Here is a 142,194-nt window from a genome sequence, read left to right as displayed (position 1 = left end):
GGAGCATAGTGCACCTGTGTGCACCACGGCAGCGGGAACAATTTGGGGTTAATTCCTCTGTGAACCCGCAATGCACCAAATGATGCTGCTTGTATGGGGCGTGGGGGGAAATAATGTTAAATTAAACTCTCCATAAGGGAAGAAAAGCATCCAGCCCCATTCTTTACTGCTCATTTTAGTAATTTCTTCCAGATAACCTACACATCTGTGTCAGTGCAATTAAAGCAGAAATTCTGTCTAATGAACAGTTGTAGCCCTTGGGCTATTGCGGAATGAACAATGAAGTTGGAAACAGTCTTATTAAAATAATAATTAAGAAACAAGAGTTGGGAGACAGAGGGAGGTGCAGACGAGGTGGTAGTGGGATGCTATAGGGTGAGGAGCAGAGAAGAACTGAGTTCATCCCCGTTTTGAACTTCCAGGGGTGACTCCCACCATGGGCTCCCCCCGGTAGAAGGGACTGGATGGTGCAACTGGACCCGGGGCTGGGCACAGCCTGGTCCCCTTCCCTTGCCAGGGGCACGTGGTCATGCCATGGCACAACAAAACAGTCTCTAAAGCCAGTCTTGCACTTGGGTAAAAGCATTGTCCCGGGGGTGCTGTTGGCCTGTGGGCACTGGCTTTGTCGTGAGCAGTGTTAGCCATCCTGTTCAGCAGATCAGCTATTTTGTCTATATATTTTATTTTGAGTTTTTTGGTTCTTCAACAGCTGATAAAGCTCAGAGAGGGAGGAGAATGTTTTTTGTGTTAGACAGGATTATATCTTGTTTTGCCTTTTCCAGAAAACGGTCCTTTCTCAGTAAAAACAACAACGCTGTGCACACACACATAGTTTGCTTTAAGCTTCCTTTTTCTCTTGCTTTCCTGAGGACAGGGACTAACCAGGCTGAACTGTGTCAGTGATGGGGACTGACCAGTTTTTCTCATGTAATGTAGATTGTTCTTTTGTTTTTAAATAACATTGAAAAGAAACTTTTTGTTTTCATTTAACCCTTGGGATTATGATAGTGTCTCTCCACGAGTTATCATTTTATGACAGTAAAACAGTTAAAACTTGGAGCTGGCTTTTTCAAACTTAATACACTCCTATTTAGAAATGCATGTGCTGCAGAAAGCTCCTGACATCTCAGATTAATAAAATAAATAAATAAATAAAGCAAATGCCATAAAAAAAGAAACCAGACAAATCCCACTGGAATGATACATTGGAATGATTTTAGTGGGATTTATATCTGTGAGCTGTGGGGTTTTTGTGGTTTTTTTTCTTTTGAAATGGTTGTGAACCAGAGTGATTACTTATCATTTTCATTTTAACTCCATCTGACAAATCGTTTTAGATGGAGAAAGCAATACTGCATCTTTAAATGGCTACTCTGTCAGCGCATCTTGCAGGGCTTTAAATGCCCTTTGTTATCGCAGTCTAGACAGGACGCAGGCGGAATATTTGATATGTTATAAGGCAAAGATGTGACAAGGTTGAATTAATTTACCGGCTTATTTAAAACTGAATTTCAAAACGTTTTTCCTTACAAACTTGTCTTTTTTTTCTCCCTATCCTATATATTTTTTTTTCGAAGTTAGTACAGTATGTTTCAACTGTTTAGACTGGGAGAGGAGACATTGGCTTACTGCAGCCTGCAGTACTTTAATTGCCCTTTTTATGACTGTCTAGACATCATGCAGATGCATGTTTGTGGTGAGAAGACATTTCCCCCTCTGGTTATACGATAGTCTGAAACCTTTACATTCCCTATCTCCTTACCCCGTCTGCCTCCGAATGCGCTTTACTCCCTCCATCCCTGAAAATCACTTTTTCCCCTCTTGTTTTATTTTTTGAAGGACAGTTCAGCCCCCGTTTTCCTGCTCTTTCTGGCGTGCTGGTTTGCAGATGCTGGTGCTTTAGGGGGGATGAAGGTGTGCGGAGGGGGTTACTCCCGGGTCACACTGCAGCGGGCACAGCTGGGGGGGTCCCCGCACCCCCGTGTCCCGGTGTGGGTGCGGGTCCCCGGCCGCGGGCGCTCCGTCGGTGTAAGAATGAACATTTCAGCGAGGTTTGAATGGGTGCGGGAGTTTTAGTTATGCAAATCGATGCATTAATTAACCCCGTTGCTATAGCTACTGCTTTATTGTTAAATTCAGTGAAAAGGGGACAGGCTGTGTCCATGGATAATCCTCCCCTCGGTGCTCTGCCCCCATCCCACCCTCTCGAGCGCCCCGCGCCCGGCGCGGGGCAGCTGCCGCCCGCATCCGCATCCCGTATCCCGAATCCTGGATATCCCGCGGGCAGGTGCCGGGGGAGCGCCGGGCCGGGAGCGGCCGGGATGGGCCAACCGGGGCTCCGCTGCCTCCCCCCGAGCTCATTGTGGGGGCTGACCCGGGGTCGGCTCCCCGCAGCCCCCCCGTGTGTCTGGGGCTGCGCCGGGACGGGACGGGGGAGCGGGACAATGGGGCGGCAGGAGGGACACAGATGGGCCGGGATGGAGATGGGGAGGAGAGCCCGAAATGGAGATGGGGATGCTCGGGGAGAGCAGGGGAGCCCGGGATGGGGATGCTAGGGGAGAGCAGGGGAGCCCAACCCTGTTCTTGGCCCCACACTCTGCATGTTATGGGGCTTCTCTTTGTATGCGCCCTAAAACCTGGGCATGCAAACCCTCCCAACGAAACAGACTTCCCAGCAGATCTGCTGTGGGAGTTAAAACCTTTCTCAGGCTGTTGCTGCAGCTGAGGTGGAAGTAAATTTATTACCTTTAATTTTGTCAGATTTGGGGCGGTTGTACTCACCTCCCCCATTCACTCTGGTGTGTGTGTATATATATATATATATATAAATATAATTTTTTTTCACATCTCTGTGAGAGTGTGCACATGCATTCGCTCCCATCTGGTGGTGGAGACCAGTTCAGACCAGTTCAAGAGCTGAACTTGAATCCCGAGGTGACCAGATGCAGTGTGTGTGTCTGGGCATTTGCATGCATTTTGCATATTTTTTCTTTTTCCTGCGATGCATAATTATGTCTGTAACTTAAGATTGTCCTTGTTCCATGGGAGTAACTTACCTTGCCAAAGGTCACTCCTTTGGTAAGCAGAAGCTGCAGAGTGATGCAGATGATAACGGCGCTTAGGAAGTGGCAGAGGAGGGAGCGTTTCCCGCTGCTCGGCCCTGGACCGTGCTGAGGAAATCCGGTCGCTGTTCCAGCCCTGTCATGACCTGTGTGGCTTTGGCCAACTTGCTCAATCTGGGTTTCGACACCCGTCTGCGAGCCGGGGCAGCCCCTGTGGCACTGCTGCCCCAGGGTGCATGTCCTGGAGCCCCCAGGGGAGCTACAACCTCGGGGCGGGGGCACGATGGGGTCCCTGGCACTGCTCCCAAAGGCTGACGGGCTCCTCGCTCCAAGCGAGGTGATGAGGGGGAGCCATTCACACAGGAGAAATGCTGTAGGAGCAGAGGTTCCCTGGCTGCAGCTCGTGGTGCTTTGTGGCTTCTCTGTGCCTCCACCACGTCCCCTGAGCCGGGTGTTGGTGAGGGTCGATGATGTCGTGTTTGTGGCACTGCTGCTGTCCCTGTGTCCCTCTCGGGGTTCCCCCTGCTCGAGTTCCCACAGGACTTGCTGAGCACCATGATGGGGGTTGGGTGCTGGCACTGGGGCACCTGACACACAGTGGGCTCCAACAGGGCTGTGGCTGAGTATGCTGGGAATTGACCAACAAGTGGTTTTCCCAAGAATAAGTGGAAATGGAAAATTTCTAGGGGACAGCCAGAGTGGAGGAAAGTGGAAAGGGAGGACATCGGGGAGAGAGACCTGGTAAAACCCAGTACATACAGCATTTGTTCAGCTGGGAGAGGCTGTGGTCCCTGCTGATGGCAGCCGTAAACCCCCATCTTCACTGGCTGTTGCACTGTGAGTGTCCCACGTGGAGCAGGACAGCCTGTGCCATCTCACTGCTTTGCAGGCGAGGGGGATGCTTTGCTTTGCCTTTCTGTGCAGTGCACCGGGTCCTCGTGACCTCCAGAATTAAAGTTGCCTTGTTTTGGTGGGCCTGGTGACAAGTGAATCCCATGTTCCTTGGTGTCTCTGCAGCAGCAGCAGCAGGAGGAGGGAGCAGGCTCCAGCACTGTGGGACGTGGTGCAGGTGGCAGTGGCTGACTGAGGCTGCAGGTGCCCTGTCGGTGCGAGGCAGCTCCGATGCAGTGGGAGACAGGGCTGAAAGGAAGCTGGAATCGGAAACCCCATCCCTAATTGCCGTTAGCTTTCTGGAGAGGTGGCAAAGCCCTCCCTGGATGGAACACTTGCTCTCCTTGCAGCGTCCGCGTCTGGCAATTTGTCTGTCGAAACAGATGTGGGCAGTGACAAACATCTATTTCTATAACTAGAAACAAATTTGGTAATTGCCTCTTTCAACAGGACTTGCTCAAGCAGGAAATGAAATTCCTAAATGGCAGTTAGCAAAAGTATTTATAGCTAAGTTCATAAATGAGATGTGCTTTCCTTTGTCATGAGTTTCTGCTGGGTGGAAGGAAAAAAAACCCCTACAGTAGCAAGCCACGTATTGATCAGCATATACGAAAATACTTACTTATTCATGTGTTTATTTTTACTGGCTGTTAGAAATACCCCTGACAAACAAAACCTGTCTGATCTTTTAGGGTCAGCTGGTTGGGTTTGATCCAGATATTGTTTATTTTCAGTCATTATTTGGTAGATTTTTTTTCCTGGTTCAGGCTGTTTATGATTGCAAACGATACACTCTTGTTCCTGTGTCCCTCTCTGGGTGCTTATGTTCAAGGGGGGAGGGTGATGCTCTGTCCTCACCCCTGCCCAGGCATCTTCCAGGCCTGATGCCATTGTGCTGCCCCTGGGGGATCAGGAGATACTCTGGATATTCTCAGCTTGGTGGGGGCCATGAGCCTTGCTTCACGTTTTCTAGTGAGCAAGCAGATTTACCTGTCTTTTAAGTGCAAAATCAAAATGACTTTATTCTTTTAATCCAGTTTAGCTGTTCTCACCCTTGGGAGTAACTTCAAAAGCAATCTACTCCTTCCAGGCTCACTGTGCATGAAATACCTTGTCTCAAAACCCTGGACAAGGGGAGGGTGAGAGAAATAGGCACAAAAAGGGAGAGAAGAGGTTGGCGTATGCAAGATTTTAGAGTCTGGGTGTCCCAAAGAACCTTGTTAGTTCTCATTGCTCCGAGGGAGCTGTTTCATGTCTTCAGGAGTTTCTCTAAACACGTCTCCATTTGACAGGTCTCTGCTCGGAGCCGGGAAGTGTCCCAGCTGACAGAGCTGCTGACCCAGCTCTCTCATTTGCCATTTCCACGTAAAAGCTGAGTTCCACCGTGCTGATCCTGCCTTTCTGGCCCTTGAATGCGTGTCCTGCTCCCTGCCCTGCCACTAAGCCATGCGAGCTCAGGAAGGTCACCTTTTGAGAACAGGCCCAGACTGTTACTGTGTTTTAAGAACTAAAAAATTTTCTGAAGCTCGACCAGTCTGATGTTTCTGTGGCTATTAAGCATGAAATGGGGCCGTTTCCTCTAAAACAAACAAAATTGGGGGTGAGGGTGCAGGATGAGGCCATCATTTGTCACTGACTCAGAGGATGTGATGCTTGATTACCCAAGGTGACAGATGAAGAAAAAGAACTATATTAAATTGGCACTATGAACAGGACTTCTTGGGGTCCCATCAGCTGTTTGCCAGCAATATTTTTTCTGAACTGGCTCATTCTTTGAGTCCCACTTGCTCCCTGCTCTCCTTCCCCACTCTCAGCCTGCCATCACTGGCTCACACTGTGTCATTTCTGCTTGTTACCTCAGAACTGGCCGTGCTGAATCTGGACATGCAGTTTAGCTGTTAACTGTACTGATGAGGCATGGAGCAGGCCCAAATCCAACGGGCTCTTCCCAGCTGTCCTGCCTGTTGTCACGGGACTGATCCTGGTCTCTTTGATGCCTCAGTGTTGCTGCAGCTTCAGGGTGCTGCTGGTTGGAGCCAACCTCAGTATCGAGATCATATTCTGTACTTACTCCAGTACTTCCCGTACTCCCTTGTAAACAAATACAATTGCTGACAGTCTGATGGGCCCTTCCTATCTGGTTTTATGGAGGTATTAGAAGATAAATGCAGCAGATGCTAATACAAAAATAGTGCAGTAATGACTTCGCCTGGTCTGATTGTTTCTAAGATGACCTAACAGACGAGTGGGGAGGGTGAGTAATCTGCCATCTGAAGTTCTTTGTTCTTTCATCTCTTCTTCCCTGTCCTAAGAGGGAGAACATTGGTCTCTTTAACGAGTGGAGCTCAGCATCTGGTGGATGAAATGGACTGTGAACCAGGAGCAGCATTTGGTGCTGCACCCTCTCTGTCAGCCTTTGGATTCCAGCTGTTGCCTGGAGCTGTTTTGGTTCTTGCTTAAATTAGAGCAGTTCAGATGTCATATTTAGCATAATGGGCATGTCCCTTTTCCAAGCAGGGCTGGGAAGGATGTGCCAGGGCAGAGCTGCTTGCACTGGGCAGTGTGGCTGCTGTGCCAAGGTATTTTCCCCCCTGCTGTATGAGCAGGGAAGGGCAAGGGGTCCCACACTGACCCTGCTACCACTCCAGTGGGATGCTGCAGAGTCTGAGTCCCTGCAGCCAGTCACTGAGGAGCTGGGAGTTTATTCCCTACTGAAACCATAGCTCAGAAGGGTGACTAAATTCAGATGGCTTTTTTCAAATTCACATTCTTTAGCTTTGCATAGAAAAAATGAAATCCACTCTTTGGCTACACTGCTTAAACCCACATCCTTTCACAGAGGCTTTGATGAGCATCTGGCATAACAACTGCACCTCTGCTGGACTCAGTTCTGCTGAGTTTAACCCTCAGGTCCTTCCAGGGAGCCACATGCTGCTCCAAAGTGTGCCCACATTTTGCTTTAACATCTATCCCCTGCTCTCCACAAGTATGCTTGCAGCTGGCAGGCAAAAAATCTTGGGGCAGGCAGGGCTCTAAACTGAGCACAAGGACTGGACAGACCTCAGGCCAGCTCTGTGGAGCTCACTTTGGTCCAGGCCTGCTGCAGACTGGTTAAGTAACATCAGCACTGGCCTTTCTGGTTCTCTGCTTGCAAAAGTCAGCGTGTTGGTGTGTGTAAGGCAAAGTGGTACGGGGTGTCCTCAGCTTTCATTCTCCAGCAGTGATTAGGACTTGTTTTGTGCCCTAATTATTGGGGCGTGCAAGGTAGCGGGAGGCTCCCAGCTGTTCATGGCAAGGGCTGTCCTTGTGTGTCTCCTTGTTTTTGAGGGTGCCTCTGGGCACCACTGGAGCTGTGGTGCTCTGAAATGTCAGCGAAGACTGGGGAGGGGAGCGAGTCGGGCTGTCAAGGAGCTGACAGAATGGATAAGAGTGTCTCCTCCTCCTCTGCAGCCTGCTGGTGCCCAAGCCCCTACCCTTGCTGCTGCCTTCAGCCGGAGATGTGGGTGCTGAGAACGGCTGAAAGTCAGACCCATCACTTCTAGTTTAGGGCAGTGTCTCTGCCTACCCACTGGCAATGAGTTTCGTGCGAAGGCGGCAGCCCAGGTCTGTTGGAGAAAATGCTGGGTCATGTCCTTCATCTGCCTGTCAAAGCCCCCTGGTGGGTAGGGGAGCAGGCAGGGACCTCTGGACCAGCAACTGAGAAGGACTGGGTTTGCTAAAGGGTTCTAATGAAGCAGCCCAGGTTTTGGGTGCTGATAGACACTGATGCTGGGAGAAGGGGACCTTGGTCTGCCCCTATTCAAGACTTGTTTTCCTCTTTGAGAGGCTGCACAAGCTGCAAAGCTGAGAAACCTTTAAGGTTACTGATCTGAAACTGTTCTTGGCTGAAATCCTTGAGCATCCCTGCTGGGTGCCCCACAGACGTTGTAAGTGCAGGATTTGGGGAGTCATGGGCAGGGAGGAAAATTGCATAGATGCTCTTCAGCTCCAAGCTTCAAATTAATGGAGGTACCAGTCTGATTTGGACTGATTTCTCCCCACCAGCTTCATATCTCTGTTGTGTGGCTTCATCTACACATGCCCAGTCAAAAACCAGCTGTACCCTTATTTGTGTTTTCTGTGTGCTTTTTTTGACATAACTAAAGCGCTGCCATCAAGGGCTACGAGGAACTTCTTCAAACAGAAGATGCCCAAGGGTGGGGGTGGATGAAAAGATGAGAAAATTGGGAGGAGAGGGAACTGCAGTCAGGACTGTGCACATCTCTCCTGCATCTTGCTCTGAGTCACTCAGCCAGGGCAGCTCTGTGGATATCAGAGGTGTTAATGGAAAATCGGGGATGAAAGTGCTCGCTGCAGGTTTGTCAACGCTTTTCATTAATTCATCCAGTTAATTTTGCTGTGTCTGGAAAGATTTCGTGTGTGGATAGAGACTTTCTTTTCTGGAGTGTGATGGGGGTGCATGGAGGACAGTGTTGCAGTCAGTTGAACTTACCCTAAATCCCCAAGGATTACGGAAGAAGCCGGGACATGCAGTGTGACATTACAGTGTCCCCATATTTAGGTGACAGGCAGCAATTCATTTACGGATTTCAGGAGCTTCAGGACAGGTCATGACCTGACTGTCTGCAGTCCCTGGGGGCTGTGCCAGAGTCTGGTGCTGCTCACCAGGTGCTGTTGCTGGATGGTCCCCACTAAGATGCCCCACTCTGTGTCACTGCAGGCTCTCGGCTGGAATCTGTTGACTCACAGTGCTGAGTCACCTGGTGAACCAGGCTCTGTAAATAACCACGGGCACCAAGGAGCAGAAAGTGCTGCTTCACAGTTGGAGCAGAGGCTCTGGGGGCAGGCAGAGAGATGCTTTTCTTTCTCTAAGCCTCCCTGAGCTCTGTGCATGGTGCTGACAGGTATCCTGCTGACAGCCCACACGCCCAAGGGCAGGTTGCTGGCAGAGGACTTGGGTGCCCTGTGCTGTGGGTTCCCTGGTCACACCTATAGATTTGTGCCCAGTAATTGTGTCCTGTTGCCGGTGATCTCTTTGTCTCTGTGCCTGCACTGAGGGCTGAGCTACTTCTGCAGTCCCAGGAGGGACCAAGCTCCTCAGTGAGGCTGAGTCAGAGCTGGTCTTGTTCCTGGGCTGAGTGACCCAGGGAAAGACTTTGTCCCTCTGCAGCAGCTGGGCTGGGAGCCTGGGTTTAGCACTTGGCAGCTGATCTCAGTGCCTGGGGTCAGGGTGAGCACTCCTCTGCCTTTCCATGGTGCATCTCCCATGCCAGGCTTTGCTCCAGCTGCTTGCCCTCTTTGGCTTCCCAGGAACCTGAATGACACCATTCCCCACCATGTATCCGTGCATTGACTCCATCCATAGGCTATGGCCTTGTCATCCAGGAGGGAGGGAGGCTGTGATGTGCCACCACTGTGGGCAAAGCCTTGCTCTGAAACCCTGGCTGGGCTGCAGGGCAGGATGGGGCCAGGGAGCTCATGTGACCTGCGGTGAGAAGTCATCCATAGCCTGTGTCTTCTGGAGACTAAAGAGGTGCTGCTCAGGTTTGTACCAGACTTGATTACATCTCTTTGTCCTTCAACAGGGAAGTTAGAAAAGCCTCAATCTGTTTGTGCCTGTTTTATTGAGGCTTGTCAGGCAGCAGCAGGAGGGATCTCTGTACAACACTGCCCCATTGAGCTGTGGCGTAAAAGTTGTTGGAAATGTGTTGGAGAAAGTGAAGATCAGAGGTGGAGGAAGGCTCAGTACATTCAGCTTTCCTTGGCTCCTTACATTAGGCACTTGCAGGATTTTTCTCTGGGTACATAAGTGACATTTAATTAAAAATAATCCTTATGTACAGTGGCAGTGATGGCACACAGTGATTCAGGGGGAAATGCCGTTTCCACAGTTCTCTGAAACTTCTAAAATGGCAAAATCCGTGTTGTTCTCAGTACCTTTTTAGTCTCCCTGACTCTTACTCACTTCCTTTTGGATTTTTCTGCTGCTCAGTTTCGTATCAGTTTCTAGATTAGGGGAAAGCTTTCATTTCAAACCCACATTCTGCCTTTGCTGCGACCTGTGCTATTGCAGGTGCTGGGGCACTGTTGGAAGTTGCCCTGTGGTGGAGGGTCTGTTCCCAGCGCTCCCAAGGCCCAGAGGAGGCTTTGCCATACTCTTACCAGCTCTCCTCTCCATCAGGCACACAGAATGATCTCAAAACACAGGTTTAGATGTAATGTATTTTCCCAAAGAATGCTGAGGAAACAAGTGATAGTGGGGCTCTGATGCTGAGGGACTGTCCTGGGAACATGCAGAAGCTGAGATGCATATTCCATCCATCCTGGGTAAAAATTAATTGTTGGCTCATTAACTTTGAACAGCGAGGCTTGTTTGGGAGGTATCTCACCCTGCCTGGATTGCCTCACACAGGCTGATGTCCACCAGGAGATGAAATCAGCAGCAGGAGTTGTTTCTCCACACCCTTAAGAGCATGTTTTGGATAGTCTGTGTGAACCTGTGATCAGACTTATCATACTTGAACTGTCCCAGCAATGTTTCAAGTCAGAACTAAGGGATTTTTAATGTCAAAAATACCCAGAGGAAGTGAAAGGAGAAGCAAAGTGTTCTGCAGGAGATTCTCTGCTGGCTTTAATTTTGTCACAGCAAAACAGACCTGGGTTTTAGCATGGTGCACCACAGCATTTATGATGACTGGAATTGGGGTTTTTTAAAGTTTTTTTGTTTTTTTTTTCTTAGGAATCATGGCTAGTGCAACTACATTTGTTCGGCTTAGCCGTTATCTCCTCAGTAACTTCACTTCTCATCATTACAGTATATACAGAAATTGTAATTGAATCTTATGGATAGCTGGTTTGACCTGCAGGTGTGTATTATACCTGGCTGACTACAAAGGTCAGCCTGGCTGAGGCCCTGTCTGAAAGCTGTTCTGTCCACTTGTAAGTAATAGCTGCAGAATGAGTGCAGCAAAATACAGGTTTTGGGGTTGTTTTTTCCTCCTTTATACTTGCCGGTGGTTTAGAGCGTTTGTCTTCCTCAGAGGTAGCCTATGTGGAAGGAAGAGCATTAATAAAGTTTATAGGAAGCATTTTATGAACTGTAGTGTAGCTGTAAAAGGTAAGGCAATGCATTTAAAGTGTGTCCCAGCCTCACCTCCCCTGCGGCCCTCGTGAGCCGCAAGGGTGTGCAGAGGCTCGGCGCTCCCAGAGTCACCGTTGACTCAAATCACCCTCCTTGTAAAAATATTAATGGATTTTCAACCTCTGGGTGCCAGGTATTTTGTTTATAGGCACTCGAGGAAGCTCAGAGATGCACCTTCCTGCAGCTGCTTCTGTCGAGCGGTGAGCGTGGTCCTCAGTGGGACGAGTGGGGTCGCGCCAGTGAGGTGCCCCCCACGTCGGCTCTACTCGCATAAATTCCGAGCACTTTAGGGCATTGTGGTCTTGGTGGCCAGGGGGTGGGCAGCAAGGACATGAGCTGCCTCCTAGATACACCTCCGAGCAGGAGAGCAGGCTTTGGGAAGCAGCGGAGTCTCCGATCGCTCGTTAATGTGTCCCTCGCTCAGGGCCACGCGTGGTTTGCGGTGGCAAGCGAGCAGTGAACGTGAAGAATGGGACGTGACAGGAGGTTTGACTCGATCACGAACACCCGGCTTGGGGATGGTGAGAATCTGGGGGGAAAATTGCTTTAGTTGCAAAACGGTTGCACGCACAGTGACCGGCTCCCGGAGCTGCCGCGTCTAGACAGGAAATACGGAAAAGCAGGTTGTGTCACTTAAATGTGATGTCTGAACCTGTTAGTTTGAAACGTATTCTGGAATAAAAATTATGCAAAATTAAATTAGTGTGACCTTGCTTTGCATTTGGAGGCGGAATATGCCCATCTTGTAAAGCCTAGTGCATTTATAACACTTCCCCTGGGGAAAATTACAGAGAGAAATGGAATGAGGTCTCTTCTAATTGAAAAGTGACAATGATTAGGAAGCCAAATACAAAATGTGTTGAGTATTTTTTTTCTTGTTTTGTTGTGTGTGTGTTTTTAAGAATACCAGTAGAATTATAAATTATGTGCTTTGCAGTTTGGCTTGTTTTTCATTCCCCAAAGGCTTTTTATTAGCATAGCAGCTGAATTGCACTTGTATAATAATGTATTAACTCAAACTTTGGGTTTTTAATGATCTTTCTTCATTAGTTTGACTGAGCTGCTTGGATAAAATCTTACTGAGTATATCCAGCTTTTCAGTGTGTTGGGTTTGTTTTTCCCTTCTGCAAATGAAGCCCATGAAGACAAGTTAAAACAGAGGGAGAGTTGGCAGAAACTTTGGTGCCTCGAGTGGGAATGAGTCTCTTGAAACTTGAAAAGCACAAATTGAGTGTGTGGGCCTTTTTTTGGTTTGGTTTGACTTTTATTTTATTTTTTTCCAAAGGCCAGATTGGGCAACATGAGTGTTCTTGGGATTAAAGCTCATCTCTGCATATGGGATGGGTTTGCTGCTGGGCATGGCGAGGCTGGGCTGCTCCTCACAGCCTGGGCTTGGGATAGAGATGGGGCAGGAGGAACATCCCTACTGGAAAGCAGAGTCTCCTTTGTTCTGGTACTCATCCTGTGCCTTCCTATTGCACCTGTTGGTAAGTGTTTTGTAATACTCCAGTTACAGGAGTCCCAGAGCACTGAAGGCTGAATGGGGGTGGACGAGACACAGGCGTGTTGTCCTAAACCCTGATGGAATTTCCACCCTTTCTTCTGCTGCAGGCTCTGCTGGTTCTATGTCTATATGTGTGTGTGGGGAGCCTGGTTTAGGTCATTTGTAAGTGACACATCTTGTGTATGTTCCCTCCTTGGAAGGAATTAGGGCAGCACTTCCTGATGGCCAAAACTTCACCTGGGTCACCAAAGTGCCAGGACCAATTTAGCAAGGTTTGGTTCATTTAAGGGACCTCTCATCCTAGGAAAGGAACTTTCCTTTACAACTACTTTAGTCTTGTTTTTCTTCAGAAATACCTTTTTTAACAGAAAAGGAAGTTTTCCATCACTGGCTCCATTTATATTTTTTCTTGTGTTTTCTTACCATGGCCAGAGCACATGGTGCATTTGAGGCTGAAGTGACTCATCTTCCTAAAAACTTCTGGGTTTCTTTTTTCTTTTTTTTGTTTAGTTTTTTCTTTTCCATAATGAATTCTGAAAAAAAAAAGGCTCTGCACCCAGGCTGGGTGGCTGCTCTGCAGCATATGAGTTGTGTTTAGAAGAAATGAGCTCTTGTTTGAGCCAGTTTCTCCAGCACAAGGCACCACTGGCAGCTCTTGGGTCCGGTCGCCTGTCATTCCCAAGGGTGAGCTGTGCTGCTTTGGGGCTGGATCAAATGGTTGGGAATCTGGGGTTTTTTTATCCATGCTCTTCCTCTCCCAGTGGCGTGGGGCACCTTGCTGGGGTTGCTGTGAAAGACCCAGAGCTTATCCTTTAAGATGAAAGGCATTTTCAAGGCAAAACTCCTTTTGCAACGTTTGGCTTTTAATCCCTCTCTCCCCACCCCGTGTGCATCCTTCTGGTGTAGAGGAACTGCATTTTAGGGGTGCTCCAAGTCCCTCACTCGAAGTGCCAGATAAGGCTCCTGCTTTCAAGGCATAATTCTGCTTTCTGCAGGCAGTGGGCAGTGGCAGAAATAGCTGCTGTTTAGCAGAAAGAGCTCCAAGGTAACTGGCAGTGCTCACCACCTGGACTGTTTTCTTGACATTTATTTGCTTTTACTGGCACTCAAATGCCACCTGTCAGGAGAAAACTTTCCACAAAAAAAATAAAAAATAGTAAATTTGCCTGACTCAGCAGAAGCCACCCCAGCTGGTGTGAGTGGTGTGATGCTGCTCTTGGAGGTCTGCTGGGCCTTGCCATGTATATACAAACATATACGTGTGTGTCTGTATAGATTAAATGCAGATGGCAGCATCCACGATAGCTTAGGGCACAGCTTTCCTAAACTGGATTTTATAGCTGTCCCTACTGAGAAGCAAACAAAGTGTAAATCCCCAGAACTATTAAATGTTGCTGGTCTGACCCCTCCTTTATGCTGGGCAGTGGAGTTGCTGCTGCCCAGCCCTGGGCACTGTTGGCACGAGGGGATTTGGGGGGAAGTGGCTGAGTGGTTTGAGGATGGCAGGTATTCCCTGGCTGCCAAATGCATGGAAATAACGACCCAGGGAGTGCTACGTTTGCCTCTAGTACTCAATTTTCCTAAGCCTCAGAGAGGTGTGAGGAATTATTTCCTTAGGAAATTTTAGGAGTGGCTTCTTACTGCCTCCTGCCAAGTGTCTGCAGAGTTAACCGGATAGTCTGTTGTTTGCTTGTTCTTGTTTGTTTGGAGGGGTTTTGGCAGCTTTCCTTTATGCCAGTTCAAGCCACTCAAGCTGCCACTGTCAGGTGGCCGAGCCCCAAGCCCAGGGATGTCTGGAGCTCCGGGATGTGGCCCCCATGGGCAGACACATCACACCCATCTGGTGTCTCACCGAAAAGCAGGAGGTCTCCCTGCCTGCTTCCTGTGGCGGATGGGCAGCGTTGGAGAGGGGGGGCTACCAGTGCCTGCTGTGCTGTGCCATCCCCTGGGCTCCCACTGTGATGCCCCTGACAGAGGGGACGTGTGGCTGGTGCAGGAATGTGCCGAGGAGGACTCCAGTCCGGTTCTCCCTGGAGGAAGGAGTGGTGGTGATGGAAAGAGAATTGCAGAAATTTAGCTTGCATTCAGCTAAATGGTTTCATTAGGATGAATTATGCTGGTTCATGACTATGTGGCCCCGAGTGAGGCACTGGGATGCTCCTGGTTTTGTACCTGGCAGTGGGGATATCTAGCACACTGCAGCCAGGAGGGCTTTGGGAAGTCTGGTCTGTGTTGTAGCCTGGAAACACTGCTTTGTAGATCTTAAAGATACCTTCCAGAGATCCTTCTGTGACAGTGAAAAAGTGAATTAATGAGGTTTTTATTAAGTAAGTAGCTGTGCTCAAAGCACACAGAGCCCACGTAGGCACGTGTGAGAGCTTTAAGGGGAAGGATGAGCAGAGTCATCGCATCTCGGCCACATCAGTTATTCTTGTGCTCAGTGAATTGTTGCTTTTCCTGATGGCTCAAAGTCTGTCTGTCTCTCTCTCTTGCAGCGGAGTTGGAGTTTGTACAGATAATCATAATCGTGGTGGTGATGATGGTGATGGTGGTGGTGATCACGTGTCTGCTGAACCACTACAAACTCTCTGCGCGATCCTTCATCAGCCGGCACAGCCAGGGCAGGCGGCGAGACGAGAACCTCTCATCAGTAAGTCACACCCTGCTCTTCCAGCCACCAATGCCGGATCATGTTTGGCCTTGGCATTGTGTGTCTCTCAGTTATTGGGGGTGGGGGAGCTTTTCAGGGGTGCCTCTGGCTCTTTAGGGTTCTGTATGTGCTAAGTTATGGACAGCCATAGCATCTGCTTTTGCCCTGGGCTTTGCCATTCGGATTTTACATCAGTAAAGTAACTGCACAAGGCTGTTCTCGGCATGTCCTGTTCCTGAAACCACCACGTACCCTCAGCTGGTTGGGGTTCATATACCTTGTTTCAGCAGCCCCAGGCTATTGACTTCTTTGACTCCAGTCTGTCTCAAATGACTATATAAAAATTTATTGCCTACCTTGCAGAGAATAGGAAATCCTGACAGACTTGCTCCAGTTTTCACCGCTGCTGGTGGTAGAAGGGCCAGAAAACACTTGTCAGCCAGACAAGCAGAAATGTCTCCAAGGGGGTGCATGAGAGGTTTTCTGTAACCCAGACTCCCTGCCTTATAAAAGCCTGAGGAGAAACGTGTTAATTGTACCTCTGACAGGGATTAGAGGGGAAACCTCTCCAGCCTCGAGGCAGATATTGGTTCATGCAGTTTTCTCAAATGCAGTGGCTCAGAGAGACTTAGAAGGATGTACGAAGAAAAGACATCACATTTTCTTGGAGGACAGTGTTTAATTCACAGCTGCCTCCCTGGCTCTGTCTTCAGCACAGGGGTATCTTGTACTGAGACTTATTTTATTTTTTAACCTTCACCCTGAAGGATCTTAGAGCTCTTTAAACAATAGGGCTCTCTGAAGGTCACTGCTCCATGCCCCCTCCTTTGCAGGGTCCCAGGGCAGGCTGCTGTGGGACAGTGCTCTCTTGAATCAAATCTGTACTCGCTGCAGGAAAAACGATCAAATACTGGGATTGCCTGCTTTTTTGTTTTCTTCTATTTTTCCACTTTCTTTTTTTTTTTCTTGAGGGAGATACCTAACATCTTTTACTGAACCAACCTTCAGCACAGTGCAGTTGAAGGCTGCCCAGGGCTGTCCCTCATAGCTGCTCGTTTTGTCACACACCACACGCGGCAGACGAAGGTCCCTTATCAGTTGCTTTGTGCCGACTGAGGAAGATTCCCCTTGGGAAGGAGAGCTTTGCAAACCCCAAGCTCAGTTAACCCACCCTTCATCCCGTGGGCTGTGGAGCACATCTGCAGAGTGCACGGCCCTGAGCCCAGCTCGAGGATGTCTGTCCTGCTCCAGCGGGATCAAAGTGCTGGGAATGCTCGATCCCACCTGATCCCGCATTAAACCAGCTGGTGGGAGGGTGGAGATCGCTCAGACACCTCCCTGCTTTGGGGATCAGGGCTAAACTCCCTGCAGGCATCCTGGCTTCTCCGGGGGTCACTGAAATCTTATGTTCCTCTTACCATCCTGTGCACATCCAGCAGTGGCAAAGTGTGGGCACCTGAGCACGTGAGTTATTAAAAATAGCAGAAACATTGTTTTCCCGTTTTCAGATATTTTTTTTTTTACTGTTTTATCGTGCCCAGAATGTTTTACTTGAACAATGCCAAGTGTTTCATTTTATGTTTTCAAGGCAAAATTCACATCAAGCCCTCTTTATTTTAATATGCTAATTTCTGTTTTTTAAGTGGCCTGTTTTTATTTTCTTTAAAAAGATGAAAGAAGGCTAGCATGGAAAGAGAAGAGAAAATCACATGGAGATTGACCAAAAATTTCAGGTTGAATGAAAAACGAACTGTTTAAAAAAAATAATTCTTTTTGCCTTTTATTCTTTTTTTTTCTTTCTAATTTTTTGAATTTTACCAGGCCAACATTTTCAGCCATTTTTTGGCCCAACTCTGTTATTTACTCAGCTTTCAGACACATCAGTGATTTAATGGCTTTTTGGCAGAGTTTTACCTCTGTGCCTCTGCTTGACCTCAGTGAGGATGTGGAGTCTTCAAAACCTTTTTTTAGATTTAAGGAGAGAAATAGGAATGGGGAATTTTGGTGGGGTTTTTCCCCTCTTTAGGACTATTCCCCATCTCCCTGCCCTGTCCATGCTGTGTGTGCAGTGTTGGAGTGGCAGCAGAGGTTCCCTGTGGCCCAAGCACCTTCCTGATGGGATGGAGAAGCACCTCATGTGCTAACGAGTGGCAATCTCATTACAGTGGGATCCAGCATAATAAAGATCTTAACGGCAGCACCTTTCAGGCTCAGCACAGTGTGCCTTTTAGCAGAAAACAGCTCCAGTCTGAAGGAGGGCTGGGTGTTGGCAGGCAGAGGCCACTCAGGGCTGGATACTGGTTTATGTAATCCATTAAACTTGCACTGAACTGGTGTTGGGCTTTTTAAATCCCAAACTTCATTTTGGTGTCGTGACCGCAGACGGGCACTGGAGCTGCATTCACGCTTTTCATCTTCTGAAATATTAAAGCAGTTCATCCCATGGTCAGGAGGATGCTCGGTCTGTTGGAGTTGTCCTTTTTTGTTGCTGTAGCTCAAAAATTACAGCTGAAGGAGAAATTAATTTCCCTAAAGGTTTTTTTTTTTTTTGTTAATGCGGTTCTCACTGGCAAGCAGTTCTTGTATTACCTCATGTGTTTCTCCATCACTGTTCTTGCTGTACTCAAACTCTGTCTCCTTATAACAAGTAACTTTTCCAGAACTAAGAATATTTAAGAAATGCTACTGAAAACTTTTTTTTGCAGTCGGAATGACACTGTCCCTGCACCTTTGGAACAGTGGTATCCCACTCCCCTAGGAAAAAGTGGTTTAACTGCAGTTTCCAAGCATATCTTTGTCCCCCAAAATGGAAAATATGAGTCCCTCTGAAGGCTCAGCAGCTTAATTTGCACCATGTAGCTTTACAGAGAAAATTCTCTGACATTACTAAAACAAGCAGTTCTATAAAAGTGGAAAATTGATTTCTCTAAAAAGAAATTAAAAAGTAATTTTAGGTTCTGCAGCAAGTCCTGGAATACTTGCGGAGGCTTTTACAGCTCTATTGCTTACCAGACAGCAGAATCTCAGCTTTCATTTCAGAAAACCATGGCTTTCTAGACTGTTCATTGTTGAGATGGATTCAAGTCCTAAATATTCTGAAAATCAGAGGTGAGTGAGGAGAGCCCCGAGGATGAGGGGTGACCCTCCCCCTGGGGCAGCACAGTTTTGCTTGGTTTGGTGGGGCTGTGGAGCCATCCCAGGGCCAAAGTGAAGGCTAAAAGCATGTATGTGTTCTGTCCCTGAGGCTTTCCCCTCCTCTGATTACTGATTTCCAGCAATTTTAATCCCGCTGTGGAGTTTTTAGGAGAGCTGAGCCATTCCCCAGGTGGGCTCATGGCAGTGTGTTGATGGCAGGGAGTGAGCGTGTCCGGGTCAGGCTCTGGAGTCCCAGCAGAGGTGGTTGGTAACAGCTGCAGAGATCCAGCTCCTATAGAAAACAGATCTCCTGTCTGCTCCTTGTGTCTCTGAGGATCCCATTTTAGTGCTGTTTGTACTGGTTTGCTGCTCTTGCATCCATGTGTTGCCCAGAGCATCATTCCTGGACCTCATCTGTACAAACAGATGAGTTGGTGTGTGAGCCAGAGCTTTGTTTCCAAACACGTGGATGGGATATTACAGCAGACTCTGGGTGCTTGGGGGTAGGGGATGTTGTGTACATGCCCTCCCCATTGCCTGCCAGGTGGGATGTCCCAGCTGAGCACAGCAATGCTCCCCACGCCGGGATGCAGCCACCCTCATGGGCACTGGCTGACATCACTCCCAGGAAAGGGGGAAGCAGATGGGATATTGCCATGGCACTGCCCACTGCCAAGTTAAATATAAAACATCTAGCAGAAGGCAGCGGGGTACTCACTGCTCAGGAAGTCTGCCACGGGGGCATGGCAAAGTAAACACAATTTTCGGAGTGCTTCCCGCTCCTGCCTGCTGCTTTGGCGTCCTTTGGGATGAGGTGAAAATCTGGCACTGCATGTGGTGGCACTGGCAATTCTCCCTGTGCCCTTTGGTGTCAGTGCCATGGCTGAGCAGGGAGTCAGAGGCAAGGATTTGGTCTGTGGTAGATGCAGTTCCCCACGGATCTTTTAGCTGTTGGGGGAGTTTGATTGGAGCCTATCCCTGCAGGCAAGAAATCCATGTAAAGTGGACCAGACTAAACAGTCGATGCCTGTGTAAACAGTTGCATGTTGGAATCTCAAGGTCTGTAGGAAACACGGGGAAGGGCAGTCGCTCAGCCAGCACATTCCACAGCTGTGGCCAGGGAAGGTGCCGGTACTGGGTATTGTGGAACTTTACCTCTGCTCCGAGGAGGTGCTCCTGAAAAATACCAAGAAGGGGGAAGATTCCAGGCCATCTCATTTCCATATAAATCACTGTTTTCCTTGCACTGGCACCAGGACTACCTTGAGGTTTATGTGCAGAGCTGAGCTTGAAAAACAGGAACCTGATAGATTCTGTCCATATCTGATACCATGTGCAATACCATAGGAGAAAATATATTCCAGAGTTGGGGAAGATAAGAAAAAGGGAGGGCAGGGGGATAAAACGAGTGGTTTCTCTGCAGATTTTAGCACAGTGCTGGTGCCGTGTTTTGGGCTGTCAGTGCGTGTTGCAGGGGGGTGTTGAGGCTCCTGTCACAGCACTGGGGTCTGGCACTGCCCACGGGGACACCCTGGCTCTGTCAGGAGGGGGATTGGAGATGCTGCCATGGCTGCAAGGGAATACAGCAACCTGTTCCCTTGTGTGTTGCATCCTGGGATGAGGCCAGATGTGCTTCACAGCTGGATGAGGTCAAGGGAGGATCAGAAAGGCAAAATCCCTTCTGACTTTATCGAGGAAGGTGCCTGTGGTGTTGTGGTACAACTACAGCTTTTCACAGGGTGTCAGGGGGGCATGGGCTGCCTGGATCCCCCACCATTAGAGAAATATGTGTTCTCATAGCAGGAAGGTGTGTGGTTTGCTCACCAGGAGGGCCCTGCTGCATAGGCTTTGAGTGGGACACTTAAAGGGATAAAGGGGGTTTCTTTTTTCCCTTGGCATTTTTTTTCCACTGTTGATAAATACTTCTGCCTGTGCCTGACTTGCTAGTGCCAGAACTGGAGATTCACCTGCAAGGAACTGAGAAGTGTCAGCTATTCTAGGTTATAATTACAAGCCTTCTGGCTGTTTTCCTTCAGCCCTGCCTGCCAGAGGGATGTTGCTATATGTGAATATTAGCAATATTTAAATATTTTGGTCCCTAAGGCAAAAGTGTCTGGGGTGAACTGTGTATACTCAGAGTATCACCAGCAGATGGGAAGAACCTTTGTTTGTTTGTTTTGATCATGAATTGTAAACTAATCTCAGGGTTTGGGGGAAACTGTGGCTTTATCATGCCTGGGGTTGTTGGCGCCGGGGTTTGGGTTGCAGGATCAGGGTGATGTTTGCAGTGTAAGGAAACCTCTACACCTCAATCCCTCAGTCTGTTTTAAGCCAAGGACCACTTATCATTTTGTGGAAAAAATACTCTGGAACCATCCGCTTGCTACAGATTTCTATTTTTTAAGCCAAATCAAAATTAGGCTTAACATTTGGGTCTTTGCTTATTATCTTTATTTTCCTATGATTTCCTTGATTGTGTGCATCAGAATGTGGGTGTGAGGGGGTTTTTTTTGGTTTGTTTTTTTTTTCAATCTTGTCATTATTTCATGGAGCATTTTCTGATGTCTTGTGAATCACCCACGGCTCATGGATCACAAATTGAAAAATACTCCTCTGGCATGTTTGAACCAGGGAAAGAACCATGCTGGGTGTGTGGGGGCGGGAGGGGGGAAGTCTGCAAACGGGAGAGAGGGTTGTTTGCTGGTGTCCTTCTCATCATTCATTCTGCAAATGATCTATTAAATAGAAATGGAGGTGAAAATGGAGGGAAATTTTGATCAGAAGGGGTGTTTTCAGTGGTAATACCTTGCATGTACCTCTGTGATACCCAGCATATATTATCACAGTGAATTCATAAAATCATAGAATCAGCCGGGTTGGAAAAGACCTCTGAGATCATCAAACCCAACCCCCTTGATCCACTACCACCGTGGTTACCAGACCATGGCACTAAGTGCCACATCCAGTCTCATCTTAAAAACCTCCAGGGATGGAGAATCTACCACTTCCCTGGGCAGCCCATTCTGATGTCTGATTACCCTCTCTGTATCCTCTGGTCATGTGCTGTGTGTTGCTGCAGCAGAGCAGGAACTTGTTGGCGGCAGCAGCAGCAGCACCTTACCTGGGCCCTGGGATGAGACCTGGCACGAACTGTTTGCAGAGGGAGCTTTAACCCACCCTGGCAGTCACACTCACTGTGCCCTCTCTTCTCCTTTCCAATGCAGGAGGGAAGCCTGTGGCCTTCGGAAAGCACCGTGTCGGGGAACGGAATAACAGAGGTGAGGGCGATGCGGGCGCCGCTGCCCCTCCTTCCGTCCCGCGCTGCAGCGTCTCACACTCCTCGCCCTCTCTCTCTCTCTCTTTCTCCCTTCCAGCAGCAAATCTACACCCCGAGGCCCAGCGACCGCCTGGCAGTGCCATCCTTCCTGCAGAGGGACCGCTTCAACCGGTTCCAGCCCACCTACCCCTACATGCAGCACGAGATCGACCTGCCGCCCACCATCTCGCTGTCGGACGGCGAGGAGCCCCCCCCGTACCAGGGACCCTGCACGCTGCAGCTGCGCGACCCCGAGCAGCAAATGGAGCTCAACAGAGAGTCGGTGCGGGCCCCCCCCAACAGAACCATCTTCGACAGTGACTTGATAGATAACTCGGTGTACGGGGGGCCGTGCCCCCCCAGCAGTAACTCTGGCATCAGCGCGACCTGCTATGGGAGCAATGGCAGGATGGAGGGACCACCCCCGACCTACAGCGAGGTCATCGGGCACTACCCGGGGTCCACGTTTTACCAGCACCAGCAGAACAACAACGGGATGCCCCCCATCTTGGAGGGCAGCAGACTCCATCACTCACAGATCAATGGCCTTGAGAGCACAACGGCGTGGAACAAAGAGAAAGAGAAACAAAAAGGGCACCCCTTTTAAAAAAAAAAAGAAGAAAAAAAAAAAGGCAAAAAAAAAAGGCAAGAAAGTAAATGAAACACTCTGCACTTCTCATTAAAAGAAAAAGGAGAGAGAGAGTTGAGGAAGATGAGCAAAGAAAAAAAAAAAAGCCCTTCCCCATCTCTCCGTGTATAAATATTTACTTGTTATGTCTGGTCTGAATGCACAAGCCTACCAAGCTTGCAAAAACATTTCTTTATTGAGCTGTGTCTAGACGTTTAAAAAGGAAAAAAAAAATCAACTGTAGTCTTTTTTTTTTTTTTGTTTCTAGTTGGGCTGTGTGTGAATGCTTTTTTTTTGTTTGATATTTCACTTATCTTTAAAAACAAAATATTTGCACAAAAACCATTTTGTTTAAAGATCTGCAATATAAATATATAAATATATATTAAAAATAAGAGAAAGTGTATGTGTAAGGAGCAGGAGTATTTTTGTATTAGAAGAGGCCTATTCAAAAAAAAAAAAAAGTTGTTTTCTGAACTAGAAGAAAAATGGCAATTTTTTGAGTGCCAACTCAAAAAGCGTGTATTACATTGTAAAAAAACAAAAAACAAAAAAAAAATCAAAAGCAGGGGTTTAGAGTTATTTATATAAATGTTGAAATTTTGCACTATTTTTTAATATAAATATGTCAGTGCTTGTGTTGGTCAAAGCCTCTATCATGTCTACCATGAACCTGTTAAGGGATCTATGTCGAAGTGAAGAACAAAGTAGCTGGAAGGGGAGGAGGATCGCTGGAGTGGAGCTGCCAGCCCTGGGAGGAGCAGTGAGCGAGATGCAGCTTATGGAAATCCTGAATTTCCAGAGTCCCTGCGCGTGGCCGCCGACAGCCACGGCTTTATACATTCCCTGCAAAGCAAGAGGAGTTGGTGTGTGTCTGTATGTCATCCAGTAGGATTATTGGAGTAACAAGGTAAAATGAAAACTCCCTGCTTCCCAGAGTCAGGAATGACTGAAGCAGGCCAAAATTACTTGATTTTTTTCTTTTTTTTTTCTTTTTTTTTTTTTTAATATTTTTTTTACAACCTCTAACTTTTTGGAGGGGGGAGGGTGGTTGGGATGAGAATAAACTTCTGTGTCTGAAGGAACAAAGTGTTTTTTGGTTTATTTCTTTCAATGTTCAACTGAAGGGCCCTGTTGGAGCCCGAGTGGTGGTTGTGGAAGTTGGTGTGAGTCACTGGTAACGCACCCACCGGCTGCCTTTCAGCTGGATTTAAATGTCTCCTTGAAAGGACGAGCTGAAAAATGTGGTGGTGGTGAACATAATTTTCATTTTGTATCAGCCTCCCAAACCTCTGTTTGGGATAAGCAGGCGCAGCCGTGTCTCACAGCTCTGCCGTCCCTGGTCATCCTGATTTATTTTTTTTTTACATTATCATCCCATTATTATCCCAGCTAAAGAGGCACCGGGTACAGTAGATGGAAATGAATCTGCTCCTGTGATGATGTATTAATTAAAGGCTACAGAAATATGCTTAAGGCTTTAGAAGCAACCCCCCCTTCCCTCCTCTGAAATGTCCCTCACCCCTCGGTCCCACCTGCCCTCCCGCCGCCGGGTGTTGTGCGTCGTTTAATTTATCTTGGTTTTGGAAGCATTTTTTTTTTTGTCTTATGATGCTCTTGTTTACATTTTATATCATGTAGGTGTCTGGTAGGTGTGTTGCCCTCGCGGTGAATTCGTACGTGACGGAGCGAGCGAGTGGGAAACCTGAGAGAGTGAGGGAGAGGAGGCAAAAAGGGAAAAATCCCGCTGTGGGTCCCGTCTCTCCGAGCGCGAGGAAGGGTCGGTAGGGAAACCACAGAGAGCGAAGGTTTTACAAGGGGGTGTGATTTGATTTTTTTCTGCAGGATGCTATCTAGTAGAGTGACATAAATGAAAGATATAAAGGCAATAACTATTGTTTTTAAGCAACTTTTCTATTACTTGAAAACGAAAACGAACCTAACCATGAGAACGGTTTTGAAGTTCTGACCATTTGAACAATATTTATATATATTTTAAAGAAGATGATGAATAGCTGAACTTGAAGTTTGATCATTTTATTTTTGCTTTTTTTTTATTTCTGCCTAGAAATAGTCCTGTACCTTCTCAATATTTCGAACTGCTTTTCCACAGCTCTTGAAATCTTCATAGCTTTACAGTCATGTAACCTAAATTTTGATGACCTAAAAAGAAAAAAAAAGCCACAAAAAAAAAAAAAAGGAATGCAAAGGAAATAAATCTAGTTTGTCATGAAAGGTACAAAACTGATGAATTTGTACGAGTTTTTAAAATGTATCTTTCCTTTATGTAACATGTCTATTTAGTGCCTTATTAAAGAAACAGTAACCCTCCCTGTTTAGAGAGGGGAAAGCAAAATCATCCTTAGTGTCACAAGTAACCAGCGTCTGGTCTCTTGCTCCTTTGGACCTTGCATTCACTTTTCCAGTCCCTTTTTTTCCCGGAGCAGCTCCCTGTGCCTGGCCACGCCGGCTGCTCCCTCGGCCGCTGCTCTGCTCCGACTGTTCTTAGGGAACTTGAACACGTTTATGCACATTATCCTACCCGGGGAGGTAGGAATCTGTGGTGGATATTGTAAATGAGATACCAACCAAAAGAGAAACCGAAATATAATATCTACTGCCCTCTTGAGCCAAAATGCGTGAATAGTGTTGTTGGGGTTGGGTGTTTGTGTTTTGTTTTTGTTTTGGGTTTTTTTTTTTTTGGGGGGTGGTGTGGTTGTTCAGTGATCTGAACTAGTTTGTTTGCTATAAAAAAAAATACGGTTACCTCAGCAGATTTTGGGTGGAATATGCATCACACGTTTAAAACTGAGCAGTGAGTAAGGAGGTGGCGTGGGGACCAGAGGTTGTTAGGTAACAGGATTGTCTTGTCACAGGGTGTCACCTGGACACCAAACCCCGTGGAAAAGTCAGGGAAATGGGCAGGGGCTGGACAGGCACGGAGGAGTAGTGGAAGAGGGTCTGAAGATGCAGTGCAATTGAACCCAGCTTTCATGCTTGGAAGTCCTCAAAATTTCAACCAATTCTCTTTTTTTATTTCTCTCTCCCCAATCCACTCCCAGTGTGAGCTTTTACTTCTCAAGCGTCACTCCGAGCTCTGCAGTTGAGTGATCAGTTTGTTGAGTTCCTGGGTCCAGTTTCATTTACCTCTTTCTCTAGTTTGGGGAACTTAATGAGGGTGAAACGGGGTGGCTCATCAACACCAAATTTGTGTTGCAAACGATGCCTTTCAGCCCATCCATGCACAAAACCCAAGCTGCCACCTTTCCCCAGGCCAGTGCAGCCCTGGTGAGGGGGAGCCCCAGGTCCCAGGCAGCGGGTGAAGCTCCTTGATGGAGCCAAGTTGTCACCTTTTGTCTTTCTTCTGTCCATCCCTCTCTTTGCATTCCCAAGAACTGTGTATTTCAAGTGCAGATAACCAGGTCTTGGGCTCAGATCAACTCCAAGTTCTGAGTGGGTGTTGAGAAATAATGGTCTGTTCTTTTTTTTATTATTATTATTGTTATTGTTATTATTATTATTACTATTTAATGTTACTTTTTGCCTCGGGGTCCATTTCTTCCCAATTCCCACGTCCCATATTGCCGCCAAGGCAGGGAATTTGCTTTGCACACCCTTGCTGATTGTCCCATTCCCTCTGGCCTTGGTGCAGCTCAGCAGAGAGCGGTGCTAGAGCTGGGCTGTGGCCCTGCTCCACAGGTGTCTTCAGCTTCCAGCAGAGAGATTCAGGCCCCTTAGGAGTGATTCATTTTTAAGTAAATACAGAAAAAAAACAAGGCACTGCTAATGCTTAGCAACCTCGTGTCCTACCCTGCCTTTTTGTTTGGAGTTTTAAGTCACGTTAGCTTTAAAAGGGGTTGTTCATCTTGCAGAGTTTCTTAGCTTACAGTACGGCAAACAGCATCCTTAAAGTGCCCCCAAATCTTAATGGCCTGGAATGGGAACGTGGCTTTGTCAATCTGGATGGGGAGGAAGGATGGGTTTCATTTGGGGCTGACACTGGTAAAACACGTGTTCCCTTCACAACCCTTGATTTCACCAGTTTGAGGATTCAGCTTTACTAATCCAGTGTGTTGTTTCCTTAAGTGTTACAAAATTCATTCTGTCTTAAGTGGGGGTCTAAGGATATCCCATTGCTTTCTGGAGAATCACCCTTTTGTGTGTGTATTGAACTATGAAATTGCACTAACTGCTATATTAAAAAATAAATAAAGAAAAGCCCAACGTTTTTACTAAGGATCGGGAAAAGACTGAATCAGACGTGTAGCATTAACAGTGCTAGGCCAGAACAGGATGAATTTTTAATCTCTTCTGTCTCTGTACCACTCAGAGATTTTCTGTGTACAACACAAAGTTACAAAAAAAAAAAACAAAAAGAAGTTTTCCAGAAACCATGCTTCAAATTTTTGCTGTACTATAGAAGCTCATGAAGGACAACATTAAAGTCCTAATTTGCCTGCCTTATAGACACATTTCATTGTATTAATATTTTCTTAAACTTCCAGTTGCATTGCGTTGGCTTTGGAGTTTGTTATAGGCAGTCCTGTATCCTGAGTTCTGTTCAATTTAAACTTATGTAAACTATTGACAGCACATGCAATGCAGTACTTATCTATATTTTGCTGTTTTAGTATGAATATGTACTCTGATGCCAATTTACAAAAATCTGTTGTAAACGCTTCTTGTGTACCAGTAACCAATAGTGGCAATTATATGTCATTCTAAAAGCTGCAATACTTATACAATAAATTTTACAATACTTTGGAAAATTTGCCTTCACCTTTTGCTTTGTTACCCCCCACCCAAAAAAAAAAATAAAAAAAAAATCAAGAGTTTGTCAACACAATGTAATTTCAAAAGCTCTTCCTGTTTTCGGATGTTGGAAAATGAATCTGCTCAGTTTTGGGTATTTGTGTGGGTTTCCCCCTTCCTTGTTCTGAACAACCACCCAGCCTCTGTATTGCCCCCTGTGCTCCCCCTGAAGCTGTAGCTGGTTCCTGGTGTATTTGCATGCTCGGTCCGTGTGTGCCTGTGTGCGTGTACAGCTCTGTTTCCTTTTGAGTAGATCAGGTGGCGCAGCTTTAATTCCCAGAAGAAGCATTCCCGGTTTGCACCAGTGTGTCCAACACTCGCGGTCCTGCCTTTTCAGCCAAGAACGTCACTGATGGTCAGAAGGTCTTAACTTGAATAACGTCAATCAACAAGAACTGCGTAGATTGACTCAAATCCTAAGCACAGATAATTCGTGTGACTCTTTTCCTTTCTGAGACTGTGGTCAAATTGCAGTGATCACATTAAAGTGATTGAAAACTTGACTGTTTGCAGGGCGTTTTCTTTTGTGTGTCTGAAGGATGGATGTCCTATAGATTCACTCAGACCTTGGGTTCCCTCTTGGGATTAAGGAATGTGTATTCATTAATCCCTGGACTTTGAGAGTCACCAGCTCTGCCCAAGCCCTTGGTCTCCCCAGCCCTTCTCTCTGGATGATCATAAATCTGTGTTTTGGGTGGCAGCACTGTTGGAAGTGGCCCCTGGCTTTGACAAGCAGCTCCTCCAGCTGCTTTGGATGGGCAAGTGGTGGACACTTGGCTTTAATGTGGGCATGAGGAGCTCCTCTGGGCTTCAGCAGGAGGCTGCGATGCTCTGCCTGGACAGTTAACTTGCAACACAGCCCCGGGCTGGTGGCCAGTTGGGAAAATACCACTGGTAATGACTGAAAGCAGCTTAATTGCAGCCCAGGGAGGAGAACCCCAAATCCAACCCTCCGGCTCTGATTCCTGAACTGTGCTACTCGCCTCCCACTTGTGGTTTATTTTGTGGGATTCCTGGTGTCCATTGCTGCTGGAGAGATGACCCAGGGTGATGCAGTGCTGGAAAGCAGCTGGCCTTGGCTGGAACACTTTTCCCCATGGTAGGAAGTCAGATGTTTTTAGTCCTGTGCTGATGCCAAGGGGCCCCAGCGTTGGCTCGAGGAGCTCCAAAGCATTTTTCCCATCTCATGTGCAAAAAAACCCCAAAACACTAAATGTCTGAGAGCAGGCAATGCCCCTACACCAACCTCAGGATCACAAATATCCAAGTGGGATACATCCACCTTGCTCCAGGCACAGCGAAGCAGGGAAAGGGCAAGGTTTGGTTTGAATCACTGTTTCGAAACGACATTTTTCATTTTCGGATTCACAGCTGAAACCAACCTCTTCCCACAGAAAATGGGAACTCAGCTGACACCACATTTTCCAAAAGGGAATTTTTTTTAAATGACAAGGAAAAAAAAAAAAGGCAAGTTCAACCCGTGCAGTGCGTGGGAACGGGCAGAGAGATGCTGTTACTAAGCTACCTTTCCGCAGCTAATGAGGTGATCTGGGGACGCTGCAGCAGCACTGATTGGCAAATGATTATTTTTAACTTTTTTTTTTTTTTTTTTTTCAACTCAATGGAAGAAAAAACTTTGTGACTTTTGGAAACCCCAGGTGGCAAAGCCTTTGATTTTAAACAGATTTCTGTGCTGCAAATTGAATAGGACTTAAGAAACGGGGTTCAGATTTTCCCTCTGCTTCCAGCCTCGGAGCCCTTTTTGCAGCTCTTGTGGCCTTACCTGGTGTGCTTGCTGGAAGGTGCAAATTCCAACTTCAAAGAATCTAAATTGCACAAAAGCACACCTTTTTTTGCTTTTTGTCTCCATATTTTGTCTGCTTGTCCTAACCCAAACTCTGCATTGCTCTCCTTGTCCATCCTCTGCCTGCATTTAATCTGGTTTGTGCCTGGAGGGCACAGAGCAAACCCCCTCCGTGCTGGGGCTTGTTCAGCTCCAGTCCTGGTGCTCAGGGTTCATCCCACCAGTGATTCTTGGGATGGCTTGGGGTGCTTTGAGGTGGGAAACCTGGAGTCAACCTCTTGCTTTTTAATCTGCTCAGGCTGCATTTCCCACAGGTTGATTTGTTGGAGTTTTTTTCTCCATGCTGGCCCCGAAGGCTCTGTGCAGGCGGAGCCCTGTCTCAGCACCGAGGGAAGGGAAGCCTTGACCAGGGGCAGAAACTCTCAGTAAAGTGACTGGAAACAGATTCTTCCTCATGGCAAGTGCTCCAGTGAAGGGTTTCAGTGAGATTTATTAAGAAATCAACGTGCTCTCACAGGAATGCTGATGTTGACTCTTCCAACTCTAATGGGAATTTACTCCAAACACTTGCTGCTATCCTTTTTTTTTTCTTTAAAAAAAGTCTAGAAAATCCCACTGCTTTGGCATAAAGCAGGACTGTGTAACAGTGTTAGGAGCAAAGGACCAGGCAGGAGAAAAGAGGAAATAATTCCTGCCTTGTGCTCCTAGACATGATCAGGCTGGAAAAGCACTGCCCAAGATATCCTTCATTTAAGGTATGATGGGGGCAAAACTGCTTCCCTCTTTCCCTTTCTCCTTGCTTAGGAGCCCTGCCAAAAGCTCACCCCTGTCCTTGGAACCCCGTGCAGGAAGATTTAGAATTTTTCTTGGTGAGTGGGCAGGTGGGGACAGGCAGGGACAGGCAGGCAGCTGGCCCAGATGGGGTCTTTGTCCCAGGTGGGAACAATCTTGCCATGGCCCAGGAGGCAAATTTAAGCAGCTCCAGGGAGGGTGGTGGTTTCCTCTGGGGTTTTCTGTGCTCTGCTGCTGAGTAGGAGCTACAGGAGTTTTTGCAGAGGGTGTTTCCTGACCACCCTCTGCAGCTGCATGAGACAGGACTGGGTTTTGATTTAGTGATGTCCCAGGTTTCTGAAGCTGCCTGAGTGATGTGAAGGAAGGATAAACCTGAAACAGCAGCCACCTCTTTATGAGGTGAGATTGGGATTTATGGCATTTTTATGGCTACCCAAAACTGGCTTTCAGGCTGTCCTGGAGCCACACGCTGCCAGAGCTGTATGTGTGCTTTTTCTTCCTCTGTGGCTGGAAGTACATTGATTGTGGCAGCTCCAGGGCCTCCTCCCTGTCTGCCTTCTTCCTGGGGAACATGACCTGCTGCTCTCAGAGTGAGTGGGGCTTGCTGCTTGCTGGAGAGCATCCCTGTGTTGCCCAGCAGGTCAGGTTGGTGGCTGCACACCTTCTGAGCTTCCTCCCCGTGTCTGCACACGGAGAACCTGTTGTCAGGTAAGACTGAAAAGTGCAGAAATGAAATTTAGAGCTCTGGCTGACCAGACTGATGGCTCTGGACTAGGCAGAGGAGAGATGACATGAGGCACTCAATGCAGTGCACTTGGGGTGGGGTTTGCAATGCAGAAACGTGGGGAAGTGTCGACTGCTGGTCAGGATCCATTAGTTGTCAGCTCCCGGTGGGTGTTTGTTCCCCCCTCGTGCAATCCTGACTCTTGGTTCAAATGCACATGGTTGCCTTAGGATTGATTGTTAGCAGCAGCAATAAATCACAATCCCAGCAGCCAGTGGTGAGTTTTGGATGCCAGTCAAAATGCAGCTCCTTGGAGTATTTATCTTTGCGAAGGCAGGGAACCTGGACATTGAACAATTAGATCAACGTGGCTCTGTGAAGCTGCATTTGATTAAGAGAGTAACTCTGCAGGACAAAGCTATTGCTTGGTGTTGCTGTGCATTGCTAATGAGCAGCCTGGCTTTAAAAACGCAGAGGCTGGAAATGTGGGTAAAAAGCACCTCCATGCACCGCTCTCCAAGCAACACCCTGGACCAGGGCAGGTGGGGCTACAGTAGGATCCCACCTTCTCCCTTCTGGGCCAGTTAGGATGGGTAAGAATTAGGCATCTGAAACACTTCAGCTCTAAAATAGTCATGCAAGCATGCAGTCCTGCAAGACCAACCCCTTCAGGGTGCTTTCAGGAGGGTCTGTGCGGGTCTGGGTAATCAGCAGAGCTGATGTGAGTGTGAGGAGGGAGCTGGGTTAGGTTTTAACTTGGGATCAGTGCACGCCAGTGGCTTTGCCTGGGAAGAAGATGAGCTATAAGCACATGTTCACTCAGAAAACTTATTAAGGTGCACACACAGATATATTTTTTGTTCCTTGAATCTCACCTCCAGGCTGTGCAAGGTTCAGATGAGCAGAACCAGATTAAAAAACAAATGTTGAATGACCCTGATGGGCCTGACTGCCCATCTCATCTCTATTTTGCTCTTGAGAGCTGCTGTTTCCCTCTGCTCTGCTGAGCAGGTCTGTCAATTTTCCGTTCTGAGGAGGTTCTCAAGGAGCCTGGCCCTGATGCCCTGCCTCCCTGCTCCCAGGGCAGCTCTTCCATGGGCATGGAGAAGCCTGAGCTAAATATAAGCTGGGGAGAGGAAAAAAGGGGGAGTTGGAGGAGGTTGAGCGAAAGGATCTGTTTATTTTCCCTCTGATCTCTGAGCCCTGTTATGTTTTATTGCTTTGCAAACAGGAGGTCTGGAAAGCTTCCTTCCCTCCTGTGCCAGTGCAAGGTCAGCTGGGTGCATAATTCCTGAGCTTCAAGTAAAAAATACTGTGACTAGATTTACAGTAATGTTGTAAGAGTGGCACGAAATTGGGACTCTATTTACACTCTCCAGGCCAGGTTTTACTGTAAATGCCCAAATAAACTATTTAAATAAACAATTTCTGTGTATTTTCTCAGTGCCTGGATGCACTTGCACCCTGCTGCTGAGAGTTTAGATCTAATGAGTAACCTGTGGCAGGAGAGCAACTTTGGTTGTAGAAAACCCCACCGGTGGGGGGTGATGCAGGCAGGTGCTTTATGTGCAGCAGATCTCAAGGAAGGTGAGGCACCTTCAGAAAACTTGTTCTTGACGTGTGCAGAAGGATGTGGTTGCATTTGCCTACAGCCTGGCAGTGCTTCAAAAGGAACCCCTGAGTTTTGGGGTGCGTGGTGTTTGAGTAGCTGCGTTGGGGAACAAAGGGACAGTACCAAGGAATGTAATTGAGATTCCTCACGGTGTAGAAAAGCCTGGTATGAAGTAAAGCTTTAAGGAAGTCGACTAACTTTAAAGAATTTTTACAGGTTTACTCAGCTCTTCCCATTCGTCAGAACATGCCCGACTCCTCAGTGAGGTTTCGGCTCTGAATCGAGGTCTCAGACTGAGTCATGAGCAAATGTAGTTGGTGGTGAGTAATTGCTGGAACCAAATGTGAATTTGGAAAATGGGCTTTGTCTTTTCTCTTAAAGTTTTGGTTTATGGGAAAAGGCAATGGTTTTCCTCTCGTGCTCTGGCTCTCGGTTCCCTGTGTGGGTGAAAGCACAGCCACGAGTTGTTGCTTCTGCAAGTTCTGCCTGTGTGGGGGATTTTGACACCCCAGGAGACTGTGCTCATTGCTACTTTCTGTCTTGGTCCTCAGCTTCTGGACTGACTTTAGGCCTTGGGCAAACAGCACAAATGTCACCCAGCACAGGTACATGTTGCTTTAAAAAAATTGCTGCATTATCAGTCCTACACAGGAAAAAAAACCCCTAAACTTTCAGGGCTGCATCATGTTGCTCTCCATCCCCACATGCCATCTCTGTGCTGTCCTCTCTGCTCCTGGGTTCCTGTTAACCCAGGACTTGTTTGTGGCTTGAGGACCAAGGTTCAGCTGCACAAACAGCCCAGTGTCCCAGCCCTGTCCTTTGATGTGTCTCAGTGTCCTCTCACCAAACCCAGGGGTGGCACTTCCCAGTGCTGCAACCCCTGATCTGCCTTTCCTGGAGACTCTTATTTCTTCTCTTCTCTGGCTGAGATACAAGGTAACAGGAGAGGACTTGAGTGGAATCAAAATTGCATTTTAATTGTAAACATTTGTCCAGAAATTAATGTTTCTGAACTAATGTTTCTCTCCAACCAATGTGTTCAGAAACAAATGACTCTCACTAATTGATTTTTTTTTTTCCCTGTATAACGGGAATTGTACATGTGGAAAATCAACCATGCATAATTGAAAATCCCCCTCTTTCAGCAGGTATCCACACAATCACTCAACTGATGTGTTTGCTTGTCCTCTGGCAGTTATTACCTAAGAGTCACATGGCTGTCTGGAGGGGGTTAATTTCTCCAACTTTCATTCCTTGTGCTGAATTAAACATTGAAAATCACTGTAAACAGGTTTCCATGTCTAATAGGTTCTCTTATAGTCCCAAATGTGTACCTGTGGGGGAATGTTATTGATGGCTTCCTCCACTGGTTGGAAAGGTATATTTGATATCTTTACACCTCTGAGATGGGTGATTCCACTATTTGTCACAATATATAAAACAGTTTTGAGCATCTTCCAAGAGCCTTTTAGCAGCTGATCGACGGCTCCTCTGAAGTGAAGGTAGAAGGCACTTGGCTCCAAAGCCCTTGGCTCTGCTGTGCCAAACCAACTGCCTCAAAACCCCAGGAACCTCACAGAGAACTGACAGTCTGAGTGAGTGGGAGCAGAGAAGAGAAATAAGTGTAAAATAAGTTGTAAAAACTGAAAAGCTGTGATTCATTGCTTCTCGTACAAGGCAGGTGAGATCTTGCCCTGCTGCAAACCGGGTCTTGAAGGTGACAACAGATTTCAGTTGCTTTAGGAGGGTAGAAGTAAAGTCTTGCACACTGCTGGTGTGTAAATAGGTGTGTTAGAGAAGAGAGCTGTGATGGTACTAATCAACTTTGCTTCATACAACTTCCTCACCAAACTCCCCCAGAAACAGCCATGGTGGGTCTCAACAGCAGTTCAGTGTTTTACAGTAGCTTCCCTGTGGTGCTTTGACCTCTCTTGCCAGCAGCCTGAACAGGCAAAAGTAATCAAGGTTTGTTCAAAAGTAATTTCGCATCAGAGCTTCTCTTGAGGAGCAGATAATCGGGTTTTATTTATTTATTTGTTTGTTAATAAAGCTGCATAACAAAGGATTTCATCATTCCAGCAATACTGAATGTAATGTGCTTGCAATAATTAATGCCACTACTAATGGAGGATTGGAATTTTGCCCTAATTATATCATTAAGATACATTTCATGCATTTAATTGTTTTTGTAAAATGACAGCTAAGCTCTCCCGCCTCACATTACCCAATTGAATTATTTCCCATGCAAGGGCAACCTGCTAGTAATGGCCTCTCACAGTTTTTGCTTTCCAGGGGAAATCAAGTGGGTTTTGGTTAGATATGCCAATACTTTTCAGGTTAGCAAAGCTCTTACGTGCTGTTTGTCAATGTTAGTGGTGAACAGATGCACTGAACTTTCTCTTCCTCCTTGCTGGCCTGGATTTCATGAAAAACAGGAGGGGGTTGGGGGGGGAGAGTGTCAAGACAGGCCTGAGAAGAACAATAAGGTCAAAAATCAATCACAGGCCTTAACCTCCCACAGATGCAACAGGGCATGTGATAAGTTTGGGTAGAACACACCATGTCTGGCCCAAAGGCAGGAGTCTGAGGATCAGGGACTGCAGCCTCAGAAGGGGTGATGTTTTGATCTTTCTCATGGGACAGCACCAGCCGAGAAGATGTTCCTGCGCAAAGTTTCCCGCTTACTCTTTGAAATTAAGTCACCTTGTGTCGTGGCAAGGCCCGAGCCAGTCACCCACAGCAAGCCCTGTCTCCTGGTGAGGCATCCAGGAGGGGTGTGAATCAGTGTGATCCATTGTGTGAGAGCCCTTGGCAATGGTGACGTACGTGGATTTGTTTTGGATGAGTAAATACAGTTTTCACTGGACAGGAATTTATAGTTATGTCTGCAGTTCCCAGCTGCTCAGGGGGATGGGAGGGGTGCCTTCCCTCTACTTCATGCCTTTTCTGACTGCAGCTCCCTCCCAAATCTGTAATCATTGCTGTATAACTACACAAAAGCAAAATTCAGGATGGGGGTGGTTTGAAACACAGAAAATATTAAGCTGCCTCAAGGAGCATCACCGCTGGATTTGGACCACCTCAGAGTAGCCAAAACAAAAGCCATCCAGGTTGGTACTGCTGTTTGCACTGCAAAGCCAGCAGCCCACACAACATAACATAAAGCAGGTAAAGCAAGCGGAGGAATGCAAGGGGATTTGTGCAGATGACACAGAGGGAACTTCCATGCCGGGCGACAGACACAGCAACTGGTAAACACTTTGAAAACCTTCCCAGCTTGTTACTGCAACACTGACTGTGGGAAGCACTTGGGAGCAGGCTTTTGTTCTGAGACTATAACCATGCGCTGACTTGACGAGTCCTCGACCTCAATTAGTTACGTTCGTTACTTGGAGTCCAGTGGGAATGAAGTCAACTGCCTCTTTCTTTCTCTTCTTTCTCCCCATCCTTTCTTGCTTGATGTATGACAGAGCTCAAACTTGGCCAAGGCACAAATCCCATTCAGCCCTTGATGGGTTTTGCCCCAACAGTGTCCTGGGGGATCTGCAGAAGAGGTGGAGGAGCCCTTTGGGCTCTGTAGAGCCACAGACAACAGAGAGGAGTCCTACGTGAGAAATGTCCTGCTGGATTGGCTGCACATCTGCTTTGCCACTGGGCTGCTGGAAGCCTTGAGCAAGAAGCTTCACGTGCCTCTTTCTCATATATCTTAAAAGTGATGAGAGACATTCAGGCACTGTGTCCTGGCTGCATGGAGCCCATTGGGCATAATAACTCAGTTACCATTTCCAAAGTGTTGTCACCTGAGTGGTTCCACGCCCCTGGAACACTGGTAGGCCATGGCCTGTCCCTGCTGGAACAGGGTCTGTGCTGTATTGTCAAGCCCTGGAAGTCAACAATCCTTATATTGTTTCCCAGGTGAAATAATTGCCTGTGTTTCTACATCAAAACAGACCTCAGAGGGCTGAAGGGTCTCTTGTTGGAAAGATGGTGCAGAAGGATGTCAATCCATGTTATACAAACTGCAGAGGAAGAGGCTCCAATTCTGATCAAACACAAAGCAGACAATTGCTGACCGTGCAGCAGATATTGTGCTGAGGTTTATTTTTTGTTATATCAGGTAAGGTTACTTAAAGGAGCTTTGCCTTTTTGATTATTGCTGCTTCCAATTAGCCAACAAAAAATTCCTTCACATTTCTCTTTGGGTTACAGAGCACTGACTGCTCTTCAATTTTCTGATGTTTTTCTTGAGTTACTGATGCTAATGGCTATTTCTGGATTGATCATTAACCTTTGTGGTCAGAGCAGGGAGGCTGTTTTTGAGCTGCCTGTGCTGTGACAAGGGAAAGGAGATGAAAAACCACTGAGCTGCCCCTCCTTTCCACCCTTTGTAAAACAGGGCTAAGCCTTCAGGCACTGTGTGTTTTTTGGCTGCATATAGAGATAAAACATAATGAAAATACAGATTCATCACAGAAAAAAGAATCCAAAATTAACCAGAACTTCCTTCTGTCATCAGATAAGTTGCATTTTCTTTCAGCTCTTTCCTCCTGACACTTGGGCAAATGGCAGCCTGAGACATCAGAGAAATACTAGATACAAAGAGAGCTACATAAGAGGTGTGAGAAGCACTGATTTCCACTACACCAAGCAGTGCAACATCATCTCACATCTTTCTACTAGGAAACTGAATTTTAGTTCAGTTTTGCTTATAGATTCTGTGTCTGGATTGTTTTGTTAATAAACACCTTCCTTCCCAACCCCCTCTTTGCTGTGATTGTTAGTAACAAGTTTATGTTATTTCATTTCAGGTTGTCCAACAAATTTTGGAACAAAACTGAGCACCATTAATTGTTGTTCTCAGAATAAGCCAACAACATAACTTATCAATGTGGCAATAACAGTAATGTTGGTATTTCCCAGCCTTGAAATACTTGGATTGGAGATGACAACCTTCTAATTGAAAATAATGGTAATTATCTGTTTGCAAACATATTTTGTTGCTACACTCAATATCTTCTTTGAAACCAGCCATGACCAGAAATCACCATAAGCAACAATACACTAAAAATTCATTTTCCTAAAGATTGTTGCACTGCATCTGTCGTGCAGGAAATAACTCTGATTTTTTGTTCAGTTTGGGATTTCAAAACAGTTTGTGGATGGAGAATTTCAAACTGATACCACCAAGAAAAATCAACTGCTTCTATTTATCTGAATTTGAAATGCTATATGATAATATGAGTGTTTTTAATGCATTGTGTGTGGATATATATGTATGTACACCTTCAGATCATTAATATGGAAACAAGACACTTGCTGTATCGAGATGAGAAGGAAACATCAACATAATCCTTCAGGCTTTCTTACTGAAAAATGCCAACTGTTGTGTGTTGAGCAATTGTGGGCAACATATTGAATTGGGTATGAGTTGAGAACTGCCTGAGCCCCAAGGAACAGTGTTTCCTCCTGGAACCAGGACCCTCAGCACCACTTGTACCTGCCCTGTGCTCAAGGACTGTGGTCAGGGCTTTGGTGAGGCCTCTCGTCCAGCAAATTTGGGTTGGTTGGTTGGTTGGTCAGGAGCAGGTTTAAACTTCGACTACTAAAATGCATTCCTAGTCCTTCCCTGGAAAATAATGTACCATTGCAGGGCAGGAAAAGGATGTTTCAGATTGCATTTTGTACTTATTCTTCCCTTTTTTATTGCTGGTTTCAAGTAACAACCCCCTTTTTCATTGCTGCAGTGCCAGTAGGTGAGACACCTGCCCCAGCTCCCCGCTCCTGCAGGGACAGGGACCTCCCAGCTGGAGAGGAGGAACCATGGAACAGCATCTCTGGAGACCATCACCAGCAGAAGCAAGAACTAAATGGGCATTTTGGACATTTCCAACCTGGATTTGGGGCAGGAGGAGGCGGCAAGAGCTTCAAAGGTGAGGTGACACCCCACAGCTGGACTCAGGGGGGGACATCTGGTGTTGAGGTGGGGTCCAGCACCAGCTCCATGCAGCCATTAACACCTTCTCCTTGGATCCTCATTTCACTGTAAGCTATTGAAATGATTCCCTTATGAACTAGTTTCTGTTGTCCTTATTAACCAAGGATTAATTAATTATTAATTAAGAAACCCAGGCTACTTATTAATTCAACTTGTTAATTAAGTATAGGATGCTAATGAGGCAGCTTGTTAATTGAGTTGTCAGGGGGTGGTGAGGATGGGGAGGAGGATTTTTCCCTGGTTCCTGGGGCAGAGCCAGTATTGTGGCTCCATGTGGGGCCGTTGGTCGTGGGAGCTTCCTGAGCTTGGTCACACAGTCACAGCTTGAGAGAAGGTTTATTTGTGTTTATTCCTGGTGTCAGTACAAAGCAACTTGTCAAGAAGAGACTCCAGGCCTTGCAGGTCAATATTTCAGTGCTACATGCAGGGCTAAGCTGTGTAACTTGGGGACATGACCCATGGGATGGAGGTGAGAAGGATGACTTGGAGGTGTAGGGCAGCAGTGGCCTCCTGCTTTTGTCAGTCTTAATGAGATGCACAAACGGGAGTTTTGCTCCTTGAAATGCCTTTTGCCCAAGACAAAGACCTGCAATTTACAGACAACAACCAGAGCAAGAGACAACCAGGAGCCCCCTGCTTTGCCAGAGCCTTTGCAGTGAGTGAGATCCGCATCTCCCTGGTGTGTTAAAGCTACCTGTGGTCTGCCCCAGCTCTGCTCCTTCTGATTGCAGGGTCAGGCCAGGATCTGTGGCCCCCTGGAGCTGTGAGGACAAGATCCTCCTGCATTAAGGTTTTGTGAGATATCCCCATGCAAGCATCTTGTTGTGTATTAGTATCAGGTAGTCAGCACTGGCACGGCAATTTCAGGATGTTTTCTCTGAAAAGTTTGCTGATGGGCCATTTCTTGTTGCCAGCAAGACTCCAGCATCAGTGGTTTGTTCCACTGCTAATGCCATTCCCCAGGCGAGCTGAAAATAAAACCATTTCTAATCATTTCTGAAAGTTTCTGAAAAGAACTGGGGGAGGGGGAGAGCTAATGAGGAAAACACACAGCTTCAGAAACAGGAGAGCATTCCCTGAAGTCAACAGAATAAAAAAAAATTTTTTTTTTGAATATTCATTTCTACTGAGATTTTCTATCGCTATAATTAATTTGTCACAAATACCCTGACAAAGCACTTCTGGTGGAGTGATGAAGGCTACAGGCAGAGGTTTACTTAGTCTCTTTTGAAGGAAAATAACTAGCTATCAAATAACTTTAAACTCTTAAAGCTTTTCTGGCTTGATCCTGCTTTCATTAAAGAATGCTACTTGGCTTTGAAGACAGCTAAAGCTTTTGAAAAATTGTTATATGGATTTATTTTTGGTTAATTCAGTCCCCTTCTGGTGTATTGGTATATTATCCACAGACACTTTGAGAGGCACTGGATTTTTGTCTTCTCTTCATGGAGAGGGAAAGAACAAAGCCTTTAAAGCACCCGTGGAGTCGTTCAGGCTCAGTTCTGCTGGTTTTCCCCTTCCTTTCTGCAGTAACATCGGGGTCCCTGGGATGTTCACCCAACGTAAAGGATTTCTGACAGCAGCCAAACAACAAATCGATGTCAAATGTCTCGAGTGACTGAGGCATAACGACATGTGCCTTGCTGGATCAGATCACAGCTCCCTGCTGGGCAGGCCTGGGCAGTTTGGGGAAGTCAAGTCTTCAAGGTTTCCTCCTTCATCTTTCTACCTCCAGAGTAATTGCTGGACAACGACAGGACATCCTTGCATGACCCAGCAACTGACTCAAAGCAGCAAGAATATTTGTTTGATGGGAGAAGGATCAGACCTGATTCTGTAACCATTGCTCACCCCAAGTAGCACCAGTTCAATAAGTCTATTCATGTAAAGAAGCCTTCACTGACATGAGTAATCGTGGCAGATTCTGGCCCTGAGTTATTACACGAAACCATCTCAAGCTCAGGAGAAAGCTGTATGACTCAGATCTAGCTTTAAAAATAAAAGTTTTAAATCCCAGGTTAGGATGTGCCATTTGGCTCTTGCTGAAGTTGGTCTAAAAAGGCTGCACTGAATAATAAAAAAGATCAAGCTTTTGATGTTAAATTGCATGTTCAAGCATAAAATCCAGCCTTGATGATGAAGCTTAGCCTGGCTTATTTCACTCGGGCAAAGACACTAAACGAGAACCTTACACTCTTTCTCACTTAGAGGAAATGTCTGTGCATTAAAAAAAAAGGCAAAAAAAAGAAGTTTTGACAGATAAGTAATTAAGAAACATCTGGCCAAACCGAAGGCAACAGAAGTGATTCCAATCAAAGGTGGTTCAGTGAAAGCTTTTCATCTCGACTCCAACAGAAACAGCAAACTTAGCACTTGAAAAAAAAAAAGTCCAGCTTCTGATGAAGTGTTAAAAAGTCAAAGAGGGAGAAGTGCAGAGACATCCACCTGGCACAGGGCTGAGTGGAGGAGGAGGGAAAGCACAGGCAGAGGTGTGTGCCAAGGGCCCCGCGGCAGGGCCGGTGTTTCGACACTGTCCCGGTGGTTTTGATTGAATTCCCAGCAGCCTTGTGGCTCCAGGACTGGTGTGTCCCTGCAAGGGCTGGTCCCTGAATGGTGCTGCAGCATCCCCTTCCAGTGGTACCTCCTGCACAGCCTTCTCCATGTGCCCCCCTACCTGTGGACACAGGACAGGAGAGGCTTGTGCCAGTGGCTCGTGGTTGATCTGCATGAGGTGGCTGGGAGGTCACTGCTGTCCTGACAGCCCTTGTCTCATTCCTCCTCCTCCAAAGCTTCATTGGAGCCATGCACAGAGTAATGGAATATCCTTATTGGGGTTTTGGGGTGGGGGATGCTCCTTTTCAGTAGGCTCTGTTTTGCTTGGTATGGTGTTTTTTGAAGCTCCTTCCCCACATTTAGTGAGTGCTGCTGGTTTGGAGGCTCCATTAAAGGAAATACCAGGATTGTGTGGGGGCTTCCTCAGTTGACTGGAAGGACTTTGATGGGCTCCTTCAGAGGATATATGTTCTCATGGTGTTCTGTCTGTTGAGTACCCGCTGGAAACAGTCCTCCAGGCTATTTTAAATTCCAAACAAGTTCCATTTTTGGGCAAAGTCTTAGATTTTTCTTTAAACAGGCAGGTTTACACATGTCCAACCCCTTGAGCCCCCATGGCCCTTCCTATGGCATTCACATGTGATATCTCAGCAGCGGTGGAGGGGACAGCCACCTCCACTCTTTGCAGCACTCAGAATCAAACCCTGTTGTTACTGCTTTAAACTGTGCAATTTTTTATTTTTAACACACCAGACTGAAAGCCCAGAGCAAAACTCACTGGATCTCAGTGCTCAGCATCCAGCTGCAGACCTGAGCTCTGCCAAGCAGGGCAGGAGGGGCAGTAGGGCCCTGGAGAAGGGACAGGAGAGGTGAGTTTTGACCGTGTGTCCCCTTGCCACCCTGCCCGGAAGGGGACGTGGGGAAGGAGAGGATCTGTGCTCCAGCACAGCAGCCATTTTAAGCTGCTTCTTGCACAGCTGGAAATCATTGCAATAGTATCAGCTGCCAAGGGGAGTTAGGAGATTTGGCAGGATTCAGAGGGAAAGAGGTAGCAGCTAAATCATTTGTGCAGAGCAAACTCTTCAAAGACACAGCGAGGGGCCCTGGTTCACCGGCAGTGCCAGCGTGGTCCTGCTGCCTGTGCTTTGTCAAGTCCCATGGTGGGACAGAGCAGGACCCAGCACCCAGGAGGGCACAAGGCTCTGAGAAGGGCACCCACAAGTCTTGAGTTGCTTCTGCATTTTGTTACCCCACCAGCATGTCCCCAGCACAGACAGCTGGAATACCTTCCAACTGGGATTACTGAGTAAGGAAATATGTGCTCTGTAACCTCACTGCAAAAAAACCCTCCATAAAGCACGAACAGGAAGTGCACAATATATTCCCTTCCAAATTAATTGCTATTATTTTGATTAAAACACATTATCATATAAATATTTGATTAAGAATGCGATTAAATCTTTCTTGCTCATGAACTGTGACAACTTTAAAGTCTAACCTTTTATAGCTTGGCACCACATCATTATTTTGCTCATTAGCTACGTTTAATAATTCGATCTCATAATACGCTTTGCCATTTGGAACCTGCCTTTGTGTGCCAAGTTCAGATCGATGCTGTTAGTTATTTGTGCCACTGCAGATAATTAAACAAAAATTAAAAGCAATTTAACCTTGCAGTCTGGCTGTGGGTAGAGGAGTGTTCGAGAAGGGGAGTGGATCACTGAGCACAAGTCAACGGGGGTGCTTCTGCTCTTGTCTGTGTTGGTGCAAAGCTGGCCCAGACCGGTGTGGAAATGTGAAGGAGTCTCCTGGGGGCTCCAGTAATTCAGAAAGCGCCTTTCCACCAAGTAAAACCTCTGGGCATCATAAACAGAGTGAGCAAACTTGTTGTGGACTCCTATAAGTGATGTGACAGGGTAAAATGGTGAGCAGTTGGGTCTTTGCTGTGCAAGGAGGAGAAGCAGAGGAGCTCCAGCTGAGGTTGCTAAGGGTCACTCCCAGGGGAGTGGTCTCCCACCACCCCAGGACACATCTCCCCAGGATGAGGGTGCTGCCTTGGCTCCTTCCCCTGGCTCCAGGCTGTTGCTTTTGGGTAGCTTGGTCTCCTGTAGCCTCCTCCCATCCCTCAGCAGGATCAGGCCCTCGCAGGCTGTCTGGAGGCAGAAGGATGCCTCTGTCTCTCCCAGCTCACTCCAAACAGCCAGAGCCCACTTTCCTAATTTAAACCGCACACAAAAGCTTGCCTTACATGGTCACGGATGCTATTTTTAGGTCTGCCAATTAATCCAGCTCCGTTTGAGCTGGATTAGAAATCACATACCCCCTTAATTATAGGTGTATAAACTCCAGACTGGCAGCTGTTTTGACATTCTCAGCTGGGAAATTTGCCCTAAACAGCCGCCCCCCCCCCCCCCTTCCCCGGCTGCGGCAGGATCAGGGCTCGGGGCTGCCTCCGTGCCCATCTGCCGCGATGGCACCGCGCCTGCTCCCGGCGCGCTTGGACGCCTGCCCTGGGACACAGGTGCCAGGCAGCAGTGAGCTGCCACGGGCAGCCTCCCTCTCTGTCTTCCTTTTTTTTTCTTTTTTTTTTTTCTTTTTTTTTTTTTGTCCCCTGCAGGAAAATCTCCCCTGTGTCCCCCAGGCCTTTGCTTTCTGCTGAAGACATCTGTGCCAGGAATCAGAAGATGAGGAGGAGCCTGTGCCAATGCACTTCCATGGTGGGGTCTCCGTCGGGGTCTGCAGGATGTGCCTTCCCCATGGGGAATGGGGCCAGCTCCTGTCACCACCAGGCATTGAGCCCCTGTGCAGGGCTGCTGGCCTGGTATGGCTTGAGCTCCCACATCCAACAGTGCCAGCCCATGCAGGGCAGCCTGTGACACCCCTCTGTGCCCATGGTTAATGCAGGAGCCCATGCCATGGGGCTGCTGTGCACTCCAAACCATGCAGGGATACTCAAGCTGTGCTGGGGCCAGGGTGACCCCACAGCTGCTGCTCTGGGAGCTCCAAGGGTGGCACATTGCCCCTCTTCCAGCCAGGGTTCCTCTCTGGGGACAGGGACACCAGGTAAGAAACTGCCTTACTTATTTTAAGGTGGCTGGGTGAGATTCTAAAGCTGAACGTCCATAGAATTGCCCATTTCTAACCCCGCAGTGCTGATGAATGGGGGGGTTCTGGGGAGAGCCCACTGAGACCTAAAGCAAAGAGCAAAAAGGAAACTTCAGAGAAAGTTCCATGGGGACCCTCCCTGGGATGTGGCTGTATCCAACCCAGAGGCAGGAGCTGTGCTGTCACCAGGGACCACCCCGTGGCACTTCCCGAAGACTCTGCCTGTGGGGCAGGGCAGGACTAGAGGGGCAGACCCTGCGTTGCTGAGTCCCGATCCCACCCAGGGACGCTCCCAGAGCAGCTGCCGGAGCATCGCTGCTAATTGTGGCTGCGGCAGCCGGGAAGGTCCGAAGCTGAGCCATACCTGAGCAGTGAGCTAATGCCCAGCACTGCTGAGCCAGTGCCACCCCCCAGGCAGGGTCCCCGCAGGTCCTCCTCCAGCTCTGCATGGGTTTAATGCCTGGTGGTCATCTTATTTCTTCTCTTCTTTCCTGGTAGCTGGAGGGTGAACAGTAGCTGGCACAAAATGCTGTTTGATCCTAACAAATGCTTTTTTGTTTCAGTGCAATATCAAATGCTTTTGAGCCTAGTGAACAAAGTGCCCTCTCGCTCGAGCTCCATAACGGTTCCCTCCCCTCGTTTTCTGGCAGTGCCACAGCTTTAGCACAGGACATTCCTCTGTCCTTTTCCTGAGAATCCCACTGCACCTCTTGGATCACGTTTAATTTCATGTTTATGTTAAAAGTCTGGCATGCTACATCCCGTGGGACAGCTCGCACACCAGGCACAGGCACCCAAAGGAGTTTTCCATTGAAGTTGCAGCCATACACATTTATTCATCATATTTTCTGCTGCCCATCGGAAAAAAAAAAAATAAAAGGCAGTCAGTGCTACTCCTGCCAGTGCTGCCCTTGGAGAGGGAGATGTTTAATGCCATGTCGGTGCAACAGGCTGTTGCCTTCAAGCAAAGGTCTTTCCGGGCACAAGCAAAGTGCAGGGTGCTGTGGGGAGCTCCCCCTGCCCCAGGGCTGCCCTGAGGGATGGTTTATGAAGCCGTGGGCCAGGGCCAGTGATGAGGACAGAATGAGCTCATTTCCCAGCTCAGCTCTGCAGCTGCCTAAGACAGACCAGCTCTCCCAGCTGACAGTGACATCCCAAGGGTGCCGGAGGAGCCCTGGGCCACTCTGGGGCCCATGCAAGAGGCACACACTGCTGCCAGCTCCTGCTTCTCAGCAGAGAGCTGGAAGGGAAAAACATGAGGATTTCCCAAGCTTTGCTCCTGCTGGTCTGACCATCAATGCCCTGGCAGAGCATCAGTCCCACCTGTGACTTTACAGAGCTGCTTGGAAAGAAATGTGTGTCTGGCAGGAATCGAAAAGGGGAAAGTAGAGGCACCTGATTTTATGGGCTTTGGAAATTCATAAAAGCTTTGGTGAAGTTCTGGGAGAAGACTTTTAGGTTATTCTGATCCAACCCACTGGCTCTGGGGTGCAGAGCTGCCTCCTTCCCTTGCCTTGCTCCAGCTTTTTTCAGTGAGCACAAGGCTTTCATTGCCCTTGTTCACCAGAGCAAAGGGGAGATGGCACCAGAGCCCATGATAGCCCTGCCCCTGTTCCCCACTGTCTGTCACATCACTGACACAAGCCCCTGTTCTGCAGGGCAGCAGAGCAACAATGCAGGAAGGTTGAAGCAAGAAAGCAGAAGGTTTTATGTGTGACAGAGGATTCCCAGAGTGACTCACAGGGCAGCAATTCTGCCCATCCTCATCCCAGTGCCTCCAGCGAGGACATACCTGTGGTAGATTCCTGCAGCATCGAAACCATGACCCAGAGGCAGCTGTCAGATATGACTGTGAATCACCCCAGGGTGTGGGGGGTTGTCTCAGTGCCCCATGTCCCCATGCCCAGGGCTGGACCACCTGTAGAACAGCTCTGCCAGCCATGGTGTGGAGAGAGCTGAGCAATGGGGGGACAACCCAGAGGCTCAAATCTTCCTGTCCTTGTGCTCCCTGTAGTTGCCCTGCGATGTGCTACTGGTGTCACCTGCAGTGTGGTTATGGCACCAAAATCCCACCTGCTCAGAGCAATCACCACGATGCCCTGAGACCACAGCCATGGCAAGGCAGGTCTTGGTGAGCATCTTCAGGTGAGGCCAGTCCTGCAAAGGGATTCATGAAGGTACAGAGGCAATTGCTCACCGAAGCAATGAATGTTCCCGGTCCCTGTTGAAGCCCCAGTAATGCCATGAGCACTTTGGGACATATTGTTGCCACCCATCCTTTAGCACACAGCCCATGGCCACTCTCTGCTAACACTGATGACAAAACCAAGCAGGGGGAGTGATTTACAAATCTCTGCAGTGGGAACTGTGCAAAGAAATGCTAACTTCATCTCAGCATGGTGACCAGTGCCAGCCAGTCCTGATCTGGGACAGCAGGACTTGGGTGCTGGTCACAGCGCCCAGAGTCATCTAGACCCCTCTTGACTGCTGCCAGCACAGTGAAGAAACACCCTGTGAGATGAGGGAGGCCCTGCCAGCCTGCCCTGATGCCTTCAAGTTCTCGCAGTAGCCAGCAGGAACCACAATTAACGTCTGCTGCAATTTCTTCATTATCATAATGACAGTGCTCAGCAAAATATACGGGAGACATCGACGGTGACGCCCAGATGCTGGAACCATACGATGCCACATGGAAAATCATGGTGTGGTATAAAAACCCGCCTTTTATAGGGTACAGCTGCCTCTGCATAATGCCCTTGTAATTTATCAGTGTATGGCATCTGGTTCTTTCCTGTCATTCTTCGACTTTCAGACAACCATAATCTCAAGTGTCTTAATAATAACACAGACCTGCCAGACAGGGGAGGAGGGAGGATGGAAAGGGAGTTGGGAGCAAAATTGCTCCTTTTGTGCTGTTCATCCCAAATTAGAGGGGAAAATCAGAAAAAGGGTACGTCTAGTGGGGGACTGGGAGTGCTGGAGGGGTGGGAAGGGTGAGGGATGCTGGAGGAGGGGCTGGGGTGACACAGCAGGTCCTAGAGGACCCTGCCTGAGGGGGCACATTGTAGAATGTGTAAACCATGTAGAAACCATCACTTGGTGTCCAGAAAGAGATTTTCCAGGCATCTGCTCTTTCTGGGGCAAATTTCCCTTTGTAGGTTTAATGGAAACCATTTTGCTGAGGCTGGAATTTGATTGTGTGCACAGAGGTGGTGCAGGGTGGCCCTGTAGCCATGCAGGGTGTCACCGTGGCAGAGCTCAGTTGCCAGCCTGAGGCTGCACAGGATGAAGGGATTGTGCTGGGTCCTGCATTGGCTCCACAGAAAAAAAACTGCTAAAAAAAAGGTTTGAGGCAGGATCTTTGTCTTTGGAGATTCACAGCCATGCTGCCAGGTCCTGCAAAGCTGTGCCAGTGCAAAGCTGCCCCACCTGCTGCCCTGGTGGTCCCATTTGGGGGGGTTCTCCTGGCACATCCTTCCCACTCCCCAGCGCTTGTAGGGGTGTCTGACCTGTAACACCTACAGAGGTTCTGGGGTGCCCCAGGGTGGGCAGCCCAGACCAGGTGTGAGAAGCCAAACTTTTACAATCCTTTATGAGACTGGAAACATGAAATCTCTGCATGGCCAACATACCATCATCCCTGTTGTGTTAATTCCCTGGTGCATCTCCTGTGGGAGTCGGGGGAAATTCCTGGGCTAGGATTGAACCCTGAGTGTGAGCGACTCTGCAGAGAGGACCTGCAGACACAGGGTCAAATCCGGGTTACACAGGTGTAAACCCACTGGCACCAGTGGAGCCGGGTTGCACTTGCTTTGGGACAAGTCTGGGGGACCAGTGCTGATGGTGCTGCGGGTCCCCACACCGTGACACAGCTCCTGCCCCATCCCCAGAGCACTCTGGGCCCTTGCAGGGAATGGGGGGCTGCAGGGAGATGGGCGGTGGGAATACGGGCAGGTGGGATGTGGGGATGCGGGATGCAGGACGTGGCAGGCTGCCTGCTGCCACCACGAGGTGGCGAGCGAAGGAGCCTCTTGGCAGGGCTGTCCGAGGGAAAGGGGCTCGGCTCTCGGCTGCACGGGATAGCTCAACCTGATTTCAGGGATGAGAGTAGGATGGGGAACAAGTATGGGAACATCCACGGCCAGGCTGGGTGAGAATAAGGATGGCTGAAGTTATCCAAGCAGGATTTGGGAGTGCATGGCAACGTGTCCTGTGGCTGTTCATACCCCTCAACTACCCTCCTCTTCTAACATGCTGAGCCTCTAAGTGAAGGGCAACCTCCCTTTTCCCTTCTCCATCCCCATTACTGTCAGGAATCCAACTGCTCCCTCACTTCCCCAGCAGCTGGGAGGAGTGGGGGCAGAGCCAGGCAGGTGGGGTCAATGGGAAATGAGGGGTACCTGGAGGGTGGGCAGGCCCTGGGATAAGGAGCAGGACCAGGAGCTCTGGTTGGGGTAGTTGTGTAGAGGGTGGAAAGGAGGTGTCTTCTTTACTGCATAGAGGTAAGAGGTGAGTGTTGGGGGCTGGCTCAGGATGGGGAGGCTTTGGGTGAGCCTGTTGTAGGATGGTAGGAATGATGAGCAGCAGGGCTGAAGTCTTGCTCATCTGATTTTTTTTTCCTGTGGTTCCTTCCTGCCCTCTGGATGCTCTGCTCCTGTGCATGCATGTGAGTCTCATCCTTTGGGGTCTTCTGCTGTGCTTGCCTGGGGGATTTGACCTGGTAGAAGGGTTTGGACCATCCCCCAGCCAGCCAGGCCCCTGGGATGCAGAGTAAGAGTGGTTCCTATCTGCCTCAGTTTGCAAAAGGGTCAGTGAAGATACTTCCCCCTGGATATTTCTGCTGGAAAAGCTTCCTGTGGAAAACAGCTCACAGCTCCACTGGGAAAGATGTCTGCAGGAACAAAAAAGGGCTTCTTGTTAAATATGTGCACACATCCAATTCATACGTGAGCTGCAGAAATGCTTCCCCTGTGCTGCTGATGGGGTGGCACTGGCAGCTGTGACAGGGCCAGGAGCGTGTCTGGCTCAGTGACCTCCAGAGCCTGGTGCAGCACTGAGTGGGCAGCGGAGACCCCTTATCCTTCAGTACCACAGCAATTACTTCACTGCTCTGTTGAGACAAATGAGGGTGGTTATAAGAGTCGTTTTGTAAAGGAAATTAGTGCTCTAACACACACAGCATTCCTCCAGTGGCAAGCTGACCCAGAGACCTGTTTGTACAACTTGTGTCAGTCCAGAGTATCTTGATTGTTTTTTGGGTTTGTTTTTGTTGTTTTTTTTTTTAATGCACAGAAACTTCTGGTTACTTTGTCCTTTTAAGATAGGAGTGGAGTACAGAGATGTGTTATTTTGCCCTGCTTTTTTTGCTTGTACAGCAAAAGATAAGCACCATATTATATAAACAATCAGACAATATGTGCTGAACTGGATCTATCGGTGCTAGCTGAGACAGAAGCTTTATCTTGGGAGGGTGCCTGGGTGGGAGGAGATCCCTGGCTGGAATGAATGCAGATTGTGGCAGCTTCACCTTGGAGGTGAAGTTTGTTCAGGCTTGCATTAAACTCTTGGGCAGGGATCCAGATGTGAGGCACCTCTCTGCTGGATCATTTGAGGTTACTGGGCTTAAACATTGATTCTAGAAGGGCTCCAATGCATGGGGAAGGCACTGCAGCTTAGTGATCGCGTCAGCTGAGCCACAGAAACCGGCCTGTTGGCCCTCAGCATGTGTGCTGGGGGAGCTCAGCCTCCTGTGAAGGAGGTTTAGGCTAATGCAGTCTGTGCTGAATGCATGTTTGTGGCCTGGGACTGCAGTTCAGTTGAAGTCCCAGCAGCATGGTCCCTCCTGAACTGGTACACATCTGTGTGTTCACTGGGGGACTTCTTGCACTGTGTTGAACTTCCCTTCAGTGGTTGCCTCAAACACTCCTTGAAACGAGATGTACCTTTAAAGCAAACCAACAAACCAGCTAGTTACAGAACCTCCAAATCCTGCTTTCTTTCACGTAGAGCTGAGATCAAGTGACCTAAGGCAGCCTGCCCTCTGTTCCTGCAGCTGTTGGTCCCAGCTGGGTGGGCACCCAGCCTTGTGTGAAGGGACTTTGTGCTGCTCCATGTGGGACAAGGTCTGTGTCACACCCACCCATGGCTGGGGTTAAAGGGGCACTGTGGGAGGGAGCAGCCTGGATCTCAAGGGCTGATTTCCTTGGCACTGGAGAGCTGGCTTGGGCAGAGGATATGTCGTATGGGCAGTGCAGCCTGGGGTAACTGGGAGAAGGGAGCTGGTGCCTTTACCTGGCTGTTCTGATCCCAGCCCTGCATTGCTGGCCTGGAGCAGAGGGTGTTTTGGTCTCTGCTAGAAACACGTATCTCTTTCTGGCCTTCCTGAAATCCTGCACACTCTTGTGCACCACCAAACACATCCATGGTAGGGCGTGCAGGCATTTGGGTCAGGTCTCCTTCGGGGCTGCTCTCCCTGAGGTCTGTACCACCCCTCTGCCCAGAGGCAACATCCCTGGGAAGGATGTGGTGGGCTAGGAAGTATATCTCTATGTGTCTTCAGTGCACAGACTAACACATGCTTGCAGGCTTTGCAGGTTTGGTTCTTTTCAAGAACAAAACCAGGCTTTCAGCTGGGCTGCCTGTCCCTGCTAACCACAGCCTGAGCCAGCCCTGCCTCTTCCCTTCTTCCCAGCCCCCTCCAAACCCAGACCACCATTAAAATCAACTGACTTTTCTTTGAGGGGAGTGGGAGCCCACGACCCTGGTGTGCTGCTTTTCACCTCCAGCCTCCCCACAACTGCTCCACCAGCCCCCTCCTCACACAGCAAAGCCCCCCAGGCCAGCACAATCCTTTTGATTTCCGCAAAACTGACGCAGTCTGCCCTGCTAATTTGATAAAAAACCCTGAATACAAATAAAGTCGATGTGTCCATCGGTTTACTTAACAAATGGGGTGTGCATTGCCCTCTGAGTGTTTACGCTGGGGGTTGCAGCCCTGGGTCTGTGCAGGTGAAATGTTCCTGGACCAAAGTCCAGCCTGCACAGCCGGCTGCAGGCAGGAATCCAGCACGTGGGACAACAAACATGTTATGCCAGCAGGTGAGCTGGAGCTGCATTCCTGAGTGTTTGTGCCTGCTGTGGGTGTCTCTGGGATGGAGGGGCCCATGGGGGAGCTGCCCAGTGGCCCCTTCTCTTAATTAAAACAAATGCACAGTTAGGCTTTATCAGGCTCAGTGTTAATTATCACACAGGGATAAATTCACTTATTTTAGAGCTGCCTCTTCTCTGTACTTGCTCAGCATATTTTGTAGTCAGTCTTGTACTTGGTTCCTTTTGCACTGATTCCCACCCTGTTCATGGAAATGCTGGGTAAGAGAGACCTCAGGAGGGCTCTGGTCTGGTCTCTGAGCTGTTGCCAGGGTTGGTTTGGCTCAGCTATGTCTTGGCCTGGAAATCTCAAAGGACAGAGCCTCCTTGGCCTTTCAGGCAGCCTCACTGCCTTGCACCAACCCTCCAGGAGAACCTTTCCTGATGTTGACCCTGAACCTCTCCAGGGGCAGCCCATGGCCCCTCGGCACGTCCCTGGCACCGCAGGACAAGGGGCTCTGCTCTTCCAGCCTTGCCAGCCCACCCTGCCTGGGTTCCACCTCTGGAGTAGTTGGAGCAAGGCAGCCTAGTAGGTCTGGGGGTTGCTATTGAGATGTACATTTTCCCAAAGAAATACATATTTTTCCGTAAAAACAAACAGTGCTGGCCCGGGTCAGTCCTGAGGTCTGCTCAGTCCCTTCCTCATGGGTAGGAGGCTGCAGATGTCCCACGGCTCGGAAATGAAACCTGCCCCGAGAGGAAATGCCTTCCTGGTGCCCAGCTGGGGAAGCCTGAACTTTTCTGTCCTTTTTTAAAACATTTGCTTTTTAAAATGTGACATATCCACCATTCCAGCTGAAGTCAGAGTGGTGACTGCTTCTGGGAAATGGGGTTTGGATCTGAATGTTTCCTCTGTGAGCTTGGGAGGGGTGGTGGATCTTATCTCCCTTCAGTCTCCCTTGGCAACATCTATTTACATGGCTGTACAAGCTGCTGAAATAGTTACTTCACCCTAGTCTTTTGTTTTGTTTCATTGGAAACCAATATTTTGGCCATGTCAAGGCTTGAATTCTTTTGTGGCATATTTAATCCAGGTTTGATGGCTTGCTCTGGTCCCAGAGGTAGAAAACTGAGTAGAAATAAATACAGGGAAGGAACTGATGTGTTGTAAGAGAAACTGGGGTGGGAAAAAAACCCCTGAAGTATCACCAATTTGGCAGAAAGCCTATACATATATATAAATTTTTTTATATGGTTCATGAGACTTCATGAATCTCTGTTTAAAAAGGAGGGAGATAGTTTCAAAGCCTGTGGTGGTATGGCCAGATCATTAAGGAAGTTCTCATTGACTGAAGGATTTGGGGTTTCTGTGCACAGCTGACAGGGATTAGTCCATCCTGCAGGCTGGGGATGTTCCTGTTTCTGAATTTTTCCTCCTGGCTGATGGCAGCAGCATGGGATGGCTTCGATGGGTGTTGTCTCCTTCAACCTGCAGTGATGGGGACCTCACTGGTGGTGCTGGCCTGTGGGCTGGCTTCTGGTGTCCACACCTCTCTCACATCTGTATTTTGTATGCTAACTACACACTCACCCTTACACAGACCCAGCCTGGAGGGAGGCTGCTTCCCTGGGGGTGATGGTCTTGGACTGTGTCTATGGATCTACCTCCTGCTGGGTCTCCCACCTGTCCCTGCACCTCCAAGCCCTGTTCTTTGGGTGCCTCTTTTTCTTCCCAGCTGCTCTGTCTTGTCTGTTTTGACCATAAGTTCTCTGGACAAGGAGCTTTTGATGGAAAAGGAAGGTTATGGTCCTATTTGTGCTTGAAGTTGCTGCTATTTTAACTAACCAAAGCAGAATTTCTGCTGTAGCTGAGCAGCCTTCACCTAAATATGGGAGCCTGAAGAAGAATTTCACTTACTGCCTTATCAGCCTTATCTGCTTCTCCCCTGAAGCCAAAGCAGTGCCGAGTGTTTTCTTCTCGTTTATCTGTGTACCTGCCTTAGCAATTGGCCAGAAGAGATGGGGGATACTGTAGATCTCTAAACAAATCACTTTCTTCTGATGTAAGTTACTAAGTTATATAAGGGATTGATTTTACCAGATTGCTTATCAGCCTGAATGGAGCACTGCTGCTCCCGTTGGAATGTTCACACGCAGATCTAAGCAGGATCTCTTGGAAAGCTATTATCTGGGTTTGATTTCTAAAGAAGATAGGCATTATCTGCACAAAATAAATATTTTTTGCCCTGTAACCCCTGGTGACATTACACATGGGCCTCCCAAACTAAAGCCAGACAAAGGACCAGTTTGCATTTGCCTCCCAGGCTGGGCTGTGCAGGCAGCAGTGCCTGGATCTGTGAGCACACAGGTCCTGCTGGGCTGCTCAAACCTGCCTTAGAAGGTGCCTCATTCCTTGATGCTGCTCTGCTGTCTCCCTTGAGCTCCCCATGTGCTCCCAGCCCTTATCCCATCCAGCAGGTGGTTACCTTCTCTGCCTTCCCTCCTCATCCCACTTGGCAAGTGGTTATCTTCCTTTCCTTCCCCCAAGCCCATATGGATGCAGCCCCAGGACGTTATATACCACAGCACAGGAAAGTTTCTCCTCTTCCTCATATTCCTCTTCCCACTGGTGCTAAGGGGCTGGGGGAGAGAGTCTAACCCTCACCCCAGGGGGACCCACATCACACCTTCACGGTCACTGTCTTGTGTCTGGCAGCACATCATTGGCAGTGACACAGGATAACTTGGCTTAAATAATAGATTACAAGAGCTGATCTCACTGTGCAGATCATTTTGCTGGCTTTGTAAAGTTAATCAGTTTACATGTTGCCATTAGGTCAGGGAAGCTCCATTTACCTTAAATAATTAATCAAGATCAATTAAACACAGGGTAATTGTGAAGAAGAGCAAAAGACAGAATGACCCTCATTTTTTCCCATTCTTTATCATGTTTAGACAACACAGAGAATTGAACATGTTGCAGAGGTTGGGCAGTGGAAGAGTAACTTACATTTATGTTTGTGATGACAGCTCTATCCTGAAGGTTTGACCTAATTACTATGTCTTGTCTCGACTTCTGTCTGGGAGTTATTGTTGCTGTCACAGTGCAAACACAGCTAATGAAAACAGCCAGTGGTTCCATTAAAATATCAGTGTGGGGAGATGGTTCTGCTGGGCAAGTGCAAATGAATGTTTCTGTATTTCTGAATTTTTTTGCTGACTGTCTTATCAAATGCACCATCCAAACAAATACTTGTTAGAACTCCTGGGAGATAATTTCCAAAGAATAAACATCTTGAAAATAATTCTATAATGTGTTTGATAATCATTAAAATGCCAGTAGAAACAACAGAGGACTGGGTTCCTGGCAAAGTTGGATGAAGGAGCAGCATGGCAGGCCAGAAAGCAAGTGTACAGCATCTCCCATAACAGGGAACTGAAATGCCTCATATGTAGGAGAATTTTACAGGTGCTGAGAGCTTTGGCCATTTTAGCTGATCTTGGAGCTGCTTGGAGGTAACTTACAGTACTTTACACAGATGTTTCTTGGGCTCTTTATTGCATAAATAAGTTGGAAGAACATAGTAGCAGGCAATACAAAATCTAGCAGAAAGGGGCACAGTGTGTCCCAGTGGCACAACTTCAGACAGGCCCTTTGGGGATGGGTCTAGAGGGACAATGCAGGATGTTCCTGGAAGGAGCCCGTTTCCTTCCCTTCCACTGAGTTACAAAACTTGTTTTTCCATTCTGAGAATCATCAGCACAAAATGACCATAAAGAGTTTTAAGAGGACTTTCTTTGGCTCACTTGTTAGGAAGCTCTTTGCAGTGAACTGGTAAATACCTGCTGCTGCCTGGCTGGGCTCCTCCCAGAGCTGGGGCAGGATCAGGTGAGGTGTGTTTCCAATCCTCTTACCTGGTGTAAGAATTACTTTAGTATGTTAATCTGTCTGTCCCTAACTTCCAGAAAGATCAGCAAGTCCCTCAGCCATGGGGACTTCATGATTTTCAAGGTCTTTTCCGAGCTTGATGATTCTATGGCAGGCTTTGAGAGTAACACAGACTTGCAAGATAATGTAAAATGGGGTCTTTTTTTCCAAAATGGGAGACTCATATCCCAAAGAAGTGAAAACAAATAGTTTCTTGCTCAGAGGGACGAACAGGCTAGACATGAATTACTGCTGTGCAACAATCTCTTCTGCTATACCCTTCATTCTCATGGAGCCTGTCTGCTTGTGATCTGTTGTGACAGCTTTGCTTACTCTTTGTCTTCAGAAATGGCACTTGTATCATCTATAGATGTATCCATAGAAATTATAAAAAGAATTCTGCAGTAATAGCTCACTCTTGTTTTTTGCTTCTGATGGGGAAATTGCAGATGGTGTTTCTGGCTGTAATTCCTAGAGATCAGCATGTTAATGAAGTAGCCAATGAACTTTGGGTTGGGTGTTGCAATGTCCTTGAGATGCAGTACTTATCTGGATTACTTTTCAGAGGACCCATGTCCTGTCTGCTCCACAGGGAGGTTCATAGAACAGTCCGTAAATCCTCAGCAATGCACACACTGGATTTTGTTTTAATTTATAACCTACCCCAAGTCACAGTACACTGCTAACTAGTTGTTGATCTGGTGCCTGCTGTACTAACATAACCCGTGGGCAATGTATGCTGAGTATTTCTCCAGGCAAATGTGGTTCCCCTTCAGTTTAAATCCCCCTTCCCAGCAGCAAAGCACAGTGGTCTAATATGCTAAAGATCTGGAAATATTTATGCTACAAGGACTCCTAGGCTAACGTTGAGGGGGGTATTGTGTGTCCCTGTGTCGTGTTCACTGTGCCACAGCAGCAGGCCCCGAATTTCGGTGGTGTCAGTATCAGGAGGGATCCAGTTCTGCACACAGGCAGGCTTGGCAAACCTTCTGTTAACAACACAACCTCCAGCCACCAAAATCATTGACCTACTTTGTGCAGAGGGGTTGCACTCCTGCTCTTAGGTGCTTTGGAGGTTTAGTGATAAGGGAGTACTTAGCACTGTGAGCAGAAGTTTGGAGGAGGAGAACTGGCAGCAGTGGGAGCCCTGGGTGCCAGCAAAGAGTTAACTTGCACCACTGGTTGCATGACAGCCCCCAGCTGTCTGTGCCTTCCCCTCCAGCGCTTTTCTCCATTATTTCATCAAAGCAACAGACATGGTTTTAATTTTCCATGACTTGCTTATGAAATACGATCCTTGCTGTAATAAAGAAATGATTTGGTTTGTAATGGATACATAAGAAATCAATTTCCTATTTTTAAATTAGGTGGGATTAACAATGAAGCAAACAATAAGCAGAGCAACAGGGGGAGAAGAAGGATGGGAGAAAGACCTGGCAGCCCCCAGACAGGGCTGACTGCACTTGGACATGTTACACTGCATTTGTTAATGGCTTCACCAAGGCAGTCACAGCTGTAGTGTTTCTTCCAATGTATATTCATTTTATGCTTTAAAAGCATGATGTTGGGAAGATTGCTGAAGATTCATGACTTTCCTTCTGCCTAGCAGTGACATTTAGGGTGCAACATGGTTTCTGTTCAAATTCATAGTTCAAAAAACCCAGCACCATTATAAATCTCTTGGGAACTGATGCCCTCTCTGGCTTTCCTGCTGTGTCTGCAGCAGGGACAGCATCCAGCAAACACATTCACCTGGACCAGGAGGTTGGGAGCTGCTCTCCAGCAACTGGAACAGAAGCTTCCACCTTCTACTGTCTAAGGGTGTAGCTATATGTGAGAGCTGCTTGTTTGGAGATACAGCAGCAGTTTGACACAGCCTGCAGGGAGTTTTCTAGCTGTCATTGCTAGAAACCATCTGGTCCCCCTCCTTCACCTTCCTCCTACAGCACTGAGCAGTGCTGCCTGGGGACCCCCAGGCCAGACAGTTGTCAGCAGTCCCACAGCCCTGCACAAGACTAATCAGTGCAGTCACCTTCCTGGCAGCTCTGTGCACTATTATCGCTGAAAAGAAAGCACTTTCCAGTCCTGGCTGTAGTAAATAATCCCAGTGCCTGATAATCCTGTGCTGGTGTGCCATGTACTCTGCCTGTGCTGGTGGAGCAGTTCATCTGGTGAGGTCCACTGGAGGGACAGGGATTAGCCTTTAGCCTCTGGAGATGCCCTGTGTGTGGGTGTTGGGTTTTTTCCCCTGCTTTCCCTGGGAGATTCTCCTCCTGTGTGGCACAGAGTGCTTGTGTCGGGGGCCCGGTGCGGGCTGTGTGCTGCCGAGGCAATGAATCCGCTCCAGGACACAATTCCTTGAAGCCACAGGCGTCTCAGAAGGCAGGTTGCCCTTTAGACCTTGGACTGCAGACGGCTGATCCAGGTTCCCCTGCCAAGCCACAGTGAGCAGTGCCAGCGTGTTTTTGTGCCGCTAACAGATGTGCTGTGACTCGGCTTCCCCCTGCACGCACACGGCGCGTGCTCTGCAGCGCGGGAACTGTCCTTGGAGCTGTCTCACTTGGAAGTTTCGGAGGTGGGGAGCGGTGTGTTTGTGGTACTGGGGGTACCAAGCCTGTCCCAGTCTGTCCTGCTCAGCAAATCAGTCTGGACTTGCTAAAGCTGCTCTTCTGGTGCCAGCGACTCCTCCTGGCCCAGCTCCATGCTTGTGTTAAGTGGCTTTGGAGCTGCCCCAGGGGTCTGTCACGGGTTGGAATTAGAGTTGCATTTGGCTGGCTGGTCTGTCTTCCCTTCCTGGATGCTATTGCTTTTTTTAGCTTATCTCTGTTCTGCATGGGTTTGTGAGTTCCTGCTGAAGTCTCTAACAAGATTTGTATGGTGGCTTCTTTTTCCTCCAAGCAATCATAATTTGGCCAGAAATAAATGTCTGCAAAAATCTTTTTAAAGTCTCTCCTTCGTGTAGGTTTCAGCAGCCTTCTTGAGAGACAAGCCATAAAAACTGATGGGACTTTTGGAAATGGTTGGTGGGACTTCTAGGACTGGGCAGAAGTCCAAACAATTTCTTGTAATCTTCTCCACATAGATCTGTTATTGCTGGGGCAGGTAGCAGATGCATTATCACTACTAATCTCCTTCAAGGGTGGAAGGGTGCTGGAGTGTAGATAACTATGATGAAACAGAGCCAGATTTCTGTCTTTATGGAATAAAGACCAAGAAAACTCCATGGAATCTGAGGCCTGTTTCTACTTACAAGTGTCAGAAGGCCATTGTTTTTGTATTCTAAGACCATGAGTCCACCTGCAGCTCTCAAACAGCCTCCCCCTCCCTTTCCCAACAACTCTCCTAGTTAAATTTATAGTTGGACGGGTTTGGTTTTTGTTTTTTTTTCTACTGGCTACCTCTGGAGCTTCAAATAACTGTTGGTAGTGTCCCTTTGAAGGCAAAACCAGACCAAAAGTACAAAACTAAACCCCATCAAAAAACCCACAGATTCTTTTTATCATCACTAAAGCCAGTGGGAGCTCTGCCACCCAGTTCCACTGTCACATTCACGTGGCTCTTCATGGAGTTGCTATTTAGCATCAAGGCAATCCAGTGACTGAGGGGGAGCAAAAGTTCAGGCACTCTTGCCTTAGCCTGGGCATACTTGTGTGAGCTACAGGAAGAGGAACAAGGGAGTCAAATTGCCCTGTGAAGGTCAGTGCAATACACTGCCACCTCCAGAAGCTTCACTTGGATCTTGCCACCCTTCTGGTTTCTGCCAGCAGGAATGACTCCTGGGGGATTTGTACCACTCAGTGGTGCCAGATCATGCAAACTCACCCCATTTCTGCAGCGTTACTAGATACTGGTGGTGATGTTCACCCCGTGGGTGGGAATTTATCTCCATGCCCCTTGCAAGCCAGGCTCTGTTGGCTTCCCAGCCAGCTGAACTGGCATCATCCTGTAGCTTTAGGTTTCACTCCCTTTCCAGCCTCAGTTAAATTTAAAGCCGCTATTCATAGCTGCTCTCAGGATCTGGAGCTCCAGAACACCATGGGAAGTTTCTCATCTGTTCAGGAAGACAAATATAGTGATGGTTTCCGGTGGGTAAGAGGAGGGTTTGTTGTGCTCTTCACATTCATAGCTGAGACATTTGTGCGCACACGCCGTTGCTGTGCCAGCCTCCTCCGTGGTGCCAGCCCCTTCTCCTAGGATTTCACTGATGAGTTGAGAAGGAGGAAGACTTCAGATTAGTTTAAAGCCCTCAAATCTATACAAAGCAGGGGTAGGATCTATTTACTGTGAGCCCAGAAGCTATTTTCCGTGGAGGATGAGCTTAGTTTGTTCTGGAGAACAGCTGTTTATCAGGATCAAATTTCTGGGAAGGACCATTCCTTGGCCATCTCAACCTGGGAAATGGTGGTGTGATGCTTTACAAGAAAAAGAGCAAAAACTAGTTGCTTGGTTCAAAAAAAAGAACAACAACCAAAAAAATGAAATGCAGCAGTTTACAAAGGGATTTTTTTTAGCTGAATAAAAGCCCTTGAGGCTGCGTAAATAACAGCACAAAAACTTTGATATGTTCCTTTGGGAGGATTAAAACAGATGTTTTTCTCTCTTTCAATGGCTAGTATCTGACATGTCCAAAGAAGACACGAAGAACATTTCTGGGATGTGTGTTAGAAATAGTTCTGCTAGAAGCTTACGGGCTTGAAGGAAAGCTGAAGGCAAATAATTTCAGAACCTATATCTGGTCAGGCTCAGAGAAAAGCCACAGAAAGTCCAATAACACCCGTGTGAGGAGGAGCAAAATGAATTCCAAGGTGACCAATGTCACTGATGGCAACAAGGGCAGCATAAAGACCTTCACACTGGGTTGGGACAGCTCAGAGGTCTTTGCATGGCCTCTTACAGCAAAGGCACCATAACAACATTTGTGTTTTCAAGAATCAGACACAGCCTGAATTTAAATAATAATATATGTGGATTTCTGCAATTTGCTCACAAAATCCTTCTCTGGTAAAGTTATATCCCTGGTGGCTGCAGAATGCAGTAAAGGCATACAACAGCAATTTGCTTTTTCCTTTCTCACTTTTCCCACCTTGCTGTTTTGCATATGGACTCACAGATGGGGCAGGATGTGGTTTGGAATCTCGGTGAGTGGGGTTTGCCAACACCCATTTGACCAACTTGCCCTTTTGTAGCACTGAGGTTAAACCACTGCCAGAAATGTCCTCCGTGATCACCACTAATGGTTACTAATTTGGAATTTGGAGCGCTTTGCTTTGCTATCCATAAGCAGCATTTCCATAGTCTTCCAGCCAGGTACATCTCTAGTTATGATAATTGTCTTTCAGTTAGGGAGCTGACTGACTATATTGCCGCAAGTATGGAATAAATCATGTTACTATGGTAGCCAAGGTTTTTGGAAAACAGCATTTCCCATAGCACAAATGCTATTTCTCTGAATTTTACTTCTTTTCCAGAAAATAGCCCTATCATGACAAAACTGTGAGAGGTTTGAGGTTGGGTCTCACTTTACTCCAACGAGAGTTCTGCAGCAAGCTGGATGTTGCTTTCCAGCTTTCAGTTTTATTTATTTATTTGGCTTAACCTTCATCATGTTGACAGAATACAGGTGTGTGGATATCTTATATACTCAAACTAATTACTGCTGAGACTGACATCTGAGAAAGGGATTTGAAGGAACAAGACAAAACACAGTCAAAACTTGACCTTGAAACATGAGAAATGAGTACAAAGGTTGGTATCAGGCTTGGAAGCTTCTCAACCTGTGCAAGGATAGGACCAAGGTCTAGATCTGAGCTCTGTACTAATTTATCCGTGCTAATAGGAGTACTTGGCACTGAGGCCAGATTTTTTGCCTGAGGGAATGTGCTAAATCTAAGGGAGTTGAGCACAGCCTTCCTTGGATGTGGTGCATCCATCACAGTGTTGTCTTGTTCAGTGAATCATGGCATAAACAAGGTACCAGAGATTGTATCCTCAATATCATTAACGGTTAAACTGTGATTTTAATTTTGTCTCTCTTCTTTTCAGCCACTGGTACATCCACAAGTGTTTTAACAAAGTATTTTGTTTCTCGCTTCCCAGAATACCAAGTGCATTTCATAACACAGCTGTTGCAAATGTTATGGCTCCGTGCACTTCATGTGTTAGTCTTGCCTGTGCTTCCCTTCCCTGAATCACATTTAATAGGCCAAGTTTTATATTTCTCTACTAATTTGTTGAAATTTATTGCATTTGTTGCCTTCCCCTCTTTCTTTTGAAAATCAGGGGAACTTCCAAATTTCAATTTAAAAGCATTTTGTTTTTATGGAGCATAGTATTTGTTGGAGGGAGAGAGGTTGAGATCATAATCTGGCACAGTTGACTAAGTTTCTAAATTTTAAACCACTGCCTTCTCTCTTTTTAAACATTTTCTCTGCCAATACTAAACATTTTGATCATTCAAAATGTAAATTGTACTCCCCATAGATGCTGATGGGTTGAGGATATATTTACATACAAAGGAGCTGTTGAATGACTCACGCAAAAAAAGTCATTTTCTTGTTCTCATTTTTAACAGTACAGCAGGTTTTTTCCCCCCATTTTCTGGTTTCCGGAATGATTTGTGTCCCCGTCAGTCTCTGAGCAATGTTTGAAAAGGTGCATGTGGTTAAAATGTGCAGAGTGGGAGAACCACAAATGGTTTAAATATTTTTGCCAGAAGAGCTCATGACAGGCACTGTCCACGAGTTGGAAAGAATACCCAGAGGAAAACCCAGGGGCAGGGGTGCTCAAGAAAAGGAAAGTTCCCCAGTCTCTTGGGGTGAGGAGGAGACAGTAATAGTTTAGTATGAATATGAAATCCAGTGTTTTGGGCTGGGTCTGATGTTCTCAAGACAGTTGGCACCTTATAAAGTCTTGCTGGATGTGTGCTGTATGATCACATTGATGGTTCCTTTCTCCTCATGGAGCAGCATTTCATGGGACAAGTGTCACTTGGTTTTCCCATGTCCATATGCCTGCTGGGCTTGGGCCTCTGGCACAGATTCCCCTGGCAGGAAGTACAAGTCGTTTCTTTGGAACAGTCGTCAGAGCCTGGGTGTGTTGGAGAAGGCAGAACAGCAGCACCCTGGAGCTGCTCAGAGAGCTCTGGAAAGCCCCGAGCTTCTGTACATCCCCTGGGCAGCATTTCAAACTGTGCTTGGAACATGTTTGCACTGCTCAGGGATCCTTTCCTGAGGCCCGTAGGAAACTCTGAGACTGTAACTGGCCATAACTCTCTGATATTAGCATGATAATTTTCTTAGATCTCCTTGTTCTTCCTTAGACTTACCCAAATACCAGTCCAATACTGTCATATGAGTTGGGAACGGCCCAAGTTTTTCCTCAATTTTTTATAGATTTACTTCATTAACAACTTTATTTTATACACTTGATAGTAGTCCTTGAATCTGAGGAGTGCATGTTCCAGTCTCCCTTGGCTCATTTCTTCTGACTTATTTACTGTCTTCCATCTTAATTTTCTTTTAATTTGGCACCCTCTCAAGAGTATAAATGCTGAAGATGACCCTGTAGGAGACCCAAATCCATGCAGATGTGGTTTTTGAACACAACTGATGATCATCTCTACAGAGGCTGCTCCACTCTCCTCCACTTCTCTCAGAGTTTTCTCTTGTCTGCTCTTTGTGTGTCCTACTTATTGACTTGCACTGAATTATTCGCTTCAGAATTGATAATATTTGTGTTCAGTCTTAAACATGGAGTCAGGAGGTAGTTACAGCCTTTTCAGACTATGTGACCTCTCCTAGCAAACCCTGAAGGGCATCTGTTGACCAGTCTGGGTACTGTTTGCTTTGCAAGGAAGTGGGGACTGTAAAAAGGCTTATTACACAATGTAAGTGATTTTCTTTTTGCTAAGCAAATATTTGCCTTATGTTTTGGGAGATCAAGCATTCAAAGTGAAAAAGCAGGATACCTGCCAGGATGTGGGAAGCACATAAATGACACCTTTAATTGGGAGAATATGGGATGGTTTTAGTGTCTTGGATCTACAAGGAAGCCAGCACAGGCTCCTACCCTGATTTTCATTGAGCTCTAAGGCTTTAGGCATCTCAACAAATCCAGAAAACTCTTCCCAAACTGTCTTTACTTCAACAGCTGCACTAGTTACTCTTGCAAAAGCCAAGGTGCTGTGGAACAGAGACAAATCCCGTGACTTTAACAAATGAGCAAGGTCCTATTATGAGGCTTTCCTAGAGGGTGGTTTATTTTATAAATGCCTGAACTAACTAACAATGCCCAGTTATGGAGAGTATGTCACCAGCTGGATGATTGCTCACAGCTGGTATCATAATTTCTGGATCATTCCTTTGGCTTAAATTAAAGTTGCAAAGACAGCATGTGGCTTAAACTAGTTGGCTTAGGAGTAGCAGATCAACTCTAGTCAACATCTAACTTCCACATGTGAACTTCTCCCTGTGCTGAGGTATATACAGGACATTCACTTTATATGCATGTAGTTTATAAAGAACAAGAATACTGGAAATGAGATCATATTTTGTATAAACATTTATTTTATAGTTTAAGAACAAGCCATTCAAAACATCTGGAAATCACAGGAACATGAGTAATATATAATAGCAATATCTTAAATATGCATTAGTAATATAAAGTCATCTTTCACTCTGATAGAAGTTACAACTTCATTTTTCTAAAAAATATTTAAGCCATGAAATATGTTTAGGCAATACATATATACAGCATCTAATTTTTTCTTTCTTTCCTGTAGAGTCTGAGACTCCTGAGGATTCTGTGATGGAAAAAATGTGCTACAGCTTGAAGGCTGCATGGGTTTGGATTGTATCTGCAGAACCAGGCAAATAATTTACACACATCATGGCTCTATGTGCATGTAAGTGACAGATCAGGGGTTTGAAGACCCTGTGCACATCCATTCCCACAGCTGCTCACCTATTCACAACAACCGATGCAGTTATAAATCATTAGGTCTGGAGTTACTTCTAGAATGTCTGTACCTATATTCTAACTAAGCTATGACCTACTTTCATTATAACCCCCTGCCCATCAGTGTGCTGTTATGCTTCTTGGTGATTTGGTAAAATGTGTTTGCCCTGTCTTAGCACGTGCAAATTGATAAATAATTGTAGTTTTGATCAGCTTACAGCTGTTTTATCCTCATCTCTAAGGCAAGCAATTCCCTTTCTATTTCATAGGGAAGGTCAGCATTAACTTGCACTTCAAAGTATTGTTTGATTTCTTCTACCTCCTTTTCCCAGAACTCCTTTGAGATATCAAACAGTTCGGTCAAGTTGACATCTTTCAAACCCTTCAAGTTCAAAGCACTGTCAGTAGGGATGTAACCTATGGCAGTTGGTTTGGCAGAGGCCTTCCCTTCAATTCTGTTGAACATCCACTCCAGCACACGGGAATTCTCTCCGAAGCCAGGCCACAGGAATTTCCCTTGGCTGTCTTTCCGGAACCAGTTGACATGAAAGATCCTTGGTAGTTTTGCAGCTGGACGCTGTGCCATGCTCAGCCAGTGGGCCAAGTACTTGCCAAAGTTGTAGCCAAAGAAAGGCCTCATGGCAAATGGATCGTGCATAATGATTTTGCCTGTTCAAAACACAAATGGAGAATGTAAGGGAATAAACAGCACATTCCTTCTAAAGCACAGAGTCAGATCATCCCAGGGTTTAATACCCACAGTCCCTTCACCACCCTCCTGCACTGAACCAGAGAGCTTTAAGAAACAATACAGGCATTACCCTTCATGTACAAAAAAGGGTACAAATTAAATTAATTTTTGTAATCAGTGGAAATTAAATTTCTCAAATCTCAGGTCAAGCAGCTTAAATGAAGATCCTCAAGAGCTGGCTTTCATCATTCGTGTATTTATGTTGAGCTCTAGCAGAAGAGAAAATTTAAGTTTATTTATCCCAGACTGTAACAAGAACTCTCTATCAAGGCTTCTGGCAACCCTGTGCCTGTATCCTGTTCTGTATGCTTGCCACCTAAAGGATTATTTTGCTTAATTTCACTTTTACAGAGAATTTGGCTTTTAATTCCAGCACAAATATTTTCTATTGTGAAAATGCAAAGGCTGCAAAATTAGCTGCCAAGACTGAAATGTGAAAGAGCAAGGGGGGGAGGACAGAGCAGGCACTCCAGAGAGCACTGCTTTCAATACAGGTAGGTAGATTAAATTTTGATTTACCTTTGTGCTCAGCAGCTGCTGTTGCTTCAGATCTCATAGATGCTCCTACAAATACTCCGTGCTTCCAGTTAAAGGCCTCATATACAAGAGGCACACCTGTAAAGAGCAAAATCACTTCAGTAATTAGAAGTCCAGAAACATTTTTACAACAGGTTTTGCTACCTGAGATACTGCTGAATGCACATTACTGGATAATGTATTCTATTTTTTCCTGGTTTTTTAATCAGTTCATTTCCTGCTCTCCTACAGCAAAGTTTATATCAATGTTTTCAAAACTGGCTACTGATTACTGAACACATCCGTGTTTAGTTGCTCAGTGTGTGATATCTGGGACATCAGAACCTCCAGCAGATTTTAGTGGAAATAGAATCTGGTCCTGTGGTCATGATATTAGACTCAGACCTAGCATTACTTCTATTTCTTTTCCAACTTCAGGTGATCTTTAACAGAACAAGTTATTTTACTTCCTTTTCTGTAAACCATCTAAAACTGGTTCATTTCTCTAACCATCTCCTATCTGAACTAGTTAAACCATAAGCAAACTGGGACCACTATAGCAATTTGCCATGTGTGTCTATTACCCAGGTTGTGGGTCCTGATCTCTCTCCAGCCCTTTATTATTATTACCTGCTTTGTGTTAACAACAAACAACTCAGACACTGAAATATCAGTGGCTAGAAACATATGTGCCAAAGGCTAACATGGAGAAGTTGGACAAAAGCTGTGTCTATGTCCAGTCTCAACCCTTCTATGGTCAGCACTTCAGCTTTGAAATGTGCTGCATCTCTTACCAGCAGGTCTGCGACCCCCAAAGATGATGCCTTCGATGGGCACACCTTCAGGTGATTCCCATGCAGGGTCCATGATGGGGCACTGCTTGGCTGGAGAGCAGAACCTCGAGTTGGGATGAGCACAAGGTTCCCCTGCACAGAATACAATAAATACAAAGGTCATAATGGCAGAATTAACTTGAATTCAGCAGAGAAAGCCAAGAGAGACTGTGACGAGGGCCAGGTTACCATTATCTGGGGTCCAATCCTTGTTCTTCCATGAAGTCACTGTTACTCCAGGTGGCAATGGCTCATCAATGCCTTCCCAGTAGACACCTCCATCACTGGTTTCTGCTACATTGGTAAAGATGGTGTTCTTGAATATGGTTTTGATAGCATTGGGGTTTGTTTTGACTGAGGTTCCAGGGGCGACACCAAAAAAGCCATTTTCTGGATTGATTGCCCTCAAGTTGCCTGGAAGTTAAATGACAAAATATAAGTAAATCATACTGATTTAATCTTATCCGGAGTTGTGCAGCATGTCTTACTGCACCCAAAAGCAACCTGTACTGGGCTGTAAAACATTCCAAATTTCCATACCTTGCTCATCAAATTTCATCCAGGCAATATCATCACCCACACACTCGATTTTCCACCCCGGCAGGCTTGGGTTCATCATGGCCAAGTTAGTTTTTCCACATGCACTAGGGAATGCTGCAGCAAAATACTTCTTTTTACCTTCTGGATTGGTAATTCCCAGGATCTGTTGAAAAATTAATGCAACTGTTAAACACGGTCTTTTTTCTTGCACTTTTCATTTTGAAAGTTGTCTCCCAGCAAGTGGTAATGATAAAATATTTAATTACACAAATTTGTTCCTGCAGAAGAAGCACCACATAATATAGTTGATAAATAACTCAAACTGCTTTTTTTAAATCAAAGAGTCTTCTTGCCATTAGAGTATCTGTAAGGAGTTCTTATACTCTTTAAAAGATGTTAGGCACGTATATACCTCAAACATTTGTCTTTATTTTGCTGATTAAAGATACATAGACCACAAATAGCTGTGTTTCTCTGCAGAGACAGATGAAAACCAGGCAGTATTCTTTTGGCTGCCCAAGTGGAGTGAAGTGTGCACTTTGTGCACAAATACTTCTGCTCTTCTCAGAGTCCACAGATATTTTTTCTGAGATTTTTCTTTTATAAATTTGGAAATTCTTTTTTTCTGTGGCATTTTGCAGTAGTAGAATGTTTAAATGACAGCAGAAAGTAAAGGCAGGAAGGGTACATGGCAGAACTCATTTAGAAAATCTGATATTTGCAGGGTTTTAAGCACATAGACCATTTACAAAATGAAAGACAATTTTGAAAACTTGCATAAATCTTTTGCTATTAGACTTGTGGATGCCCAATGATAATGATTAGGCTCAAGTACATATGTCTACCCAAAAGTAGTCACTGTCAGAAGTTCCAAATCTTTCTTGGTTTATATTACAGGTACTGTTTTAAAATGTCTAGTACCTGGCCTGGCAAGCAGTTTTCTACTCCTCATAAGCCTGGCATGCGATAGACTCGTATGTAACGTTACAGGACTATCCAGATGAGACTAATTTCACAGCGAGATGTGATGTATTTGTGTGGAGCTAATTTAGGGCTCAAGGCCTGTTCAAACATACGTGATTTAGTGGCTCTTACCAGCATGTGCTCAGCGAGCCAGCCCTCCTCTTTGGCGAGTCTGCTGGCGATCCGGAGAGCAAAGCATTTCTTGCCCAGTAAGGAGTTTCCTCCGTAGCCGCTGCCAAACGAAACGATCTCCCTGCGATCCGGGAGATGAGCAATCAGCGTTAACTCCGGGTTGCACGGCCAGTTGTTGATTAATGGTTCTGCAGAACAGAATGTTTTACTCATGAATGCAGCAATTTCCATGCCTGATCACATTGTTGTTTCATCAGCATTGGGCCTCTGACAGCAACCCATACCAGATGCTTCAAAGGAAATCCCTGGTAACTACCATAGATAATAATCTCCTTTGCATGAAACTCTCAGTGAGCTTTGATTCCTTTAATTGAGTTTTGAAGCTACTGCTGCTGTGCAAATCAGCCTGATCTTGTTTGATGGTGAGGGTCTCCCATGTGCCGAGGACATGCAGTCAGCCCTAAAACACACCTTGGGAATTCCCAGGGCTGACAGTTTTTAATGGCTCTTACCTTTCAGTGGTAGAGGACATCCAACCGAGTGAAGGCATTTCACAAACTCCCCATTGCCCAGGGCTTTCAAAACATCTGTTCCCATCCGTGTCATGATCCTCATGCTGGCCACCACATAGGGTGAATCTGTCAGCTCGATCCCAATCTTGGACAGAGGAGACCCAATAGGCCCCATGCTGAAGGGGATGACATACATCGTACGTCCTGGAAAATGAGGAGTAGCAAGATGTGGCAAAGAGCAAAACAAGGAACTTTTGTAATAATCTTTATTAACATGGAGGTTGTCTCTCACTCCTTTAAAAGATGTTTGTCTTGTGAGTACTTCTGATGATGTTTAAAGAGCTGTAGCTTTCTGTTTGTCTAATTGTGTAGCAAGACTTTTTATCTTAAATGCTGAAAGCAGCAGTTCAGGCAGATTGTCCAGCTAGGAGTAAAGGTGGGTGGAGGCCAAGTTCTCTGCTGGTGTAAATTGCTGAATCTGAAATTATTGCTGGGGGCGGGGGGTCCATCATTCTCATCTCACTTCCTATCTGCTGCTTAATTGCTGTGTGACTTCTTGAATAAAGTCAGTCAAATTTTCATACCTTACTTTGCCCCTCTTTAGGGAAGAAAAGAATACTGGAAAGAGACAGAGGACTATCCTTGCCCAGACGCTTGGGTCTATGATAAAGATGTGCATGAAAAAAACATGGATATTATGGGGGGTATAAACCTAAATATAAATATTCAGCTAAAATAATTCTTTAAAGATTACAGTAACTAATAATAGTTGTAAGTGTCTCTGCAATCCTAGAAATTCAGTGTTATTCATCTTTTTCTTGCCCACCTTGCATGCAGCCTGGGAACCTGGTGTTGAAGGCTTTCTCAAAATCTTCCTCAGACATCCAGCGACCCAGCTGGCTGGTTCCAGTTTTAGGCATCGGAGTGGTATCTCTCTGTTCCTGAGTGATGATGACAGTTTTGCTCTCAATTCTTGCCACATCTCTTGGATCAGTGAGAGCCAACCAGCTGCAATTCACCAAAACCCAGGAAATTAGACTTTAATTGATGTAACACTTTTTACCCTTCCATGGGACCAGTTTAGGACAAAAGGGTACAAAGCTTTGTAAGGCAAAACCAAAAGTAACAGAGCCAGTATAAAAGCCAATCTCAAAAATCAGTCAGATGCATCCTCTCATACATATTGTTTTAAGACTTTCCAGTAGGAATAACAAATTATATGGCCTAGGAAATTCTGGTTACATGTTAATCCTCCTTTGCCTCTCATCTCAGCCTTACTCTCTGTTGCTAACTTTCAGGGAAAAGTTAATCTCATTTAATTCTCATTCTCATCAGTGTGAAGTTATTTTGTATGGGGACCACAAAATGATGCCTCAACCTCAGTGGATGCCAAGCAAAGTACTTCAAGTGTTGGTGTAAGTGCCAGTGGGATCAGAATCCTGCTTAGTGGGTTGGCGTAGCCCTTTAAGTTAGAGGCATCACAAAGGAAATACTGAGTATAAGCATGATGATTAAAAGTGAAGGAGTTTATTAAAGGAGATTCTTTTTCCCCTCTAAAGAATATTTGCCCTCTATTTACAATAGAGAGGATTGTCTTACATTTTCACCTTTGTGCATCGAAATTTTCCACGAGTACAAAAATGTTCTAGTTGGGCTGTCATAACCATCATCACTACAGCTAAGCATATAATTAACAATGAATAATTTATCTGGTGAATCTTGCCCTTTTCTCTCCCAAATAGTCTGCAAACAGATTGCCAAATTCCTGCACTTAGTTATTAAAAAGTCTTTGCAGATTTCTTCCACGAAGATCTCTTGATCGGCATGTAATTCCTGAGTACGTACTTGTTGTTAATATTCTCCTTTCATGTTCAGTTAGTTGGGAGAAATGATGAAATATTTGAAAAAAGTATTTGCTGAATACATTAGAGTCAAAGCTCATCGGCATGATATGAATAATGCCTGTACTGAATAATATTTGAACACCCACAGACCTATTTGAATGCCGCAAAAAAGTATGTGATGAATAAACTAATTGACTAAAATAGTAGAATTCTTCAAAAGAAGATTCGCTAAATAATATTTAGCCATTGCTAATGATTAGTTACATAATTCTCATGACATTATTTCAGTTCCCTGATGTAACTAATCAATAGAGACAATGTACAGTTGATAGTCCAATTGAATAATATGCTTTATGTTAATTTTTGGAGGAAGAAATTTGCTTTTCCTGATTATTTCACCAATGTAAGCTACAGTGCCAAAATGTTCATAGAAGCAAATACTGAAGAGTTATAAGGAGTTTTTAAAGTAAAAAGGATGAGAAATGCATTTTACAGTTCTGAGATGATACTTAGTTTAGGCTACTTACCAGTTCTCATACTTGCTCAGCTTCTTGATCATGCCTTGTTTTACCATGATGTCCAGAATTTTTTTGTTTTCTTCCTCCGAGCCATCGCAGATATGGATGTTCTCAGGCTGGCACAGCTTGGCATTAGTTTCGATGAAATCCCTTGCTTCTGGAGACAGGCTCTCCAAATCCCCCTGGACAACCTTGGGCATGACGTTCATCTCGGCTTTCAGCTGTGGGGGCATTATTGAAGCTGTAGTGGATCTTGTTGACAGCTTTGATCACACTGATCACAATCTAAAATCAAATATATTGGGTGTGTTAGCACATGCTCTAACCAGTGTCACAAAACCTTCATAACCAGGTTTAACACAAAGGTAGAATTCGTAATGGACTTGATTGTGCTTTAAAATCAAGATAGGCAATCTGACTAATTGGGAATTTCAAGGTGCAAAAAATAGAGGCCATTCTACTTACTGTCTGTGCAGGGTGCAGTTGGATGTCAGAGAGGATTTGCTGTCCCTTTCAGTTGAGCCGTGTTGCTTGCCTTGGAGAGCTCTTGCAACCGCTGCTTTCCAAGGGCGCATCCTCCTTCCTTAAATATTATTCGTGGTAGTGTCCATCCCACTAGTTGAAGTGAGGGAGGCTTGTCCGTTACATCACCAATGGATGTGTCTTGGGACAGTGCCACTGACATTGTCATCATGCAGAGTTGTCAACAAAGCAGCCCTGACGAGGTAATCATTTAACAGACTTGATTAATGAATGCTGGAAGCGGAGGTTCTTAGCCCCTGGGTTTGCTGTTTTGAAGCAGTTACAAAATTTAGCAGTTTAACCAAACTTTGGCCCAGTTGGACTTTCAAATCAAAAACGTCATAACTCCTCAGCGTGTGGGAAAGGTTGGGTACAAAGAGTTTCTGGAACCAGGAACACAAAGGTCACGCAGAGAGGCAAAGTGCAGTTGTCACATTTTGCAGGCAGATGCTCAGTAGTTGGCTGTGAAGTGGAGGCTTGTCCAAGGAGTGTTTACTCACCTTGGCAACATTGCCTGATCCATGTATAAAGTTCAACAGTGTGCACTGACAGGTCTGAATAGCCACTACATACACAAGGCCCAGAGGTCTTATTTTTGTCCATGAAATTCTAAAAAAAAAATCCCAATATAAATCTAAATGTTGGGTTTCCTTCAGTGTGAGAGAGGAAGTTTTTGCTTACGCCTTGCTTTAGGCTCTTGCAAACTAAACAATTATTTTCTATTGCTACAAGCTCAGAAGAGGAAGAGCAGTGACTGCCTCAATAATTAACCTCCTCTTTCAAATATTATGTCTTATTTTACTGGGAGTTCTGTGGGGGTGAGGTCATAAAATATTAACCCATCCATGAATTAGTACTCAAAGAAAAGGCATAAAACTGCTCAGAAATGGGGCTGCACACTGTGTTCTATGTGTGCAATGCACTGTGTGCATGTGTACGTACACAGACATGAGTCCACATCTGCATCAGTTCTGGCAGTATATGATACCAACAGCCACTACAATTCTTATAATTTTTAGGGTTAGTGTGGCCTGAGACACTCTAAGTTCTTACCTCTCTTTCTGCCTGCCTGTCTTTAGCTTCCCCTATCCCATTTTAGACCATCGTGCCCACAAAGAAAGGCCGATCTTCCTGTCATTTTTTTATATTGATGGGTCTTTCACCATGAAAGCAAAATATTGTCAGCAGTGGTTCGCAGAACAGGAAATCTGGGAACCCCAGTTAGGTTTCTGGGAGTTCTTTAAAGCAACAAAATTGATATGAGTATCCTACATACAGGGTGTTCACAATGCTGCTCAGGGCTGTCAGTCAGTGAGATGTTTCCAGCAAGGCTCTCGCTGAAGCAGCCAGCAGGGACTTGCCAGCCCTGAAATGCCAGGCTGGCAGAGCAGCAGGGATCACGATTGTAGCTCAGCCTCCTGCCCTGCAAGCCTAAAATACTGCCGAGCTGAACCTCCCCCTGCAGGAACGCCCCTCCTGGGACTGCATCATCTCTCTCTCTTGCAAAGCCTTTTATTATGTTTTGTAAACAAGGGAAGAAAACAGTGAGGTAAGAGGGGCTGTCCTTGATGCACTGCAAGGCCAAACATTCCAAAAGGAAAACAAAAATCCGATAAGAGGTGCTAAAGCCTCTTCCAGATAGGGCTCTGCTCTAAGCAAAGGTAAAACCCAAAACCAATTTAATAATAACAGTGCTGGTGTTTGTCTTCAGAGTCCACATATGTGTTGCTGGTGGAGCTGATCAGAAATATTTCAGCCAAATACTTTCCTTTTAAAACATATCATTAAGTACTTAATTAAAAATAAAATGGGGTATAATCTTCAGTAATACCAAGCAGAGCCCTTTTTCAGTGAAGTACACAATTACTGAGTGCTTCCTGCTGGCCAGGTAAGTCAGTGTACATAGAAATAACAACTGAGAGTAAGCCAGCAATGCTCAGTGGTCAGGAAGACAGTGGATCAGAAAATGATCATATTGCAGCACAAGTAAAGTCAGAATAAAAGCTTAAATACAACAGTGCAATACAGCAGGATCAGTCCTAGTGTCTCTTTGGTTCTTAGAGCAGGAAAAAATCCCCAAACCCAGAGCATTAATTTCTGCCAATTAAATTACAGTCAGGCAGGTGTTGTGCAAGTTTTCTCACACTGCAATCCTAACCTCCCACAATCTTGCTATACAAACTGTGGGCTTCTCTTGAGGAGACACTAAATATGCCAAATTGGTGGCACCGTGTTATGAACATATGTCCATTAAAAATCACATTAAGGATTCCAAATGTTTTTCATTTGTGATGGCAGCAGGGCTCGAGTGCAGATGTCCACTGGGAATTCTAGACACTTCAGCATCAAATTGCTTGTATTTTAGGTAACACCTCCCATCAGAGGATCTCAAAGCACATCACAAACACACAGTAAGCCTCAGCCCCTATATAAAACACACACAGTATTTGGTGCAATGAAATAACTGGAGCATATGCAAATCAGGGCCAAGATTTTTTTTCAAGAGTCTTCTCATTTAGAGATTCAGCTTTTAGACAGCCAACAGAAGGCATTAAAGGTTTTAACAGAAGATAGTGAATTTTCATAACACACAGTGTCTCCCACAAAAACCCCCAAACCCAGAAGTAGCACCTCCAATGGCTCAGTTACAGTGGCTTTGAGGTGTTCACCCAGTACCAGTGTGTGTCTGCTGCCTGGATTCGGTTTCTGGAAGATCTCACTAGTAAAAAACATGGGAGGTGGTCTGGGGCAATGTAAAGCCTTTAAAAAAATTTTCTAGAATGTAAAGTTTATTTTCCATTTAAACGAGAAATCTTTTTTAGTAGTAACTGCATTATAATGCTCATCTAATAGCTGATACAATTTCTTCAGATTTAACTTTTTTTGGCACTTTTTCTCTGTGCTTCTTGACACTTGAATGTGATGCTCATCAGGTGCCTTCTTGGAAGCTGTCAAATCATTTAAATGCATGTGAATCTGACATTTCAAGATGATAGCATTCAACAAGTGCCTTGAAAGGAGGGTTTTTAGAATGTTTGCTTTGATGGACACTATTCAGGCTGTTCAAAATAAAGGTTTTGAGCACTTAGATTTATAGACTTACTGGAAGTCAATGCAATAAATGTAAAAGTTCTTAGATGCTCAGAAAAAGCATCATTAGAAAGCTTAACTCATCACTACAAACCAAGGTGCAACAAAGTACTCTCAATGAGCTCTGAAAGTTGTTAATGGCATATAATAATACTCAGAAATTCTACTCCCCTCCCATTGCTAATTATCCTACATACTATCACCTCCAAAGAGTTTGTCACTCGGGTATTTTGTTATAAAATTGTAGCTTTTTTTTTAAAGATTCTCTGAGCTGCTCTACCAAGGGCAGAGTGTTGCCTCTGGATTGTTATTTCCTGCTGTGAGCACACTGCAATTGCTGCTGGACTGGGTGCCACAGAGCCCAGATCCAAGGGCAGCCCTTGCAAGTAAACAGCTCACAGAGACCAGGGCAGGGACTGTTCTCTCAGCTTCCAGAGGAAAATGTGAACCATGCAAATTGCCTGCACTTGCAAAAGAATCTGTGACCGAGCCAAGTGTTTATCCCAGGCTCCGTGCAGCCCCGTGCGATATTTCTGCCTCGCAGCCCCTTTCCTACAGGCAGTTCTTCGGCACTGACCCATCTGCAGGAGGTCCGGGGGCTCTGGCCACACGTGCTGCACACTCCTCTCCTCGTGTGCTGTGTGAACCCTGAGACTGAGCCTCTGGGAGCAGGCACAACAGGTAGCAGCAAACCGGGAGCACAGCACTTTCCTTCTTACCTCCTCCTTTCCAACACCAAATGATACAGTATTTGTCTGGGGCAGACTGTGAGATATAATAATGTTTGTGGCTCACTACATAAGGTGATGTAACTTTTTTGCCTGTGTTCAAAGTTAAGTGCCTTGTTCTGATAGCAGAGGAATGGAAAACCAGAAAAGAATACCCAGATTTATCCTGATTAGACTGCTGCCTGTCCAGCATTTTCAGCTTGACCACAGTCATGCTAATATTTCTCAAACAAATGTAAGTAAATTTTGGTACCCAGGAACATGCATTGGTGCATGTTTAAGGTCTCTGAAGAAAGTCGCCAACCTTTGATGCTTAGTTTAGTATCAGCTCAAGTGCTCAATCCTGAGCTGTATTTTAGAGAAAGTCCTGGTAGTGCCACAGTACATGACAATGCTGACATTATACCATGGGCACACTGGTTTCTTGCTTGTTATTCTTCTTTTTTGGCAGATAAAATAGTTATTATTGTTGTTGTTATTATTATTATTACTTTATTTTTAAGCTCACTTTTACAGGCTCTGAGACACTGTTATAGTCACCAGAGGAGGTGGGGTTTCTCTTCCATTTTCTCCTGTAAGAAATAAAAACTGGAGTCTTAGTTAGAGAGGTACCTTGACACTTCCAAACACTGCCAGTAAGGAATACTGTCCTTTCTTTCATAAAACCCCTATCAGTGTGAATATATGAGTAATGAGCTCTGTAGCTACTGGCACCTGACCAGTGGCCAGCTATGTGTAATCCTGTCAACTTGGGAGCTCTTCTCATCTACTGCAGAAAGTCTAACAGTCACACAGAGAATCTGGGCCCGCCAAGACTGACTTTACAGTAGCCAGAACATAATTATGATTTTTGCACAGTTCCTGCAATTTTTTAGCTGGATGAACAGCAGAAGCACAGCTAGGAGAGAAAGGGACAAACCATACTGAAACACCGTGGAAAACAGTCAGCATAAGGTTTGTGTTTCCCTTCACCTGTGCAGCATCTGCTCTGCTCAGTCACACAAAGCCCAGATGGCTCCGAGATTCAGTTTGCAAATAAAAACGGTGACCCTTGCTGGGGTGAAATCTGTTTACCACAGAGGTGTGTGTTTGCAGCTGTCAGGGGCTCCCTGCTTCCTACCTGGCGAAGGGGTAACCAACAAATCCTTGCACCCAGGTTCAAGCACCTCTTCTTCAAGAGCTTCTGTCTTCCCGTGGATAACTAGGGTTCTGCTAACTCTGCCCTTACAGAGACTTCACCTCCTCAGGCCTAAGGAGCACCTTTTATAATCTAAGTTTGTTTATTTTTTTCTAAGATAAGACAACCTCTTGCTCCTTCCTCTTGTACGCTGTTCATTATTCTCTGTGATCCTTTGCTTGCTAGCAGGACTCTGTTGGCAGTTGTCATTTCAGGGCTACCCAGCTCTACCTGTGCAATGAGCTTTTTCTCCTTTCTTTAAATGCTTCCATTTTCCTTTGTTCTCTCTCAATGTTTCTGTCCCTTGTTACATGCAGACTGTCCCCCTGGTCACAGTTCTGTATGTCCTTCATGAGCTGACTTCCTTAAAGAAGGATGGCTTTAACCAGTAAGCCCTGGTGCAGACTCTAAGGTTTTGGTTCTGTTTCTTCCTCTGCCATGGATTTCCTGTTTGACTTTAGACAGCTAACTTTACATCCCTAAGCCTTTATCATCTCTATGGAAGGGGGCTGGGAGGTGATAATGCTGATTTCTCCCTGTTCTTACGCATTCTCCTAGTTTGGTTGGTAGTTCCTGGTTAGAGGAGTTTAAAACCTAATTAGACATGATCATTATCTCTTCTTATTTTTATGTCTGTCCCAGATAGTCCCTGCTGGGTCCTCTCTAGGTTACTGTAATAAAAATAGTATGTTCGTATTTGAAATTAAAAACATATACTGTAACCTGTTTTCTCCTTTAACAGGAACACAAAAGCAGCAACTCAGGCTGAACTGTGTTTTCTGTTTCAAGTGACATTTTTCTATACCTTATTCCCCAAGAAAATATCTTTGATTAATATTTCAAGCATCATATAACACTGGAAGCCAAACAGGATAGGAAAGCTGATTGTGCAGAAATGAAAGCCAAACTACATCAAAAGGTCAGAGGGCAAATGTGCCTATGTCAAGACCTACATACCTTTTGGTTCTTGAACCTGGCAGCTGGAGGAAAATCAACATTGCAAAAAAACTAATAATCCCTGCATCAGAGCCTGTGTTTACTGGAAAACTCTTATCTAAGTGTTAACAGGTCAGGTGCAGTCCTACACACTGTACACTTATGCACAGTGTATTCCTATTCTAATAGGAATAAGGCAACACTGGTGGACAACAATGTGATTTTTTTCAAAAGCACTTTTGCTTGGTCACTGTAAATGGTTCCTATGAGACAAGTGCCACAATTATGATTATTGCTACAAACAACATTCAGTAAAGAAATCAAGGGTTCAGCTGGACCCTGGAGATCACACTTTTTTCTTATGCTTTTAGGAAGACAGAATTTTGACTGCTGTACGTGTGTCTATTGACTGACCACCTGTAACTGTCTCCGAATTTACTGACTCAGAATGATACATAAGCATATGAATACTGTTTATGTAAAGAGGAGCTTCGTATACGTAAGCTTAAACTAGTATGTACAAATTAATAGCAACCAACTTGCATTCTTCAAATAAAATTTTAAAAAACACCCACTTGTTAACCTTGTAGAGTTCAGGTATTTGCTCTGACACGGCACTAAGGCCTTGTTATTTTGGGTGAAGCACAAATGGGCTCTGACCAGGAGATCTTAAACAAAAGAAGGCTATGAATGACAGATCAAGAGACTTTGTTTGTAGAGGCAGCTCTGAACAGAACAATAACCATGATTCACAAAACTGTCACTCAGCTATTCTGGTTTGCTTTCTAGGCACTGCCTCATCCTGCTGTTTAAAAAGACTGCAAGGACTATAAGGATGACTTGGATTCTTACTACAGGAAAATACGTAAAACCTGCTATACCATGTTTCTGTTACCAGTTCCTGATGGATAGGCATGGGGTCTTTAAGTGATGATTTGACATTATAGCAGTGCAGAAGACTAAGATTTAAGGTATCTCTGCTGATAAATACCAATGACTAAATCACCCACTGTTCAGTGAAGTGAGACTAATATACGTCTTTAAATATGCCCTTACATTTTCTTGATTTCTTCAGATTTTTCAATTAAGAATCTTGATTTGGACTCCTTGAAAGTTCAGCACCCAAGACAATTTGTTATCTGAGCTGGGAAAAAAGTGCATGGGAACCCACTGTTTTGAACACACTGCTCTTCTGAACCCACTAACTGCCTTCTTACTGCTGATTCTGCAAGGTTTAATGTCTACTTGCTGCATTTCCACGTGGAAGCAGAATTTGAACTCCTTTGGGTTGTATATCTTACTCATAGATTCATTAGGGCAATGATTCAAGAGTCCCATTCTCCGTGATCCAATTAACTTCCAATGTTTGGTGTCTGTTCAGCTGTGCACAAAGAGCTGTTCTCTGAACTGTTTTTCTGATTAAAGATTAACAATGCGATAAAAGAAGGAAACATGGGCATCCTTGGAGTTTGTTTCTTACATCAGCTGGGTTAAACCTTTACTATCGTTTCTCACTGTGTATTTTCTCTTTGTGTTTGGCAATCAAATTCTGCACAACTCTAGCACGTTTCCCCTGGTTTAGTCAAAACAAGAGGAAAACTTTCTGCCTTTTTAAGCTTTTGACTCTTCGACCCTTGCACAAACAGCAACAGAAACCTTTAATAACTGACTAAGAGGAGCTGTCTTTAAAACTTTCTTTGCTATCTCTTAGATTAAAGAGTATTCTGTAAAAACAGTGGAAATCACTGAGGTGTACTTAACTGTATAACCACACTAATTTCTTTTGAAATGGAAGAAGTAATGTCCTTCCCAATAAACATCCTTCTTCCAAACAGACCCAGGCACGCAGCTCTGCTGTTTGCCACAAGCAGCAAATGGTGCATTACTGGATGGCATGATTGTTTCTAAATATATCATAATGTTAGATGAAACAGTTAATAGACAAATTACAATTATGGTTAATAATTTTTAGACCACTTCCCTGGCTTGTGTCTGAACAATTAATCATCCTTGGTACTTTCAGCTCCAGTAAGCTTATGTTAAATACTTTCCCTTTTATATATCCCACATCTGTAAACTATTTTGTCTTGTTTTTTTGTCTTGCTATATAATTATAATAATTTACAGTCTGGAGCAGGATTTTAAGCACATAGACAACACTTGAAAGCATTAAGTCTTTTAACTTAACAGAAGTTGGTTTGGTTCTGCTACAAGAATCACTGCTGTTTAAAGAGATGATTTGTCTTCTCAAAGTCAAGGTGAGCATCAGAGGGAGAGCAAAGCCCGGCCTTCCCCATGCCTTGGGCACAGCCCATATTTAGCTGATTGTTCATGAAGAGTCCCAGCACTGTGCCCCAGAGAGCTCTGTGCCCTCCTCACCCTCCTCTTTGCACTAAGTGGTAATTTATAGCCTGCCTAGACACCAGCCAATCAATACCCTCCATGATGATTTCCATCTGTCTTTGCTTTGCTATGCTCCCATCTTCCCTTTGCTTTGGGCAATAAGGAAACCAGTAGACTGCATGTTCTGATGTTCTGAGGTCTGAGTAACTTTTATAGGATTGTAGAGATGGGGAGCAGAGAATTGTGTTTTTTGGGGCAAACAAGAAATCCAAGTCAGATCTGAATCCTAAATGATGTCTTCTGGAATAAGCTGTAGCTCCCATCTCAGAATCAGAGGTATGGGAGGCAAAACAAAAACCAATCAAATAAACAAACAGAACAAAACAAAAAAAAAAAAGGAGAAAAAAATCTAAAATATTTTAATACTATCCCTCTTTTCAAGTGATCAGATTGTATATTTTCTCCTGAGAATCTCCCAGGCCAGCACTGAAGCACTGAGTTAATTCTGAATCTGCAACTTTCAGCTGCTTAGAATAGCAGCTTTCTTTTTTTAATCTCACTCATTAGTTGAAATGCTGTGTTGTTTTTTTTTAATTAGGATATTTGGTGGTCTCTGAAGAAATGCTTCATCTCTGTGAAAGTGGGACACTGAAGGCACAAGTTGACAACACCACCAGAAAATATTTCAACCATTTCGTGACTACAGCTTCGAGAACTGAACAGTGTTTAAAGGAGCCAGATGAATTAGAAGACGATAAAAGTAAACTCGCTTTCCCTGAAACAGGTGAGGGTGTGAAAGAGGTTATCTCCTGCTGTCATTATTAAGAGGGGCAATATCTCACTGCAAAACAGGTGATGAAGGTAGCGATTGTCCCTGGTGCAAGAGCAAAGCAAAGGCGTGTGTGTTTGCAGAGCGGTGTTAAGGCACAGCCACCACTCTGACAGGTGCGGTGCGAACGCGACATAGACTTGGAAACAAAAGTGAGACATTGGAGGAAAGTGAAAATGGAAAACTTTCCAGATGCCAGGTGGAAAATGATATTAAAGCTGTCAAAATAAGTCACAACAAAGACTGGGTTTTCTCATAGACTAACAGGAGTCATGTTCTGCAGAAGAATGGAGTTCTCAACCACAAGACAGAGTATCAGAAATGAAACAATTACGAGCATTGGAGGTTAAACTGGGGCCTATTTGTTTCAGGGTTTTTTTTTGCTTTGGTCTCCCTCTTTTTTTTTCCTTTTTATTTTTTTCCTTTTCTCTTCCAAATGCACTACGGCAGTCTTGATTTACTCTGCATTTTGTGGACAGGTCAAGAATGTGTAAATAAATCACATCGTCATTTCTTATCGTAGTTATCTATTCTGGGCCTAATTCCAAACCCAGTTAAATTGATGGCAATCCTTCCATTGGCATCAGAGCAAGGTAATTTAGAACCTGTGATGGAGGTGCAAAGCATCACAGTAGAGGCTTGTTAAACAGCCTCTGCAGTCATCCAAAGTGATTTTCTAAAATACAGTAAGGAAAGGGAACTTAGAACTACCTTCGAGGTCAAATATGCTTTATGTACATGCTAATGGAGCATTTAAGAAAGCTCCACCTAACAAGCATTAAATGTCCTAAGGGGTTATTCAGATTTAAGACTGACAATTTGAACAGATAACCCAATATTTTACTCTTTTCAAAAATCAGCTACACTGTTTATACTTGGGTAGAAAACCACAGATCAGAACAAAGTTCGCTGTGTTTCCTTAGTGCAGTCAAGGGTAGAATTTACTCTGCCGATTGAGGATTTCAGTTGTCCATGTATTCATTTTCATGCACTGGTAGATTCTTATCAGCAATTTATCTGCAATTTTGTGGCTGAATTTTGTTCCTTTATGCAACATTACTTTAGCACAAGAAAATGTGCCTACATTAAATTCCTTATATTCCTTATAACTACTCCTAACAAACAATAATTCATACTGAATGTTTACCCCCCAAAGTATAATTATGACTTTAAAAATAAAATGCCTCTCTGTTCTTTTCATGATAGATTTTTCAGGCAGACTGTTGATGTGTTAGAAAGAACCAGACTCCCAGAGGAGTGGCTAGAAGCTTGATTGCAGCTAGAGATAGACAGTGCAGCAGCAGTGGTAACTGGAGACTGTACACACAACAGGCCATAATGGACATTATGGAGCTGTTAACCTCTAGTGTGTCAAAACCTAATCAGAAACTGGTTGAATTTGCAGCTTGCTGATCCAAGTGATTCCTTCAAATTAAAAAAAAAAAAAATGAACTGAAGGGCTATTCTGTGTTTGAGTCATAAACCCCTGAAAATATCAGTTAATAATGGAAATAATGACAGACCTTTAGTGTAGCTGCACGGATGGTGCTGGTATTAATAATGCAGAAGTGCAAGGCAGGACAGCTCTTGGAAGCTGATGATTGTGGAAGTGCAGAAAACCTCATTAAAATGACCTAAAGAAGGGTGTATTATTATAACAACTTTTTTCCTACAGTACCCTTCAGCTATAATAATTGCACAATATATGTAGCAACTTGAAAAGATTCAGAAATGTGTAAGAAGTAAAGTCTCTGGCCACAGTTACTGGCAGCATAATTATGAGAATATATTATTTACTCTGCATCGTGTTCTTTAGTTTTGAGAGCCCAGAGATTTGTGGATGATGAATAATGTGGTGTCTAACTAAAATATCAGCCCTACATTGCTGGAACACATATTCAACCTCAAATAATTGCTTCGGAATTTTGTTGATTACAAGTAGCAGAATAGTTATGACTAACTTGCGGATGTTAAATGTAAAAATTTTGATATTATTTTTGCATTTAAGATTCTGCAGTGGATAGGAGTAGTTGTCGTCAAATATTTATGGGATTTTCAATTGCTCTCTCTGAGGATAAGGTCCAATGATCTAAAATCATGCTTTTTCAAGATGTGAAGAGTTTAATTTTTCATTCTTACAACTAATTACAGTGGGCCCACTAAAGTACTTTTCACAGCTACATCCTTTGGTGGGAATCAGACTCACCAGCTTTTCCAATGGTGCTATATAGCCCTGCTATCCCACGTACCCACCACACAGAAACAGCAATAATGACCCTGACAAATTCCATGGAAAAAGGAATGTGTGGTTCCTGGGTACCTAGTGGTGTTAACTGTGCTCAGAAACACAAAATATAATGGCTTTGGGCATGACCCCGCCTCATCTGAGGGTACAGCTTGAAAGGCCAGTGGGGTGTGTTGCTTTTGTTCTATGGATATTTCACAAATGCCAGTTTTACTGTGTTACTTCCACAGGCAAGAAATGCCATCAGTGGGTTTGGGGCTTTGACTAGTGTTCAGTAATTCAGTTTAACAGGATCTGGACCACACTGGGCTGCAGTCCCTTTGTAATGTACTACAATGTGTGCACCTGCAACACACTGAGCTAATATTTAGAGATAAAGCTCCAAATCTGTCCTTTGCACTATAATAGAATATTCATAGTAAGTGGGCCTTATAAAACACTTGATGGTTGGAAATCACTAGTCTTGAAGGGTATGCAAGATTCAACGTTAAGTCTCTCAAATCGCACAAGTTTACCTCAAAGACATTTTTGGAGAACTCTTTTGAACTTGCTCTCATTGAATACCCAATCCTGGCCTAAAGTACAGTGTAATGATGCTTATATATCGCTCCACTGGCTCTGCAAGCCCACTTGAGCCAGTTTTGTACAACACTTCAGCTCCCGGGTGGGAGCTGCCGCCACAGCAGCGTCAGGCAGCCCTTCAGCACCACTCAGCTCCACGGCACCCGGCTGAAGGGTTTCCGTCAGGGAAACATGGGAAGTACTCCAGAGATTTTGCAAGTGGGGAAACCAGCTGAGCTCAGCCCCGTGGTCTCCAGCCAAGTGGGAGCAGGAGGTTAAGGGCCTGCAATTAAGACGGAGAGATGTTCATTTAGAGCTTGAGGGTGGCAAAATGGCAGCTGCTCCTATAGGCCCTGCTGTGCTCTCACTATGAGGGGACGGGCTCTTTGCTGACCCCTGGGCACCCCATGCACAGACGGGCAAAGCTCTGCCTGTTCACCCACTTTAGGGCTTTGTGCCTCGTGGGGAATTAGAGGTGAGAACCAGCTGTCTCACACGGGTGGGCTTCCCCCTGCAGCGGAGGGAGCGGCGCAGGGAGGGCAGGGCCGCCATGCCGAGGTGCTCAACGGGCCGCTGAGCCCCTTCTCCGCTGTGGAGGTGGAGGTGGAGGTGGAGGGCGGAGGGTGGGAGGGGGGACCGCCCGCGGCGGGCCGTGAGGTGCCTTATGGCAGGGGAGCTCCTCTCCTCCGGACGAGGAACGGCGGAGGCTGAGGGATGAGAGCCGGCCGGGGGCTGCGAGAGGCGGGGAGCGGGGCGGGCAGTGTGCGGGGCCTGCTGTGCGAGGCAGGGCGGGGGCTTGTCCCGAACGCCCGCGGTTTGCCCTCGTGTTTAACGTTGCCTTTCGAACAGGTTCGCTCAGCACCGTGCGAGGCCTTAGGGCTGCGGGGAAACCACGGACGGCAGCACAGAAGAGCGTGGTGGGGCCGGGCAGAGCCGAGCGAAGGAGCGCAGCGGTGGCAGTGACCCGAGTGCGGGCGGGGGCTCCTGTCCCCCAGAGCGGTGCCTGTCTCCTCAGGAGGGTGAAAAACACGGGCCCTGCTCACGGAGTGTGTGAGGGCAGAGGAGGAGGAGGAGGAGGGAGCCCGGCAGGCCCCTGCCCATGGCAGCGCTGGCCGGGGCAGTGGTGCTGCCGGGGCAGGGGCAGGGACAGGCCGTGGTGCACAGCGTGTCCCAGGGCATGACTCTCACCCTGCAGGAAGGGATCTGCGTGTTCTATGACCTAGAGCTGGCACAGGTTCATGTTCTGCAAGAAGAAGGGCAAGAAAAGAGTTCAGAAAGCAAGGCAACTGAGAAACCAGTAGACATGCTCCGGATGGAGGTACAAGTGAAGATATGTTACCTATTAGCTCCTACTATCACACCGATCCGGTTCTAAGTATCCAGTCCTTTGTACAGCTTTTTATAATCTCATCCCATTTTTTAAAAGACAAACTAAAACTTTAGACTAGGTAACTAACTTGTTGAAATTCAGACAAGTTTTTAATTCAGTGCACCAGTTTAGTACTATTTGGTTTGACAGCCTCGATCTCTTAAGTAGCATTACACAGTTTCCCTTCTCTATAATTCAGTTAGTTCAATACTGCAGTGTCGTTGTTAAAGCTGGGTGTGTAATATGGTTTCATTTGAAATTAATTTTATTAAAAGGACATGCAAACACTGCTATTTATTCTGTTCCAACTGTTGGTTTTATAATAAAATATTATTTTTATTCTTTTAAAATTCATGCAGCACTAGATAAGTTCTGAGGTAGGTCATATTTAATTTAGCTAATGCAAGACATATCACAACCCTGTAATTGCCTTATGACAAAGAAAGCATTACAATTAGGCTGCAGAAGTCAAAAAACTGAGAGCATACTTCTTGTTTTCTTTTAAAAGGTAAATGTACTGAAGTGAAATTTAAAATCTTTTTGAAAAATTAAGATACAGGGGTTTGTGTTCTCAGTAGTGTAATCTTTACATGACACTGAAATTTTACATAAAATTTTGAAGAGGTAGGGCTCAATTTTAGTAATTTTTCACTTCCCAGTTAAGCTCTTGTATGCTAAATGCAAATTTTTTTGTTGCAGTTTTGTCCATCACATTTAAGCCTGAAAATCAAGATGAATTAGTAGCTTGTCTTTTGTTGACTGCTCAGTTGATTTGCCACTAGTGACTGTCGTTGGTTGAGAAAGTTGTAAAACATTTTCTTTTTTAAATTAGATTGACAGAGATAATGATGCCATTGCCTTTGAAAATAAGATCCAGCAGCTGAGCCCATCTGAAGAGGGGGAAGGAAAGAAACCTTTTTCCACAGTTGGGGAAAAAAGGAGCCAAAGCTGCAAAGCGAGTGAAAATTTGTCAGAGTTGTGTAATGAAAGTAAAGAGCAGGAATATGCAACTGCATCAGAACAAATGGTTGTAAAAAATTCCAAGAATCTAAAATTTCAGGCTTGTGCACCACGTCAGAAAAAAGGTAAAACGTTAACAGTGTTTGTAGTTCATTTTTAGATAATGTATGTTGGGTGAGATTTTGAAGTGAGGCTGAAATTTTATATTAAATACAGTGGTAATTGTTGAATTTAGATTAGGTTAAGTCTTAACATTCTGTGGAAATTTGGAAGAAGAAAAAAATACCTTTCAGCCTTAAGCGTTAGAAGATCTTGTTCAGGCTGATGTCAGGAGAGACATTTTGGATGGCATTTAGAAATTAATGGTCTTTTGAACAGTGTGTGGTATGTGAAACCTCCAGGGAGATTTCAAAGTTAATATTGTATAAATGCCTTTGAATAAACCTAGTAATTTATTTAGTCTCTTAATTCACTCATTCAGCTTGAAAATGAGCTTTTTTGAGGGTTTATGGATGAGCTTAGAGTTGTTCCACGTTGCTGGCAGAGGGTGGTTGGCAAGTACCAAACAATACCTGTCAGCAAAGCCTTTCCCAGGACCCAAATAAAAGTGACAGAAAATGGCTGATTTAAGGTTTTAGAAATGTGAAAGTACATTGCAGAAGTTAAGGACTGACTTGGAAGGGAAAAGATAAGCATCTGTTTCCCTAGAAACTGTGTGTGTGTGCTGGAAAAGTTGGATGACATCAGTGATGTTGAGTCTGTAAACGTGTGTGTTGTAGCATCTGGATGTTAAGGTATCTTGGCTGAGGTTGTTTATGGAAATTGTACAAATTGTTAATGTCCCATGTTTTAGTTACAGCCCCTATAGGAAGCACATTTGAGCAGCTTTAAGAAAGCTAACAATGTTCTTTTGTGTGGGCATGAATCCACAATGAATAAATGACAATAAAGTGGTTTTGTTTGCTGTTACTGAAGTGTCATCTGCACATCTCTGTGTGGTATAAAGCATTGTATAAAATGCATTTTGGTCTCAGCATGAAAAACATTACAGAGAGTGCACTTGGGAGCTGAGACAACTGTTCTGGAAAGACTCCTCAAACATGACGTATTTGCCATTTCACAGTTTCAAATCTTCTTCATAACTGAAAGTGTTGCTCATTTAATCTTGTTACTCTCAAAAGAAATTAATTTCTGTTGTGCCATGAACTTTATTCTATGACTTCTTCAAGCAATTGATTCTTTTTTTTTTTTCCCCTCAAATTCAACTAGTAATTTTAAAGAGGCTTTTACATCATGATTTTTTTATATACACTTTACAGATTCAGGACTACCAGAAAGCTGAGAATAGCTTAAGCTGCCATTTCCAAATCTTTGAATAAGCTCCCTTAGTACTAATTACACAGTTGTCCTCAAGAAGTGTGTTGCACAGGTTGTAAGTGCCTTGATGAACCATGTGTTAATGATGATATTGAGAGAAGAAGTCTCATCCTGTCTTGGAGGTGAGAGCTAGGTTAGGAGTTAGGTTTCCTGAGATTAGATTCTAAACTGTATCACTAACATATAGCACTATTTTTGGGGCAAATCACTCAAGTCTTAACAAAGTCCTTTGATATAGAAATATGAAGTATTTTTACCTGAAGTAGAGGGACTCTGTTGAAATTGGTACTGTTTTTTGAAAATGTAAAGTCATTATTTTGTGGCTTGTACAGTCTAAATGTGTCTCTGTTCCAACAGGAGAAAAAGAAGGTTTCAACTGCTGTTTCTGTTCGTTCACCTCAGCCAGATTGTCAAATCTGAAGCGTCACTTGAAAACCCATTCTGATGAGAAACGTTACCTGTGTCACCTCTGCCCGAAGGCTTTTCGTACAGCAACTCTCCTGCACAACCATGTGAACACGCATACAGGTGTCTAATGCTTGAAAATACTTCATTTTACACCCTGTCTGCAAAACTGAATTAACAGGCAAATGACTTTGCCTTAGAGCTGTGATCATTTTGTACTCAGAAGTTTCTCTGATTTTATTTGGTGTTCCATGCTGAAAAGACATTGTCTGTTGTTAGTAACTCTCTGTGTATGTGTTTATTTTATTAAATACCATTCTAAAAATTTTTGGCAAGTGAGTATGACTTCAGTTGTGCCTGATTCCTATATGCATAGTAGAATGTTCTGTGATGTTTTCATTTTGCTGTATAAACATATGAAGCAAAGTGATAAATTGTGTTTATTATAAACTTATATTGTACATATATATTGAAGAAATTCTTTACTGTGAGAAGGGTGAGGCACTGGAGCATGTTGTTCAGAGAACCTGTGGATGCCCCATCCCTGGAAATGTTCAAAGTCAGGTTGGGTGGGGCACTGAGCAACCTGATGTAGTGGAGGGGATTTGGTACAAGATGGTCTTTAAGGTTCCTTCCAACCCAAACCATTCTATGATTTATTGTATTTAAAAAATCAGATCAGGAAAGGTTCTATTAAAAAATTGTGAATATTGGTGTTAAATAAAATTCTAATGGTGTGTTCTTGCAGGGACCAAACCCTATAAATGCAGTGACTGTGATACAGCATTTGTGACCAGGGGTGAGCTTTCACGACACAGGCGGTACAAACACACCTTAGAAAAACCTTTCAAGTGCACAATATGTGAATACTCCAGTGTAGAAGTAAGTACAATCATTTAGCTTTTTAAAACTAGTTTGAGAACATTTTTATTATGCTGAAACTGCTGCCAGACAATGTGTTTGTGTGAATTTGGTCCTCTTCCTTTACACTTCATTGTATATACTGTGGGGCAATACTAGCTGATGTCTAGAATAAAGGTCATGTGTTATGTTTATATACTTGATGATGTTTGGTTTTCTTTTCAGAACTGAAATTTTCTTACTCAAGAAATAAAAAACGGAGAGTCTGTCTAAGGGTTCAGTTGTTAAAAACAGGCTTTCAGAAATGCACCTGTGATTGAATCACAGTCACAGTTTAGTGGATATTCACTGTCTGAATTTTTTATGTGCTGTGTCCAGATCTGAAGGTGTAAGCAAGCCTTAACTTTATTCCATGCACCTTACCTTATTAAATAGATTTTGGATAGCTTGCATCTTTAAAAACCCTGACAGTTTATTTTAAATGATTCTATTCTTTCCCTTGTTTCAATAAGGAACTATTCAGCCCTCATTGCTCTTCCAGAACTCTCATTCCTGTGAGCTTTACCTGAATGAGGAAAGCAGGAGCTCTGTAGTACTGCCATGCAAATTGTTTGACTTTTGTATAGCAGAGGTTGGCAGTCATTTAATTGTATTTGAATAATGTTGTAGGTTTGAATGGATCTGTCAGTGAATTCCTTAAATATGTTTATAAATGGAGGAATTGAACATTTGGTAACTCCCATTTGCATACCTACAATATTTATGTAGAACAGATCAGAACAGTAGAACGAAGTAGAATGAAATAAACTTTGCAGCATTGGGACTTGAAGGTGAATAGACTTTGGTTAATGAGTTTGGTCTTTCATTTATTTTCCTGAGTATTTTCAAAGAATTTTATGTTTGGTATGTCCAAGTAGTGTGAGAGGAGTAGGTATCCTCTTTATAAAATGCTAGCTTTTATGTTCTTACTAGAAAATTTCTTCTACTGTGGACACTAAACATGGAAATAAGACCATCTGGGAAAGAGTAAAGTGTTGCCTAAAACCACAGCAGGCTGATTGTGCAGGAAAAACAGGGAGGGGAGGAATATGGATGTGAGAGTGCTAATTCTGGGATTAATGCAATATTTTAAATTGCAATGGGCGTATTATGTAAAATTGCTTATATTTTAATTGATTATGTGTCTAATGTAGGTGTTGCTTTAGCAAATCTCTGATTTTTATGTTAGGCCAGCAAAATGAGACGACACATTCGTTCCCACACAGGAGAGCGTCCCTACCCCTGTGACCTTTGCAGTTATGCCAGCAAAGATGCCTACAAACTGAAAAGGCACATGTTAACTCATACAGGTAGGACTCTGCAATGATCAAGTCTATGGCCTTAGGCCCTTAGCATTCATAGGGTTAGAATGATCTAATTTCAGACTCTAAATTAGTCCTTTTTTAATTTGTGATTTTGAGTAAAAATATGTAAACCCCATGTTCTCTTTAAATGTTCTGGATTTGGCTATTGGAGATCTAGCTGTACAGTGCTGTTAGTCTTGCTGCTCTTCCTGAATTTCTTTTATATTAGGAAATTATTTTCCTGTTGTTTTCTGTGGATCAAGTTGTCACTTTTATTTCTGGATTATTTGATTTTATATGGAGTGTGTCTGATGGGAGATTTTTAAATGTCTGTTCAAAACGTGGACATTTCTGTGGCCCCAGACTGGTAGCAACTAAGTTGGTCAAAAAGATTAAATTGCTTAAACATTGAAAGCAGTGTGTTCCAGTCACAGCTCTGTAATGTGCAAGTCTTCTGAGAAGGCAGTTGGTACCTATCCTGTATTTCAGGGTTTAACTTAGCTCAGTTATGATATATAATGTGTGTTATAGTTGATGTTTTAGTTTGTTTCAGAGCGTGACAGTGTGGTTTCAATCAAATCTTCCAAATATCCCCACTTATCCCTCATTGGTTCATGTCTTGAGACAATTTTTGACTTGTAGATTCTGGAAATCCAAATTTTGTGTTGTAATCAGTTACCTAAACTTACAGAAACTTATTTAGCCATTTGTGCATTGTCAACTAATAGTAACTTTTGGTCGGTCTGGGGACTGTTGCTGTTAGAACATGTTGAGGTCTGTGGGAATTTGCACTGGTATCAAATGACTAGACCTTCTAAGCACATGTTATTTTAATATCTTTTTAATAGGAGAAAAACGCTATGAATGTTGTGTTTGCCGGGCCAGATTCACTCAGAGCGGTACCATGAAAATCCACATGTTACAGAAGCACGGAGAAAATGTCCCCAAACACCAGTGTCCACATTGCAGTACCCTTATTTCCCGAAAAAGTGATTTGGGTGAGTTTAAAGGAAAAAAACTGAAAATGAAACGTAGAGATAAGTAAAGGTAAAATTTCACCAAATATGTTATATTTGACTTCATACGATCACAAAATACTTCTGTGGAAAATGTATTTATGTTTTACAGGTAAGTTCCTCCTGAAAGGAGATGTGGTGACATCTTGTGGTTGATGTTTTAATTTGTTTAAAATGCAAAGTAGCAAAGATTCAGCTTTTTCTTTTGCTCAATACCTGTGGCACTGTGACCTTCTGTCTTTCAGTAAGAAATGTCTGAGGCAGTAGAGCTGACCAGTAACTACAAAACCCATATAAAATTTTAAGTTTCCAGAAATATATGAAAAAGCTATATTAAAGAAATACTTAGACATACAAAATGCCTTTAGAATCTATTTAAGTTTTCAAATAAAGATCCAACCGAAATATGGTAAATATTTGAAGGTAGAAGTGGAATTATTATTTACAGGCATTGGAACGGCCTACCCAGAGAGGTGGTGGATTCACCATCCCTGGAGGTTTTTAAAAAGAGATTGGATGTGGCCCTCAGTGCCATGATATAGTAATTGGAGTTGGATCAGAGGTTGGACTTGATGATCTTGGAGGTCTTTTCCAACCCAATCTATTCTATGATTCTATACATACAGTTTCTTCATGTATTTTTGCAGTGTTCACTTTGATATTGTAAATACTGCTTTGGGTAACATTTTTCAATGAATTGTTGTGTACAGACTAATGCAGGGGGTTACTGGAATTTTTAAAAGTGGTTTGTTAAGCAATTTTCATTGAAATCAACAGGATTGATTTCTATGGAAGAAATCAATCACCACCTTGCTGCAACTTTAGTTGTCTTAAACTGGTTCAGCTATTTTACGTGTACTGGAGAGAGCACTGAAGGTTCTTTTATGTTTGCGTTACTCAGGGATGTAAACAGTCCATCTTTCAGTCAAAACTGGGGAAATCAAAAGCTTGCTGTTAAACTGAATTGTTTTGGATCACTGTTCAGGTGTCCACTTGCGAAATCTTCACTCCTACGTGGAGGAGGCCATGAGGTGCAGTGCCTGTGAGGCCGTTTTTCACGAACGCTACGCTTTTCTTCAGCACAAGAAGACTCACAGAGGAGGAAAAGGATTCAAATGTGCTCAGTGCAGCTGCACGTGTAATCAGGTATTTAAATGCCCTGAGAAAATACTGCTTACTCACTTGGTGGTTTGGCAAGGTGTGGTTGGCTTTGGGGTTATATTCACCTGAAGAGAATAAAAGCTTTTGTGCCTGCGGTCTGACTAAAATAGTGTGGTTATATTTATTTCCAGGATAACTTGTTCACAAATAAACAGTGAAAATGAAATCTTCTTATCAAGAAAAGTATTCTTGATAAATCTTTTGTACGTGAACTGCTTAGAAGTATCAAGTAAGAGCAATCACTTTCAGTGATGTCCTGATAAGAACAAAATACAGTATTTGAACCTGAAATGTGATTTTCAGCAGTGACACAAAATGAACTCAGTCTGAACTGAAAGCTGTATTTTAAAGAGTACATTTAGGATATTTAGGATAGCTTTGGCCTTGATATGTTGGAATGTATCATTACTCTGGTCTGGTTATTTTCTCAGCAATCCTTAATAAAGTTAGGAGGAAAACCTCTGACCTTCTCCACGGGGGAGCAGTATCCCAGTGTGTTCTTCAGCATCTGCTCACAGTGGAGGATAAATAAGGAGTCTGTGCAACACCCTAACACTTTTCTGGTGCCTGTGAGAGTTGTTTGTACATGTGTCACAGAGCTGGGTAGTAATGTTACGGATATTTTTGTGCTGAATTGCACATAAACAAACCCATACTGGTGAGAAGCCCTTCACTTGCTCGTGCTGCAGCACAAGCTGTTGATGGAAGCAGCTCCTCACTCTTCCCTTTTGGAAGCACCAGGACTGTAGTGTTAAACCCACAGTTTATGAATGCCCTAAATGTGGTAAGGGCAAAGATAGATAAGGGCAGGGTAAGATACTTCCTTTAAGGGGTCTCAGTGGAGTTACTTTAGAAAGTATTGCAGATTGTGTTGGCACAAGGGACTATTTACAAGAGTATGTAGTGACAGGACAAGGGGGAATGGCCTTAAACTGACAGGGAGTAGGTTTAGATTGGATATTAGAAAATAAAATCTTTACTGTGAGGGTGGTGAGGCCCTGGCACAGGTTGCCCAGAGAAGCTGTGGCTGCCTCATCCCTGGAAGTGTCCAAGGCCAGGTTGGACAGGGCTTGGAGCAACCTGGGCTAGTGGAAGGTGTCCCTGCCCACTTCAAAACTATGTGCAACGAGAACATATTTCTCATTTTGAGTTAACTGTGCACACTTTAAAGTAAGTGTAACCTTTTTCCCACATACAGATTTTATATGTAAAACTTTATTGCTTATCCAGGAACCAGAAAATGATAAATTTTATTTTATACCCACCAAATGGCAACATTCCTTTACAGTAGAATTTTAATACATATTCTGGAAAATCTTCAGGAGTTTTATGAACATTGTTAACTAAGTCAGTCTTCCACTTAGCATTCCAAAATTTGTCTGTCAGAGCCGTATTTGTTTTGTGTGTGTTGAGTTGCTTCCGTAGATTAATATCTGATTCATATATTTATTCTTCATTATGCTGACAGAAAAATATGCGTAAGCATGCTGAAAATTGTGGATTGGGGAGGGCAGAAACTGCTGCACCCAGAAAAAGAAGCAAGGAGAAAAACAAAATCCATGAGAACCCCAAGCGTGTTAAGTCAGAAGGTAATCAGCAAGTAAGTTAGAATTTAATCATGTAAATTAGATTCCAGACTAAAAGGCTAAGGCAGTGAGTCTTCCCTGCTGTTTAATTACTGTTTCATAGTGAAGCTAACAGTGGAAGAATACTTCAGAAAAGGGTTTTTTGTGTGTCAGAAATTCTTGTCATCTGTATTGGGTCATTGCTCAGGTGCCCATTCTGGGCTGTTCTCCTGCTCAAAACGAGTTCCTAAACTCCCTACTTAGCAGTGCTTACATATAGGGTTTTCTTTTCCCTTTTGCAATTTCCCTTTGCCTTTATAAAGGAAAATGAGACCCATCCTTGAGCTGAGCCCTAGTGAGATTTCTTGAGAGCTCATGATTTATAATGCACTGCTTTAATACAGACTGGATTAAAAACTTTTTGCTTTCAGGGCTCAGATTGCCTGTTAACCACAAAAGGTCCAGTACATCTTAGTAAAGAAATTGTTCACCACCTTTTTGTCATACTTGGATCAAGTAGTGATCAAATAATAATAAAATGTTACTGATTTAAATGGCCTCTCTCACACTACAGAGATGAGCAGGCCCATTTATGAAGCTCATCTGTGCAGTCAGAAAATCACCCATAATTACTCAGTGCTGCTCTTTGTGGGTAGCTCTGGAGCACTGAGTGTTTATTCTGTCACTTCAGTCTCTGCACTGTTGCAGGGTGAGAGCTGGTTGTGTGTTTCCAAGGTCACCTTCAGGGCCACCATGGCCAAAAAGTAGCTTTGCCTGACCAGAATATCCCGTCATTTGCCCCTGTGCTTCCCAGATGGTGTTTGAAAGCCATAATAGTCTCCTTGATAGGATTCCTCAGGTGATTTTTATGGAGTAAGAGACAAGAATGCAGATACATCTTTGGCCTAGGTGTCCCAAAACCTTACCTTTTCATATATCAGATTGTATCTGCACTGATTCGTGGCCAGTGACACTGAGAGAAAATCTGACACAGTGAGAAGAAGAAATGTTGGAGCTTTTCTGAATCTGATGAATATATATCAGCAGCTGAGTTTACATTAGCATTGACACTTCTGTTTTCACTGGTGAGGCTGTAATGGTATGGTTAGAGAATAGTTTTACAGCTGCAGTGTTTATGTTTTTGCAGTAATTAGATTTTGCTGTTATTAATGTTTTCCTACATGGGAACAGCTTCTTTTTAGTATCTTGCAAATATCTTCATCTGAAAGCTTGATTTTTCTAGAGCTATGATAATGTATTTTTAGATGTTTTTCATGCAAATGCTCAGTTCATAAATTGACTCACACAAATATTAGAAATTTCTGTGCTGTTTCAGAAGGTTTTTCCCCAAAGTTGATGTTTGCAAGTTTTTATCTATCAGTGTCCACTTCCTGCACAACTTGAAGGGGCCTGTGGGATCCTATATGTGGCTTTACAAAAGTCAACTTGTGAGACTGGTGTTGTCAATGATTTGCTCATGCTAATAAAAAAGAAAAAGGATGCATATGATAATTAAATTTCTGGTTAAATAATGCTTAGTTTTCCTCTGATGAGAATACCATACTCAGTAACATGGCTTTTAATGTAATATTTGACATAAGATAGATTCATTCCCCAAATAAAGTGTAAAAGATGTTGGTACATATTGGCAGTATTTTCTCCACTAAATTAAACTGCATATTTGTTAAATTTATTGAAAGATTTACTTGTCTTTCTGGTTAATCATCACAATATTTAATTCTTTTTTTCCTCAAAGTTGCCCTGAAAACATTCCAAGATGTCTCTACTGTGAAAAATGAACATTGTGCCAGTGAGATTGTTCCTGTTTTAGGTGGGATAGAAACAGCAACTCTGAGAGAAGACAAAACAGAAGCAATTTGTGAAATGGATTCTCAACATGATGGACAAATAATTCACAAACAGACTGATCTTGCTTGTTCTCAGTGGTTGTAACTGACCATTTCAAAGTGTGGAACTACCTCCAGTTAGAAAGTTGGAAAAGGTGCTGGTTGAAAGCTGTTGAAGCCTCTCTGTGCTCATATTTCTTCTTGCTGCAATTTCTGCTGTGTAGCCTAAATACCACTGCCAAAGTGTGAAAATTATAGGGAACCTTTGCCTGGTTTATTACATAAATGTGATAACAGAATGAGAAAAAAAATAGCTATTTTCAGAGTAATTTATTAAAAAATGGATAGGTTTGTTTCACCTTGCATTTCATTTTTCTCCAGCCTTACCCACAGAATTGCAGATTGATCTGAGGCAAAGTTCTGCCTCAGTAGCTCTATAGCACTGAGAGCTGCATGAACTTCAGAGGGTTTGTGCTTTGCTGGGGTGAGCACATGAAAGGCAGTGATTTTTTAATGCAAGGAACATTTACTAAACCTCCTTTCTGCAGACACTTTAGTTTCTAATAGAATTCATGATGCTAAAACACAATTTTGTGAAAAAGCATTTCTGTGAAAAATACATGGACAGGAATTACCATTTAGGGGACAGAAACCTCATTCAGTTTTGTAGTGTTTTGGCAAACACTGAGAAGTCAGAGTGCTTGAATTCATCAAAATTTGTCACTGGCTTTGTTTTTCCATTACAGTTATTTGAGTTATAACGATACATATTTATTGATTTGTTTCTGTTTTCACAGTGGTAAAGTTCTAGTAAGCTCATTTGTTCTTAGCAGAACTTAAGAATACTTTTGTCCATGATAATTGATTAAATAATATTGTTCACTTTATTCTTGTTGTGCTGTTTCCATTGATGTTATAAAATCTAAGCAGCAGAGTTGTTTAAATTACTTGATGAATTTTATGAATATATATTATTCATTTAATAGTTGTTAATAACAAAGCTGGCACATTCTGTACCAACATATAAGAATCAGACTACATGAAGTGGAATATGAATGTAGTAATAAAAGATATATTTATATCTGAACTTGCAAAATTATTTTTTCAGTAGTTAGAAGCTGGAAGTGCGTCCTTTTGGGAATCAAGAAAGAATGGTTTGACCTCTTCAGGAGTCATTCCTAGTGGTCCTGTGCTTTATAACAGCAGTGATTGTTCTTCATGATTAAGTATTTGCATAACTATGCAAACACAAATATTTTGTCATTATTCAGATTGGTGTTTTACAAAGATTTAATTATATATTTAGACCAGTATGCATGTATTAATATCTTTTAAAGCAATACATATTCTGAACAGATTCCAATTTTTTAAATATTTTAATTTAGTAATTTTGGAGGAGTTGCTAAATATACAGACAGGAATTATTCATGTCATGAAACAGATAAGACTGAACTATTCTATAGTATTCTCTGATAATTGAGTTATTTGGGAAAGAAGGGGAAGCTTGCTTTCCAGGTTTCCCCTGCGAGGTGAAACTGTCCCCAGATGAGGTGGGGGAGAGGAGCCGAGGCCGTGGATGTTCCTGCGGGAGGATTTGGGGAGCGGCCGTTCCCGGCGGTGCCCGCAGGGGGCAGTGCGGGGTCACGGCCGGGAATCGCTGCCTCGGTCACTCCCTCACGGCCCTGGGGCGCTCCGTGCGTGGCAAGGCGATAGAAAAAGAGCTCTTTGTTGCTAACGAGTCCTAGTGTCACTACAAAGTGTAGTCATCCCTGCCGGGAAAGAGGGTGGGATGTACACACCTGGCTTCTGCTGGAGCTGTTAGAGAGCATCCAAAGGAGAGAAATGGAGATGGGGAAGCCGTGTGAGGAGCGGCTGAGGGCACTTGGTGTGTTCAGCTGGAGGAGACTGAGGGGAGACCTCACTGCAGTTACAACTTCTTCAAGAGGGGCAGAGGAAGGGCAAGAGTGAGCTCTGCTCTGTAGGGACCAGGGACAGGACCCAGGGAATGGCCTGGACGTGTGTCAGGGGAGGTTTAGGTTGAATATCGGAAAAGGTTCTTCCCCCAGAGGGTGGTTGGGCACTGAACAGGCTCCCCAGGGCAGTGGGCACAGCCCCAAGACTGCCAGAGCTCCAGGAGGGTTTGGGTGACACTCTCAGGACCACGGTGTGACTCTTGGGGATGGGCCTGTGCAGGGTTAAGGGTTGGACTCGATGATCCTTGTGGGTCCCTTCCAAGTCAGCATATTCTGTGAATCCTGGCTGGGGTGGGATGGGGCTGCCTTGTTGCTCCTGGAATGGGAATTTGTCCCCACTGGGGCTGGCAGAGGCTCAGCTGGATGGCCGGTCCCTCCACGTCCATTGGCTGTGACACCCCTTCATCCCTGCACGTGCCTTTGCTGTGTTTGCCTTCAGCTCTGCTTTACTTGGCTGAGTTGGCAGGTGTGTGCCACCAGTGCAAGGCAGGTGCAGTTAACATGCAATTAATATACATTAGGGGCATGCTAATATATTTTCTGGTACTGATAAAAGATTTTCACATATCAGTAAAGTTATTGTTTATTGATAATTTCAGCTGCTTATCTAAGAAATCCTTACCTAAAGAGGTTTTATGGCTTTTAACAAGCAACAGATTTGTTAGACAAATTTTAGAAGTCCTTTAAGGTGAGGTGAAGTGTGCACACAGGCCATGAGGAGTGATCTGGCCCTTTGATAAAGGGTGCACTTGTCAAACCCAGTAGAATTCTTTTATGTGTTCTCCAAGTGAAGTGTTGACACAACAGTGTGGGAACAGTGCACAGTCAGCATCACCACAACACTGGGTCCTTTCATGCTGTGATGTAAGATTTTACCATGAGATGGTCTTTACTCATCATCTAAGCATTATTCTGGTAGAGTAGATGAGGAAATGGTGGATTTCCAGCTGATTTCCATTTTTGTGAATGTTCCAAGAAATGTTCTTGAACTGTCATCGTAACGTTCCTGCCATCCTCTCCTTTGTATCCAAACTAATCTTTTTCCTGTCTTTCAAATCTTTTTGCTGATTACCAAGTCTGGATTAGGCAAACATGTCTGCTGTCTGTCGGCACATCTACTACTGAAGATCTTTGCCATGATCACTTTTTTGTTAGCTACACAAATTTGGTTATTTAACAATCTCACAACTATACTGCAAAGATAACTGACAAAAAATTAACAGATGGGAATGTAATTGTTGTTGTGAGGAAGCCTCACTTTCTCTCAACTATAGCTGTGTTGTCCCCATTGTACAGATGAGAAAGATGATACACGGAACAAAATTAATCTCTGATTTAATCCTTTTGCCTTCAGGAGCAATGAAGCCCACTGATGATACAGTATGCTGCTGCTTATTACTAGTTTAATTTCACTGAAATAGAAACAGAAACCTGGGGTGTTGCAGCGTGTAATGATTAAGTTACATTAGCAGAAGGTGGTGAGCAAACAGGCAAGGACCTGAAGACATAAAGCCAGTGCTGTTAATCACTTCCAGAGACACTAGAATCAGAATATTAAAGCTGAAATAACATTTATAATTTCTTAAAGGTCAGTGCTTAAGATGATATGAAGGCACTCTGGCAGCATGACTAACAGCCATGGGCATGAGTGTAGAGCATCCCATAAGGAGGAAATACAGAGGGTTTTGTCTGATGGCAATTGGAAGGTTCATAGAGGAGACACAGGCTCCACAGTCTTAAGACCTTTCTGAAGTAGGAAGAGTAAAATGAGTAACACTTTCCTTTTACAGAAAAAGAGGCCCTTTTTGCTGTCCTTCCCCCTGAATGCAAGCTCCCTCCATGTGGTCCCTAATGCATGACTGAATTATGGCTGACAGGGTTATATATGGCTCTAACAGTAACTTCCACTCGCACAGTTTTATATCTACTTCTTGTTTTGTTTAAGAAACTGAACGTGCATTTGAAAGCAATTTACATTAATACAGTATGTCTTCAGGCAAACATCTTTCCCTGTTGCTGAGCTTTTAAACAGCCCAGCTATTGTTTGATGTTAGTCACAGAAACAGCTGGGCTCTGTCTGGCATTGGGGGGTGTGAGTGTTTCAAAATGGTAAAGCATTTTTGGACAGTTTTGGTTCAATCTGTTTTCACTTTGAATTGACACTTGACAATGAAGAATTTAGTTTCTTTCTCCTTTGGTAATTGACTGAGTTACCTCTGTAAATGATTTTGTTTATTTTTTGCTTTGGAGGTTTTTTCCCAGATTGTCTATTGTTGGTTTTATCCCTGCTCTGTCCATATAACAACATTTGCAGCTGATGGGAGGAATGCAAAGGAGTGACATTGCTGATTGCTTTGATAAGAAAGAGCCTTGCTTTTATTATCAACTAATTAAATGGTAGGTAGCAGCTAACGGTCATTAAAATTAAGCCTTGGAACTGCCATCCTCTTTCTGGAAGAACTGTGTGCTGAGAGAATTAAGCTCTTCTCCCTTTAAGGCAAAAGTGATATTTTGTTTTTCTGTTATAGTCAGCCATCAGTTGTTTCACTACAAAGTGAAAGTTATAAAACTGTTTATAGTTGGTATTTTCCAATTCCATTTTAAATGTCTTACTGTTTGAACTGAGTCATTTATCCCTTCATCATTTAGCATTACTGATTGTGAATTTAAATAGTTTAATTTCACATGGGCTGTACCCTCCTGGCCATGCCCTCTGACAAAACTTACGCAGGAGTTTTACTTCAGTAAAAATTGTGTGATAATGAATGTCATCATAGTGTTAAGGTAAGACTTTGCTCCATCTTTGCATAGGTGTAATTTTTATAGTCAATTCAGTTGGTTCAGTGACTTCATTCAAGTTGAATGCGAAGTGAGACAGAGGGTTTTGGGGCAAACTTCCAAAAATTGACACAAAACCAACAAAGAAGAGAAGAGGAGAATACCCAGCACTTTGAATCCAATAAAGATTTATTTCTGCTTCTCTTGCAGTGCCCAAGGAATGCAGGAGCGTGTGGAGGGGCTGCTGGCTCCATCCTGCCAGGAGAACAGCCCAGGAGGGACCTGCTGTTCCTGCCGGGCTCCCCTCGCCTGGCAGATGCAGGCTGGCTGCAGGAGGTCACTGTGGGCAGCCAGGCTGCCCTAATGTGGGGTTTTCTCCTTCTCAGGAGCAGCTGATTGAGTCGAAACAATACTCTGCTTTCCCCATTTGATGATGAAGACTGACAGTTTGTGGGAGATGAGTCAAAGGTCACTGATGAGAAGATCCATCCAGATAATTGCTGTAATTGCACCCTGAGGATGCAGCTCCCGTCACAAAGCATCAGGCAGTGACTCTGTTGGTAAATATATACTTGGAAGTGAACTTCATCCTGTGCTTTAAATCAGGAAAGTTCCTTCATGAGATATAACTGGAGAAAGTTCTCTTGATTTTTTTTTTTCTTAATCCAGCCATGTTTTCTCCTGTTGGCAGATGAATAGGAAATAGCCCCATTCTGAAACAGAGGAGTAATTGTAATTTAAACATAAAATTGCCATTTAGTGTTAAATCCTTTGATGAATACACAAGCTGTTGTTACTTCACAACAAATATCAATAAGCAGCATGAATGAATGAATATACATAATTCATAATATTTAACTTGAAAGTGAATCTTTTTCTTACAGTGATTGATTCATTTTTTTATGTTTGTCCAGTGACTTCTTTACAACTTAATACAAAAAGCTTTTCTGATGGAGAGTGAACAGTAACAGACACAAGCAGCAGGCCTGCCACAAAATTAGCTCTTTATTCCACCCCTTCACAAGGCCCAGAAATCAGCAATGCTAAAATATTAGGATGAGAATTCATAGTGGGGAATCAGAAGCAATGAAAGGATGTAAAATTTCTCAGATTATCAGTACTTGCTGTTAAATTAAAACTCAACTATTCTGATATAAAACTAAGAGCCTTATAACAGCTAGGTAGCAATTTCAGATATTGGGGCCCTAGTTTCTTAAACTTGTAGATGAGAGGAAGGTGAAACCGTTTGGATTTCCTAGAAAACATAAGGAGTTTGAGGTTATTTATACGTCTCAAAATGCAATAAAATATAAATATAACTTTCATAAGCATCAGTGGCTCGGTCTGTGCAGGGTTGGGTGGTGCTGTGGTACCCAGTGGTGTTTCCAGGTGAACAAAATCTTGTGTGCTCCTTCCTGTGAGTGCACTGGCTGTGAAAGCAACTATCCACTATTTAATGGGTGTAGGCAAAGCTGTTTCATGTGATGTCCATTGAAATCATTGATCAAAGATTAATTTTTAATTTCCAGAACTCAGGCTGTTCTGTGGCTGTTTACAAAACCATAAAAATTCCCTCTAAGATTTTGCAATAATGACATTCACGATCAAATCCTTATTTTTAGAAACTGATTTTTTTTGTTGTTTTTTAAGTGCTCTGACTTGAGAAAATATATCTTCCCTAAATACATGTATACTCTTGCTTAATTAAGAAGTAATTTACATAAGTCCTTGTTCTGCATGATATAGAGACCATTAGCAAGGAAGTGAGGAAGTGATGAAATTTGTTCCCTTCTAGCCCACGCTCCCTGGGACACTCATCTAGCCTGGGAATCAGCACAAGCAGGGCACATAAGTATATTTATTTACATTTACCATGGTGCTTAGCTGTTAAGAATGTCCTTTTCTTTTGAATATGACTCAATTTTTTTATGACTCTGCGTTTAGAAAGAAATTGTAAACAGTATTGATCATTGACAGCAGCCTGTTCTTTGCAGTGTAGATAAACTTTCTGTTCCAAGCTTATAAAAGGCACAAAAATAATGACATCATTTCATGTTTCTTTTGTAACGTTACGAAACCAAGCCAGCCTTATGCTTCTTACTGAGCAGAACTAAAATCCAAAAGCTTTGTGGTTGCATTGCTGATTGAAAACTGGGAAAATAAGTTACACCATTATCAATCAGTCAGCCCTTGGCTCTTAGAGTTTGATTATATGAAGAATGAGAAACATCAAACAGAGGTTGTGCTCAGTAGGGAGTTAAAATGGCAGGAACTAACTCAAATATAAAGATTATGTTGTGGTTTTTTACCTCAAACAACTGTGTTTGAATGTTGTCTGTACCATAGTACACTTCCTATTTTAATAGACTGTTTCTTTGCCCATAGGGGAATTTTTCTTCCTTTTTTTTTTTTTTTTTTAGCAGAGGTCCAAGGGATTGGAAGCAAAATATTTGTTTTTGAAAGAAGTTACAGTGTTCGTTTTCTGTCAAAACTCCATAAAGGATTGTGATTCCTCAGCCATTAGTGAGGAGGTGAGTGAGCATCCAGCATTACACATGATCCTGTTTATTAACAGACATTTTCATTCACCATTCAAGGCTCTGTGTGTCCTGTATCAGTTTTCTATGGTTACCAGAAGCTGACAGAATGAAGAAGTGCAGGGTAACCTGGTGTTGCTCTAAACAAAGGCTTGTTCCTCTCCGATACTCTCTGGGGCTGGTTTGCATGTTGGGGCATGTTCCTTTATACCAACATTTAGACAAAGGCAAGGGGAGAAGAACGTTTTCTGGAAACTACTTTGGTCTTTTTCAGTCTGCTGTTATTTCCTCCTTCCTGGATTTTTCTGTACCAACTCCAAGCAAGTGTGATAGGGAAGACAAGTACCCGTCCCTAAACTACATGCCAGTGTAGATACTATAATAATAAAACTTTGCTCTCCTGTTACAGTTTATTCAGTCAAGTTTCTTTCATATTCAGTGAAATTGCTGAGACTTTCCACGCTGATAAAGGCTGTGGTATCAGACATGGTGATTCACAGCACATAACTCTCATGCAAGTATTAATAAAATTAAACTTGTCTTTACTGCTAAGAAATAAGTAGGTACTAACATAGTCATAAGAAAAATTGTGCCAACATAGATTAGTACATTTATAATTAGATGAGTACAAATTGTTTGTAGGTTTCAGACTCCATTTAGTACAGTAGAATATGCATGCAATCTGTAAAGTGGAATGATTCCCTGATTACTTTGGTCGAAATTCCTTTGAAATAACAAACATGTAATTCAGAATAGAATTGTACATTTTTTGTATTTGTTCAATAACAGTCTGATATTATGGTTGTCTTATTTATGCCTTTTGTCACTTATTCGTGCCCACCATAGGTCTTGATATTTATTATTTATTTATGATTAATTTAGTTTCTTTAATTCAAATATGCTCTTGAAAGTCTCTCCAAAAGCTCCTGCTCGTGGGAAACTAACAGGCTTACACCAAACATATCTGTCACTACTAAAAGCTATTTGATAAGAGACTTGGGAAAAGATCTGCTTAAAATACAGCATAAGAGAACTGCAAAAAACAGAGTTCTTGAGACAACTGCTGCACAGGAGCTCTGGCAGCTATTTTTGCTGGGAGTGCTTTGAGTGGAAGACAAACATGGTCAAATTAGCTAAAATGCTGGAAGTTCAGTCAAGGATACTGCCTTAAATAGTTCACCCAGAAAGGATGAAGCTTTCTTAGGGCAGCCTCTTCAGAATTCCAATTGCAGTTAGAATTTTTAATAAATAAATATCAGATATAGTAATTTTTCTGTGATTTTGTTTTGCAGCGGATCATTGGAATGTTCTGAGGTCAAGTTCAGCCCTCCTTACTATGAAATACTCACTAGCAACAATATATATCTGAGAGTAGACCTTGATTAATATTGTTGTTTTCCTATGCTAGGTTATATTTTTTTGCTATTCATGGCATAGGTCACATTGCTGGAGAAAAAAAGTATGATAACAAGATGTTAAAATTTAAAGGAAAATATGTTCATTATTGGCTTACTTTTACTGTGCAATGGTTTTTACTTCTTGCCAAATATCTGCTATTTGACCTTCTCTGGGCTATGATAATATTGACCTAAAGAGCACAGGAGATCATCTTTCAATGTAGGAATAAATTCAATATTTTCTCATAAATATTTTTCATAGAGCCATAGAATACCGGGTTGGAAAGGTCCTCAAGGATCATCTGGTCCAACCTTCCTAGGCAAAAGCACAGTCTTGACAAGATGGCCCAGCACCCTGTCCAGCTGAATTTTAAATGTGTCCAACTTTGGGGAATCCATCGCTTCCCTGGGAGATTGTTCCAACAGCTAATTGTTCTCATTGTGAAAAATTTCCCTCTTGTGTCCAAGTAGAATCTCCCCAGCAGTAATTTTTACCCATTACCACTTGTCTTTTCCATGTGACTCCTTGTAAAAAGGGAGTTTCCATCTTCTCTGTAGCTACCCTTTAAATAGTGGAACGTGGCGAGGAGGTCTCCCTAAGCCTTCTTTTCTCAAGGCTGAGCAAACCCAGTGCTTTCAGCCTTTCCTCACGTGGCAACTTCCCAGTTCTTTGATCATCTTTGTAGCCCTTCTCTGGACCCTCTTCAGCCTTTCCACATTTTTTTTGTATAGCAGGGACCAAAACTACTGAACAGTGTTCCAGGTGAGGCCTGACAAGTGCTGAATCGAGTGGGATAATAAGTTCTTTATCTCTGCTGGTGATTCCCCTATGGATGCAGCCCAGCATCCTGTTGTGTCTCTGCCACAGCAGCTCACTGGTCACTCATACAGAGCTTGTTGGCCACCAGGACAGCCTGGTCCTTTCCCACAGAGCAGCTCCCCAGTCAAGTAGATTCAGACCCTAATGCATCACTTTCTCAGTATCAGTAAAGCTTCATTTTTGGGGGTCAAATTTGAGGGGGAAATCAGTGTGCCTAATGCTGGGCATCCTTATTCTTCTTTTCTGGTGCTCTCTCAGGTGAAATGATCACCTACCAGCACACTGTCTTTCTCAAATACTCCATGCTGCCTTATCCCTGGTTCTCATGTATGTGTTTCCTTCTGTGCTACCATTACAACCCCCATATACGTACCTGACACTGCAAGTATTCAGCCTTATCCTTGATCACTCCCCTTCTCCCATCTCCAATCCCTTCAGCTGCCACAAAAGCTTTATGGGAGTTCCAGTCTCTCCCAAAATGCCATATGTGTGGGTGTGACCCCCCCCATCTGTTAATTAACATTGGCAGGCACAGACCAGTTTCTAATCATGTGGGTAGGTGGTGGCTATACTCAGCCCACTTGTATGAAAGATTAATTTCCAAGTGCAAAAAAAGTAGAAGGAATTCAGCAGAACCTTCGTGGCGACCTCTTTGCCAACACAGCCCCTTGCTGTGGTTTTGTGTTGGTCTCAGCAAAGGGTTAACTGTGCACAACCAGTCCCCTCACTGCCTCTGCTAAAGGAACATTAATTATAGAGAGCCCGAAGGACTCAGAGCTAAAAAGCCTAAAAAGGCTGAGTAGTATTTAAAACCAAGACAGTCAAATAACCGGTTGGATTTGATCTCTAATAAATTACTATGTTCTGATGGTAAAATTCAGCAAGAGTGTGACAGTCAGATGGGGAGGTTGGCAGCAAAAGTTTTAAAAATAAATAGTCTTAAATTGCAGGAAATTACAGCAAGCAGCTCCTTGGAGTTATTTTTCTGCACACATTGTGTGTCTGAGAAGGCAGGCAGCCTGCTGGCAAGCTTTTGACCTTTTGTGTGTGAAATAAAATATGCAGGTGCAATAGTGTGAATGCACAACGGGGGACAGTGACTTTCAGCTGTGGGTTTGAGTGCTGGGGGCCCTGCAGGGCTGCCGGGAGTGCTCCAGATTAGCTCCATTAAACTTTAGAGCAACACAGGGAGAGGCTGTGGCTGTAAAGAATTGCAGAATATGTGTGTTTCTTACAAATATTCTTGTATTCCATATCTGTAAATCAGCCGATGGAAGACTTGTGTTAAATGATCTTGCTGAGAGCTGGTCTGATTCTCGTGTTACTCTATTTGTGTTTCAGTCTGGAGTGACTCTTCTCAGGGCAGTTGAGTTTAGTTCAATGACACTGCTGCCACTGTGATCTCACTCCCAGTTCTTTTTCTGAAAGGAAATCCATACCTGCATGGCAAGGACTTCTTCCCAGTGTAACTATATTCCAAATTCCTAAACCTGCTAAGTAAATGTGAATGAGAAGTGACCAATGTAAAGAAGGTTCTATGGGTAGAAAGGTGACAGTAACATTGGGAATGTCAGCACTGCAGTGGCTGGAGAAATATGTGCTCTCAGTTCTCCCTCTGCAACAGAAGGGACAAGAGTCCTGGAAGTCCGTGGACAAAAGGAGTTGCTCCACTGAAATATTCAGTGTTTATCAGATCAGTGTTCCCATAAACAAAACTGAAGAGTTCCAGTAATTCAGTTATCAGAGTTTAATGTTGTTGTTCCTGTCCCAGTGTTTGTCAGTTGCTCAGGCGTGAAAAATCACCGGTTCCTACTGTGGGAAAACCCCCACGCCATCCCAAACACTTCCCTGTCTTTAAAAATCATGGAGGAGCACATAAGAAACTTACACAGAGAATTAGGAATCCGAAGTTTTATGTACCAATAATTCACATTTAGAACCAATTTTTAGCTCCATGTTCTTATCAAAATATTGAAGTTAAAGGATTTGTTCTTGGAAGCTTAAATAACCTATATAGAGATATTTGTACTCCTGTCTAGGTTTTACAACTAAAACCAGTTCTAACTATTATCTGCTGGTGGCACCATTACACCAGAAGAATTTATTATCCAAGTCTTAAATGAAAAACTTCCACAGATTACACCTTTTAATCTGATTTAATGGGAAATTTTATTTTTTTTAATTTCTTCATAGTTTGATGTTAGTAAACCAAGCTATTTTGATGCCATGAGGCCTTTGTGGGTGACTTTTAAAGACACGAGCTTAATAAGGAACCTAGTGGTGATGTAACAGGGAAGGAAATTGGCTGGCAGTATCACCTAAAGTGGGTGATCCTTTATGCAGTCACACCCTGGGTTTTTTCCTGCATCAGAAGTAATTCTAGATTGAGTTTTATTTCCCACACCATCTTTTTTTTTTTTTAAATTTCAGAAATCTTGACAAAAAAACCAACTTAGAATGTGTTTCATCTTTTGGATGAGGATTACTCTCTGACACTTGACTTTTCTAACTGTAAGCAGGTAGGAACAAGACCCTTAATCTTGTTTCTCTGCTCTAAATTTTGACACTGGTTGGGTTTCTCATATGATCTGCTGATAAAAGCCTTCCCAGTAGCTCTTCATTTACTACAGAATGGCTGAATACTGCCATTAGATTTTTATCTGTGGGGCAACCACACAGACAAAACCATTTGCTTTTGTTAGCGGATAAAATGCACCTGATGGTGTTTTCTTCCCAAACTCATACTTGAAAAACCTACGGATTAAAAACAAGATCCCATTTTTGAAACATATCGTGGTGTTTGCATGGTCAGAGAGGTGCAGGGGGAGGGTTGTTTTGGTTTGTTTGTTTTTCATGTAATGAACACTGAACATTCACAATCTCTGAATACACTTTCTATGCACTCTATAGATGGTAGTTGCATATGTGTGTATGTAGTGCCTGTACCATCTCTTCCTGCTGCCTGAAATTTAATTTTTAAGGATTACTGCCATTGCCCTGCTGTTAACGTTAGTGTGGGCTCAGGAAGTGCCAGCAGTGCTGATCAGAGCACAGAGCAGGTATTCCAGGTAGATTCATGTTGTGTTTACCTCACTTGAAATGCTCCTCTCTCCAGATTTGCTGTTGGTCACTGCTGGAAGAAGGTTGGTGTGTTTGGTGGCTTCTCCTCCCGCCCATGAATAGCAGCAGTTGGTAGCTCAATATTTTCTGTGTACTTTTTCACAGAAATAGATTGCAGAAGGTGTTTTGGATGTGCATTTTGCACATGTTTAGTAGTTGCTAGGCTTCCTGAATCTCACTCTGCATTCCCTTTCCAACTTGGACAAAAATGTTGAGGTGTGAAAATGTCTGATTTTGTATTTTTCTATTTTATTTATTTCACTGATCTTGTCCTAATCCTTCATGAAATTTCCTAGACTGTTTCATTATTGATATATATTGATATATAACTGTGTGGGCCACTTATATACCACAGAACATTGTGCAGTTTGACTTCTCTTGTGCCTCAGAGGCAGTGACTTCCAACACAGAGTGCTATTTCTCCACACAGGTTTCTTCTAAATTTAATTTTTAGCTTAAAGTTATGAAGATTGAAAATTTTTAGTAGTTACCTAAATTAATCTTTGTCCTCCCTGAAGACACAAACACTTCTTAATTAAATACATAGTGGATTCTATTAATTCTGTTTCTTACAAGGAAGTGATTGCTGCAGTCTTCTTCCTTTACTCAAAAATGAAAGAATCACACAACACCTCAGTCCATTATGAATGTCTTTATCCGTGGCCCATGATCCTGTTTGTCAGGATTAAATAAGAGAGAAAATTATTCAGTTTATAAATCCTCTCATAAAACCTGGTACTTTTCTTTTTCTCCCAGTTTTAGAAAACTCAGATTCACTCTATGTTGCTCTCTCCTTCTCATGGTTAATGTTGCTTTATATCTGGGCAGAAGTAATTTGTGCACGACGCATTGCTTATAGGACAGTGCCTAAAAATACTTCAAAAGGTCATTGCACATCAGACAGAAGGCAGCACTTGTTCCAGCCACTCGCACTGAGAACGACAGGTCTTTGTTAATATTAATTGTGCATATTTTAGACAGTGTAGGCTTTAAAAATACATTGCACAAACATGCAGCGATGAGCATTTTGTGAGCCCTGGGACTGGATAACTGGGGTCAGTTCGTCACTGGTGATTTCAGCAATAAATGTTTGCTGTTCTTATTAGCTTTGAGGTTTGTGAATTAGAGCCATATTGTGCATCTGCTTCCAGGAAAGTGGGTATATTTTCACGCTCGCCATTTCCAAAAATACAAGCAAAATTAAAAATAGTAAGAGAGACGTATAAAGCACCAAGAAGATTCAGAGCTAATCATTTGCACAAACATTCACCATGATTGTGATTATAATAGCAATAATGTACACAGAACATGGGAAAAATCTGCTGGGAGAGCAAGGCCAGATTGAGTAAAACTGAAAAGTAGCTCCCAACATGTAACATACACACAGAGTCATCTTTTCTGCCATCCCTTCAAAGTCAAAAGACATGATTTCTCTCTTCAGGTGGACATCATCCAGAAATGATGCTTTTACGAAAAAACCCTCTGAGACTTTATATGTCTCCAGAGGAAAGGCTGCAATATCTGAAAGGCTGTAGGGACATCAAACAAAGAAACCCTGACACCTGGACACCATTCCCATCAAGGCCACCTCACTCGAGCTCACTCGGTTTGTTCTGTAATTTATCTTTAAGAAGAAAATGTTGAAAAGATCTGAATCTGGCTGTGCATCAAAGGCACTGAAGCTGTGCAGGTACATCATTGTTTATAATGTGACAGTGTTGTGTGGCAATTTACAACTCAAATTTATGTTGCTATCGACTATGGCCTTTTTTTGGTTTTTTTTTTTTGAAAACTGGTGCATAAATTTGTTTACAATGGTAATTATTAACACAGGTTTAGAAGCAAAACAGAATGCTGGAAGAATGAAGTGTGATGAAAGCGACAGCATCACAAGTCTGGAAGGTGATGCTGTGTAAGTAAAGCCATTTCAAAACTTCTTCAAATGTGAAGTTTGTGAAGATGAGCATTAATTCTCTTTTGGAAGAAAGAATGAGGTAGAACAGATCGGGTGGTTGCCAGAAAATGGTTTGAAAGAAAGTAATGTGCACATGTTGACATTTCCTGCTTTTACATAATTTTTTAAAAAAGAACTTATGAAATAGCCTTCAGTGTAATAATTGTGTTCATTAGTGGGGTAGGAAGACAAGCATTTCCAGCATCTCAGAAAGGCAGTCTTGCACTGTACCTCTCTTCTGTTGCATTTGACCACCCCAACACATACCTTTGTTTTGTTTCTGAGAAAGCAAGATGCCGTGACTTGAACAAAAACTGAGCAGCATCTTTTACCTGCCGTGTGTGCAAACTGTTCCACCTGAGGGGTTAAATGTGAGGAGAACTTTGTCCACCTTCCCATGGCTGCCCACTTGAGGTAGAAAATCATGGGCTCTGACTGCCTGGGGCACAGCTTTCATTTCTCTTCCTCTGAGCACAGTTACAATTTATTGGCTCATCCCCCCACTCTCCCTCCCTGAGAATCAAATCCACGAAGCAGGTTTTGGAGGGGAGGGTGTTGGTGGGTTGAAGGCTAAGGAATATCTTCCTCCCTGGTCCCTCCATGCAGTCCCTGCCCTGTGTGCTGGATGTCTTCTACCTGATTCCCTGGATTTTCCTTGTGAGAACCCAGTTTTCCTCCCTGTTTACATATACACCCCACCCCACCTCAAGCATCCTGTAGCTCTGCAAATAACGTTCTGCTGCCTTGCTTTCAACTACCATTTGAACATATGTTGTGTGTGGAGATGCTGATGGACAGCAACATCTGCTGCTCCCAGCCAGCGCCTACACTCTTATTTGGACTGTAATTACCTCGTCGGCTGCGAGCTGTGCCCTGTGTTTGCCCACTATCTGTTCCTGTCAGGTCTCTGTCTTCCACAAACTGCCCATTATGTAGCGATGATAATTAAATCTCCCCTCTGCCAGGCAGGTCTGAGCAGTGCACGAAGGGCCCTCCTTGTCCGTGCAGCTGCCAAAGAAGCTGCAGTTCGTAATTGTGCCGTAATCACCTGCCGGCTCCACAATGCCCGGCACCACCTATTTGTTTCCAACAAGCTTTTTTAGCAGCTGTCAGATGCTAATGGCTTTCAGCTGCTGACAACCTGTGCCCAGTGCAAAGCCGGGGAGTATCATGGAAGCGTGTATAAATATTCATGTGGGACTAACAAAACCAAAAGTGCAAGTGTGGTTATCAGAGCTCCTGTTGTGGTGGTTTTAGTGTGATGAACGCAGGGTAAATGTTTAAAAGTAATGTTGTCCTTTTTACACTTGTGAGAAAAAAAGTACCAAAGGTAGTGGGATTGCAGGGGTACATGGGTAAGAACAGGATTCGTGCCCTGAATGATGCAGTTCTAGATGGGGCATTGCTGTTTGTCCTGGGTGATGTGCTGAAAATTGTTATTGAAAGAAAGGAGTTGCTGTGTTTGCTCACATGTCTATTCTGAACCTGCCTATGGAGAATTGGGAGCTTCTCACCGGGTCTGTTCTAGATACTTAAGGAACACAAACCCCCACAGATTGAGCTCAGTGCTTTAGTTTTAAAAACAATTAAGTAATTCCGAGACTAAGAATGTATCTGATTTGGTCAAAACTTGATGATTTCCCACCTCTCAGCACCCTGAAGCCTCAAAGCTTTGACATCAGAATAGAAACATTGTGAGTCAGTTTTTTTAGACAGACTGTTTTACAAATTAATGCTGTCAACGTGTCTGCATGGGATTATTTTTAAAAATATTTTGTTGGTAAGATGCTTTTACTTTTCTCAGCAGTTTCTGGATAGCTCTGCTGAGAGGAGATGTTCAGATTAAAGTGCAAGATGGGGATGATGAAGATTCTGTGACAGCAGTCAGTGGACAAGGATGAGGGTCCTCTTGAAACTCTTCCTTTGGAGGTCCCTGTAAGTTATCTCAGAGGTCAGTGAGACCCATTTGCTCACGTTTCTCTGCCATATCAGTAACTTGCAGTAACATCCCAAATGTGAAAAGTGTTTTTAATTGGTCTTCTGTAAAAGAAATTGATCTTGGGGAGGCTAATAAGCAGTCTTTATATATCCCTTACTTCTTCTGCCCAGAATGAAGTTTACCATTAAAATTCCCTAAAAGGTTGCTGTTTTAGGATTGCATAAAAAGTACAGAGCTGAGCAGGGATTGAAAGATCAATCCTACAAACTGTTGAAATGCAAGTGATTCTACTTATGAGAGCTTCAGTGGGAAAAATTCCCACCGTGATTTGACTGTGGTCTGATTCTCATTTGCACTGACTCTCCTATATCCTGCTAGAAATGGGTAGGATTCAATCTTGAGGGAGGATGACCATATAAGAAATTGTTTTTGAGTATGTGGAAACAAGACAGACTCCATTAAGGCATTTTCTTACCTTCATCTAAATCTGAAAATAATCATAAATTGGTAATGGTACCTTAATTACCTTGAACAATTATTCATATATCTTGTGTGTGTCTGTATTTGTTTGGGGAAGCAGCCTTGTGAAAATGAAGTTAATTCAGTGTCTCAGATGAAGAAGGATATTTGTTAGAAATTGTTGTCATAATAGTTACACAAAAGGATTCAAATATTCTCTAGCTTAGTATGAATAAAATATTAAAAGATACAGGTGTTGTTCATGAACCATCAAAGAGTTTTCCACTGCCACTGTGTTTTATTAAAATGAAAAGAAGAAGAGAAAAGAAAAAAAGCCCTGTGCTAATCCTTTCCTTTGTTGCTTAAGGGACGTTTCAGTATAAAGTAGCAATTTCCATATCATTTGAATAGCAGTTGCAACCCATTGATGTTTAAAGTAAAATGTGCAACTACTGTAATCAGCAAAACAGATGCAAATGTGTTGTCTGCCTCCCAAGTGTAGCTCCCTGCTTGCTGTCTCCGTTAGATTTAGAGTGCAAAACATGATCAGATAATGAAAAACATGGAAGCTATTCTTTTATCTCTTTCATAGCAGTAGTTTGTTCAAAAGCAAGTTGGCTGGATGCAGCACTGAGTGAGAGTCCTGCAGCAGCAGCCCCAGCCCCTGCTCCGGAGCTACAGGAGATGCCTTGGTGCTTTGGAGGTGGAAAAGGGACCCACCACCCTCTTCATTAACCCTGCCCCTGCCCCTGGGGACAGGAATGGCCTTTTGGCTCTGTTTAAGCCCAGTGGCATCCCAGTGCAAGTCTCTGCACATTTTTGTAAGTAAGCAATAACAAAAAAAATAAATGACATTTAACATTTAGATCCCAGACCAGTGGTTTTGGTTGTGCCGGGTACAGCGTAGCAGGCTAGATAAAACCCTGCTGAACTCCCTGAGTCCTGCCATCCCAGGCTTTAGGTGGCTGGAACTGTTCCTCAGAGGGCTTTTAAACTCTAAAAATAACCTGTAATGGTATGAGGAAAGAGTTTACTTTATCCTTCACATTTCCAAATTTAACAATGAACACATGTCGATGGTGCCTTTCTGTGCTTGGTGTATCTGAGCTCCTGGCACAAGGACTAGAGCCAGCAAGGGATTTCCATCAGAATGACTTCTGAGTGAAAATGCCCTTCTTGGTAAAGGGAAACCTTCTCAGCAAAAGGCTTGATGAAGCCTCTCAACAGGTTGTTGATGTGATGAGAAACATGTTTTGCTTCCTTGAGAACACTTTCCTGGAAAAAGACTCATTTGTGGGGTTTTTTTAAATTACTATTTTTCCTAATCAGGAGGCATCTTATGGAAAAGGATTTCCATCTTGTGGTCAGCTGTGGTAATAAAACACTCCTGCTGGACTTTTTTTTTTTTATAGCAAAACAAAATGGTTTTAATAAAAAATAATGGAAATCTCTTGTAGTTCCTTGTGAAGGTAGATGCTGGAGACCTCACAAAGTCTATTTGCATTTGCACAGAAGGTAAAACTGTTTTAGGATTAGCCCCCTTCAGAAGGTCATCTTTGGAACTAAAAAGTATTAGAAAAGGTATAATACAAGCTATTCATGACAGAATATTCAATTTTGACAGATTACACAGCATGTGGGCCTCAGGAGCCACACACAGGAGCCCAGACAGAATTACTTGTAACCTTAGTGGACGAGAGGCAATTACTCCTGAACTCCTGGGAAAACTTCTGTCCAGAGCCAAATATTGTTGCTTGGATTGTTTGCTATTCCAGGATGACTCTTAGGCTCAGTACAACGTCATCATAACTTCATGCAGATATTTGTTGTTCAGGACAAGTTTTGAAACTCATGCTCTAATCTCGAAATAGTAAAATGCTGCCGGGTTAAGTGGTGGAGTTCACTGGAAAATCTGCCCACTTCAGTGGGAAAGATTTTTTTAATACATTAAAAACAAAACAGATTTGGAAAGGTCATTTTAAATATTAAGAACTGTGGCTGAAGGGCAGGGCTGTGTGCTGCAGAAGTTTTGGCATTCAGGATTTCGTGTAGGTGCTCTGTAAATGACCTCTCTTGTACAAGCCCACAAGGACAGGTGGGGCTGTTAAAAGGAATAATTAAATTCTTATATTTAATTATCTTTCTTGTCCAGTTGTGCACTGAGATGCCCCCACTAATTGCACTGATTCTGACTTCAGCAAGAGCTGCACCAGCCCTGAATATTTATAAGGAGAGTTAAATAAAATCTCAGATCAAATTCTTAGAGATACATGTAAGAACTTTGTGAGTCTTTTTTATTTTGAGGGCTTGTAACTAAAGGAGATGTTCAGTGTGTTCCTTAGTGGGTGCCAAAAAGCTTATTTTCAGAAGTGTCTGAATCTCAGGGTAAGTCAATGACTGCTATATTTAATCTGAAGTCTATGTAACTGCTGCTGAAATCAAGCTGTGTGCTTTTTGTAATAATGATATGAAAAAATAGAGCATTTATATGAAAAGTCAGGAACCATGCATGTAACTTATATGCCAGGGTAATGTAGATTTCAAAAAAACCGTTCAACAACATGTCTGAAGTTGTGCTGCAAATATTATCGTAAGGAAAGTAGAAATTAAGAAAATATTTGTGAACTCTTTGCAGTATTTGGTAAATAGTTTCCAGAAAAACTGACATCTGAAGTTTGTACACAGGCCTTGTTCTGTTGGTAACTACAGCCAGTGGGAGTTTTTGCCAGGGTCTCTACTGAAACAGGATCCAATTCTTTTTTTTTTTTTCTTCTTATGTGGAGATATAAATCTTAGACCTTAATTACACTTAAGAAGGAAAATACTTTGTCTTTTTATGTAAAAAAAAAAAGTCATCTAACTATTAAAAAGCATTAAAAAATACTTGAGGAAAGGCTTCCTTAAATCAAACAAATCTCTCATTTTGCTTTTAGGCCTTCCTGGAGGGTGCTGTGTTTATATTATTTACTTTAAGTGTGAGAACTTTGTGTCAGATCAAACCATTAGCAACTCTCTGGGCAGCAAATGGCAAAACACAGCTCGGGGCCCCTCTGGAGAAATGCAGTTTCCACACTTTCACATTTCACCTCAGGATGCAAGTGGTGAGGAGAAATCAGAGAGGAGAGAGGCAGATAACTCAGCCCCGAGGGGAGGAGCAGCTGAGCCCTCCCAGGGTGTCTGTTGGGCAGCCCTGGCAATGCCATGCTGGGCTCTTGGAGCATCCCTGGCCACCCCAGAAACGATGTGTGATGGGGATTCTGCACCCAGCAGAATTCTGGCTCAGGGTCTCTTTCCAACTTTGGACTATTCTGTGAATTGCAATATGTACATGGATGGGCATTTCTTCTTGCAAAGTTTTGGGAGCTCAGGCATTGTCCCTTGCCTGTGATAAAGCTTTGAAGGGCTTTGAGCTTGCTGGTGAAAATGCTGGCTGAGAGATGAACAATTTTTCCTTAATTTTTCTTTTCTCTGCTTCAAACTACTGAGTAATTACATCCTTTGAAAAATGTTTCATTTATCTAGTTCTTTGGGCCCAGTGCACTGTGTGTCAGTGAAGAAGTGTTTTATTTGTGTTAAATTGCATTGACAAACGTCCCTTTTCTAGTGTGGAGGTGAGGTTTGTGCACATGCTTGTGTTTTCATTTCATGTATAAGTGCTCGTGTCATCCTGACAACAGTGGGTGGGCACCCTCCTCCCTGCTTCTGCTGTTTCTAGCCTTGGAATGGATTATTTTGTGCAAGTTTCGGTTCCCACATCCTCAGCTCTTCAAACTGTGAGGCGGAAAGTAAGTATGAGTGTTTTGGAGAGAGCTGGCTGACCAAATGGCCCGTTGTTTTTTTCCTTTTATTACCAGTTGCTAAGAAATGTGTGAAGGAAGCTGTCAAGCACACTTTTATGGGATTACTTTCCACATAAATGACTGCCAGGATCACTGAAGTGTGGCCTCAGAGGAGAGAGGTAGCAGCTCCCAAGGTCAGGAACGGCAGGGAAGTGTCCCAAGCAGGGACTGGCAGTGACTTTCAAATAGACAGGGAGACACTCCTGATGTGGCTCCCCTGGGCGTGGTCTGTGCCAGGACACATCATGGAGAGTTTTTCTTGCCTTAGAAGGGCCTGTTCTGGCTGCTCTGTTTGGTTCTCCTTGGAAGTGGGAAGTCCCATGTTTTGCAATCCCAGTACGCAGTAGAAATGAGGAGTCTGGATAAGGGATGGAGTTCACGGTGCCTGAGAGCAGAGCTTTCATCCATCTGAAACTTTGGTAGTTTCTATGTCCAAAATATTGTGATTTTTTTCCATTGATTTTCATTTTTCTGCAGTCCCTTATCCATGGGCAAGCACTGTGGCACCAGGCTGCAGCTTTCAACAGCAGCATCACTAGTTTGTTAGCTTGTGGCCTTAGGCAAACCTGAAATCATTAACAGCCCATTTGTTGGGCTAATGACTCTTTTTTACTAGATGTATAATTTAATATATGGTTACTTTCATGCCTAATTATGCTCTTCAAAGCTTCTTTTGAAGGAATTTATTTTTCTGCATGCGTGTATTGAGAGGGTTGGCTGGCTTTTCTTGCATGCTGTCCTGTGTTAAAATCTAGATAGTTTATGTAAGAAGATTTTAATTTAGATATGGGAATTTCCCCCGTTGCTCGTTCTTTCAATATTTTTATCTTTGAGTGCTTGAAAAATAAATAGTGGTGAATTACCAACAGGTTTTAAATGGCATCATTTCATGTCCTATTGTAGCTTGGTACATTGTTTTGGACAAGACGTAAACCCAAAGTCCTGATCAATAGGGCCATTGTGGCAGCAGCTTCCAAATGAATGTGAGCCTTGATCTCAGTGTCCTGGCCGTGTTCCAGCCTGGTTCACATTTTACTCAACGGCAAGCCCCACTTCTGTTCCCGTTAACCTCAGTGGGAACAGAGGCAGACCACTGTAAAGTGCTGCTAATCCCACGTGCCATTTGCATGCAGTGCTTGTAAAGCATTCTGGGATCAGTTTGGAAAAAAAGGCTATGCATGTAAGATGTTTTTCATTGGCATCCCAAATCCGGTGCCATATCAGTGAAAGAAGGTTATGACTTTGTCCATCGGGATAATTTTTTTTATTTTTTTTTTCTTTTTGAGCGAGGCAGCTGATTGGGAAGGATAATAAAGATGAATTTGATTTTCTTTCTGTGAGCTCTAGTGTCCCCTTCATGGAGATTAAAAATTTCCCGGTGCTGTTTTCAGCTCCACAGAGCAAGCAAAAGCTAATCTCCTGCTTGGATATCCTCACACCACTGCGATCCACTAATAGGATCTCCATACAGTTTTGACTTAACAGGCACTGGGAGAGGATAATCCTGTTTATTCGGTCATCCAAAACACTGATGATCTGAGATAATCAGTGGGCTGAGAGCAGGGGAGGAGGAGGGACCTGTGAGGTTTGCTTTGCTGTGTGGTTTGTCTGGTCAGATGCTTCGTGCCAGGGAATGGCTCAGTCTCCTTACTGCAGCCCAGACGGAGCATGGGAGGGTACCAAAAACCTCCTCCCAACACCAGCCCTGGAGAGGCAGCCTGATAAAACAACAGCCTTAGCAGTGTCTGGTCCAGATGTTTTGCTCAACAGTTTTAAGTTGTTCTTTCTGTGACTGATTTAATATAGAAATACTCAGATGAGTGTCCGAGCGGCCACGTGAGGCACTTTGTACAAAACACTTTGGCTACCAGGTGGCAGAGGCTGGGTGTCAATGGATCAGCTCCCAGTACTCACTCACATTTGGAACCTTACACAAAGCCAGTCCTTGGATCCAAACTTGCTAAAAGTAAAACCAGTTCCATATTTGCCAGACATGAGACACTGCTTTGTATATTTGTGAGTGGCCACTGGATCTCTGGGAATGTAGGAGCGCATGCTGCAAAGCCCTTTCCAAGAAGAAACTTTCCCCAGTGATTTAGAGATATGCCTTGAAACTGGGCTGTACAGAATCTGTTAGAGGGCATGTTAGTGAGCTTTCAAATTACTTTCCTTTTTTTGCTCTTGTAACCACTAAAGCTTTCACACTTCATATTATATCCCATTAGGTTATTGCCTCAGGTTTCTGTGAAAGGCCCCATCTTCAATTTGATCTCAGTCAATGTGCATTTTATAGACAGACTGACTTTGAAGCCTCATTTTATGATCTCTGAGCTGTCATAGTCCAGATGACAGGTTTATAGTTTGGGAAGCCAGTAGCAATAGCTGAGCTCACTAGTCTTTATAAGTAATGCACTGTCACTAGGTGCAGCTCCTCACCATGGTGACACTGCAAATATTGAACACAAAATGATTCATGAGACCCAATACAATGCTTACTTTAATTAATATTTTACAAGATAACTAGCTTTGTTTAGCTTTCGAAATGGGAGTGGATTGGGGAGATCCAAAGGACGGAATGTTGCTATGTAAAATTTATGGGCACTCATATTTGTGTGCTTGTTTTTAAAATTAAATTAAGAAAATATTTTTTGTTTTCTTCTCTCTCTGCTGGGTCCTGCAAGGGTCTGGGGGATTTTCTGTGTGTCAGTGTTAAATGATGAGGTCTGAAAAGCAATGTTCTTGTTCTCCCTCCCTTTGTATTCCCATGCAGTCAGTGTTGCAGGGCTGTGTCCTTCTGTGAGTGCTTTGGGATACTGTGTGCAGAGAGCACAGTGCTGTGGCCCAGCCCTGGCTGGAGGGGCACAGCATCACTGGCTTTGTTCCAGGTGACCACTGGTGCATCCTGACCATCAGACCCCTCAGACTTGAGGTTCAGTCATATTTCCCTGAAGAAATGACATGTTTTGGGTAAGTAACACCGGATTCTTTACTAAGGTTGGCAGGAAGCAAAGGAGTATGGCAGTTGCAGGCCTTTGGGGCAATACAGGAAATTAATAATTAGGAAATTAGCCACAGTGGTGTGCTATGATGAGCTTATTCCAAATTTCCATGCATCTTAACTGGAATTCATCGCATCTAAAGATCAATCTATAGACCAGGAAAAGAGTTTTACTTGACAGAGGATGATGCATCAGCCCATCTATTTAGGTGGTGGTCACACCATCCTTAGAAGTGGTCAAATCCAGGGTCTTTCCCTTTGGATATGTCCTAACAATCTGAGAGATCAGTTCACATTCACAGCCATGACCTCTCACAGCAATGTCACAATGACCAACATGGGGGAGGCTTGTGAGCACAAACCACTGAAGAAAAACTGTTTCTCAGTGCTGAGGTTTATCTGTAAATTTCCCTACTACAACTAAGATTTCCTTTTGTAGTTTTTAGAACTGTAACTGTAAATAAGCAAACATTATTAGATCTTTTAAACTCATGGGCATTCTTCTACAAGCAGGAAAAAAAGTGGCCCATCATTACTCCTGTTTGTCACAGGGCTCCAAGAAATGCCCATTAGTGTGTGTCCAACCCCATTATATAAAACTGAGAGCAATGAAGTCACTGACAGTGCTTTTATTTGTCTGTATTGGGTCCTGAATTGATGGCAGAGAAAAAAATCCTGCATGAATAAAAGAATAAATTCCTCTTCACGTTAACATAAAATACTTCTAGAATGATGAAAAGATTTGGGTTCACTCCAGTGTGGTTTTCCCCGTGTGGTTGGTTTTTGCATTTCTTTCAACTTGCTCTTTGTAATCCATTTCCAGTTGGGCTTTTTTATTTCCCAAGTCTGACATATAGCGTGATGTTACAAATTCTGGCCTGTGGTAGCTTGAGGAATATTTATTTGTCTAGGTAAAATATCTTTCCTTCCAAGTCTATTTTAAATGCCACAGGAATGTTTTCTTACTCTTTTTGTTTGTCGTTGTTGGTTATTAGAAACCTCTGCTCAAGGTCACCAGTGACACAACCATCCTTTGCAGGAGGCATTTCCAGGGATTTTGCATGGATGGCTTCAGGAAATCAGGAGGGGATGATAGAGAGGAGAGGAAGATCGAGGGATAAGAACTTTTTCTAGAGTATTTGAAAGCTTTCTTTTTCTTTGCAATATGCAGTAGAAGAAGTAACCATGAGGCAGGAGTTGAAAGCTGAAGCTGTGAAACACAAGCTTGGCCCAGCCTGATGTCAGGGGACAACCTCTGGTGAGCTTTGTTTCTTTCTCTGTCCTCACAGTTGGGAATGTGCCATGATTTAAAACTGCTGTAGCATTAACTGCCCCATTACACACAGCAGAAAGCTGAGGTACTGGCCTCATCTGCTAGAACAAGTGTTTTAATGCTGTCCAAAGTTCAAATCAATCAAAAGGTCAAGCTTGTTTAAGGCAGTGAGCGATAAGGGGGGGGGGATGTCTCAGGAAGCTCATTCCTAGTTGTTGGAATTAAGCCAGCCTCGTTGCAGGAAAATCTCCAAGTAGCAAGAACCCTGGAGAACAGTGACAGCTGGGAAACTGTGGGCTAAGCCTCCCCTTGCTGGAGCCAGAGAATTCCCATCAAATGCAACAGAAGAAGAAGAATAGACCCTGGTGAATAGGGAGGGATGGGAGGGAAGAGGGAGCTCACACCTTGCTCGGTTGAGACTGGACCTTTTTCCCACACCATCAAAGGCAGAGTTTTGCCCTCTCAGTGGCAAGGATAACATGGAAAACTTTCTGTGGAAAACTCTCCTTCTGGTTTTGTGAGGGGCTGCTCAGCACTTTGGAAGACTCCTTCCATAGTTTGTAATGGCTGCTTTTTCAAGGGTCTAATGGCTTTATTTAAAACAAACCAAAATAAATCAAAAAAAAAAGACAAGAGGGGCTGAGGACTTCTTAGAGTATGTTCCTGCCATTTGAGTTGTATGATGGGGGGCATTAGTGGGGAGCCCATTAGCCTCCGTGGCACATGGCCATGCTTTCATAAGCTTGCAAGACAGGATTTTTTCTATATACTTTTTTGTGTGTGCATGTCAAAGAAAGCATTCTCCAAGGGCCAACTACAGAAAAAAATCCCTGGTCTTTTTGGCAGAATTCCCTGGTACTTACACAGCCAGGATTTTCTGTGCTCCAGCTCTGGTGTGTGACCCATGCTCTCAACACATCCAGGACCAAATGAGGATCTTTTGACTCAGGGCTGAATCTGACCATTTTTCTTCTATGGAAAAGATGTAAATAATTCTAGGGATGGGTGAAGAAAGGTGATATTTGGGATAAGGAAAAGTGATTCAGGCTGCTGGCCTGGCCCTAAGAGGAAGGATGGGTTGAGGACCAAGCCACAGACCTACTGTATCACAGGACCACCATTGCTTGTAGATCTGATGGGAAGCAGCAGAAAGACCCCCAGACCTGGAGGGAGGCTACACAGAAGCTTGGGGGCTGTGCTGGTGGATGAACAGCCACTCATTTGTGTTACCACATTGCTCATAACCAGCTGAAATTAAATGGTAACTGAAAGCACCGTAGTTCCCCCTGTGCTCTGTTCTGCAGGAGCACTAACACAGTGCAGGCAGAGAGGGTGTTTTGGATATCCTGGGCCTGTTGCTGTTGGTCTTCTCAGCAGCGAGCAATACAGCGGCTACAGGCTTACCAATCCAGTGGCCACTGCACACCCCAAAAGAATTGCCATGGAATTAAGAAATAGAGAGTGTCCCTTGGGAAGGCAGGAGGCATCATAAGCCTGGGATGCAGCTGAAGAACTGGCAAAAGTTCCCTCAGTCCAGCTCCAGACTGCTGAGCCCATGAGGGCACCTGCCTATCTGGTCCCTCCAGCCACCAAGTCAGGTCTGTGCTGCTTTCACTCACCTGCAACTTCATCACTGGCAGAACCAGCAACATTGCAACAGAGAATGTGGATTTTTCTGAGCTCTGATTCGTGACACCAGATGTTCCTGTGCTTTTTTTCAAGCTCATTTGAATGTATGCAATGGACATCTAGCTTTGAAAAATCAACGTTTGCCAGATGTCTTTTAAATTGTCTACCTTGCAAAATCGTCAGTTACCAGATGTCTTTTAAATTGTAAACCTCTGTAGTCAGAGGTTAAAACTGTGTCAAAACAGGCACTGATAAGAATTCATATTACATTTAAAATGTACTATGATTTCCTCCAGCTCTTTCCCCTGAGAAGTTCTTGCATGGAAATTTTATGGCTCATGAAAGATTTGCCACCCACCCATCGCTATAGATTCAGTGATAAATGCTTTTAATAATTAACAGTGGCAGGGGGCCTCTGTCTCATGGATATCTCACCTCTCAGACAGCAGAAATAAGGCCTGTTGAACAGGAAGAGTCATGAGGGCTGCACAGTGGTGGAAGGTTCCTGCAGCTGTACAGTTTGGGTCCCAGTGCAGATCTTCTACAACTGGAGTTATTTGTGAGCAGGATTTTGTCCTGTGCCAAGTTTGGAGCTCAAGGCAGCCAGAGGAGCAGGGATGCTTGAAGAGTTCCTAAGGTAAAAGAGGTCTGGGGGCAGTTTGGGGCTGGAAAGAGGCTGTGCCAGTCACAAGGACAAACAGGTTAGGCTGTGAGTTTCCTTCTTAATCCGACTCTCCAGGGTCTCATCCAGCCTCTGTGCTGGCTGCCAAAAGCTCATACTGAGTGGCTATTTTGGGATACAGCAACATCAAGTGTTACTTCAGAGATGTTTGGAGAGAGATTTAATAAAATCAACTAATAAGGTTTGACGCGCTGAAGATTAGAAAGAGCCATTCCGAGCATCTGTGCTGACCTCGGGGGTGGGAGGCTTCAGGGGAGTCATGTGTGTCCTGGGCATGGATGCCCTCCTGGGATGGCTGGTGGGACAGGACTGCAAACTACCTTGGGCTGTCAGCTTCTGCTTTTGTTTTGATGGTTTAGGTTGGGGGTATTTTTTGCCTTTTTTGTCATAGAGCCAGCCCAGAATAGAATCATGAGATTGGTGTTTATTACTTTCCAAATAATCTATACTCTGGTTTTAGTGCTGACACCGTATGAAGGGCTGTGTCACTGCTGCACTCATGTTTCCATGTGACACCACAGATTACTGTTTTTTCCCATTTCATAACTAATAAGTGAAGTGAGTTTGACAGCCTTGGTTTCAGCTTCAGCCTGTTGGTTCCCATGTCACAGATAGGCTCGGTTAGCAGCAAATTCTTGTCAGGAGAAGAGAGTTACAGCTCAAGCTTAAAATGTGCTAGCATCCAGTGCAAAGCTTTAAATTCTTGACCAAAGTTAGATAAGGCCAGCTGAAAGTGTGACGTTTGAAATACACTATCTATTTATCTTTTCCTTCTGACCAAAAATACCTAGAGTGCAAGTATGTGTCTTTGCATCCAAGCAGAGAACAGTTGAGCTCCTCTAGAGAAAAGTATAAACACAGAACTTTAAATATTCTGTTTGTTAAAATCTGTGCAACTGTCCCTCTCCCTACATGTGTATATATTATCAATATTAAAAAAAAATGGTATGTATATACACATCATTAAAGAAAAAAGAATGATTAGTTTTCAAGGTATAGGAAGCTTTTTTAAGTGGTAGTAAGAAAAAATTGTTAGCTCTCCCCCAGCAGTCATTAATAGCTCCGAGCCCCAGCCTGAGTACAGATGGAGCTTTGATATGATCATGGTTTTGCAGTGAGTATGTGCTGTATATCGTGCTGCTAATCCCGTGGTGGAAATCACCTCCTCCTAACACCTGGTGCTAGGACCTGACACAACTGATTTCAGCTACAGCTTATGCAGCCTCATGGGCTGGATTTGGGCAGCTCAGAAAGCACTGGGCACTCTGTGCCTGGTGCTGTGTGCTGATGTCCTCCCATAAAACCTCCCCTCTGGAGCTGCTGTCCCAGGCTGCCCTCCTGGGCCACTTTCAGCCCAAATATTCATTCAAGCCCCTTTTCTCTGTGCTGGATGGGGACTGCTCCTCCCCTCCCAGCAAAAGGGTTTGTGTTTAGACAGTGTTTTCAGTTACAGTTTCCAGCAGGATGAGCTGTCCCACCTCCCAGCTTGGGTGAGGGAGGAACAGTGTGTGAAATACAGCAGCTTCTGAGGTCAGATGAGGAGCAAGTGCCTGTGGAGTAGGGAGCCCTGGGCCCTTTGGCTACAGCTCTGGGCATCTTCAGGGAATGCTGTTTCCAGAGCCTCCCTGGCTGCCTGGGGCTGGGTAGGGAGCATGAGTGCCATAAAAACTGGAGCCAGATGTAGAGTCCGGATGGTTTTGGCCTCTTTGCTAATTTTCAACACTCAGATCTTGTTATGTAAGAGTTTTCTAGAAGCTGAATGGAAGACTGGAGGGAGTTTTAGAGGGGCTTTTTTGGTAATAGTTTGCTAAATTCATGGTTGAGATCTGAAGGGACCCTTAGCCTGACCTCTGGTATATAACAGAGAGTATTGAATTTCCTGCACTTAACTCCCACAGTCTATCCAAGAACTGCCTAATCACAGTGCTTTCCTAGGAGAGCAAACACTCTTAAACACACTCATTTCAGCATGGTAGAAATGCTTGTTATTCCTGATAGTTAGAATGAACAGGGATTTTCAAGAAGGCTCTTGGATGATCTCCTGACCAAGGCTTTCCCTGCCTTCCCCTTGATCCCATCCCTCTCCCCACACTGCACCCCTGTGCTGCTTATCTCCTGTCCTAGTTGTGCTGAAGGTTATAGAGACATTAAATAAGCTTGAGGGGCAGAGGAAGAAGAGGTATCCATTTTGGGAATTAGGAAGGGGCAGACGTAACCCAGCTCAGCAGCAATGGGGTTAGTCTGACCATGCCCCACATTTGGGTGGGAATTTCTGAACTCAAACCAGGTATTTATTATTCCACATAGATGTTTGCAATGACATATAAGCCATCACTGCTGTTCCTTTGCCTTGCAATAGCACCATGACACAAACCCTGCTGGACCAGGCACTGCACCAGTGCAGAGCAAAAAGCTGTCCCTACCCCAAAGAGGACTCAGACTCACAAGGTAATTACTTATCTTTGTCCATTAATTTTCCTTTTTTTTTTTCTTAAGTACCCAGATAATATTTTTTTCTCTCCCAGACTCAAAGTACAGTGACAAATAAATGATTTCAAGTATCCTCCTGAGATAGGGAGAACTGAGATAGATGTTGCCAGCAGGCACTGATCCACCTGTGGTGATGGAAGGTTGAGGGATTCATGAGGGAATGACAGATCTGGAAAGCTGCAGCATGGCTTTTTTTAAAATGACACAACCAAAGATATTCTAGAGATTATCCTCCAAAAACTCGGTGATCAAGGGCTTAATGACTTAAATAGCGGTCAAATGTCTGCTTGTTATCAATCACCTATTGCCAGTTGAACTGCATTAATGAGGGTTTCTTGATAAAAGCTGCCTTATCATCCGGAACTGAGATACCCAGCATAATGTGCTCCAGCAAGGCTTGAGGAAATGCTCCTCTTAGCAGCAAAGCAGACGATGTGTCGCTTTCCTGAATTAGTCTGAGTCAAATGGATGGTCAGACCCTCCAGAAAGAAGCAATTTCTTTCACCTCTTGTATTAAAGGAGTGCTTTATCCATGTGTCAGAAAGCATTCTGGCTGTCTTGCAAGAGTTTAGAGTCCAACCAAACACACCTTGCTGGCCATTTGCAGTGGTCAGGGTTGAAGGTCACAGGGCAGGGTCACTGCACCCTGAGGGGATGGCACAGGGTTTCACTGTGCATTGTACATCCCCCCGCCATAACCACTTACCTCCTTGGAGAAAATGGGTTGGAAATGGTATTTAACATTGTTGATGACAATTTTTCCAGATTTATTACCTGTTTTTTGTTCACTGTTTGGCTGCCTGCTCCCTTTCCATCTGCCAGCCCTGTAATCCACCTCCTCTTATCTCAGCACAGTTCGCTCCACCTCTTGCTCATTTTTGTTTTATTGCCCAGCTAATCTCATTCTCCTGCTTTTCCTGACACTGCTCCCCCCTCCCCATCTGTGGAGATTAAATCACTTCTCCTTTTGTTTGATGCCGCTCAACATTCCCCCATTTCACTCAGGTTTTGGGATACTTCCAGGCACTTTTGCTGTTGTTGCACACATCCATTTTCCTGGCACAAAAAGGCCCATCAGCATCTGATGGAAGCGTTACTGAGTCCTCATTTCAACCAGTTCTCAGAGATGTCCTGAATGTGAAATGAAGCTGAGCTCAGCCTGCACAGTGTAGCAGAGGCAGGTGTGTGTGTCAGGAATTTCAGGAGCATCCACAGGGTGCTCAGGGCAGCTCTAGAGTGGTGACAGAGCCTGGCAACTGAATATTACTCAAGAAAACTGGAGATCAAAGGCATGGGGTAAAAAATCTCCAAGCTACCAAAATGTGAAGTTTTGGAAGTGGTTTTCAATATTGTTGGTAATGTATCAGTGTAGTCAGCCATCATCCCTATTTACATCTAGTGGCTTGTCAGTGTTCATGGCCCCAACAGTGTCATTCCAGTTACTGCTGAGAGTTGCTGGGGGTTTTAGGCTCAAGGTTGAAGCCAGTCTCCCTGTTCAAGGGTGTTAAGTGCATCCTGGTTTGGGCACAACTGCAGCTTTGGGGGGGACACGGTGGATTTTCATGCCATGTGTTTCTGGCACCCTTCCACCTTCCTGCACAGAGAACAGTGCTGGACACTCCTCTACCAGTATTTCCTCCACCTGTGTGACTGTGCAAGTCCACTGACTGCACTGCTGCTTGTGTTGGCTCAGAACTGGAACCAGCAGAGCCTTTAACCCCCTGGCAAACCCTGGACAATTTCAAAATGCCTTGCAGGGACCACATGCACTGACAGGACTCCTCACAGCTGTCAATCGCTGTTCCTCCTCACTGTGAGCACCCCAGTGTGTTTGCTGCCAGAACAAACCCTAAAGTCTTCAAATAACCCCCCTTTCAGTACATGGGAGATGCTTCCCTTAGCAAGGACAGTTGCTGTTTGGCCCTAATCATTGAGTTTAAGATTTTTTTTTTATTCTGTTTGGGTTGTATCTCTTGCCTTAATCTCCTCTTGCAATGCTAACCATGATGCATTTGCTATATGTCCCCTCACTACTTTTATCTACCAACATGTTTTAAATAGGTTTAAAGAGTACAGGAGCTAAAAAAAAAAAAAAATCAGGCAGCTTCAGATGAAAGCCAGCAGCAGGCCTTTAAAAATAGAGTGGCAGCCCTGCACGAGGTGCCGAGTAAGTGGGTGCACGGGAGGGGAGTGGAGCGGCTGCAGAGGCTCTGTTTAAACAGGAGGTAAATAAGTGGCTGGGGGAGCTGCAGTTCATCTTGTTCCCTTACGTGTTGCCCAGATAATGCAACATATCTTCAGGCAGGCTGGTTCTAAAAATGGACACAGCTCTTGGGTTTCACTGGGTGACGCTCGGGCTGCGCTGTCCTACAGTCCGTGGGAGCAGTGAAATGGCATTTAGTGTTTCAAAAGCAGCAGCAGTGCTCAGGTCTTGTCACTGGTACTTTATGAAGACTTCTATAATGAAGAATGTGTGACTTTATACCATGGTGCCTAATGCAGAAGCAGCTGCCTGTAAATCCCTGGGGTCAGGCAATGTTTTGTTAAAATTCCCCTTCCTGCTGTGGTTGACCTGTGAAAACAGCAATCATCTGACAGTGACAGCAGCACTTACTTAGTAATTCAGGATTAAAGTGTTCTGTCCAATGAGTAATTTCACAGAAGCAGAGTTTAGAATTGGAGCTGGTTTAATATAACAAAACTATTGTCATGAAAGCCTCCTTGGCATTTTAATGGTGTTTTTCTTTGGTCTAAATATACATGAGAAGTTGAGAGGATGTTTAAATCTGAGCAGGGGATAAAAGGGACCAAGAGAAAGACTTAAAGGTCTTGTCCAAACTCCGCACAATTGTGTGAGCCACTGGCTTCCCTAGGACAGGGCATCATCCCAGGGAGCTGCACAATTCACCATTCCTCTCACTGCTCCAGGGGTGTTAGTGTCATTATCTTCCTTCTCACCCTCCTCTCTCCTGCCTAGTTGAGCACAGCTCAGCTGTGCAGAGGATGAATATTTGTTAACCTCCAGTGGCTGCAGTAATGGTCAACTGGCCCTTCTGTGCTCCCAAAGAGACTGTGTTTGGGTTGGGCACATGCTGCTCACTGGCATGGAGAATTCTCCATTTCTTTCCAAATGAGTCTTCTCAGGCTGTCCCTGTTCAGCAAATTCAGGAGAGAAAGGGCAGCAGGGCCCCTTGACCAAACCATGGCAAGCATGTTCTGTAGAAGGCAGCAGAGAGTGCAGCCTTCCCTGTGGGAATGAAGTGGTCCTCTGTTGAGTGAAGTGTTGCCTACAAGGTTAATTAGCTGTAGAAAATGAGCTCGAATACTTAGGAGTAATGAATCATAATGAATCGTTATGTTTGAGGAGTGACAAATTAAATTCATGCATATTTTGGACTACTTGTTTTAGTCAGAATGGAAAATAGTGCTATGCTTTTTTCTGTTGTTCTGCCTTCATGTTGAGATGTCAGGAAGCAAATCGATATGGCCAGAGTTTGTAAAGTCTGGCAGTGCTTGATTGCACAATGTTTAATCTCTCTCCTGAGTCTCTGAGCTGGGCTAGGAGCAGGGGCTTCTCTGGAATCAATACATTTGCCTCCACCTTCAGTAGATGGTATTTTGACCTGAAAAAACACAAAACTTCTCCTAAGCTAAAAGAGAAAAAAAAAAAGTTGTGTTGTCCTAATCCTGTGAGTGGTAGTGTCTTATGGCAGCTCTGATTGAGGTGTAGCACCCTCATCTAGGAAAGCAGATTGAATTACAGCCCCACCTCCCAGACCAAGGTGAGTCAAGGGACCTATTTGTAGCAAGATTCATCAGATCCTTCGGCTCCTGCTGTTCCCAGAAGAATCTCTGGAGTTTTTCTGTGGAATTAGATCCAGCAACATAACAAGCTAAGGGGCAGACAGGCATTGTAACCCTTGAAATACCTGGAAAGTAAGGATAAGCAAGCTACTCCTACCTGGAAGATAACTTCTGGAATCTCAATGTAAGATGAAGGACACTGTGAAAAAGAGGATCTTGATAAGAAGAATTTGTTCTTAGCCCCCTTCAAGAATCGTAACATATCCCTGGGTGAGCTGAAGCCTGACACAAGCTGCTGTCCTTTGGGGTTTTTTTTGATTTGGTCCCAAGGTTCAGCTGGTTCAAGGCTGGAGGAGCTGTGAGCAGGGGGAGGATTTGAATTCACAGCCTCTCTTTTAAATAGATCGGTGGTTCCAGGAGGGCAAGTGATACTGCTGCAGTGATTAAGTTCTTTGCTGGATTGATGCCTCTGGAAGTGTTTGGAGAGATTTGACAGATCTTCCAGTCTGTTGAAGGTTCCCATGGTGTTGGCCCAGCCATGACTGTGTGAGGCAAACTGTTTGTGCCACCCCTGGGAGAAAGCATCTTTCTCACTCAGAACAAAGAGCTCTTGGGCGTTCAAAGACAAAAGGTACCAACTGACATTTAGTTCTGCTACTAATTATATGTCAAAACTAATACAAGTTAAGACTAAATTAGTACACTTCTCCAGATGTTTTCACAGTTGCCCTGCCTGCAGCACTGTGGGTTATGTTCTGAGCTGTTAGCTACTCAAACTAGTCCTTCTCATCTCCACTGATGTCGTTGCTCCTGGCATGATCAGGTGCAAACTCCCACTTATTAAGTGCTATGAAGGAATCATTCTGACACAAAGTGGAAAATCCTCCTTGGGGTTCAGAGCTCTTGCAAGAGGCAGCCAGTGAGGTGGCTGCTTATAGAGCTGACCCCATGCTTCAAGTTGTGGATTCATGTACAATATCTGTGAAAGCAGCTATCCTTGCTCTTGCCAAACTCCTCAGAAGACCCATAAAATGATGTTAGTTGTAAGCCACAAGCTGGCTCTTATCTTTGAATTGTTTTTCTCTGACAACTTTAAGAAGAGCTCAGCATGTTCTCAGTAGGAGCTGATGGATGCTGAGCACTTCTGAAATCCTGCCAACTTCATTTAGGTTCCTAAATGGGAACTGAGTGCTTTTGAACATATGATCCTAAGGGTGCATTTCATAACACTATAGCTCTGTCCATATCATTTCTTTCCTCTCTCACTGTCCCCAGAATGCTCCCAGCAGCAGCAATAACACCAGGAGCACTGGGCTAGTCAAGGCCTGAGTGATGCCTCAGTTATGATGTCAGCTCAAGGCACACTGAACTGAATTAAATGACAGCAGTTAAAAGGTGCCTGTCTGCATCCAGTCTGCAGTAAGGTCACCATCATCACTACCAGCATTATGGGTATATTTGAGATAGCTGTGGTAGATTTTATATGTATGTATATATATGAAAATAAAAATGTAGTGCAAATTCTGCCTTGTTTTTCAGAGTATTTCATCCCATGTTTCAGGCCATGTGCACTCTACTCGACAATGCTCTGACTCTCAATTTCAGGATTCAAATTTTCTCCTAGGTAGGTTTGTGGGGCAGATATAATGAATATTTTTTAGTGTTTGTGGAGCAGGGTAGGAGGGCAGATGAGCCTTTATCTGAAGCTTTTCCAACAGACTTAGTGCATGGACAGCATCTGTTTTGGTCTTGTGAGGCTGACATCCTCTCCCAGCAGACTTGGCAGTGAGCAGAAGAGCCACATGTCAAAAAATCTGGGGGGCCCATGCGCTGTGGACAAAAGTATGGCAAAGAATTTAAACATCGGTGAGTGGAGTGATGCTGGAGGGCTGGCTGAAAGCGATTAGCACAGTGCTCTGGAATGTGGCATTTCAATAGCCGCTCCAGAAGGATCTGCAGCCCCATTGACTTCTGCAGCGTCAGGAAAGAGCCCTCACACTCCAGCTTTTGCCAGTGTGAATGGGAACGTGCAGGGCTGTGTGTGCAGCAATCACAGAGCTCTCTGCTCTGGCTCTGCACACCCTGCCCTGTGTCCTGCTGATGGGGGGGTTTCCTTTGCTCCACGGGAATCCCATACCCCAGTGACTCAGGTGGCTCTGGGTCCTCGTGCGTTGCCAGAACCCCCCCTTTCAAATCTGCATCAATATCAGCTGTAGCTTTGCTGTTTGCCTACCCTGGGCCAAAGCACCAAAGGCCACCTGTGGCCATGATCCAGCTGTTGTCAGCTGTGCAGTCGGGTGGTGGGTGGTGTGGGGTTTGGGTGTTTTGTTGCCACGTGTGTCAGTGTGGGGCTTGGGTGTTTTGTTTCCACTGCTGCTGGGTTTTGGCCTCTTTGGGAATGCACCAAGTGGGACTAAGAATGTGTCTTTGTTCACATTCACTTGTTTAATTTTTTTTTTTACATTTTCCTTCCCCCCCCCCCCCCCCACTTCTGACTTCTAGGTAGATAATCAAAGTGTGAAATAAATTAAAAATAAAGCTGGGTAGAAGGCCTGACTGATGAGAGCACATAGATTTTTAGTTGAGGTGAGAGAAGAACATGCTCATTCAAGCCCTCATGGAGGGCAGGGAATTCCCTGGCTTTTGTCTAAATATGGCATGAGAGAGTGGAGCACAGGCAGTGCAATGCTTCACTGAGTATTGTTTAAAAGGGAGCTTGGCAGTGGCCAGCAAGTAGGATTCTTGTGAAAACATGGCACAAGGAGTTGTTTGACAGATTCTGACATAGCAAAGTCTTTACAAGGGGAAAAAAAAAAAACAAAGAAGGAAAAGAGAGAAACTGCAGACTACATGAAGCCAAAAGCATAGTCTCTGCCTAGAAGATTGCAGAATAAAAGGCACTTAGCACTGAGTCACACCCTGCAAGCTCTGTGGGTCTGATCCTCTCAGTGATCGATTGCACTGAGTTAAAACCCCCTCCTAAATGATTGCCTGTTGTCAGTCATCCAGAAGAGGGGATGAAGAGGAGTGAGAGCTGGGGAGGAGACTGCCATGGCTTGCACCCACTCACCAGAGTCTCTATCTCAGACTTGCCTGGTTGGATGGACCCATTCTCTACCATCTCATGTTTCCCCCTGCGGGTAAATGACGTTTCACTAGCAGGTTTTTGGATGCAGCACTCAGTCCCAAGCAATCCCGTGGTTTGTGTAGGTGTTTCCCTTTTGCAAAGCTTATGCTGATTTGTGGCTTTGAATATCTATTGCAGCAGTGAGCAATGATTCCTGCCTGGAAGAAAACCCCTCTCCCACTGCCTCTGCCATGTCTGGAGACACTGTGAGTCCCTCAGAGCAAAAAGGCCTTTACTCATCTCAGCAATGGAGAGTTTTGCCTCCAAAATTCCAAGTCTGCTCTTGAAATATGGCCATTATGTGAGTATGTTTGAGGGAGGGAAAACTTATCTGGGATTCAGTGCACTTCTGGAGGTCTTGGATGGAGACACCTCACTCGGTGACTCTGCTACTGACACCAGCTACTGAACAGACTGTGTAGCTCATACAGAGGAGGTCTTGGCTCAGGCTTCCCCATTTAAAGTGGAGCCCTTACCTAAATTCACCTTGAATGCAACATTCATGCTCAATCACAGCTGGAGCTTCCTCACATCGAAGATAAGACAGTCTTCCTCTGGTTGGTGGTTTGGATGGTGTCCTGCAATGTAAACTAGAATGATAGGAGTAGTCTGTAATTAGCACATAACCTCAGGCAGTTTTGTTCCTGAAATGCAAGGCCTAAGTTGTTCTGCTGCGATAGTGTTGGTTTAGTGAGTCCATTAACTGCTCTGCATCATATCAGTGAAAGCTGTTCCCTAAGAGCTGCAAAGGTATGGAATAGGAACCAGAAGTCTCTGATCCAGTCCTGCAGGCATATTCCAGTGAAACCAAAGGGAAGTCCATCATATGTGTTGCCCATCAGATGCACTCCATGGCAAAGCAACGAAGCCCAAGAGTTTCTGGATCATCTTAGCAAAGCTCAGGGGAGAGCAAAGGCGCGGGAGCACTCCCCTACCCTTTTTGAACCTTTCAGTTGATGTTGTTAATTGTAGTGGAGCTGCTGCAAATATTTTGGAAAGCAAATATTTGATGTCCTCATCCAGCGGAAAATAAGTCGAAGGACCAACCTGCTGCCACTCACTTGGTCATTGCAACAAAACCGGGGCTGAGAATCAATAGCAACAACGCTGAGCTTTTGTGGTCACCTCCTCTCCAAACAAGGGCTGTGATGTGAGAGCAAACAACACCTGCTTGGAGGAACTGGGCACGGGCTGAAAGGGAGCTGGTGGGCAGAGGCTGTTTGTGCAGCACTGGGCTCTGGGGTGGGGCTGCTGGCAGAGGCAGGAGGAAGATGATATCTCCATCAGCCCGTGCTAATGCGAGAGGCAGAAATGGGTGAGCTCCTGCCTTCCCTGTGCCCCGACTGGTGAGTGATGGACAGTGACTCCTCCGTGCCTACCAGGAGGAAAGCCCTGGAGTGGGACTGCCCTCCAGGCAGTCCTGCTCTTGGCTGGGGTCTGGGTCACATCAGAGGACAAATCGAAGGCTTGTCACAAGCAGAAAATTGGGCAGCTCCTTGTGTGGCGGAGGCAGCAGATCAGTCACCACTCACATCTCTGCCCAAGTATGAATTCTCTAAGGAAGACCAATATCACTTTGCCCTAACTGGAAAGCAGGGGAGATGGCACATACTTCCCATGCTCTGGCTGGGCCCAAATACCCAATGTGCAAGTGATCTGCTTTTGGGTGCTGCTTTTTTTCTAAATCCTATTTTTTTTGTTGTTTTTAGCCTTCTAAAAACAAACTTCGGATTCATCAGTGATCTCATCACATTACAGATTCTCTTTCCTGGGAAACTGAACTTCTGGTATAATCATGGGAAAGTCTCACCTTCCCTTTTTTATTTTCTTTTAACTGAGTTTCTATTGAAATCAGCTTGGCAGACCAACACCTCAGAACGAAAGACACAAAAGAAAACCCTTTGTTACTACTATTTCTTTTTAATCTCTTGATTTTCTTACCAATCTAGTGATTTTGGAGATAGCAAGTGATATTTGGATATTTAAAGACACATATTCAAATCTGTAGAGTAGGCAGGCCCCTTAATAATACATTTTACCAATGGTCTGTTTATCCCATCGCTGGCAAAAAAATAGAGGCAAAACCCAATAATTAATTACTGCTCTGTCTTTTGTACTGTTCTTTGAACTGCAACATTTTTGTTCACTCCTACCCTTTTTCTAGCTCTTACAAATGCTCTGCACAACTGGAAGGTGGCTCAGCAAAGCCAGTGCAGTATCTCTGTAGCCAAGCAAGGACAGACTTGGCTCCTCTTCAAAGGGAGCTTTTATCGGGTGTTTAGCGTGATGTGACAAAGCAGGGAAGTGTGCCATGGATGCAATGCTTCCAAATCCCCACCTTCTACCTTGATTGAACTTGAGAACAATTATCCCTTGCCAGGGTGATGAGCCCTGCCGATGTGCATCTTGTTTACAGCCGTGCTCAGTTTTTAACATATTTTCCTGTTTTGGACTAGGACAGCACGATTCTGCTTTATGAACTGGACAAAATCCATTTAAAATATCAAGTTTCTCGTATTTTACCACAGGAACCAGAATGTGGTGTTTTGGGCTGGCAGCCCCAATGCCCCAGGATGACACTGCTCACGTGTGCAAAGTGACGCCTGGGCCCCAGCAGACCTGCAAGGTCTCACTGTCAGTGTGGGAAAGCTTTGGATGGGGCCAGTAGAAACTAAAAAGATTTATTCTGGGATTATTTTATTGTGCTTGGAACAAGAATTTACTGTCTGGTGTGACTGAGCTTTAGATGCTGCTGTAAATTCCAGATGAAAATTGCACAGCATTTGCCATTCTGTTTTGCCCTATTTTGTTTTGTGTTTCCTTTTCATTCCTAGATTCTGCTTTATTCTGAATTCTAATGAATTTAGATCATTGGATCAATGTCTTATTAAAAAAAAGCAAAAAACAAACAAAAGAAAAACCAACAAAAAACCCCACACATTTTGGCCAAAAATATTTGGCTAAACATTTTTATTTTATTAATTTCCCAATTGCCTATAGCAGCCACTTTAAAAATGTCTGCACCCAAACCTAGTTTTGCTTGAAAATATCCTCTTCCTTTTCTCTCTCTGTTTTTTTTTTTTTCTTCACAAGAACCAGGCCAGTTTTGAGAGAAACTTTAACATGAAAAATGCACATCAGCACCCTGAGAAATTTCCATGTTCGGCTTCGAATCTGTCAGGTTACATGGAGAAAAAAATATGTTGTAAATTTTCTTGTTCAGTCACTTTTTAGTTTGGTGGTTTTGCCTTGCCATTTAGGCAGAATATATTGAGAACAGGAGCTTTTCTCCCTGGTCATTCCTGCTCTGCCCTATTTTTACCCAGCTGATCCCAGCCCATCACTCTGTGCCCTGGCAACTTACTGGCTTCCTCCTCTTTTCTCTGGATTATCTTCCCTTTTTTTGTTGACTAAAAGGACAAGTCTATTTCAGTTGAAGGAAGAGCCAAGATTATGATGTGGCACTGAACTTTGCTGAGGATTCACTGTTTGTCTCTGAAATCATCCTTGGACAGAGGTGAGAAACCAGACCCATCTCCTAATTGGACGTGGCTCTGTGCTGTGATTCCAGGACTGGCATGGGGTCCTTCTCAGCACGTTCCAGGGTGCAGAGGCACCTCTGAGCAGTGAGGAGGGTTTTCCAGTGAGCCCATGCTGAGGCAGCATCAGTCCAGCTCTTTGCTGCTCTGCCCACCTCGTGTGTGCAGGAAAAACCTTGGCTCAGCCTGGGCCAGACCCACCTGTGAGTGCGTGGATGGGGACGTGCTGCGCCGCAGGCTGGGATGTGCTGCTGGGGAATAGCGTTGGCTCTTGGCCAGCCTGGAGCAGGGAGGTGGCAGGGAGCTGCCAGCCTGGAGCAGGGAGGTGGCAGGGAGTGCCTTTGATGCCTCGGCTCTGGCTGAGCAGTGGCTCAGGGAGGGGTGGCCCCACGGGCAGTCACAGCGAGGCTCTCCAACAAGCTGTTCCCATTCCTGCTCATCATGGAAGCAGCAGCCCACCTGTTCTCCGCTGTGCTGGAATATCAGCCAGCACCCTGGCTCTGTTGTTTTAGGCTGCAGTGGGTAATTTTTAATCCCTCTATTCAGAGTGTTTCTAGGAACAGGAGGAGAAACATACGGCATATGCTCACCTCACCTCCCAGGAGGTATGGGGGAGTGTGTCCCAGCAGCTGCTGGGGTAATCCTTGTCCTTCTGTCCCCAACCACATCTGAAAGGTGTGCCCAGCGTGTCTGGGCATCACCCCGCAAGCAGGTGGGCTCCACTGGCTGGGCAGGGCTGAGGGGGGCAAAGTCCCTTCCTCCCTTCTGCAGCCAACAGGGATATGGACAAGGGCATGTGCAGGGCACAGGGACTGGAGGAGTGACTCCATCCTCTCCTGGGTTTCCCTGAGGCAGACCACCTCCACAGTGGTGCAGGGGGCACCTCAAAGGCACAGGTTATCCCTCCACAGTCACACTGGGGCTTTTAGGGTATGGGTGCCATGAGTGAAAGTTGCTTGGATTAAGGACTCACATTTGGCCAAAGAGGGTCTCTGGTGAGATCTGGGCTGGACACAGCTGTGATCTTAAAGCACACAAGGTATCTGCAGGAGTAGAGAGGGGGGAGCAGGCTGAGTGCTCAGCTACTGGGACCTACCTCCTGGATCCTGCAGCTCCGCCTGTCTTCCCTTGTCTCCAAATCTCCAGCACATGAGGCTTTGATGCCCTGTCATTGCTCATTGTCCTGGCCCTCACCCTGACCCAACTGCAGCCGACGGGAACGGTGTCAGTGGGGCCGGTGGTATAACGAACATTTTGTCTTCTCCCTTCGCTTGTTCCCTCCTGTGTCCCCTCCTGCCCACCCTGCTCTCGCTCTCTCACTGCATCGCCTGCTCTGGGCACCATCTGGTGAATTTTGGGCTGTCTCATCTCACCAACTGTCGTTTGTCCTGGCTGTGGTGTAAATGCACTCACGTTTTGCTTCAAAGGACCCCTAAACCACTCTCTTTGTGGACCAGCCGGGCTGTCGGAGAAGAGCCAAGCCGTTGGCACTCAGCAAGCAACAAGCATTAATAAAAGCATTACAGTGAGGTTAGAGCCTCATTAAAGTAATGCTAACGAATCGGCTGCCTTCCAAAAGTATGAAATTTTTGCTAACACTTCCTCCTTCTAATTTTAAGTATATTTAAATCTTTCGAGGGAGGCAATATTCAGTCCTCCAGGCTACAGCATAAGCAAAGCCCATTTCAGAGGAGCTGCTCTGGAAGTGCACTGGTGCCCCTGGGAGTGTTCTCCAGCCCCATCCTGCAGCCTCAGTGCCATGACCACACAGTGGGGCTGCCCAGACATTTTTCCCCCTGTGCAGTGTCCTGGAGCTCACTCTACAGGAGCCCCAGTGCTCCAGAGTGCCTGCCAGCACCGGGGTATGTTGACTGAAGGCAGGGGCTGGACCCACTGCTGCCCCATGCTCCCAGCCTTGGCCACAGCCAGCACTTGGGCTAGAGCAGCCAAAGGAACCGCTAATTGACCCAGGCTGGCACGGTTCTGGCCCTGAGGTGCAGACAGTGCCCTTCATCACAGCTCTTCTCCACTGTTGTTGACTCGCAGAGACCCTGGGATGAAAGGCTTGGCAGCTCGTATCTGCTGCTGGCACCCTTTGCCAGGTGTGTCTGGAGGGGGGAGATCCCACAGTTTGTGCCCCGTGGTCCACAAGCAGCGTCTGAGCTTTGCTGGGTGGAAATTGCTGGGCTCATGGCTGGAACTGAAGTGCCGAAGGGGCTTCGCTCTGGGACCCCCTCCAGCCTCCTCGAGCACCCTCAGGGCTGGCTCCAGGTGGTTCTCCTGGCTCCCCACGCTCCCCCCGGGCTGTGCAGCTCTGTGCCCGCCGCGGCAGACACCCAACTGCCCGCCGAGCCCGCGGCTCCATTGTAAAGCAAATTAATTCGCCGCCGCGCCGAGGAATAGCCGTGCTCTCGGGGAGGCTTGGCAGCAGCAGTGAGGAAAGCAGCTGCTCCAGGACTCACAACCCCTTTTTATTTCATTTGCCTGGTTTTAGCAGCATGTGATGGGCACATGAGCAGCAGCTCTGCCGGACATCTCTCTGACTGGGGGGCTGAAGCTGCTGTCTGCCCCACTCGTGTGTGAGCACACGGCTTCTCCCTGCTGGTCCTCCTCCTCTCAGCCCAGACAGGTTTTTATTCTCCTACTCACTTTGAAGCAAATCCTGCAGTTTCATTGTCAAAGGACAGTGTTTGATGGATGAATCCCTCTCTTTTACCTTGCCTGATAGGGAGAGTACAGGGCAAACATGGTGTTTTAAACAATAAATACCACTCTCTTGTGTGGAAACAACCAGTCCAAATGGTTTCTGCTATGTTTAGCAGCCCATTTGAAGGGTCTGCCCGAGAGAGAGGGTGTCATCAGGATGATCTCAGTGTTACAGCACTGCCTTCTGTGCAACTTGTTGCAGAGACTCACTGAGAGCTCGATGAAGTTGCAGGTTTGTAGTAAGGGTGTTCCCCCACTGCCTCCCGAACCTTGTGGGTTAGGGGGGCTGCAGAGGCAATTGCTCAGCTCCTGGGTGTCCATGCCTGGGGCTGGTAGTGTCTGTGGGAGTTCATGTCTTGCTGCAAGATTTCCTCTTCATTTCAAGCATTACAACACAGATTTTCCTCTTGCAAAGGCCCCAGCTCTGCAGACAGGCACTGTCCTCACTGCAGGGAAATTAATAGGGTGTCTTGGAGCAAAGGTAAAACTAAAGTACATAAGTAAATGTTTGCAGGATCAGGACCTTATTCAGGCATAAATCAGGTAGCTCCAGCCAACAATAGAATTACCTCAGTATAAAATCCCATGTAAGCCAGTAAGATCAGCTCCAAACCTGCTGTGAATTTGCTTTTTGTTTCTATGCCAAGAATATATCACTTCTAAGTGCTGCAATCAGGGCTGATCTTTTCAATTTATTTTTTTTTAAGTGCTTTTGGGCACATTTATTTCCCGTCACCAGCAGATACGAGTGGAGCCTGACCCTCCTTCCCTCGGGCATGTCCCAGCCTGCTTTTGCCCACAATTAATTGTTGCTATCAGGGAATATTTTTTTTCTTTCCTTGCCTTTTTTTGTTACTGCATTCGGTAAACAAAGGGACAGCAGTGATGATCCAAAACCGTTCTTTTTATTTGCCTGGGAACAGAGTCAACTATTTGTGGGTCTTTTGTTGCTGATATTTTTTCTATTTTTAGCTGGTGACCGTTTAAACGGCTACTGGTACCTGTGGTGAGCCTGTACTGGTGCTGTGGGATTTGTCACCTAATGGCACTGAAAATCATGGATGGGGCACTGATGAGGACAAGGAGCTGCACATGGAACGTACCAGGTTAAACCAAAGGTCAAGGGCACAGTGGTCCCTTCTGTCCTTCCCAAAGAATATGAAAATAGCCTGCAGGGTTTTCCTAGTGGCTGCACTTGCCTCAGTTTTCCCAGTTCTCAGCTCTCTGTTTCGAGGTGATGCCCCAAGACAAGAAGCCTGGTGATGTTTGCACCCGGTTAAGCCAGGATGAGACCAGTTCTTGGAAATGAGCTTGTCAAAACACCTGGGAGAAGAAAGGCAAGGAGGGATGAGAGATAGAGAGAAGGAAGCTGTAGGCTCTTTTAGCTTGAGGGCAGACTTACACTGGCCTCTCCATCCCTGGGGCCCATGCAGCAGCAGAGCAGGCAGTGAAGGCAGCTTCTGGAATGGTCTCTTCCTAGCAGACACCAGTGCCAACCCCACCTGCCCCTCCAACTACAACCTACAGGGTGCTCTGAAAACCCAGGCAGAGCTTCTCTGCCCCATTGCACCAGGACACAGCAGGCCCTGGGACAGCACTGTGAGGAACAGGAATGCATTTTCCAAGGGACATTTAGGGTCTTCAGTTATTTTTGAAAATGACTCAGAGGGTCCTAATTCATGTGCTGTAGAAAAAGGCTGCCTGTGAACACCCTGTATAGTGAGGACTTTATGGGTGTTGCCTGTAAGTTACCACCAGGTGACTGTAGCTGCTGTTACAGCGTTGGGCTTTGCTGGTGGCACACACAGAGCTCAGTATCCTGGGGATGTCTGAAATGGGAGTCCTTCCCTAACACCACCAAGGGGACGGCTGGCTGGCAAGGGAGATCAATCATCCTGAGCTGGCATCCTTCAGGAGCCATTATTTCAATAGACCACAGAAGTGAGGCAGTGCTGGGGGAAGCCAGGTGTGGCTCCCAGAAGCTCTGCTGGAGCCCTTGCCGGGTGCCTGCCCTGGGGACAGAAGGATCCAAGTGCCAGGCTCATCTCCCAGGGGGGTCTGCAGAGCACCACCCTCCTCTCTGTCCTCCAGGCTGTTTCAAGGAACATTTTGCAGCCATGAGGATTTCTGTTTGTACCATCCAGCATGGGAACAGGCAGGAGGACAATTCGGTCCTGCTGCCCTTCTCAGTTTTTTTGGTGCTTGGTTTTACTTGGCTCCAGAGCAATTCCCAAGGCCTCCGAGTGACCGCTCAGTGTCACAGCATCCTCTTGGGTATTTTCCTCCCATGTATCCCCACACTTTGGGCAGTGATGTGTGCTGGGGACACCCTGCTTGCCATTAGAGCTATTTTTGACCCCTGAACACTCAGAAACAACACAGGGGGAGCTGCTCCCGTGCCTCTGCCAGCCATAACTCCGGTGCTGCAAACCAAACCCCTGTGACATCCCTGGGAGCCATATGGTGTCTCTGAGGCTTTGATCAAGTTGAATGAAACCCAAAGCAGCCAGGCAGGTTGGACTGTGAGCCACAGTGAGCCTGGGGGGGGCCTGTCCTGCCCTTCTTGGAGCCTGCAGGCTGCCAGCCCGGGCGTTAAGAAGCACTTTGGTGTCTCTCGCCAGTGCCCAGTGGAGCTGCTGCTGAGATTGAGGGGAGGGGTTTGTAAAGGAGGATGAGTTTGTGGTCAGGTGATACAAGTGGAGGGAACAGCATCTCAGGCTGATGTTTGAAAAAGCCATCAGGCAGCAGGTGGGTGAGGGGAGCCTGAGAACACAGGGTGTTTGCTGTAAATCTGAGCCAAAAAAGCTGTGATTCAAACCCGTTCTCGGGGCCAAGACTGGCACTGCCAAGTCACCATGGATTGCAGGAGAGCCCTGCCTGGAGCTCTGCTCCTTTTAGGTGAGGATAAACAGTCCTGGAACACATGGAGGAGAGGTACATGTGGGTCTAGCCTGCTGGGGTCCACCAAAAAAAGTCTCAGTTCCACAGAGGCAAGAAAAGTTACTCAGGAGAATTTCTCCTGGATTTTACCCAGCACCTCCCTGTGGTACTTTGTGATACTTTGAGTTTGCTGTGGAAAAGTAAGCAGCTCAGGTTGGTTGAATCTCAAACCTTATATTAAGCATTTACTGGCTGGTCTCCAGGCAGAGCCATATTCCTGCTGCCAGCCAGACTCAGCCCTCAGCCCTGCCCTGGGGGACTGGGGGGTTGTAAGCAGTGTCTCCCCCACCGGCATGCACAGTCAGGAGGAGGGACTTGTGCCTTCCCAACTGGAGCTGTGGGGGCTGAAGGGACTCACTGATTTCAGGGCCTGCCAGAAGGGACAAGGACCTTGTGCAAAGGGTGGATGTTTAATGTTACAAAGGCTTCTGGAGTCTTGCTCTATAATTCCAATTATACAAAAAAGCCAGATTTCAGACTATACTCTAAAAGAAGTGCAGGGGTAGAGGGATGATGTTTTCTGACTGATCATGGATTTATTTTTTAACTGTGTACCCACAAAGTGATGTCATGCAAAAAAAATCTAACCCATACAGAAACTCATTTCAAAATGAGTAACTACAACATTTTTTCAGTCATTGTCTAAAAAGGCTATTGCAAGACTGCTGGGGCTTCCCTTCTCCCCAGTATGATATTCTGATATAATTGATGGGCTGTTTGGACTCTGATAGCATTTGCTTCCACTCAGTTTCTCATGAAAACCCTCCTGATGCCTTGCAGAGCCACAAGAAGGTACGTAAGCTTTACTCTCCCACTTTCTCCCTCCCAGAAGGAAAATGGGAACTGGAAAATTCCTCCAGTTTCTCAGCAGAGGGGCTGAGGGGCTGAGGCGATGTGGTTCTGTACAAAGCAGCTCTGGCCACGGGCTCTCTCAGCAGTTTTATCTGCTTGTTGGGCTGGAAATCATGACCTCAGCCACGGCCACAGGTGCTCTCTGGAACACTCTTCAAGGAAATCTGTTTGAATAGCAACAGCAGAACTACTGGAATAATTTATGCATCTGAACTAGCAAGGTGTTAATCTGTCTCAGGGGCAAAACAAAAATGCTGCGAAACTTCCAGGGGCTTTGCTTGGTTTTTCTGCACCTCAACAGGCTCTCAGGCTTGTGCTTGTGCATCGCTGTGTGGAGAACACCCAGCAGAGAGGCCATTTCTGCTGATAACAGAAAAGTTGGTGTTTGGTCCTGCTGTCAATGGGCTTTAGCTTGGAGAGAAACCTCCACTAGTCAGCTGCTTTGTGGCATTTTTACAGCAAAATAAAAGATGCCTGGAATTATTTGTTGGTCACCAAGCAAATGTTTTACTGCTGAAATGTTCCAGAGGCTGTTTACAGAGTCTTGACTGACAAAAGTGCAAAAAACTTACAGCACTCTACATGCCCTGCCCTCTCAAGAGGCAAACCATGCCCAAGGCTGGGATGGGTGATGGAGATGATGGAGATGAACATAAAGATGAAGGTGGAAATGTAGCCACCTCCTGCAAGAGCCGCAGGGG

General features: G+C 44.7%; 3 protein-coding genes across 41 annotated transcripts in view; 2 read left to right on the top strand and 1 right to left on the bottom strand.

Annotated features, from left to right (window-relative positions):
* Positions 1-27,096, top strand: part of PMEPA1 (prostate transmembrane protein, androgen induced 1) — a 48,679-nt gene extending 21,583 nt beyond the window's left edge. The window contains exons 1-4 of one of the 4 annotated variants that reach the window (XM_027645983.1): positions 14,903-14,925; positions 15,094-15,248; positions 21,608-21,661; positions 21,758-22,306. In XM_027645983.1, coding sequence (XP_027501784.1) covers positions 14,910-14,925; positions 15,094-15,248; positions 21,608-21,661; positions 21,758-22,306 — 774 coding nt within the window. In that variant the 5' untranslated portion in view covers positions 14,903-14,909. Of the gene's footprint in view, positions 1-14,902; positions 14,926-15,093; positions 15,249-21,607; positions 21,662-21,757 lie in introns of those variants that run through there. The other 3 variants (XM_027645980.1, XM_027645979.1, XM_027645982.1) reach the window with 3 other exon arrangements.
* Positions 27,097-63,282: 36,186 nt separating this feature from the next.
* Positions 63,283-70,907, bottom strand: PCK1 (phosphoenolpyruvate carboxykinase 1). 2 transcript variants are annotated; one of them, XM_027645896.1, is made up of 10 exons: positions 70,768-70,905; positions 70,312-70,587; positions 68,767-68,948; positions 67,941-68,144; positions 67,429-67,616; positions 66,334-66,496; positions 65,983-66,207; positions 65,755-65,886; positions 64,964-65,059; positions 63,283-64,362 (listed from the first exon to the last, which is right to left on the bottom strand). In XM_027645896.1, exons 2-10 carry the CDS (start codon positions 70,533-70,535, stop codon positions 63,908-63,910), a joined length of 1,869 nt encoding a protein of 622 aa, XP_027501697.1. In that variant the 5' UTR covers positions 70,536-70,587; positions 70,768-70,905; the 3' UTR covers positions 63,283-63,907. The 2 variants fall into 2 exon arrangements, with proteins under 2 accessions (XP_027501697.1, XP_027501699.1); XM_027645898.1 differs by having other exon boundaries at positions 63,908-64,362; positions 70,312-70,523; positions 70,768-70,907.
* A 3,517-nt stretch (positions 70,908-74,424) lies between these two features.
* On the top strand, positions 74,425-134,352 carry CTCFL (CCCTC-binding factor like). 35 transcript variants are annotated; one of them, XR_003528130.1, is made up of 20 exons: positions 82,129-82,172; positions 83,583-84,051; positions 84,935-85,187; positions 86,797-86,967; positions 87,593-87,726; positions 88,934-89,054; positions 89,897-90,046; positions 91,050-91,210; positions 92,694-92,814; positions 99,599-99,948; positions 101,809-101,919; positions 106,573-106,661; positions 109,096-109,174; positions 111,024-112,435; positions 113,239-114,715; positions 118,224-118,420; positions 119,623-119,709; positions 124,343-124,483; positions 133,166-133,243; positions 133,985-134,352. XR_003528130.1 is itself a non-coding variant. In XM_027645901.1 (9 exons), exons 1-9 carry the CDS (start codon positions 83,833-83,835, stop codon positions 94,741-94,743), a joined length of 1,527 nt encoding a protein of 508 aa, XP_027501702.1. In that variant the 5' UTR covers positions 83,583-83,832; the 3' UTR covers positions 94,744-95,724. The 35 variants fall into 35 exon arrangements, 2 of the variants coding, with proteins under 2 accessions (XP_027501702.1, XP_027501703.1); XR_003528112.1 differs by having other exon boundaries at positions 111,024-111,151; positions 112,210-112,435; positions 124,343-134,352; XR_003528115.1 differs by having other exon boundaries at positions 111,024-111,151; positions 112,207-112,435; positions 124,343-134,352.
* The last annotated feature ends 7,842 nt before the right edge of the window (positions 134,353-142,194 follow it).

This window comes from Corapipo altera, unplaced genomic scaffold, assembly GCF_003945725.1.
Source record: "Corapipo altera isolate COAL_440 unplaced genomic scaffold, ASM394572v1 64, whole genome shotgun sequence".
Lineage (NCBI taxonomy): Eukaryota > Metazoa > Chordata > Aves > Passeriformes > Pipridae > Corapipo > Corapipo altera.
The sequence above is the reverse complement of the archived record's forward strand: the minus strand, read 5'-3'. Positions and strand labels throughout refer to the sequence as shown.

Excerpts from the sequence above, each read along its gene's own strand:
- PCK1 (XM_027645896.1), bottom strand. The coding sequence starts at position 70,535 with ATGCCCCCACAGCTGAAAGCCGAGATGAACGTCATGCCCAAGGTTGTC. Across the intron at positions 68,949-70,311 it reads CTGAGCAAGTATGAGAACTG|CTGGTTGGCTCTCACTGATC; the intron begins GTAAGTAGCCTA and ends GGTGAATTGCAG. Across the intron at positions 64,363-64,963 it reads AGCAGCTGCTGAGCACAAAG|GCAAAATCATTATGCACGAT; the intron begins GTAAATCAAAAT and ends TGTTTTGAACAG.
- CTCFL (XM_027645901.1), top strand. The coding sequence starts at position 83,833 with ATGGCAGCGCTGGCCGGGGCAGTGGTGCTGCCGGGGCAGGGGCAGGGA. Across the intron at positions 87,727-88,933 it reads GTGAATACTCCAGTGTAGAA|GCCAGCAAAATGAGACGACA; the intron begins GTAAGTACAATC and ends TTTTTATGTTAG. Across the intron at positions 91,211-92,693 it reads GCAGCTGCACGTGTAATCAG|AAAAATATGCGTAAGCATGC; the intron begins GTATTTAAATGC and ends TTATGCTGACAG.